The sequence below is a fragment of the Taudactylus pleione genome, unplaced genomic scaffold (assembly GCF_031769625.1).
Source record: "Taudactylus pleione unplaced genomic scaffold, aTauple2 ptg000156l, whole genome shotgun sequence".
Taxonomy (NCBI): domain Eukaryota; kingdom Metazoa; phylum Chordata; class Amphibia; order Anura; family Myobatrachidae; genus Taudactylus; species Taudactylus pleione.
Window position 1 is genome coordinate 12411508 of NW_028284558.1, and position 144179 is coordinate 12555686.

Consider the following 144179-nt stretch of genomic DNA (forward strand, 5'->3'; position numbering starts at 1 on the left):
CAGCAGAGCTGGTGTAGTTGCCCCCTTGCTATTGTGGGACATGAAGGAGAACTCCTCCCAGATGTCTACCACGTTCCTCACAATTAGTTCACACACCTCCATAGCTATTAGTTGAGTAGAGTATCATACATGAGATAGGAGAGGGACGGAATAGGAAGGCTCTGTCTCTTGTGATGGAGACAATGGTGTGAGGCACCATCTCCCCTTTAACATTCAAAAATTCAATTGCCATGTTTGAGAAAATTAAAAATACAAATACAAAGTCAAAGTGTAAAGTCCTTAGCAGTGGCAACTCCAGAGATGGGGCTGCAGCACAGTCCAATATTCAAATAGAGGAGCCACACCAACTGTCACCATAACTGCTGCCAAACATCACCGGCAGTTGGTGTGGCTCCTCTATATGAATATTGGACTGTGCTTCAGCCCCATCTCTGAAGCCACCACTCGACCCAGATAATGAGCTTACAGACCCACAGTACTTGGGACATGTTGCTTTGTCACCCAATCATCTTGGTTGAGAGGAAACATTTTACCACTTTTCACCCACTTACGGGGTCAAATTTAAAAAAATCCCTGCTTAGTGGGTGCTTAGGTCATGGGAGGAATATACTACCTGAATCTAATGTTTCTAGGTCAAGGGGTGTGGGCAGGGAGTTGATGAGTGGGTGAGTCAGGACATCGCACAGAGGGCCTGATTCAGAGCCGGACGCTATTTGCGCTCGCTCGTTCAGAAAAAGGGGCCGGCTATTTAAATTGAGCGCTCGCTCATTGCGGTCTGTTGACGCCTCTATGTCTGAGCGAGCAAACGAAACATGCGCTCGCTATTTTGTAAAGATGCCCCCTGGCCGCTCGCATCCTAAGTCATCTCCGCTATTTATTTGATTAATCGAGTACATCGAAAGGCATCTGAACTGCTCGCAGTGCTTGTGGTAGGTTTAACCTACCGCAATCATGCGAACAGTTCAGGCTAAGAGACAACCAAGTGACGTGGTCGATGACGCTGCTTTGTTAATTATGCACACCCTTAAAACGCCCGTTTTGACCGTTTGGCACGCCTGCGTTCGGATCACCACTCCCCATTTTCAAGCACCTTCCCCTGTTACCACCCACAAACGCCTCATCCTGTCACTCAAATTAGCAGGCACTCGCTATTTTGCGAGCGCTCGATTTCCGACCGCAATGAACGTCGCTCGGAGTGAACGAGCGGCCGCTTATGATCGGCTCTGAATCAGGCCCAGAGGGAGGAAACATTTTAGCCAGAGATTTAGCTGCACTACCAGGTCACCCCATAGCCGTGGGGCGCTGCTATGTGCAGCAGTTTCTCCGTTCACCTCAAAACAGTTTGTCCCACAGTCCCAGATGAATTTCAGGGACTGTGTGAAGCTGCGGAGTAGGATGTGACTGTACAGACCAATAAAAAGCCACCAACACAGAGTTTATTTCTGTCCTTCAGCTCAATCCCAGCCTCTGATGTGCAGCCATTTTAAAGTTTGACAGAAATATGTGCGGGGGTTTTACACTATGTAGGGATTGAGGGCTCCTGTAAAAATGGCTGCTAAAGTGAGGCACTCAGGTCTGTTTGAACTGGGAATACTGCTTTAAGAAAAGCTATTGACTTTATCACCTGAAAGAAGATTAAAGTCCATATATGAGTTGGCTTCATTACAATTAGTTTATAATAAGTTACCATTTACTTTGCAAAGCATACACTGCCTACAGAAGACCTAGGCTCAGCTGCACGATATCAAGAGATAAAGAATTACTATCTAAAGGTCTTATATGCCAGCTGTAAAGTGACTATTTGTTTTCTCAAATATTTTTATTGTGCCTTGTAGCTATTATCGAATTTCAGTAATCATGTGACGCATATGTAATACCTCCCACAATGCACCTCTGCTTCCTTACCACACCATATCATTGTAACGACTATGGATCAAATACATCTTTTCAAAACTAGAGACCCGCTTGCAGGCTCCACAGTAAGTAAACAAACATATTTTGAACAAGCAATTAGCTAATGGAAGAACTTTTGTTCAAGAGAATTGCAATTCATTTCATTTTGTAGTGTAATATCTTTCCTGCTCTGTTCTCATTTAAAAGGGTCAATCTCGCGCAATTATCTCGGCTTCTTATCAGTGAATATTGAACATTTTAATTATTAGGTTATTCTGAATGCAGTTCATAAATGGGACACAAAAACATTTAGCTAACAGGCTAACAAGTTAATTATGCTGCTAAAATTCACTCTTTGCCGCAGATTTTTCGAAGATCGAAGGAAATTACATATTTAGAACATTTGACAGCATAAAAGGATTTTATACATTACTTCAGAGGTTCTCAAACGCGGTCCTCAAGGCACCCCCAACAGTTCAGGTTTTAGAGATATTTATGGTTAAACACAGGTGGTTAAATCAAATTGACCAATGTACTAATCACCTGTGGTCAAGCATGGATATCCTTAAAACCTGAACTGTTAGGGTGTCTTGAGGACCGAGTTTGGGAACCTCTGCATTACTTTGTTGTAAATAGTCTAATGCAGTGTTTCTCAAACTCGGTTCTCAGGACCCCACATAGGTCACATTTTCCTGGTCACCCAGCAGGTGCACAGGTGTAGTCATTACTCCCTGACATATTTTAAAAGTTCCACAGGTGGAGCTAATTATATCAATTGTGAGGAGACCTGGAAAACATGTACTGTTTGGGGTCCTGAGGACCTGTGGTCTAATGTGAATCAATTTATACGTACGATTGTATGGTGCAAGGTGTCAATAAAATGTGGCTCAAGTAAAAGGCTTTATTTTAAAAGGATATATTTAATTTGACAGTGCAAATAGTATAAATTGATTTAACCCCTAACAACCAGATACTTGCTGTCATCGGTGTAACAAATTGTTTCTGATAGACTGATATATGATATCTTTTTTTGTGCACATCCCTTTTAAACATAGCTTTTTCAAGCATTTCTTTGCATCTAATCTCACAATTTTATTTTAACTAAATTGATTGTTTTTTAGTGCATATATTATGTCAGAGGTTCCCAAACTCTGCCATTACAGTCCATGTTTTAAGGATGTCCATGCTTGAGCACAGATGACCTAATTAGTACCTCAGTCAATTTGATTAAACCATCTGGACTCAAGCATGGATATACTTAAAACCTGGACTGTAATGGCGGAGTTTGGGAACCTCTGTTTTATGTGAATGATTAAATATTCCCTGTAGAGCGCTACATAAGATGATGGCACTGTAACAATAAAAAACTTAAAAAATAATATACTTGGTTTGTAGTTCCATATATAGTTATTATGGTTACTCTTTATCGGAATCGGTATGATATCCCGGCTGCCGCGTGGTCAGGAGTTCGAATCCCGGCAGCGGCAGCCCGACAAAACAGCAGAGACTGACAGCGGAAGTCTGACAGCGCTGGAAATCCCGATCGTGGTAAGGTAAGTATCAACTAATCTAATCTAACCCCCCTAACCCTAACCTCCCCCCCGTGCCTAACCCTAATCCCCCCTCTAAGTGCCTAACCCTAATCTCCCCCTTCTCCGCTGCCTAAACCTAAGTCCCCCGGGGGGGTGCCTAACCCTAAGTCCCCCCCGGGTGCCCTAAACTTAACCCTAGCCACCCCCCCATGGCTGTCCGCTCGAGGCGCCCGGAATCCCTTCGATTGGGATGCCAGGCGCCGGTCTCCCGGCATCGGGGAAATGACAGGAGTCTAGATATAGATGCCGGTCATTTATCCCTCGGCAGGATAAAGCAGTCGGGAAGCCGGCTGTCGGGAAGCCGGCAGCCGGCTTCCCGATTGTATACCCTCTTTATCAACTGAAACACACCATTTATAAAAGTGTCCAGCCTTAAACAGCACCTGTCGTCTCCATGTAACGTTGGCAGCCATGTATTTGTATGAGTGCTAATATTTATGAAAATGCAGCTGGTTAATTCATTTGGACCTTTCAGATCATGGAGGCACAATATGCTTTAATAATGATTCAACCCTGAAAATGACTGCCTCTACAAATATGCTTTAAAGTAACTACAGTTTCATGATTTTTGCCTTGAATAGTGCTTTGCAACTTCACTAAAATAAAAAAAAAAGTTTCAAAGATTAAAACTTTGTTTTTTTTTTCTTTCTTTAATATTTCTAAAATAATTGTATGCTAATTCTCATGTCAAGGTGTAAATCACATTGTTATTTAAAAATGTTTTGTAGCCTGTTAGTGTTTTATATAATGTGTACATTAAATGTATTATTTTTCTCAGTATGAAAAAGTATACCAGGACCTCAAGAACATTTCTAAGAATGGAGAACAGTTTTGTAAATCTCTTATGTCTGTTCTACAACAAAGGTGAGTATAAATATTTGATCATATTAAATAGCCAGCTCAAATTCTTTATAGCTTTGAGCAATTGCTTCTTTTTAAAGGAATTTGTAAAATAATGTATATTTAAATATCAGGTGTATTATCTTTCATGTATACGCAAAGTTGATAATATTATTTATATATTTAACCCACTACCCCCGCAAAATATAACATAACACTATAACATTAGTCATAAAACCTCAGTAAAATAAAAACATATATCATTCTTAAAAAAACTGCTGTAAACCTGTACCATTCTTATCTCTTGTACTTCATGTTATAATGACTTGGGTATTATTCAAATTAGTTGTAGGTGTATGCCAAACATCCAATGACACAAATATAATGTGATATTGTAATATAATGTAATTCACAACCAATATTTTGAAATCTGGCAGACTTCCTACAGGTTTAGGATGTCATGGATGGTTTATGCGGGGCAGTAAGTTTTCTGCTGTCAGTACAGCATTAATAAATGAATATTACGTTTCCGATCAATTTATGCCTATACCTTTCACTTAGGTTGTAGCTTAAGTTCTGTGGCCAAGTGACCAACCAACCAACCAACACTCCAAACTCCCACTCTCCTGCAAATTTCCCCTAAATAAAGACACAATAATTAGCATAGATTTTATTGAAAACTAAGAATGCAAGAAAGCACTGGACTGTCGGCAACAGCATATCTCTCTAATTCAAATTATTTGGGGCAGATCCCTGACCCCTGATGCCTCCTGGGTTGCCAGGGAACAATTCCTCCTTTTGACATAATACTGGACTGTTCCCTCAGTGCCCAGTTGCCACCCCTGAATTGGAAGCAAAATTAACTCTGAATCAAAGGGGAATGACCCATAACCACTCTAACATCTAGGATGGCAACGAGTGCTTTCCTATCAAAGCTGGACTCTAAGTGCTCTATTTACTACAATCCGCATTGGGAATGCAGATTTTAGTGTGATATTACCAACTTAATTCGCATTGCGAATTCAGCAAATATCACAGGGATTTACTAAAAATCCCTTGCAGGGACAGAGCTTGCGATAAAGCTCTGTCCCTGCGAATCCCCTCCGCACACTTATCACAGTATTTTTGCAAAAAATACAGTGACAAGTGCCCACGCATGTGCCGACCGGCTGCCGCTAAGCCCCTGCCCCATCACTAACCCCTGCCCCCCACGATCACGACCCCCCTCCCTTAATTACGCTTACATCCGGTGATCGGGGCTCCAGTGATGTCCTCCATGGCTCTGATCAGCTGATCTCCCATCCTGCACTGGGACCCGGTCAGCTGACCGGGTCCCAGTGCAGGATGGGAGACCAGCTGACCGGAGGGAGGACATATCCGGTCCATGGACTCAGGTAAGTTATATATTTTTCACTATATTTTTTTTTTTAGCAGTGATCAGCGTGTGGTCTGTTTAGAACAAACAGCTGATCACTGGGGCCGGCTTTGGGCTCTGCTCTGCCTGTTAGAGCGGAGCAGGAGTCCGGTAACCGGGGGAGACCCTGGATAACGCCACCTCCAGGTGGCGTTATTATCACAGGGCTTCCCCCGGTATTTTTTTCACTATTTATTTTTAGTAACTACCAGACAGATCGAATTTCCCATTATAATTATGTGATAATTAGGGCTTGGAGTAGAATTTTCCGAATTCTACTCCAATTGCCCTTTAGTAACTTTAGGTGATACTAAAATAATGTGAAAAGGGTGTGAAAACACCCTTTTTCACTTTATTTTAGTAAAAATAATGATAATAAATAGAGCCCTAAAGCTCCACAGATTGCTACTTCAGACTACCAATCCCAATACAAAAATAGTTGCCTAACAAACAAGTCCTTCCCCTGCTCACTAAGATGAACACCACCTCCTTGTACAAATATACTCATTCATACCTCAACTACTGAGGGTAAATTTGCTAACAATCATGTCTTGCCGAGAATGTACATGCTGGGCATCACTGGGACATGTGTGAGTTTTTCTAAATCAAACACATAGATTTACTAAGAAAAGTATTTCACTGAATCGTGTTTTTCAATGGTCTATGCCTTTGTGTTTGATTGTGTGCAAGTTCAGTCATATGAGGCTGAAATGAATAGATCTGCCTGTGAGCAACATGTTCTGTAGAAGCAATGCACAGGTCAGTGTGATCTGTGCAGTGCTTCTGTGTGTGGTAGGTGAAAAAAGTATAAAACAAATGGCATGGAGTCCTCCCCAAAAAACCAATAACCAGCCATGGCACTCTGAGCCCATTCTGCTACAGGAAACTCGGGGGGAAACCGGCCTGGGGTTCCCCCTATTCTCCTATAGCCAGCACCAGACTGAACCAGCCAGATTGGTAATGCCATAGCAGGAGGACACACAGTGTGAGGTCCTCCTGCCAAAGTATTCACCAACCCCAAACTGGTCAGCCAAGGGCTGGAAATCCTCAGTAAGTGAGGACCACAAAAATAAAATGCGGTCTCCCCTCCTAAGGATCAATAAGGTTTCTTACACTAGAGCCATGATTGGCGAAGAGTCAGACAACTCTTAGCCAATCAGTGCCCGCTGATTGGCTAAGTGTGGTCTGACTCTTAGCCAAAAAGCGTCAAGGTGCAGGAAACCATGTGGGGTACCTGTCAGTTCCGGGGAAGCACTGTTTGTGCACACAGTCCTTCTCTGTCTGCTGTATTGGGTATTTGTTTTTTTGTGTTGCCAAGCACCTGGATGCTTACTGGAGAAGAGGACTGACCAGCGCTATGGAATAAGTGTAAGTATGTAGTGTAAGTGTGAGTGAGTGAATGTGTTAAAATTTTTGAAAGTTAAAAAATGTGGTATCTGTGTACTGTGTTTTTATAATATTTTCTTTACATTGGTGGTATAGGTGCCAGTGTCCTGCTGGCACTTATGGTTCTACAAGTGCCACAGGGCAGGCTTGCTGGGACCTACCGTATAGTCCCACTGTAAAGAACAATATTACTTCTATATTTAACCCACTACCCCCGCACCCACCACCACCAGGGGATTGCCAGTACTGGGCTGACCAGTTTGGGGCTGCACTGTGTGTCTTCTTGCTATGGCATTACCAATCTTGCTGGTTCAGCCCAGTGCCGGTTGTAGGAAAATAGGGTGGACCCCACGCCAGTTTTTCTCCTGACGTACTGGAATAGGATCAGAGGTCCAGGGCTGGACTCCATGCCATTTGTTTTCTTAATTTTTAATACTTTATCACTTCTACAGTATAACACAGTAGCGGAAGCACTGCACAGATCACACTGATTTATGCATTGCTTCGGCAGAACACGGTGCTCACAGGCAGGTCTATTAATTTGTTCTATTCAGCTCCATATTCTATTGTGTTTTTACACATGATTCTTAGTAAATCTGTGAGTGGTATTTTTGTCTATGGAAAATACTTTGCGTGTTGGTTCGATGGTCTGTTGACTTCTATTTTGCATGTTTGGCGTCTATTTCTATTTGGACTAGGGAGCTGATTCAGACCTGCTCGCTAAGAAGCGTTCGCTCATAGCTGCTGATGGTTCGCATCGTGCGCATGCGTATGCATCGCAGTGCGTGTACGCGAACCACTGAGAAAGATCGGGAAGCGTTTGCTCGTCCAGCATAGACAGCCCAGCTGAATGAGTGACAGTAGAGGCCGTTTGTGGGTGGTAACAGGGGAAGGCCACTAGAAACAGGGGACTGGAGGTGCAAACGCAGGCGTGTCTGAGAGTCTCAACACCGTTACAGAAGCATGCATCATTAACAGGCGGCATCATTGTACACGTCACCTGGTTGAGCTTCACACTGAAGTGATCACAGTGCTTTCGGCAGGGTATAGTAAACCTCAAGCGCTGCGATCGCATCCGATGGTGCTCGATGTACCAATGGTTTCATGCACTTACAGGAGATGACGTGCGCAAGTGGGCATCTTATGAACGATTGGTGGGCGTGTGCATAGACAAAGTGATCGCTCGCCAAGACATAGTGGGCATGCTAATGCATTGCCATGTGATCGCCTGCTTTGCTGGGCGTGTGCAGGATTTGCATACGCTGGGTGCAAGCGAACGCATCTAGCGAGCGGGTCTGAATGAGCTCCTGGGATTTTACACCTATATTTTGCTTTAGTAAATCACCAAGCAGCAAAAACAAGGAAAACACACATGGGAATGTAATCTTGGTCAGACACGATTCTTAGTAAATGTACCCCCTGATGACTCACCACTAACCCCTCAAAGGCTAAAAACGTTGAAGCACATTATCAGACAACACCATTGTAATGTGGGGCCACTGTGCCCAAATATCATTTAAGTCGTATTTAACCCACATGTTGTTATTGCCCCCAAACTGTAGAACAAGGTATGACAGGGGCAACCTTTTATCTATACCACAAGCCCAGCAGGTGTAACCAATGCATGACATGGACCCCAAACTAATGAACCATTGTCACTGGGTAGACTTTCCTTATGCCGTCACAAGGCATTTGACCCCAAAAAGTAAAAGAATGACCCACCATACAGATGGACTTCAGGTCTCAGGAAATACCTGTAGCAAAAAGTTCCCAAAAGTTAGACACATTGTACAAGAACACAAACACATAAACAAAACACAACTTAACAAGACAGGATGAAAAAGAGTAAAACCAGGTGAAGGTGAAAACCTTACAAAAACTCTGGGAGTCCGCAAGCTGATCAGGAAACCATAGAGGAAATTAAGGAAAGTCCTTCACAACCCCAAATATGGCAAGTCATAAGTTTTGTGCTCATGCAAAGATTACTATGTACATAAACCTTGTGTGCGGAAGACTTCCATCTTCCCAAAGCCTTAATTGTGTTGACAGCATCCTGTCTCAGCTGTGCACATCACTTTCCCTATCCAAAATAAATGGGTTCCAATGTCCTGTCAAGATCTAAATCCTCCAAGTAATGCTTAAAAACAGTATGAAATTAAAACTTGGTGAGTGGGGAATCCTCCACATGCACCAGCCTTTGCATCCCAGGAGAGTCTAATGAGCAAAAAGGTAGAAGTGTAACAGAACAAATAATCCATGATGCATGTGGCTGCAAGAAGTTCCACTTCCTCTACCAAGTTGATCCACCTTGGATTTGGTTATTTTACAGAGGAGCTGACTCTCATTTACAAGGACTTCATGTAGCAGCCAATCGGACATAGCAGATGACTTGATTGTGGCGACCAGCTCACTGATTCACAGGTGCCAAAGAAATCCATAGAAAAAGTCAGCCTTGAACTTCTCTGTGCCTCCCCTTACAGCTCCCGTCAATGAAGGGAGTAGATCAAGATCAATTTACCTGAATCTATCCTCAGGTTAAATACCCCTCATCCATAAATCATTCTTTATCTCCTTAGATAAATAAACAAAATGGTGTGGCTCAGAGATACTGGTTGTGGCCCAATTCAACTTTCGGCATAATACCTGACCCAAATGAAGTACTGGGCACTTTAGCTGATTCTCAACATGACACAATCTGCTCCCGCAGTAGCAGGACCTTTATACTGGGGCAACTTACAAAATAACCAGTGATTTTGTCAACTTCAGTACCCAATAAGAGAAGCACTCTGGGCCTGATTCAGACCTTGCTCGCTAAGATGCATACTCTCGCTGCTGCCGATGGTATGCAGTGTGTATGCATTGTGCACATGCATATGCATCACAGTGTGCATGCGCATACCTTAGCGAAAGTTCACAATGCATTTGCTTGCTGCTCATAGACAGCCCAGCAGAGCGAGTGACAGGGGAAGCCGTTTGTAGGTGGTAACGGGCTGGCCATTATAAACGGGGTAGTGGAGGTGCAAGCACAGGCGTGCCTGAGCACCTCAACTGCATTTTAGAGGTTTGCATAATTAAAAGACAGCATCATAGTACACGTCACCTGGCTTGTTTTTACACTGAAGTGCTCGCAGTGCTTGCGACAGTGTATGGTCAACCTCAAGCGCTGCGATAGCATCCAAAGGTTGCATACACTTCTCGAACATGACGTGCACAAGTGGGCGTCTTAAAACAGGCTGTTGGATGTCTGCATACACTATGTCACTGGTTCTCAAACTCGGTCCTCAGGACCCCAAACAGTGCATGTTTTGCAGGTCTCCTGACAGAATCACAATTGAAATAATTAGCTTCACCTGTGGATCTTTTAAAATGTGTAAGTGAGTAATGAGTACACCTGTGCAGCTGCTGGGTGACCTGCAAACATGAACTGTGTGGGGTCCTGAGGACCGAGTTTGAGAACCACTGCAATGTGATCGCTCTCTAAAAAATACTGGGCTTGCTAATGCATTGCTGTGTGGTAGCACTGCCGAGGCAATTTGCATACACATCGTGCGAGCGGCTCTGAATCAGGCCCTCTGTGTTATCATGCACAACTGGAACACCAAGGCTGTAAAAAACCACATGCACCAAAAAATGGATGCCACCACACAGATTGCTATCCTTTGAACCATCTATGAAAAAATCATGCAGGTAGTGCACAATAACCATGTTCTCAGTGCCACCTTCAATCAGGGCCGGATTAATGGCAGGGCTACAGGGGCAGTTGTCCAGGGCCCCCCACATACAAGGGGCCTCCACACAGGATTGGTCTGAGCCACCGATGGCTGAGAAAAGCTGCCGGTCTCAGACAGTCACTCACAAGGCTGGCGCTGTGATTTTGCAGCTGCTGCTGAAGGCAAATGCATACCGAGCGGCTCCTGGGTCCCTTAAGTGTGACATCACGTCCGCGACGATTAAGGTACTCTGAAGCTGCTCTGTATGCACTGTGCATTCATAGGCAGCGGCAGCCCATCCTGGACACCCACCTATCATCAGAAACCTATCATCAAAACTGTGCTCACAAATAAAGCCCATGTAACAAAAGAAATATGGGTGACAGGTGGCAGCCTAAAAACCAACTCAGTGTCCACCCTAGCCAGCAACATCCTATCTCTGAAACTCTTTACAAGGCCTTGCATAATGACTGATAAACGATGACGCAGAACTTCTGGTCAATTGCATAACTGACAGAATGGCCTGGTCAGTAAGACAAGTTACTCAGGACCTTTTTGGAAATTACACTAGGGAGCAAAATGCATACTGTAGCTCTTGGACCAGCAGCTGAGGAAAAGGCACTCCAATACGGCCTAACCACACTTCTGTCTCAACCTCAAGGGGTCAGGCAAATCATAGGCAGTATTGGCAACTGGAAACCAAAAGTAAAACCATATAAAACAGGGCCAGCTCCTCTCCCTGATAGGATAGTAAAGCAATGCCAGTCAAATCTTTTAATTAATGAGCGAAGGAGCTTCACAAAGGGTCAACTTGACTCGCCGATCAATCACCAGACAACCAGCAGGAGTCCGTTGTAGGGTGCCATATTTATTCCCTACATCATGGAGTGATTTCGAGAAGAGAGGAAGGTATCGCATGTATTGCTTTTTTGGAAATCTTCTTGTGAACTTTGGACTATTATTTCATTGTTTATTGATTATTAGAATGTATGTATCGCCTTTGATCTCTTTCCTATTATTGTTGGATATTTGTGTCTCACCTGATTGGGCAGGTTTTCAGGAGTAGGATTGGGCAGATACAGTGTGTGTGCCAGAGTTCAACTTATTTACATTTTCGACACTGGAATCCCGACAAGGGAGTTAAGATAGGCGTCGAAATACAGACGCCTATCTTAATCCTGATGCCGGAATCCAGGAGGACGCCAGCCCGAATGAAGGTAAGCCGGGCCGCCCACAAGAGCTGTTGGTTGAGTGTGCAGTTATTAGCAACAAAACAAATAGGGCAGCAATGCTAAGCAGGATTAGGGGAAGAGAGCTCCATCTGAACAAGGGGTACCTGCCTGGAACTCCCCACAAGCCAAGAGTGCAGTGCAGATGAGGATGATGCAGGGTTGCTACACGGCTGAAACACCTCAACCTCAGTTAGAGCCTGAAGTCAGGGGTCCAGGTGAGGAGAGAGGCCTATGTGTCGCCATCAAGAGGAAAAGATGCAGCATTGCTTAGGGAGGGGAACAGTAAATAAGAGTAGCAGAAAAAATAATGAAGGAAAGTGGGAAAACTGAAAGGGGAAGTAGTAAAAAATTGAAGAAGGAAAAAAGGGAAGACCAGTGAAAAACCAAGGTTGATTAACAGAGAAAGTGGACAGAAAATTAAGGCAAAGCTGAGAACACATACCAGTAATGCAATTAACTGGGGACAACTTTAAAGTAACAACACAGGAATACTCAAGTCTACAGGAAATCCAAACTGAAATAGAGGCTGCACTTGCTGTGCAAGTGCCTTATGAGCAAACATAAATCACACCACTCAACTATCTAATTGTCGAGCACCAAACCGCACCATATGCCAATCATGAGCCACAAAAAATAGGGCCTGCTTAAGGGTTCTGACTGTCTTAGGTTAATACACTTGTAGCGGGATCGGTATGAATGACCGCCAGACCTATGTCCGACGGTTCAAATCCTGACGCCGAAAGACCGGCAGCAGTGAAGATCCCAACAGGTAAGTAAACTAACTATATCTAACCCTCCCCCCTAACCCTAGCCCTCCCATAGGGGTGCCTAACCCTAAATCTCACAGTGTATCAGCCTGACATCTGCGCTCCGCCCCCGGGGGAGGAGACATTTCCCTGTTCCTTCCGTAGGAAGGAACACAGGAAATGTCTATCTATCGGCTGCGCTGGGCATACACTGCCCGATGCGGCCGACAGTTTCCCGGGTAAATATCGCATCGGACGGGCATGCTGGACAATCCAGCATGCCCGACCGAGCAATATTTAACCCTCGGTCGCCCGCATACACGCTGCAATTATCGCGGCGATCCGCCGATATCGGGCGGATCGTCCCGATAATTGCAGAGTGTATGGCCAGCATTGGCAACTGTAAAGCAACAATTTTGTTACATAGTGAATAAGCAACAAACAGGGGTATTCAATATGGGTGCGATAACATCGTTTTTGCGTTAATATCAGAGGTATGACGTCATTATCGCAGGTTTTACTTTTACACCGTATTCAATTTCAAAGACTTATCGCAGTTTTGAAAAGTCTTTGATAAAAAACGGGGATAACTTTTCACCATTGAATAGGTGTCGAAAAAAAGTGCAGAATTGGGGTTTAGGGGTGCAGGCTTAAAAAAAAATAGCCTGCACCCCTGGGAATGACATTTAAAAAAGAACTGTGTCAAAAAAAGTTTTAAAAAAATAGGGACACCCCAAAAAATGTATTTAAAAATTGGGGTGAAGAAAAGAAAATGGGAAAAAAAATTTAGCAATAGGGAAATAGGTTCAGGGCTATTCTGCATGTATGCGGCAGGTGTTTTCTAGAATAGAATTATAGTGGCAGGTGCACAAATGCAGAATTTTAAAAAAATTACTTTAGGGACATCAAAACATGCTAGTACCCATTTTCATGTACCCCAAATTTGATGGGACCACTTAAAAAAACGAAAAAAATAACCTAAGTGCTCTTCTGCATCACTTCTTCAATGTCGGGAAAAAACACCTGCTGCGGCTATTTAAATCCTCGACTTTCAATTAAAGGATAAAACGGGGGTATCCATAGTGTTCCCCCATGTTTTTACTACTTTAGGGGGTCTTACAATTTTTTTAAGGAAAAATTCGTAACTTTACGCAAATCCAACTTCGGAGTTTCCCGTTTTTGTTAATTTTATATTGAATACGGGGATAAGCGGTAGCGCGCCCAATACTTTAACGCAGGTAAAAACTCCGATATGAAACGTTAACTTCGACAGTGAAGTTAACGTTTCATATTGAATACCCCTCATAGTGGTGTTTTCAGGTCTGCCATTTGAAATAGGACACATATAAGTAAGCATATACTGTACATATTTTATGTGTGACCCATGGGAAAAACTGTTTCAAGGTGCAGAACCCACTGGCGCACTACGGTGAAGGAGCAACTCTGTTAAACTTTAACATTTAACTTGGAATGCAGTTTTAAGGTGTACTTTAAAATTAGGTAGACAACAATCTACTTTATAGTAAATAGCCCTCCAAGTCATTGCTGACAAAGCTTATACAGTGTATATATCTTTGTTTATAGATAACTATTGAACTCCTCACTCTACAAATATATAATACTCCAGTCCATTCAGCTTTCTGCAGCTGCTCAGCAATAGACTAAATGCTGCGGCAGGTGTTTATATAGAACACTGTGCTATAAATATATAATGATGAATGGCTTCGTAGACTTTGTGAAAAATGAAATGTTGTTTTGTTGAAAATTGTTTGCAAAGAATAAAAAAGCAAATTACCCTATGCCTCACCAACAGACAAGGCAGTTAGTATACTGAACCTGCAGAATATACTGTACACATAACTAAATGTACTCTGTGCTTTCTGATTACTGGTTACGTTACCCATATCCCCAGTAACCTCAACTCATCACGATTGCCAATCATTAGCATAACAATAACGAGTCTGCCCATTTATGAGATTGGTTAAAAGGGATACTGGCCCTGATTCAGAGCCGGTCACTCTGACAGAGCGCTCGCTCTGAATCAGGGCTGGTCTTTTTTTTTTAAGAACGGCCGCCTGGCAGCTCGCATAGCTGTGGGTGACCACCCACAGCTATAGCGAGTGGCCATGATGATGGTCGTGATGGTCAAGACCATCGCGACCATCGGGCTTGTGACGAGACCCTTGTGGTAGGGTCTCGTGGCCGCAAGCCCCAGAGAGCTTTTGGCTCAAACAGAGCCGAAAGCTCTCCCACTGACATCACTTGTAATGTCAGTGGGGCCGCCCCCAGACGGTAGGCGTTCTCATGGGAACGCCTCCGTCTGGGCAGCCACCCCCTTGGCCCGCCCACCAAAGGGAGCGTGCTGTCACTCAACATCGACAGAACGCCCCCTTTGGTGCGAGACCCGGAGCGACGGATTGCCCGTCGCTATCCGGGTCTTGCGCATGCGGAGCCGGCTCCGTCGTGCGCATGCACTCTGGGCCACCATCGACCCGGTTGCGAGCGCTCAGCGCTTGCGACCGGGTCTGAATCAGGCCCACTGTCCCAGGGGCCTATTCATCAACACTAAAATAAAGTTTTTAAGGACATTTTCCATAAATAACGTTATTTTAGTATTCATGAACACACTTAGCACAGGAGATATCACTGATATCTCCTTGCTAAGTCTCCCTGCGTTAATTTCCACACTTCCCATACATTAGTATGGGGATATGGAAATTATGGTATTCATCAAATTCCGAAAATTATGTATTTTCGGAATTTGATGGTGTTACCATACGCCACTGTGAGGTGGCGTATAGTAAGTAACACCTGATTCCAGCCGGGTATGTTCCCCGGCGTCTCCCTCCGGCGCTCTGGTCTCTCCTCTGGCTCCGTCTGCTATGCTGACATTGTGTTCTCCCAGCAGAACACAATAAAGTTTAGAAAAAAAAAAGTTTTTCTTTGCTAAACAGTACTGTGTTGTGCTGGGAGAACATGTGATAGCATAGCAGACGGAGCCGGAGGCTGCTGCGCAGGCAGGTAAGTGCTGGACGGGGGTAGGGGGGAGGGGGGCAGGTGAGCGGAGGGGGGGTCACAAACTTACCACACCTGTAGGTAGTTCTGCGCATGCGCTGGTTTTACAGATGTAACAGCACATGCACCGCACGTATTCCAGCTGCGATAAGTTAGTTTAGATAGGGATAACTATCTATTTCTCGAAAATCTGTCATTGCAAAAATGACAGCTTTTCAGAATAGATACTTATGGAGAGGAGGAATGATGAATTCCTCTGGTAATTAGGTAGAACTCCATGCGAGTTCTAAACCTAATTACCTCACCTCCAGAGAAAGTTTAGGTATGATGAATAGGCCCCCCAGTCAGTTAAGAACAATATATTTTATCACAATATAGACCCCCAGTGGCAGGAACATTTAATATTAACAACTGTGAGCAACTGTTTAATGCAATAGTCTTGCTCACCTGTTCAGAGGCTTTGGAACAGTTCTGATGGACAGGAGGTGATGTAGCTGATCAGAGACTTAGAGGGGAATTCAATATGAAATGTTAACTTCACTGTCGAAGTTAAAGTTTCATATCGGAGTTTTTTTCTGCGTTAAGGTATGGTGCGCGGTCCCGCTTATCCCCGTATTCAATATAAAATTAACGAAAACGGGAAACTCCGAAGTTGGATTTGCGTAAAGTTACGAATTTTTCCTTAAAATAATTGTAAGATCCCCCTAAAGTTGTAAAAACATGGGGGAACACTATGGGTACCCCCGTTTTAGCCTTGAATTGAAAGTCGGGGATTTAAATAGCCGCAGGTGTTTTTTTCCCGACATTGAATAAGTAATGCAGAAGAGCACTTAGGTTATTTTTTTGTTTTTTTAAGTGGTACCATCAAATTTGGGGTACATGAAAATGGGTACTAGCATATTTTTAAGTCCCTAAAGTAATTTTTAAAAAATTCTGCATTTGTGCACCTGCCACTATAATTCTATTCTAGAAAACATCTGCTGCATACTTGCAGAATAGCCCTGAACCTATTTCCCTATTGTTAAACAATTTTTTCCCATTTTTTTTTTCATCCCAATTTTTAAATTAATTTTTTGGGGTGTCCCTATTTTTTTTAAAACTTTTTTTGACACAGTTCTTTTTAAATGTCATTCCCAGGGGTGCAGGCTATTTTTTTAAGCCTGCACCCCTAAACCCCAATTCTGCACTTTTTTTCGACACCTATTCAATGGTGAAAAGTTATCCCCGTTTTTTATCAAAGACTTTTCAAAACTGCGATAAGTCTTTGAAATTGAATACGGTGTAAAAGTAAAACCTGCGATAATGATGTCATACCTCCGATATTAACGCAAAAACGATGTTATCGCACCCATATTGAATACCCCTGATAAGGGTAATGAAGTCCAGTAACAATCCAACTTCCGCACACAGGTTGTTCAGCTCACTCAAAATACAGACACAAGCCTTGTTGGTACACATGTTATCAGATCTCTTAAAGTCCAGACAGGAGCCAGGTCAGTACACAGGTTATAATATATCTCAAGATCCAGAGTCAAACCACGTCGGTGAACATTTTATCAGATCTCTCACAGTCCAGATATGAGTCGGGTCGGTACACAGGTTATTAGATTTCTCAAAGTCAGATACAACCCGGGTTGGTACATGGTTTATTAGATCAATCACGGAGGTGGAGGGAGAGTCAGAACAGAGCCAGAGGTCAAAAGCATTTAGTCAAACACACAGGAGCTAGGTTCAGGGCATCTACTTTAATTACCTAACAATTAGTGCCAGGTAAGTTTCCCCTATAAAAATGAAAAGGATATTTCTACAGGTCTATTAATTTTGCACATGTGCAGTTTGTATATAAACCGTAATGTTGGGAGCTATGTCTCAATTTCCAGCCCTATTAGGTTGGGTACGGACTGTCGGGTGCCGACAGTTAGAATCCTGACAGATTTTTGTAAGTATTATAACCCCAACCCTAACCCTCCTCCTAACCCTCCCATCCTGCAGCCTAACCCTAACCCTCCCATCCTGCAGCCTAACCCTAACCCTCCCTTCCCGCAGCCTAACTCTCCTCTTCCACACTCTAACCCTCCCCCTAACGCCTAACCCTCCCACTAACGCCTAACCCTCCCACTAACTCTGATACCTTCGCAATCTGTTGGTATTCTGGCAGTAGGGATGCTGCTGTCGGTATTGTGACCGTCGACATCCGGACTACATCCTACACTGTCAAAGGTCTGAGAGCCATACTTTTTGGACAATCTCCAAAGGAATACACTCTCGACAATCTCCAAAGGAATTCACTCCCGACAATCTCCAAAGGAATTCACTCACGGCAATCTCCAAAGGAATTCACTCCCGACAATCTCCAAAGGAATTCACTCTCGACAATCTCCAAAGGAATTCACTCCCGACAATCTCCAAAGGAATACACTCTCGACAATCTCCAAAGGAATACACTCTCGATCGATACCGCATAGCACAAGGCAGAATGTGACAGGCATAAATAGAGGCCCTTGAAGAATTTTACACACAGAATGCATAGTATTTTTCCAAAGCAATAATTACTTGTATGGTGATTAATGTTGAGTTGATTGTGCACTTGTTTGCATGTCTTTGCCTGTATCTTGCGTGTTTTCGCACTGAGCATGCTCGGGAACCAAATTTATGTATAGTCGTACGCACTTTAAGTGGTATCGCCACTTGTGAATGAAGAGGCATAACTGAACTACAACAGGTGTTCTCAAACAGGCGTCTCAATGTAACTGCAGACTATGCAGCGTAAAGGTAATATGACTTATGCAGGTTAGAGATTTTGGGGCCTATTTAACAAACAATTACAGAATTTGATCGCTGCTTATCACAGCAATATAACATTTTCTATCACCACAATTTATCACAAAAATGTTGTCAGGACAGCTGAGCTGAGTATTGGCAGAAACTAAAGCTTCCAAACAGTTCTTGTAGACATACTGTCCTAATGATCATTTACGTACGAAAAAAGTGCAAAGCCTCCTTGCAGATGATCTTTTGTGATTACAACTGTCTACTTTTGCACAATAGTACTTATTACAAAATGTCACCATCTGCAGAGGAGCATAAGTTTATACTGGATGATGGAAGCATTTGGGCAGGTAAAGCCTGTTCCTTTGTGGCTAAATATAAGTTGCTTAAAGGTCGATAGCTTTGACTAGGCATTACAAATCACCTATAAAATCCCCAAAATAACTTCATGCAACTAAAATAAAACAGGGACACATGATTGCTGGCAAAAGGTTACAACATTTTGAATAAATAACAAGATCAGTGACCAAGAAAGAATTGCAAACAATGAGCTCCAGCCAAACACTATGTAACCAAATTGGGGCAACCTAAGTTGTGGAGAACCCACATTTCTTTAACTGGCACAGTGCTACTGAGCCCTACCTCTAGAAAAGTGCTAAGGTCCACCCTCACGAGCAGTGGCAACTTGCTCCTTCAAATGGTAAGTGCTCCACATCCACCTCTTGTGCCACCCGTGGCTGCTGAAGAGCAATACTTTGCCGCCAACACTTGGTTGGAACAACATCCCGACAACCACATTACCTCAAATCACCAATCACAAAAAAGTAAAACAGCTGTGCTAAGTAAAGACCAAGCCTGGCTTAGTAAGGTCCACACCAGCCAACCTGTACAGACAGCCATACTCGAAAATGTATGAAGGGATGATGGACTAAGACACCAACATTCTAAGTCACATATTTCACCATAACAGTGTCCACCTTGCCCCTCACCTTTTCAATCACAAGAACCTCATGATGACACCTCCATACTCATTGTGGTAGAGTATGATATGCAACCAAACTACCCACACTCGGGCCCAACAACACTAAAGCTCTGTAATGTTGGCCTTAATGCACAGGACAAGGTCAACCTATTTATATCTAGGTCATTGCCACCCATGTGAATTTCCAACCAACCTGGCAAATCCCCGTAAGCAGCTGCATTAAAGAGCAAGTCTACTTACTTTGTGGAGAGAGAACTAGTTCTGCCATTTTGACACTAGCTGATGACAAGTGCTCCCTACACACTGAGGGTCCAGCCATTTTAGACTTACTTCACACTTTTTACTCTTAGCTATATGCTCAGGAGCATGTTAATACAGCAAATAAACAGACTTTTTGGAACAAAATTGCTCTTCCGCAACTATCAGACGACCATCGACTAATTCTAACCCAACCCATAACTGAATTGGAAGTCGCTAAAGCCATTAAGGGTCTCAAGCCATGTAAATCTCCAGACCCTAATGGCTATTCTGGAGAATTTTACAAAATTCTTCAATCTTCCGTAACCACTCCCTTAACAAATCTCTACAACTCCATTCTCACTGGCAATCCCCCTCCTGCTTATTTCAATGATGCTATCATAAAGGTATTACCTAAATCAGATAGAGACCCAACCCTACCTGCTTCTTATCGCCCAATATCACTACTAAATGTAGTGTACAAATTATTTACAAAAATAATAACAGAACGGTTTAAGTTGGTGGTGCCTTCATTGGTACACCCAGAACAAACCAGATTTATATGGGGACGCAGCACAGTCTCCAATATTCACAAGGTTCTTGCTGTATTACAACACTTAGTGGAGATACATGAGAGAGCTCTTCACGTCCTTCTCTCACTTGACGCAGAGAAGGTGTTTGACTTAGTAGTGTGTGACCACCTATATGAATCTTTGCACAGATTTGGTTTTCCTCACCAAATTTTAACCCTTATCCAATTATTGAGTTTGTCTTCCTCTTCTCGCATCATGGCTAACAATTTCTTATCAACTCCATTTCTTATTCAAAGAGGTACATGCCAAGGCCGCCCTCTATCCCCGTTACTATTTGCTCTTGTCTTAGAACCTCTGGCTATTGCCCTCAGGACCAAATCGTCATTTCATGGGATACAGGTGGGTAGAATAGAACTGATGCTCTCTTTGTATGCTGATGATATGCTCCTGTTTATTTCTCACCCACAACACTGGAAGAAATTTTCTGTTTCAGCTCTTTTGCTGGATATAAAATTAATATTGCAAAATCTGCAGTTTTACCACTGACACGACCCGATCTACTGCATCAGTGTTCTACTCTTTCTACTACCTTCCATGTTACTAACTCCAAATTAAAATATTGGGGGTATCTTTATCACGCCTTCTATAAAATGTATATATGCGGCCAATTTCCCACAAATTATTGAAAAAATTATACAAAAAATCCAACACTGGATGACCCTCCCACTTTCACTGTTGGGAAGAGTTGCAGTCATTAAAAGTGTACTGTTTCCAAAACATGCTTCCCATGTTCTTAACTGGTTCAGATACAGCAATGTACATCAGCCTTTCAGCGATTTATCTGGAATTGCAAAAAGCATAGAATAGCCAGAAATTGACTGCTATACAATAAAGACAGAGGGGGCCTGGGGATACCGGATATCCAGACCTATTCATATGTAGCCACGTTCAGATACATCTCCAACTGGTTCTTGACCCAATCCCATTTTACTAATCCCCAACTAGAAGAGGCATTGTTTCTCCAGCAGCTCTTTTGCATGTTCCTCGCGCAAAACTCCCTATAGGAATCACGCACATTTTCATTATGGATACTTATAAAGCCTGGTCTGCTATAAACAAAAGTCTATGCTCAAACCGGCATTTTAATAAATACATACCTTCTGGGCAACCCAGATTTTCCACCGTCCCTTACAATATCCCATTACAAGTCGTGGAAACAAAAAGGGATTGCATCTATTAGAAACATTTTTGACCCTGGAGGCAATCTTTATTCCTTCCAACAAGTGAAGGATATTTATGATATGCCTAGCTTACAATTTTTTTTATACCTACAAACTAGACATTATATTAATAGCAAAGCAAAGCAAAGCTCCATCCACCCCATCCCCTTTACAGTCTCTCTTCACTTTGGTCTCTAGCAATGAGTATAAACTTAAATATTTTTACAAAGATTTGCTATCTAAGGATGTATTGGTTTTATGGAAATGAGTCTGGTCGTCTTGGCATCAGGATTTCCCAGATTTCAACTTTCCAGAACGTGTCATGACGTTATTCCCATCTACTATGAAATGGTTAAGCTCGGCTAAATTGCAGCAAACTCATACAGGTTGAGTCTCCCATATCCAAAATGCTTGGGACCAAGGGTATTTTGGATATCGGAATATTCCGTATTTTGGAATAATTGCATACCATTTTGAAATGTCTTAGGAATAGGGCCCAAATCTAAACACAGAATGCATTTATGGTTCATATACACCTTATATACACATCCTGAAGGTTATTTTATACAATATTTTCAATAATTTTGTGGCTCAAACAAAGTTTGTGTAGATACATGAAATTCATTTATATGTCATATACACCTTATACACACAGCCTATAGGTAATTTTATACTTTATTTTTAATAATTTTGTGCCTTAAACAAAGTTTGTGTACATTGAACCATCAAAAATCAAAGGTTTCACTATTTCAGTCATGCTAAAAATATTCCGTATTTCGGAATATTCCGTATTTCGGAATATTTGGATATGGGAGACTCAACCTATATTAAGTTTTTGAATAGAGCATATATATCCCAAGCACAGCGGAGTCATTTGCTTCCAAACTAACCTGTCACGGGGTGGCGTGGAGCTGGACCCGGAGTGTAGGATGGAGAAGGAGGTGGTGTTGTCTGATACTGGAAGGCAGCTGGTCGTAGTGGGGTATGACTCATGAATAGGATGAGGTGTCAGGAAGCACATAGGGCGAGATGTGGCCAAGGTAAGGCAGGAAAACTCAGCTGACCGGGTCGGCTGGGCGACTAGCAGGTGGCGGGTCTCAGGAGGCGAGTAGGTGCTCAGGAGCTAGACCGATACAGGTTATGCGAGGAATGCACTGGAACACACTGTGGCTCAAGGAGCAAGGGAGCACATGGAACTAGCTCACAGCATACGCTGTGATAGACATTGCACTGGCAACCAAAGGACTTCTGGACAGCCCTTTAGTACCCTCAGGTAGCGAGGGTTGGTTACTAGCCTTCCCTGACCATGCTGCAAGCTGATTGGCCCAAACAGACACCTGGTCAAATCCAACATGGCCACGCCCAGCAGTCTACAGCACGGCAGCACTGTCAGTGTTTACCTGCTCTCACCTGCCTCTAGCTGGAGGTTCCCAGTCTGTACTGACTCACCGTGCCCAGCGCCGCTCTCCAAGACCCCGCACTGCCGCCGGAAGTCCCGCGCCACAGTGCCCAGAGAGATGAGACCCGCGATCCATGTAGCCTCTCAGCCCTGGACGTGACAGAACCGAGTAACTGCTCAAAATGTCATGCAACCTCAGCAAATTTTATACATAATATTTGGCAGTGTCCTAAAGTAAATTTCTAGAGTTAGACTGCCATTCTCTTGGGAAACATTCGTTTTTGCTGATTTCACCTCTTGGTCGCCAACACTTATCCCCCCTTCAATGCTACCTTTCATTACTGTACTGGTTACTCTAGCAAATAAATTAATTTTGCAGAAATGGATCTCTAAAATGGCTCCTTCTTTAGAAATTCTTAGAATGGAATTGCTTAACATACTCTATTATGATAGACATACAACAATGTATGATATTGAAAAGGGGTGTTGTTAAATTCTATAACAAATGGGAAACCTACCACAAATAATTTAGCCATTGAGAACTAAAAATAAATAAATCTATAAATACATTACAAAGGTATTTGAAAATACCACATGGTCACTTTTACGAAATATCTCTTGAGCATGCTAGAAATGTGGTCGACTTCCACCCTTCCCCCTCACGCCCTCCCCTTCCCAGATTTTCTTGCTTTTTTCTTCTTTCTTCCTTTTCTCTCTCTCTCTCTCTCTCTCTCTCTCTCTCTCTCTCTCTCTTTCTTTTTCTCTTAAACCAATTTCTCTAATTGGTCTCGGTTATACAGTTACTATTTAAATATAAATACATAAATGTTGAATAAAATAAAATTAGAATTCATAGGGAATAAGAAAAGTATAGATTTCTGATTATACAGTATAACTCAATGGTATTGTATTAGCCTATTGTAAGTCTTGTTATGATTGTAATGCTATTTATACTGTTGTCCTTTTTCTACATCTTTTTGAATTCAATAAAAATTGTTTGTTTGTTTTTTTAAAAAAGAGCAAGTCTAGCAGACCATCCAATTGAAGGTTGTGGTCATGTGCCAAAATGGTAGAACAGAATGCACTATAATTTCACAGGGATATGAATTTAGATGCTAAATGGCTGAGATCTTGCAGTAAATACTCTTAACAGAATGCTTTCTGACAGCATGATACATATCAAATGATAATCCTCTAGTAGATGTGTATGTATTATTAATCATTTTACAGCACTTTAGTAAACTTTGGACACTGTTTCTATAAATACAGAAATGCATAATTTGACTTTCCTTTTGCTGTTTTGTTATGATGTCTCCTTTTTTCTTGTCCTTTAATAGTATATTAATCTAATATTCCAGGGCTGACCTAGAGCTAAATTATGCCAAAGGACTTGAGAAAGTTTCAAATAAGTTGACAAAAGGACTGGATAGCATGAACAAGAAGTAAGTAATACCACAGACCCAGCATGTGATCCACACCTCACATTTACCCCAGCAATTAGGACTGTAAGCCAAACAAAAAGGGGACTGTTGGGGGGTGAAAACTTGTAGCTCTTGAGCTTTATGGGTACTAGAAGTGCCATAATAACCCTGGGGGCATTTGCCTGGAGATCTACTTTTTGCCCGAGCTTGTTTCAGAAATTCCTTTTGGTTCCATGAACATTTATGGAATGTTGCATTGTGACGATAATGTACAGTAGGTGAAACATTTAGTTAATAAGCATATCCAAAATTAATCAATATTATGAAAGGATGCTGGACTATAGATCTACATGAAAGGGTCGACATTGTTTAGACAGACTTCAGATGTTAGACAGACAATAGGTTGACAGGGACAAAAGGTTGACACACTAAAGGTCGACATGGAAGAAGGTCGACTGGTACAAATAGTCAAGATGGTCAAAGGTCGCCGTGAAAATGGACAACACACAAATGGTTGACACAAAAATTTTTTTTCTGGGTTAGGGTTAGGCACTTACCCCGATGGTTAGGGTAATTTACCATATGTGACCTAAAGTAGACATGAGATAATAGTGGTAAATGCTAGAAACACCATATAAGCTGTGTGCATCAATGCAAATGTAATATTGTTCTTCTGAGTTGAATTAACGGTGGGGAAGGCCATTGGGGGTATATATCTTGGCCACATGCTACATGCTTTATTAAAGTGTGTCCTGACGATAGGGCTGGTGCCCTGAAACATTGAAGTTCATAATACACTTATATTTTTGCATCATGTATCGTGCCTCCAAGTGCCTGTCTTTTCTATTGGAGTTGTTTATGCTACCCTGACAAGGACACCGAGGCCAGGTGTGAGTATTCTACTGGAGTGCTGGCAGTTTTGGGACAATATATATATTTGTATATTGCACAGACGGTGTAATGGTTAGCATTACTGCCTCACAGGACTGAGGTCATGGGTTCGATTCCCACCATGGCCCTAATTGTGTGGAGTTTGTATATTCTCCCTGTGCTTGCGTTGGTTTCCCCTGGGTACTCCGGTTTCCTCCCACACTCTAAAAATACACTGGTAGGCTAATTGGCTCCCAACAAAAATTAGGAAATTAGGAATATAGATTGTAAGCTCCACTGGGGCAGGGACTGATGTGAATGGCCAAATATTCTCTGTAAAGCGCTGCAGAGTACGTGTGCACTATATAAATAGCTGGTAATAAAAAATAGTTTCAATGGTTTTGTGTTTTAAGGAAAAGAAACCAAACAAAATTCACACAATATTAACTTATGCATTATACTATGTCAATGCTGTAAATAATAGTAATAATAATAATATTGCCATAAAAATGTTTTGCATTTATTTTATATATTTGAAAAATAACAAAACTGTTCAGTATCTAAAGGAAAAATCGTAGTTATGTACCCTCAAGAAGCAAAAACAACTTTACATTTGACCAGGACACAGGCGTCATCAATGACATCCTTATTGCTGTGTCAATACCTTAGAAATTTCTCTCCTGAGGAACTTTCAAATCATGGTGGGTGATACAAAGTTGGCTGCAACTGTGACCATATGTGACCCAATGTAGAGATGAGATCATAGTGGTAAATGCTAGAAACACCAAATAAGCTTTGTGCAACAATGCAAATGTGATGCTGTTGTTCGAGTACAATTAATGGTGGGGAAGGCCACGGGGGGTATATATCTTGGCCACATGCTAGATCAATATATATATTGAGCATGGAGGAGCTGTGTGACAGGCTGCACACATACAGTAGCTGCATATTATCAAGTATATAAGACAGTTGTGCGGGGTGTTACAAGAATCCTCCTGATGAAGTCCAGCACAAATTGCACAAAGGACGAAATGCGTTGAGGACTGTGGGTGTACCCCAATATCCAATACCAGCGAGTATCAGATAAGCCTATTTGAAACTTTTTTAATGTAATTATTCATTTTTATGTGTGTCATTTTGTGTTTCTCAATTAAATTTATAAAAATTACTACACCATGAGAGTGTTTTCTCTCTTTGTTTTTGGAGTTCATGGTTGATGACAGATGCAAACCATTTGGGAATGATAGAAGATTGTATTTGGTGAAACCAAGCTAAAGACCCATAACACAAGGCCCTGAGTGTTGGGGTAATACGGTACGCATATATATATATATATATATATATATATATATATTATATATATATTGAGATAGTGCCATTCTGTCTAAACTACTACAATATATAGGCGCTTGCTCTCACCCTCTTATTTTTCATATATATATAAATATTAGAGATGGTGCAGGCTCGGATTAGTTTGGATTTTCCCGTCAAATTCCGATTTTTCGCGACAAATTTCAGGTCTCAGAAAGAGGCAAAACGTAATCTTTCATGGACAAACATCATATTTCATGGACTACAACAAGGGACAATGAGTGTGGGCCCCCCGCTTATCCTATCATAGTGTGAAGTAACATCAACCTGGTTAAAATGAGTCTGGATCATTTATGGGGCTGGTGAGCCCTTTAAAAAAAATGTCAGCTCCACCCTCAATAACAATGGAGCCAGGAGCTGGAAGGAAAAATTTAGTCTGGGGGAGTTAATGAAATCAAGTGACCCAGCTTATCTACAATGGCACGGCAACAAGAAATGGATGTGTCAAAAAAATTGCGGGCGTGGTTTATCTAATGGGGATGTGGTTTAAATGTGTAATGAAAAATCAGTATTGTATATCTAAGAAGAACTATAATTAAATACATTACCTACCAGTCCTGTATGACAAATTAGAGACTATTCTAGTGACTGAAACAAAATACTGGAAGCATTATACAATAACCACCTCACAGCACCTCTCCCAGCTCCTTCAATGTCCACGTCACAGCAACCCCCCCTTCAATCTTAACTCACAGCAATGCCCCCTGCAATATCCACCTCACACCATGCTCCCTTCCTTCAAGGTCCACCTCACAGCAAACCCCCTTCAATGCCCACCTCACAGCAACCCCCCTTCAATGTCCACCTCACAGTAACCCCCCTTCAATGTCCACCTCACAGCAACTGTCCCCTTCAATGAGATTGTGATATTTGAGAAATTCACCTAGCTAATGGTCTATGTATGGCATGCCCATACCTCCCAACTTTTGAGTAAAAGGGTGCGGGAAATCTCGCATGCACCACCAAAAAGAAGGTGGGGCTTTATGAAAAGTGGATGGGGCATCACAGAAACAGGGGCGGATCCTCAGAGCGCCCCCGATTGTGTCACTGTGGGGCCGAACAGTGGTGCTGGGCTGCCCCCAGGCTCCCACTACATTATGAATGCATGTATTAGCCCCCTTCTTACCCCCTGCTCTGGTATGCAGAGCAGCGGTTTGTACTCCCCCCCCCCACCGCAGGACACTGCGTCCCACAGGTGGGACAACGGGACAGTTCCAAAAAAAACGGACTGTACCGCTAACTGTGAGAGTGGGCACAGCTAGATGAAATGTCCCTATCCCTTTACATTCATAAGGCAACAGCAGCAGTCAGTTTGGGGTAGGGTGGACATCGATGGTCAATGTTTGTCGACCATCAATGTTTTTCTATTGATGTTAGTACTATTCGATGGTGGCATTCTGATATTTGTCACCATCGAATGGTATTGATTTGATGGTGTTCCAATGGTTGACTGTTTCTTTAATTCCTGAGAGCTCCACCACCACTGGCACTTACCTGGCTGCTGTGAAGCCGTTTGTGTTACTGAGAGCACTGCAGCAGTGAGCGGTGCTGCTGCAGGTTAGTGATAGGAGCTTTGGTGTCGTCAGTCACCGTGGCTAGTAAGCACCCTGTGCCGGGTATCGGGATCGGAAGACATGACTGTCATCCTGACTCTTACTACTCTTAGCATATCACATGTGTGTGCATTGTTGTCCAGTCCGTCTCTGGTGGCAGTGAGTGACTCTGTCAGGCTGATAAGATCAGTCAGCGCAGTATGACAGCAGAGAATATGCAAGAACTAAAGTGCGGCATCAACTGTTACGGGCCTCAATCCCACCCCCAGTCTTGTGCCAGCTGCAGTTTTGCGCATGTGCACATCATATAAATAGTTTTTTCCATCAAATTCTTTTGATGCGATAGATAGCTACCATCGCATCGAAAGTTTTGATGGTGGAAGCCCAACCATCATTTGATGGTGGGCTTCCGATGTCCATCCCTGGTCTGGGGAAGGCATGGATAGCAGGAGTCCTGACAGAGTCCCCTAATAAGCTCTGCCCCTTTTGTCACTCCTCAGAACTTTATGTTTCTGGGAAATTAAACCTGGCTCCCCATTGGTCTACTGTGGCCATCTTTTTGTAGCCTGCTATGGAGGTAGCCATTTTCTGTTAGCCACTTCTGCTCAGCTAGTTCTTTCTTGGCTGGCAGCCAGGGGGTTACACATATTATAGAATAAAGCAGGAGCATCCTCTGCCTGCCTCCTGCAGTCAGGGGGCCCTGGATCACTAAAAATGTACCAGCCTGGGGTAGCAGATGGCCTTGAATGGAGCGCTTCCCAACATCCATAGACTGTGCTTATTGGGGGTATTAAAAAATGTGGCACTCCTGGAGTGACAGCTTGTATAATGGGAATAAATGTTCTAAAAGCCTTTTTTTTTATTATACTAATATTATTATTACTGTATTATTATATTTTAATTATGAAGCACCAACTGACTACACACTCACTTTTACTCATCTGATGAGGGTTACAATGTCAGTTTCACCAACAGTTAAATATGTTTCAGAGCAAACGAAACTATCAATGTATCAGAAGAGTCTTATACATTCCTTTTGTGCACTCATACCTGTTACCGATATTTTGACAGATTATCATTGAAGTGAGTAATTCACTGGATAATCATTTGCCATTTGCATACTTTAGTATACTGAACCATGAACTGTGTTTGAGTAATACCAACATGTTGCATAGTTAGATCACTGTACAAGAAAATAGTCTAGTTGAAAAGTAATTAGACCCATTTTACAGCCTGAGATTAGCATTCTATGCTATGTACTTAACAATCAAGAAGTATTTTGTGACATTTAACTCAGCAGCAGAAATTTAATGGTAGAACTTCATATTCATTGACATAATGACAATTATATTGGTATGCAACTCCTCATGGCTGTGTCAGAATAAAACTCTAGTTTAATTTTACATTAACCTGTGGGGGGCATAGCTTAGTGCCCCATAGCATCAGTGCACAATCAGAGCCTGTGCTGCCCCCTCCCCACAATAACATACCTGCCAAAACTACTAGATGGGAAAATTATGCAAATTAAATCAAGCACACAATCAGACCACCCCACTCATAGATAGACCCAAACCATACTTCCATCTGCCCAAACCATTACATTTGTGGGGAAACCACACCCCTATAATCTACCTAGGTCATGTGAGAATTGGGGAATTTCTAATTCTGAATGTCCATGATAACTCTCTGATGTGATGACGCTTAGTACTCCAGGTTTAAAAATCCCCCTCCAGCTGCTAAGCGTGTTGTAAAGAAATTGGGAACTATTCAAACAACCTGTATAACACATTGGGTTCCTGGGCCCTACAATGCTATTACTGATAAGGTGAGTATACAAGAAAATAGGTGTTGATGTTATGTTTTTTAACTCTTTATTTACTTTTGGCCAATTTATTGGACAAGAAAAAATTATACAAAATAGACAAAAATGTTAACATGTCTGTCATTATATCACTGTAAAAGAAATGTTGTATTGCATGCCACCTTGCCATCACATAGCCAACAATAAGGATCCAAAAAACAGCATAAACTCTCATTTCTAAATTCCAGAATACGTCCTAGGTATAGAGGTCTATGTACTAAGCCTTGAAGAGAGATAAAGTACCAACCAGTCTTCCAGGAAGACGTTATTGCTGAGCTTAATAGCTCATGTATTGGTCAGAGCCATCCACCAATCAGCATTCTAGCAGCATGGCTGGACACTGCATGCCTGGTGGACGGGATATACGCTGCTCTGTTTGTTGATAACACGATGTGGCTGGGAAGCATCCTTTGATGCCTGTCTCCCAGATGATGTGTATGTGCATCCCTATGTGCTTGTAGTCAGCTGATGGCTCCACAGTATTCTTACCCTCTGGGAGATTTAATGGAGGGAAGATTGAGGTTGCCATTCTAGGAGGGGGGTGGGGTGGGGTCTGTGTAAATCAGGTAATTTGGTCCTGTCCCCCCAAATGCAACGTTATGAATTACGGCATCATATAGAGGGGGCAGGACTAGAATGACACAATTTGAATGCCATCATCAAAACCACTGCCCCATCCATTTTACTTGGAATTGGGCAGGATGCAGAAGGGTTCCCTACTCTTCCAGAAGTCCGTGGGAAGTGAAGCCCAATGTATACCCCTAAGCACTAAATTTGTGTCAGCTAATGAGGCAAATGTAACCTCGCCCCTCAGCCCAGTCCTTCCTGTCTATGATTTATTTTAGGATGCACAGTGACTTTAAAAAGTGTAATTTGTTTATATTGGCTCAGGTTGATTCACATAGAAGCAAGTTAAAAGTCAGAACTAGAACTTAATACTGTACATGTGATAACATTTATAAATCTAAATTCAAATAAGAGTTTAATATTTTTTATTTTCCATTTAGTTGCATTAATAATGCCTGGGACTGTGCATCCCAGGAAATGAAGGCGACAGCTGAAGTGCACAGGTAAGTGTGTCCAGTAAACAATTTGTCTAATATAGCATTTTCAAGCATTATAGAGGTAATTCATGATTCAGTGCAGCACAAAACTGTGATGTCCTTGCAGTGTTTTTGTGTTTGCCTCATACATCAGTGATATTAATGGTTTCTAGTGAATTGCAATGAATAACAGTTCAGCCCACAAAATGGCTGCCTGAACTCTGTAGATAGTTTCAGTCATAGCAAAGACACCCACGGGTTACAAATAACAGACTAATTAGGAGTAACATAATAGTGAAACATGCAACATAAAGACTGTTGGGTATATTTACCATCAACCACATATAAAATGCTCTTGTAGTAAGAAAATTTTGCCCCAACTCGCAATGCGGTCATGAAAATGACTGCTTGCATTTATCAAAATTGGAGAGCTTGGACTGAGTTTCTGAAAAGCAGCTGATTTTACGAACCCTAACATTGCTACTGAAGTAGCAGCGATATTTACCATTGATGAACCGTCTAACTACATGTTCAGGAATGCAGAACGTACAGTGCGAAGGCGGTGGCGGGATCCTCTTCACAACCTCAGGCCTCCTTCCCATAGGTAGGGGCGGGGCTCGGGGAACCAACGCAATCTGAAGATGGTGCTATTTCCTGGAAATGCTAGTGTAGTGTAACGGGCCCATGACGGATAATGAGCCCCTTATTCATGGTGACATCTCCCTTTTATTTTTGTTATGTTATAATATTTTTTTCTTATCAACTAAAAAGGAAGTATTGAAAAGTTTTATTTTCAGAAATAATCTTTTAATATGATCCCTGTGATTTGTTGTCCCAGTGACTACAAATGATGCATACTAATTATTCTATGATCCAAAGCAGTTGGAGACAACCGCCATGGAACTCTGCTGCCTATGTACTATGGGCCTGATTCAGACCCGCTTGCAAGTGACGGCAGCTCCGTCGCTACGGGTCTTTCTACAAGACGGGGCTACTGTCAATGGTGAGTGACAGCTCGCTTAGTTTTGTAGGCGGGGAGGGGGGTGGCAGCACAAATGCAGGCATTCCCTTAGGAATGCCTGGCGTTTGTGGGCGGCCCTACTGACATCACTAGTGATGTCAGTAGTTGTCTTCCTGCTCTATTAGAGCAGGAAGACCACTCGGGCTTGCAGGAGCTGAGACCCTACCACAGGGTCTTGTCGCAAACCCGATGTTTGCGATAATCACGACAGACTCCAGGCCGCTCGCACAAGCTGTGGGTGGTCACCCACAGCTGTGCGAGCGGGCTGGAGTAAAAAAAATAAAACACGTCCTGATTCAGAGCGATCGTTCGCTAGCAGCGAGCGGCTCTGAATCAGGCCCTATACAGTCAGGTGCATAAATATTGGGACATTGACAGAATTTTCATATTTTGAAACCCAGCGTCTGGTGATGTCTATGCGTTCCAGACTTCAGGCTGTAATTGCCTGCAAAGGATTTGCAACAAAGTATTAAAAAGTGAAAGTTAGATTTAGGATTGTTTAGTTTGTCCCATTACTTTTGGCCCCTTAAAAAGTGGGAGGCACATACAGAAACCGTTGTAATTCCTACACCGTTCACCTGATTTGGATGTAATTACCCTCAAATGAAATCTGAAAGTCTGCAGTTAAAGCACATCTTGTTTGTTTCATTTCAAAGCCATTGTGGTGGTGAATAGAGGACAAAATATGAAAATTCTGTCATTGTCCCAATATTTATGCACCTGACTGTATGTAGTTCTATCGCTTCTGCTATATACAGTAAGAGAACTAGGTGTGCACCAATAAATTAAGGAAGACACATAAAAGCATAATTTTAATATATAACAAAACCTTACCGGTAGCCTCACTCACAGCCATTTATTACATTCACATTATGTCCATCTGTAGACCAGTTATATAATATTTTAACACCTCAGGACTTAGATCCATTTTGGGAGTATTTCTATCTTTTGTTTTAGAAAACTTGGTACAGCAATTCTACAAGAAGCTATAAAACCAACAAATCAAGTCTTGGAAGAGCATGATAAGAGGAGGAAGAAAGTAAGCAATTGTCCTATATTTATGCTCTTGAATTATGAATTTGTTTACAGATCTTGCTGATCGCAGTAAGGATGTCATTCCTAATGGAAATGGCTAAGCCCTGTTCTTGTGTGCCATGGTAAATGTGCCTAGAGACATTTTTATTGGTGGCATTAATTTTCACAGTCACAAATGTCTTCTAAAGTAAAGTCTGTTGCAGTAGGAAGCTGGGGGTCAGGCAGCTGAAATCAGGATGTCACAAGCTTATAGTGTTTGCAAAAAATAAAATTACATTTATTTGTGACTACAGCTATCGTAACACTTAATGTTTATATAATTGCAACATCGTATACTCAATTTGCATTAGGTTGACTATATTGATGCTTTTAGGGGGACATTTATCAAGCCTTCTAAAGAGGGCAAGTGGAGGTGTTGCCAATAGCAACCTATCATTTTATAGAATGTAGTAAACAATAGCTAGAAGCTGATTGGTTGCTATGAGAACACCTCCATTTGAGGTTTGATGACTCTCCCCCTTAGTCATAATTTATTTATCACACATTTTCCATATGTCAGGATGTAGAAAAATGTTAATTTCATGCATTACTAGATTAAGGAGTATATTACTTTTTCCTTCACATTTAGTCAAATAGGCAGATCCAAGTGTGTCTCTCACCTGTCCACAAGAGTACTACAACAATATAACAACCAGTGTAAGGTTTTATACTGGATTAGTCAGTTATTTTCCCTCCATCCATTAAATTTGGTATTTTATCTATGTGTAATGCAGTGGTGGCACTGGGGTGGGTGACACCCAATGCAGCCAATAAACCCCCTACGAGAGCTTACCAGTGACATCCGTTCAGGTTTTGGGATTTCAAGTGTTAAAATATAAAAAAATCATGTGAGCCCCCAATCTGTTTCATCACTCTGGGGGCGTACTCAGCACTCCCGGTGATACTGGGCTGCCCCCAGAGAGTGACTCAGTCTCTGCCTGCACTGCCAGCTCCTCCTCCTCCTCTTCAGTGATCGGGATCCGGGCTCTGCACTGTAGTGTTGGTGTGCAGCGCTCGGTTCCCTGTCACTGCGGAGGAGATGGCATTTTGTTGCCACCCCCTCGCAGGGTGACACGTGGTGTGGTCCGCACCCCACCTCCCTAGTGACACCACTGGTGTAACGCATTCATGCCTACTCTCCTGGAAGTCGCGAGAGGCTCCCGATTGTTCGGGAAACCCCCACCACCTCCTGGTAGAGTAGGCACTTCTCCAGTGCCCACTTCCTAGTGAAGTGGGCAGAATGGAGAGAATGTTAAAGGACAGTAGAGGGTGGAGGCTTAATTAAGCGATTCTATAAGACGAAATAAAAATAGATGGACACGATAATGAATCAATTCTTTTTCGCCTACAAGCTAGATAATGAAGTGGACAAGATGGCAAGTGCTGTGTTAAACAATTGGAAACAACAAATAAAGGTATTTTAATTTATATGGTAAAAATAGGTGAAATAAAGATGCCCATATATTGTCATATCCGATCGTAGTACATGAGGGAAGGGAGGTGGGATCTGACTCCAATATAGCGCACACGTCTTTTGCTTATTTGGACAGACCTGGTAGTTCAGTGGATGTGTTTAACAACATGATTGCATTAGTCCCATTTAGTATAATCACCATTATTGGCTATCTGGATTTTATCCACATAACTCATCAAAATTGATTTGATCCTGATAAGATTCTGATGATTATTGCTAGTTGTTTTGGTCCCACACATAGAGGGAAGTACTGAATATCGGACTTGCCAACTCTCCCTGATTGTTAGGGAGACTCCCTGAAATAGCAGCAATCTCTCTGAAGAGTCTAGCAATCTCCCTCATTGCACCTAACCCCCATTATGTAGCTGTTATATACCTGGGAAAAAAAGAAATAAGATATTTATATATATATATATATATATATATATATATATATATACGATGCCTTGCAAAAGTATTCACCCCACTTTGCATTTTTCATGTTTTGTTGCCTCGCAACCTGGAATTAAAATGAACTGTATGAAGGTGTGCATCATTTCATTCACAGAACATGCCTACAACTGTGAAGCTGTGTTTTTTTTATATTGTGAATCAAACAACATTTAGGACAACATAACAGAAAACGTCAGCGTGCATAACTATTCACAACCCTAAAGTCAGTACTTTGTCGAGCCAGCTTTTGCGGCAATTACAGCTGCAAGTTGCTTTGGATAAGTCTCTATGAGCTTGTCACTTCTTGCCCCTGAGATTATTGCCCATTCCTCAAGGCAAAACTGCTCCAGCTCGATGTTGAATGGTTTCCGCTTGTGAACAGCAATCTTCAAGTCTGACCACAGATTCTCAATTGGATTGAGATCTGGGCTTTGACTAGGCCATTCCAACACATTTAAATGTTTCCCCTTAAACCACTCGAGTGTTGCTTTAGCAGTATGCTTCGGGTCATTGTCCTGCTGGAAGGTGAACCTCCGTCCCAGTCTCAAATCACAGGCAGACTGAAACAGGTTTTGCTCAAGAATATCCCTGTATTTAGCACCATCCATCTTTCCCTTAACTCAAATCAGTTTCCCAGTCCCTGCTGCTGAAAAACATCCCCACAGCATGATGCTGCCACCACCATGTTTCACTGTGGGGTTGGTGTTCTTGGGGTGATGGGATGTGTTGGGTTTGCGCCAGACATAGCGTTTTCTTGGTGGCCGAAAAGTTAAATTTTAGTCTCATCTGACCAGAGCACCTTCCTCCATACATTTGGGGAGTCACCCACATGCCTTTTGGCAAACTCAGATCGTGTCTTCTTATTTTTATCACTAAGTAATGGCTTTTCTCTGGCCACTCTTCCATAAAGCCCAGCTCTATGGAGTGTACGGCTTATTGTGGTCACATGCACAGATACACCAGTCTCTGCTGTGGAACTCTGCAGCTCCTTCAGGGTTACCTTTGCTCTCTGTGCTGCCTCTCTGATTAATGCCCTCCTTGCCCGGTCTGTGAGTTTTGGTGGGCGGCCCTCTCTTGGCAGGTTTGTTGTGGTACCATGTTCTTTCCATTTGATGATGATGATGGATTTGATGGTGCTCCGGGGGATCATCAAAGATTTGGATATTTTTTAATGACCCAACCCAGAATTGTACTTCTCAACAACTTTGTCCCTGACTTGTTTGGAGAGCTCCTTGGACTTCATGGTGTGATATATCTTGCTTAGTGGTGTTGCAGCCTCTGGGGCCTTTCAGAAAAGGTGTGTTTATTACTGACAGATCATGTGACACTTAGTGAAATGAAGTCCACCTGTGTGAAATTATGTGACTTCTGAAGGTAATTGGTTGCACCAGAACTTTTGAGGGGCTTCATAGCAAAGGGGGTGATTACATATGCACACCAATTTTCAGAATTGTATATATAAAGATTCTTTTTTATATATATTTTTCTCATTTCACTTCACCAGATTAAACTATTTTGTGCAGATCCACCACATAAAATTCATATTGAAAACAAAAAAATACAGGTTGTAATGTTACAAAAAAGGTAAAAAGCCAAGGGGGGTGAATACTTTTGCAAGTCACTAATATATATATATATATATATATATATATATATTAGGGATGTGCAGGCTCGGTTCTACTCGGTTCCGTTCGGTTCTTTTTACCGGATCTTATTGGGTTTCAGCTGTCACGAGTTTTGGATAGCCAATAAGATTCGGTAAAAAGAACCGAACGGAACCGAGTAGAACCGAGCCTGCACATCCCTAATATATATATATATATATAAGTCCAGTATTAGTCCACACTCACGTCTGAAAATCCAATTGCTGGGGTAGCCACCCAAATGGGATCACCTGTATCCCTGCATACAAAAAAATGAACAAAGGGGGTGCACTCACCAGTCTTCTAAAATGAGTTTTTATTTCATCTTTTTAAAAAAATTTACAGCATCATAGTAAAGCTCCGACGTTTCGGTCCTAGCCATGGACCTTTGTCAAGGTACAATTCCAAGTAGTACTTTGCATCAATATATACCTGAGTCCAATTAAGAGACTCCTCCCTCACAATCATGTGAGTACAAACAATACAAACATATAGAGACATGAAGACATCATTTGTAATTGTGCAATAATGACAATCAAAGACTAACTAAAAAATGAAAAGTAATGAAAAAAAACATGTTAACAGACATATATAAAAACAAACCTTACAGGTATAATCGAGCTGCATCCCCCGCTAGCGTGCGTGTCAACTCCCCAAACTTCCTGCCAAGTGGAACGCAAGTCGGTACCATTTCCTGTCAAATGGCACGCAAGCTAATACAGCAGTCATGACAACCGCTGTTAAGGCTTCCTGCACTTCATCCGTCGATGCTAGCGCCCGGAGCAATCAAATCACAAAGTAATATACAAGAACACTAGGGACCCGGTGACGCAGACAAACAAGTATACGTCACCATATAACCCATTAATTTAAATGAAGATGTAACTAACAGAGTTTTCATATATTGACTCATCAAGCTAATATCAATCGGGCAGTCGACATGCACGTCCATCAAAAAGACGCAGCCTGTAAGCAAACCAATGATAAACACTTCCTCATAGATAATATAATGATAGGACAATGTCTATCCATCTGGATTGAATTACATATGCCTAAATTATAATGTATACAAAAACATGGTTTGTCAACATGTGTGTCGACATTTTTTTAAAATTTTTTAATTATAAACATAACCAAATTTAGACACATTAAATAATTAAAAATAAATAACAAATAAACAAACTCCATAGGAAACCCACATTGCCACAACACTCGAAAAAACAAAAAATAAAAAATAAAAAAAAATTGTATCATTACAAAATCTGATGATGCACCCCCACTTGAGATCCAAAATACTTTAATCCAAAAACATCCCAAGGTGTATAGCTTCATTAAGGCCGCGAGGGTGGACCGTATCCAATTTATGTATCCACATCGCTTCTCTCTGGAGCAAGAGTTTGGCCCGATCGCCTCCTCTCTTGGGTGGAGGCACCCAATCGATAATCATGCATCTCAATGTTGCTAAAGCATGCTGTGTTTCAAGGAAATGTCTTGCTACAGGTTTATCAGAAGAACCATTAACAAGCGTGGCTCTAATAGAGGATCGATGGTTAGCCATCCTCTCACGAAGTGGACGTATCGTCTTGCCAACATAGACCAGAGAGCACGGGCACACCAATAAGTAAACCACATGGTCGGAGGTACAGGTGACTCGATGTCGAATGTAGATCTTAGTACCTGTGTGTGGGTGATGAAAAAATTGACCCACCATCATACTCCTGCATGTAATACAATTTACGCATCGAAAGCATCCTGGCTTCACTTGGTTCATCCAAGTTTGAACAGCCACAGCCTTTGTTCTATCAGGACGCATTAGTCTGTCCTTTAAATTCTGGCCACGCTTGAAGCTCATCAATGGTCGTTTAGGTATACAATTTTTTAAAACAGGATCTGTAGCAATAATATCCCAGTGCTTAACCACTGCATTACGGACAATCGAACCAGCAGAGTCAAATGTTGTAGTAATTACAAAAGGATCCTCAATTTTAGATCGCTTTTTCGCATTATAACCTTCACAAAAATCTTTTTGGCCTTTTGTAAACATATATTCAAATTTTTCAAGTTATATCCTCTTTCAAGGAAACGTTGTCGCATCTCACCGATCTGGACATCTGCCATCTCAGGATCAGAATTGTTCCGAAAAACTCGTAAGAATTGTGAAATTGGCAAATTTCTCTTAAGAGCAACTGGATGATGACTTTTGTAGTTTAAAAGCGTATTACGGTCGGTGGGTTTCCTATAGAGTTTGTAGCCATAGCCAGCATCAGTGACAAAAATAGTAATGTCCAAAAAATTAATTTTGACACTATCATAAGTCATGGTAAATCGTATTGGCGAATCTAGGTGATTAAGACATTCCAACATTTTCAATAAAGAATCCTCAGAATCCTTCCAGATCAAAATAATATCATCGATAAATCGACGGTAAAAATCGATACTATCTCCAAACGGCGGAATCAGGTAATTTTTTTCGTACGAATCCATATAGATGTTTGCATAGGCTGGCGCGATATTACTGCCCATCGCCGTCCCCGCCGTCTGGAGATAGTATCGGTCACCGTATCGAAAATAATTACATGTTAATGTCATCTCCAATAACTCCATTAGAAACTCAATGGGTGGAGATCCCACATGTGTATTCAAGAGAGCCATCCAAACTGCCATCATTCCCTCCGTGTGGGGAATAACAGTATACAACAACGATACATCGAGACTGGCCAAAAAACCATTATGTATTAAAGGTAAAGACCTCAATTTAGTAATCAGATCTTGTGTATCCCTAAGGTAGCTGTCAGTCCTAATGACACATTTCTGGAGAAAGCTGTCAAGATACTGGGCAATTGGAGAAAACAAAGAATTGCGTGCCGAAATTATCGGACGTCCAGGCGGATGATCAAGGGATTTATGGATCTTGGGCAGTAAATACAAAATCGGACATATCGGATATTCCGTTGTCAAAAAGCCAAAAACAGCTTCATTAATCCAACCATTCTTTAACGCACCATACAAGACCAAATCCAATCTGTTTTTAAAACCCACTATCGGGTCACCAGTTAACAATCGATAAGTACCAGTATCTGACAACTGTCTCCTTACTTCAGCGTCATAATCAGTAGTGTTAAGCACAACCACTGCCCCGCCTTTATCCGCTGTTCTAATCGTAATTTGCTCATTTTTACTGAGATCGCGTAAAGCGATTCTTTCAGCTAAAGGCAGATTGTGTCTCACTCATTGTTGTATTTTATTTTTTTGTTGCTAAAATTTTTTTGCCATAGCCAGCCATAGTGGTGACTGTAGTTTTGCTAAACACATGGAAAATTTGGTTTCTGACGAATTGTTATTTAGTGCTGAACATGATCAATTGGTTCTGACAGATGAGGATGCTGAGCGTGTGCTATTTGGGGTTAATGATTTCAGTAAATTGCCTGCTGAGAGTGCTCTCGACCTTTTCCACAAACTTTTACACTTAGATAAAAGAGAAATAGATCTATTACTCCATGGGCAATTTTTATCTGATTACTTTCGAAAAAAGCAGATCCCTCGTGGTTTTAGAATAAAGAATATTCCCACAATTGGAAGAAATAACCCCATATTTTGTAGTAAATGGTGTACAGTACTTAATAAGTGCTCCTTTGATTTGCTTTTGTTGGTGATTGAAGAGGTTGGAGTAGATTTTAAAAAAGTCAGAGGTGAAATTGCAAGCATTAAACCTAATATAGTGACAACTTTGCAGGGTGATATCTCAGAGCAGTGGATTGATAAATTAAAAGTACAACTAGATAAATATCAGAAAGATTTGATAGCCTTCAAGCGGGTTAAACTTGAAAAAGTTAGTAGGGACTATCAGGAACATCGTGTCTATCGATGGTTGACAGGTACTGATAACTAGACCTATAGATTTAGAAATATAAGATCTAGAAATCCCCATTTTCAACTTGATAGCTATACTTCCTCTGATAGGGACTCCTCTGACACGCAAACCAACACTAAACCACCCTTACCACGGGTTAATACTCGCTCCCAGTTTGACATTGCTTTAAACGCAGAAGGCCCCACCCGAGGCGGGGCAAATACAAAGGGAGGGAGAAAACCCACGAAAACGCAAAAAATTCGGTCATAAATTTGTCTTCTTATAAATTGAATATAGATGAGATGAACCTTCTATCGAAGGGTTTATCGTTTGTCCCCACCACCTATCATAACGATTTTAGGTGGAGTATTGACAAATATAAAATGAACTGGAAACTAAGATTGAAGGAGAGATTTAATGAGAATACTAGTACACAATGTAATGTATTTAAAAGGAAGAGCACGTTCGATCCACCATCGCAAAACCCTAGCATTAAAACGTTTTCTAGGTTATTGGATCAAAGTATACAAGAATCTCTCAGAGTACAACAAAGTGAGACACAATCTGCCTTTAGCTGAAAGAATCGCTTTACGCGATCTCAGTAAAAATGAGCAAATTACAATTAGAACAGCGGATAAAGGCGGGGCAGTGGTTGTGCTTAACACTACTGATTATGACGCTGAAGTAAGGAGACAGTTGTCAGATACTGGTACTTATCGATTGTTAACTGGTGACTTCATTGTACGCAGTGAGTACTCAAGCAGCGTATGCCATTGCACTGGCTAATTTATGCATGTCCATGCAACGGCGTTCAAACCGTCAGGCTCACTGCCTGTCAATCTCTCGCCGATGGCTCTGCATTGTCTCCGTGATCGCAGTGGTGCCTTGCGCAGTACACAACAATCAGCCATCTGCGTATGCTTTAGCAGTAGCGATCCGTAATGAATCAGGCCCCTAAGCCGCACTAGCCCAAAGATAATGTAGTTTAATGCGCACACTTAGGGGTCTATTTACTAAGCAGTCATTTTTCAAACACAGCCTGTGACATGGCAGTTAGGAGCTGATTGGCTGGCACCTTATCACTTTTCACTCTGTCTCCTAACACTGCTTAGTAAATACTTCCCTTATTGTGCTGTGAACAAATACAGTATATGCAATATCAGGGTGTATTAGGGGAGATTTGGGGCTCTATTTATTAACATTATTTTTACTAAAATAAAGTGAAAAGGGTGTTTGCACACCCTTTTCACATTATTTTAATTTCACCATAAATTTACTATAGGGCAAATGGAGTAGAATTGGTAAAATTCTACTCCAAGCCCTAATTATCACATATTTTTAGTAAGCAGATCGCATTTCCCATAATTGTAATGGGAAGTGCAATCTGCCTGAGATTTACTAAAAATAAATTGTGAAAAAGTTCTGGGGGAAGCCCTGTGATAATAACACCACCTGGAGGTGGCGTTATCCAGTCTCTCCCCTGATTACCGGATTCTTGCTCTGCTCTAGCAGGCAGAGCAGAGCCCGGAGCTGGCCCCAGTGATCAGCTGTGTGGTCACTGCAGACAAAAAAAAAATAGAAAAAAAAAAAACTTACTTGAGTCCAGGGCCAGTGATCGGTGCTCCGGTGATGTCCTCCGTGGCTCCGGTCAGCTGGTCTCCCAACCTGCACTGTGACCCGGTCAGACACATGTGCGGACACCTTGTCTCTGTATTTTTTCAGAAAAATACAGTGATAAGGCTGCAGAGGGGATTCGCAGGGACAGAGCTTTATTGCAGGCTCTGTCCCTGCAAGGGATTTTTAATAAATCCCTCTGATATTGCCTGAATTCGCAATGCGAATTCAGTCGGTAATATCACACTACAATCTGCATTTTAATGCGGATTATAATAAATAGAGCCCTTAGTGTGCTGCTAGGTGACCTTTAGTATCCTAGCGGTTCCCACCATTGAAGTTCACCTCTCTCAGCCAATGAATGCTTACAAAGCATTTATATGTGAAATGCAGCGTCTGAGCCCTCTTTCGCATAGTTCCAAGGGGTAGGTGAGTATGCTTTTTTTTTTTTTTTACAGGTAATGCTATGGGTTCTACTGGACAAGGGGATACCATCTACACTAGGGACAAGGTGAGTATGTGTGAGTGTGAATGTATGTATAATAAACTTATACTGTCATGGTGTGTGAGTCTTGTCTTTATTGTAATATTTCTTTTGCAGGTGAACTAGAGGTACCAGCAGGCCCTTAATTCTGGTACTTGTGGTTCTCCATGTATCAGTATGCGGGGGAAGCTTGTTGGGATTTCTAGTTCTACTGTAAAAGTTAATATTATTTTTTACACAATCAACCTGCCACCCACTGCCCATGGGTGCCGGGGATAGCTCCGGGCTATCAGCCCAGGCCTTGGGTGCCCTGGAGAGAAGGAACCCCTTTATTAACCCCAAAACTCAGACCCTATTACATTTGGCCCCATATGTTCACTAGAATGCACAGCAAGCCCCTTAAGGTCAAATATGCAGCACTTGCCCTGAGCTACAGTAAAATAACAATCTGAAATGCCCTTATTTATCCTCCACTGAAAATAACTCTGGTAATATAATACAGTGCTCCTTTTTTATATCACAAGCTTAAAACATATCATAGGATGTCTACATTTTCATGCACTTATTCGTTCCCCATCCTCCTGTAAAAAATAGATGGGAAGATCATCATACTGTGAACTTGCAGTTCATTAGAGGTGAAGAACACCACAGGGACAGTAATCTAAGGTGGTATTATAGAATGGCCAGGGCAATAGAGGTTAACACAACTGGAGTGAAATTTTGTGCAAATTGAGTTTTGGGGTGGAAAGGGCCATTTCACAAAGGTGTGAAAAAGCCTTTGTGTCCTGCTTTTGCTTTGAAATTTTGTGGAATGCCATACTGGACAGTATATGGAAGTTTGCATTTTGCCAATCTACTGTATATTCATTGGTTAGTGCTGGGATGATAGTCAATTCATTTTGCTGTGTGGTGAGGTTAGGGTAAGAATGGGAACACTTTAGGTTAAAATCTGATGGTTAATTGGGTTAAACTTTGCACACAAATGTCAGAACAAATATTTTGCGGAACTGTCTTTTCTCTCATCTCTAGGCAGCACTGTAGTTTCATATTAATAATGGACTGGTAATGAAAAGATTTTCCATGTTTTATAGACCAAGAAGAAATTAGTGGATCATACTAAAAAGCATGAAACACTTTTTCATCACGTGGAAAATGAAAACACTAAGGAAGCTGTAACGGAGAAGGAGAGGCAGAAGGTAAACCTGTATCTGGGTTGATTCTGGGTACACGTTCAACCAATTATCAGCATAAACACTCATTAAGGGGTAAATGTACTAAGATTGGAGTTCTATTAAGAAGTGATGTTGCCCATAACAACCAGTCAGATTCCAGGTACTATCTTCTAGAAGGTGCTAGATAAATGAGAAGTAGAATCTGATTGGTTGCTATGGGCAACATCACTTCTTAAATAGAACTCCCATTTTTAGTAAATTTACCCCTAAGTATCAGTTTTGCAGCATTGATAGAAGCCATATTTGTGATCTTTACTTACAATGGTGTTACTCCTTTTGGTTCTTCAATATAAGATTATCTAGTTTGCAAATTATATTACTATTGTTGGTTTAATAAGTAATAATAGAGTATGAAACTGTAAACAAATTGTTAGCTTTTTATTATTATAATTATTAGAGATAAAAGATTACAGACCTGGGTCTCCATTAAATCTGAAACTGGAAGCCAACAAAGCCCTGTGGCCCCAAGTTTGCTCAGTACATAAACTCTACCCCATACATTTTGTTGGGTGGGAAATAAGGTAACAATAGGAACATATCTCAATCATCTTGTTAATATTAGAGATGTGCGGGGTTCGATTTTCCAGAATCCACCCGAATTTCTTGAATCTGGATAAATCCGAGTCGTGGTTCTGATCTCCTGAGGAGATCCGGGTAAATCCGAGTCATGGTTCTGATCTCCTGAGGAGATCTGGCTAAATCCGAGTCACTGTTCTGATCTCCTGAGGAGAGATCCAGATAAATATGAGTTGCGGTTCTGATCTCCTGAGGAGATTTGGGTAAGTCCAAGTCATGGTTTTGATCTCCTTTGGAGATCCAGGTAAATCCGGGTCGCGGTTTTGAACTTTTTACGGTTTGGAATTTAGATTTTAAATCTGAATTTCATGTTTTGGATTGCATAAATTACATGATTTTAGCTATTTTTAAAAACTTTTTTTTTAACAAATCCAGATCCAAAACCAAAAACCAAAACTCATGGGGGTAGTTTTGCAAAACCAAAACCAAAATACGAAGATGAATCCAGATCCAAGACCAAAACCAAAACACAGGGTCAGTGCACATCTTTAGATAATACGTACAGTAGCTGCATGAATTGTCTGAATTATAAGCAACAAAAGCTAAAGAGTTATAGGGGGGAAAAGCTGACTGTACTGGCTAAACCGACATTCGACCTAATGTTGGATGACCACATACAGAGTGTTTGTGGCTTGGCTTTATATGTGTAGATGATAAGTATCTTTCACCTTATATTTAATTTTTAGCTTCTCAATAAACTGAAAAAGTCAACAGAGGTCCTGACCAAAACAGATGAAGACTATTATCTACAAAATATCAATGGACAAGTGGCTAGACTGAAGTGGGAAAATGTTTTAGAGAGCTGCTATAAGGTAAGTAAATGAAATGTGGTATTCGTGTTACTCCACTCATTATGAAACATTGCTCTCCTGTTATGTAGAAGAGACAGTAACGTAATTAATGAATCTGAAATTAGAATTGTCACAAATTGTAACATTGCAAATTATCTTTAATACTTAAGGGTTGACTCTGAGTCGCCTTAATCTCTTTTCACTGACTCAAACGGCGAGTTTTTGCAGCGCACGTGCAGAAGCCATTTTAGGCATTTTGTGTATGTCTGTCCTATTCGAAGTCAAACGTAACTTGCCCGGACCTGACTTTCTGTGAAATAGGACGTTGCAGGTTGTGAACTCGGTAGTGGCAAAGTGATCGCACGTCACCACCCTGACTTGTGGGAGTGTCATGGTCATATATCCAAAGCCGAATGTGATTCTGAGTCATGTGTATGGGGAAAGGAAGCCCGTTTCTGATAATATAGAACACTTTAAGAAAAAAAGACATCTAAAGCAACTTTTATTAACAAGTTGCTTGAAAAATACTTTTTTTCTTCTTGCCCTGGATATTAAATATTTTCAGTGGCGTAACTACAGCCCCTGCAGACCCCGCGGTGGCGTGGGGGCGCGGAGGCTTGTGGGCTGCAGATTCCATGCGGACTAGCTGTCCGCATGAAATTCTGCTGAAAACGGGCCCTCCAAAAATGGCCTCCGCATAGGAGACATACACTAGAGGTCCTACTGGACCTCTAGCATCTGTTACTGTTAGACACCCAGTGGCTCCCCGCTGTACTGTGATGAGGAGACAGAGAGGTACAGACAGGCAGGGACAGACTGGATTCCGCAGCGCAGCCTCCCTACCGGCAAACTGTCCGCTACTCCGCCTCCTTGCGACGCTGTCCTCAGCATCACCTCCCTCCAGTCAGTTTCCTCAGCTCCGCCTCCCTGCTGTCACTGTGTGTGTGCATGCACGCTCGGGGAGAGGAATGTTGAGGCAGCTCTGGCGTGTGCTCATGAGGACACCGCATGGGAACCATCCTCAGAAGCCAGCTCATAGTTTAAGCTGCCACTGTAGTCTGCCTTATTCACTATCCCAGCACTGAAGATGTGTGTATGTGTTCCTGCTGGGTGCTGAGCCGCCGCAGAGAGCCCACTGCCTGCCTTGAGAGGGGGAGGAGAAGCAGCCAGTCTCAGGCAGCGTCGATCAAAGAAGTGCCCTGTTTGGTGCCGAGCCACCCACGGAGAGCGTTGGGGATGGGAAGGAGGAGATGCAGCCTGTCTCTGTCAGCAAAGGGGGACTGAGACGTACTGTAACTGGGACAAAGTAGTGTGAGCACTGTGAGGTGTAGGGAGTAGGATAGGGAAGAAGGTAGTGTAAAGCGCAGGGGGTGGGGGGAAGCAGGTAGTGTGAGGAGCAGGGGGTGGGGGGAAGCAAGTAGTGTGAGGCACAGGGGGTGGGAGAGGGAAGCAGGTAGTTAAGGCACAGGGGGTGTGGAATAATATGTAAGGGGCATTACGGTGTGTGGAATAATATGTAAGGGGCATTACTATAAGGAGGAAAAATATTGTAAACTGTCTAGGGGGGTGGGGGCACATTTTTAACTTTTGCATTGGGAGCCATATTGCGTATAAATATCCCTGTAATTATTTTTGACAAAAAGCCATGGGGGGGGGGCGTCTGAAACTTTTTTGGCGGGGGGGAGCAAAATTTATAGTTACGCCACTGTATATTTTATGTGTCATCTAAGTCTATTTTGATGATCTGATTATGTGGTTTGTTATTAATATACTTCCCCAGCTACTAATTATTATTACCATATATTAATGTTGATTTTTGTAAGGTTGTCGTTTATTGTGGGATTGATACACTTTTTAATAAATTGCAATTAATTCATGCCTATTAATTGAACAGTGCTTTCTTGCTTTAGAGGCATTATTCTCTTAAAGAGGTCTATTTACTAAGCTGTGTTAGGTGATAAAGTGAACTGAGGTAAGGTACCAGCCAATCAGCTCCTAACTATCATTTTTCAAACAAAGCCTGTGACATGGCAGTAAGGAGCTGATTGGCTGGTACCTTACCCCCATTCACTTTGGGCCTGATTCAGACCCACTCGCGAGCGGCTGTCCGCTCGCAAGTGGGTCGATGTTCTGGACTGAGCATGCGCACGATGGAGGGAGCTCCGTCGTGCGCATGCGCCAGACGCGACGAGCGAAGGAAAGTCCTTCGCTCGTTGTGTCTGATCAAAGGGGGCGTGCTGTCGATGTTGATTGACAGCACGCCCCCTTTGGTAGGCATGCTGGGGGCGTGCCTCCCTGACGGGGGCGTTCCCACGGGAACGCCTCCCGTCAGAAGCCGGCCCACTGACATCACTAGTGATGTCAGTGGGATTGATTTTGGCTCTGATAGAGCCAAAATCACTCCGGAGCTTGCGGTTGAAAACCTCAACCGCAGGATCCGGCTCGCAATTTCGATGGACGCGATAGTCTCGACCATCGCGGCCATCAAAATGCACGCTCGTATAGCCTGTGGGTGGTGACCCACAGCTATACGAGCGTCCAGAAGGACGCTCCATTTTCATGGAGGCCGGCCCTCATTCAGAGCGTGCGCTCTGCTCAGAGCGTACGGCTCTGAATGAGGGCCTTTATCTCCTAACACAGCTTAGTAAATAGACCCCAAAGTGTTCTATATTGTATTTTTCTGAAGATGTACAGTACCTTCCAGAGAGCCACAGTACAATTAATCACATTGTCACCTAGGAGACCAGCGCCCTAGGTGAACGTATACTCACATTAGCATAAAGTAGTAAAATATGTACCCGCGGCTGCCGGCAACTACAGTCACCTAATCTCTATTCATCATACATGTTTTTTATTGTTATTGAAACTCTAATGAACTTTTGTGACAAATTCTTTTGTCGATGGATATATGACAGACTATACATTTATGCAGTATGTTCATTCCTGGGGTATACAGACATTCCTCACTTAACAACCTACTTGTTTAACAACAGTTCGGACTTACGACCAGCACGCTGACCAGCTGGAACCCATAGTACATTGACTAAAATGTTATTCTGAAGATTTTTTTTTTTCTATAACTTTAATTGTACTGTACAGTATGTAAGAGTTATGCAAAGTAAAATAGTTACAGTATCAAGTTTGAGTTTCCTTTAGACCTTTTCTTTATTCAGAATACTTAAAAATGATCACCTCCTGGTTCCTCGTTTAGTGACCAATTCGTTTAACGACCTAGTCGTAGGAACGGAACTCGGTCGTTAAGTGAGGAATGTCTGTATATGAAACACATAATTGGGCTCATTGGTATGCAGCAGGCATTGTGGGTAAAAGGTATAGGCAGCATATGAGGGATTGTATGAGAGTGCTGTGCATTGTGTAACGTAATGTTGTTATGTTTGTTTCTGTAGTGTCACCAGGTTACATTTCCAGAATTTTAATAGGAATATATATGACCAGGGAAGGCAGTGACAGCAGGTGATAGTGTAAACTGTCTGAATGATACGCATGCAGAATTTGCTGGGAATTGGTATGATTTTCCTTGCGTCCGGCGGTTAGAATCCCGGCAGAGGCTGCCCGACATGGGTGAAAATCACGATCGTCCCTAAGGTAAGTATAGACTAACCTAATTCCCTCCCCTAACCCTAACCCTCCTTAGGGGTGCCTAACCCTATCCTTCCCCCCAGTGCCTAACCCTAATACCCCCTCTAAGTACCTAAACCTTCCCCGCTGCCTAAACCTAAGTCCCCCGGGAGGGTGCCTAACCCTAAGTCCCCCCAGGGGGTGCCTAACCCTAACCCTCCCTCCCCCTAGCCTAACCCTAACCTCCCGGGGGGGTGACTAACCCTAAGTCTCCCCCGGGAGCCCTAAACCAAACCCCCCCCGCGCGGCTATCCGCCCCCAGCATCCCTTCGTTCGGTATGCCGGGCGCCGGTCTCCTGGTGGCGGTAAAATGATAGGCGTCTAGATTTAGACGCCTGTTACTTAACCCTCGCCGGGAAAGCATTCGGGAAGCCGGCTGTGGGGATTAGGTCCGCCGGCTTCCCGACTGCATACCATTTGCTGGGAGCAGTAGTACTCCAAGTGAAGTGATACACCAGAGTAATATAACTGGCCAGACTGTGAGTGATGTTGGTTAGATGTATAATGCAGTAGTTGGTGCTGGTGGCAGTTAGTTCACACGTGCTATGCTTAGCAATTTCTTAGATGTATAATATATCAGGTAGCAGCAGCGGCTCCTACCCTCTTACCTGAGGTGGGCTGCTGCTGGCCTTGCCGTGACAGTAGCACATGTCAGAGGTCAGACCTATCTTAGCTGAGTCCCAGTTGGACCTAGTGACCGCCGTCTCTCTCCTGCCTGGATAGTGCTGGAGGGAAGCCTCGCAGGAGCACACTCCTTCCTGCCTATATGACAATGTGTCCTTTCTCCTTCCCATCTTCCTCCCCCTGAGACAGGCAGAAAGCATTGAATGGTTTAACATTACCTGCATCCCATTGTTCCAGCAAGAGAGCATGTAGACTCACTGGCACCTACACCACAGGGGGTACCTAACACTGAGAGGGTAGATCTCCACACATCCCATATAGCCCTCATGGGGGCTTAGCCAGTCACAAGATATATCATTAGAAAGGACAAACCTTTGCCAGATGCCACCCTGAGTGTCCTCTTGATATGAATTTTTAAAAAGGCTTCTGTCTTATGTCATGCAGCGTAAACATACACTATGAATAATTACACCACATGATCATAAGTAAAGAAACAAACAGGATTCTATTATACTTAGGGATTTGCGCCAGACCATTTTTGCTGGATTTGGATTTGGCTCTGGTTCGTCGTCCGGCTTTGGATTTGGATTTGCCAAACCTGCAGTGACTGGATTTGGATTTGGATTTTTTACAAAAATGTATTACAAAAATAGATAAAATCACATAATTTGGGCTTTTTATTGTACCTAGAGCATTATTAACCTCAATAACATTAAGTTCCAGCCACGTACAGTCAATTTAGACCACCTCATAGCTTATAATATTGTTTTCACTATTATTGGCCAAAGGTTGCAGTGAGCTGATTGGTTACTAAGCGACAGAGCAGCGGCACAGACACCACAGAGTCACGGTGCTTGTATACACAGAAGCTATGGCCCACGGAGTCAAGATGCTTGTATACAGTGGGCTAAGGCCCCAGCAGTCACGGAGCTTGTATACACAGAGTGCTTATGCCCACCAAGTCACAGTGCTTGTATACAGTGAGCTAAGGCCCAGGAGCTTGTATACACAGTGGGCTTATGCCCAAGAAGTCACAGTTCTTGTATACAGTGGGCTAAGGGCCTGATTCAGAGCCGCTCGTAAACGGGCGCTTGTTCGCTCCGAGCGATGTTTGCCCAACTGCGCATGCATACGGATCGTTATACGCATGCGCGAACCAATCAGTGCGGTCGAAATTCATGTGCTCGCAAAATAGCGAATGCCTGATAATTTGAGTGACAGAAAGAGGTGTATGTGGGTGGTAACAGGGGAAGGTGCTTGAAAACGGGGAGTGGAGATCAGAACGCAGGCGTGCTTAAAGGTCAAAACGGGCATTTTATGGGTGTGCACAATTAAAACAGCAGCGTCATTGACCACGTCACTGGGTTATTTTATAGCCAGAACTGCTCGCAAGAAAAACCAACCACAAGAATAGCGAGCAGTTAATACGCTGGTCGATGTACTCGATTAATCTAATAAATAGCGGACATGACGTAGGATGTGAGCGGCCAGGGGGCGTATTTTTCCAAAAAACGACCGCAAGTTCTGTTCGCTCGTTCAGACCTAGAGGCGTGAACAGACCGCAAAGAGCGAACGGTTCATTTGAATAGCCACCCCTATTTTCTGGACGAGCGAGCGCTAATTGCGTCCGGCTCTGAATCTGGCCCTAAGGCCCAATTATTCACGGTGCTTTTATACACAGAGGACCTCGGCCCACGGAGTCATGGTGCTTTTATTTTATACACAGAGGGCTAAGGGAGTCACGGTGCTTGTATTTTATACACAGAGGGCTAAGGCATACGGAGTCACGGTTCTTCTATACACAGTGAGGTAAAGCACAAAAAAATACGTTTTCTTTTTTTTTTCTTTTTAAACTTTTAACTTTCTTTTTTTTACTTTTTTTAAACTTTTTTTTTTTTATACACACAGCCACTTGTGAGTCTCGACATTTTAATCAGTATAGCGGAGCATACCTCAGCATGCAGTCAGTGTGCCCACTTACACAGTCCCTTTTGCCAGCACAGCCACTTGTGAGTCTCTGGACACAGCACTTAATCAGCAGAGTATAGCGCAGTAACAGTGTGCAGAGTGCCCCTTATACAGCCACTTTGCCAGCACAGCCACTTGTCCCACTCAGCCAGCAAGTGATCAAGCAGAGCATTGCGCAGCATACATCAGCGTGCTCCCTATACAGCCACTAGTCCCACTCAGCCAGCGAGCCCAGTAGTAGAGCAGTGTACAGTCTGGAGCGTGCAGGAGAATGGCGCAGAGTTGTGGGACTCGGAGCCTTATGTAGAGGTAAACTCTCGCCTCTAGCGAGAGTTCGGTACTCTCGCGAGGATCCGATGTCAGGATGCTGACGTTCGGCTCGCAGTGGGGATCCGAGTCGGCGGGAACACCCGAGCCGAGGCTCGGGTGGGACTCGAATCCCCATGTTCGGAGCGGTACGGATTTATACTGGGATGGTGAGTAAATCATTATTAATACCCCTTATCCACTGCTGCAATAACCTGGGTTATTGCCAGGTATACCCGGGTTGCAGCTCGGTATAAAATCGCCCTTGAAAAGAACCCAGGTCGAGTGACCCGGTAATCTGACCCGCGTAGCTACCAGGGTCGATCCCAGGTAACGGTGCAGTGTAAACAGGGCATAACAGCGCATAACAGCAGGTTATCCGACCCGGATCAAACACAAAAGTTGCTGATTGGAGCTTCAGTGAGCAGTCACCATCCATTATTTATTACCTCATCTTTGTGAATGAGGCCATTTTTAATGTTATACACAGGTTATGCAGGGCAGACCCAGGTTCAGTGTAAACGGGGCCGACCTGGAAATAACCCAGGTCCAAGGTTGCAGTGTAAACGGGGTCTCACCCCACAGCTGATAATTAACTGCTAAAAATCTTTTTTTTTTTTTTTTAATTCCCTTTACCCTTCTTTCCTTTTGCCAGGTGGATTCAAACCATTCCATATGGAAACTATACAGTACAACTTTTCATTAAAATATTTTAGTCTCAGAGGGAGAGTTGTCCACATGTATAGTTCTTGGGATGCAGTCACAATGTCAACAGTCATAATGTTGACACCACAATGTTGACAGTTATGATGCTGACATTGTTGATATGTCGACATGGAACATGTCGATATCTGTAGAATGTCAACATGATCAAAATGTCGACATTCTGCAGAATGTCGACATTAGGGTTAAGTTGTGGGAGCAAAGGGTTAGGGATAGGCTGCGGACTGGTGGGTTAGGGTTAGGCACTAGGGGGGAAGTGTGAGTTAAGCTGCGGAAGGGGAGGGTCAGAGTTAAGGGCCCCATACATCTGCCGGTTGATTCACCGATCCCCCGATCATACCAGAAGCGGCGATCCATTGATGGTTGCCGATCTGTCTGTGAATCTGTGAAATTCTAAATGTTAAAATAACATGATTTGCTGATCATGATCATATTTTGACTGTGATCGGCAAATCAGTGAAATCCAACATGTTGTTCTGTAATGTATTTCCTCTTTTAACATTACGGTATTATACAGTATGTTATTCACACTGAAATTATTTTCTTTGGTGTTGTAATTGCCGTTTGGTATGTGTCCTGATATATTTGATATTTTATTTGCTTTTTGATATTGCTTTTGCTAAAATTATTCATTTTTTTATCACTTTTTGATTTCAGAGTATTCAAGATCTGGAAAAAGAGAGAATACAAATGCTTTCTCATATTCTAACATTGTACAACCAGCATGTTTTAAGCTATGGACAAACAATAAACATAGTAAGTAAATCATGTCACTCAGAGCATGGTACTGTACATTGATAATAAAAATATATTTTAGATTGATAAGTACATTTAAAGCATAAAAGAAGCATGCTACATTATTTATTATCCATTCTAGAACAGAGTTTTCTTTTTTGTACAATGCCTCTCATTTCATCTGCCGGAGTAAATTAATTGGCATCACCAAGTAATAATTCAACCTAGACCAGTAATAAGTCAACACCTACCAGTAATAAATTAACACCACCCAGTAATAAAGCAATACCACCCAATAATAATTCAAGCCCCATCAGTAATAAATCAATACCGACCAGTAATACTGTACATTAACACCAAGTAATAAAGCAACAACACCCAGTAATAAATCAGCACCATCCAGTAATAAAGCAACACCACCCAATAATAAAGCAACCACAACCCAGTAATAAGCCAGCACAAACCAGTAATAAGCCAGCCCAAACCATTAATAAGTCAGCACTAACCAATAATAAAGCAACACCACCCAGTAGTAAGTTAGCACTAAAATGCTATAAATCAAAACCCAATAATATATACAGTAACCAGTAATAAATCAGCACTTCACTGAAAAAAAACAACACCAACAAGTAACCAGTAATAAAACACCACCCAGCAATAAAAAAAGGACCACCCAGTAATAGAACAGCACCACACAGTAATAAATCAGCAGCACCCAAAAATAAAACAGCACAAACCAGTAACAAAACAGCACCTTACAGTTATAGGTCAGCACTACTCTGTAATAAATCAGCACGACCCAGTAATAAAACAGCATCAACCAGTAATAAATCGACACCATCTAGTAATTTATTATAGCACCACCCAGTGGTAAAACAGCATCACCCAGTAAAAAAACAGCATCACCAAGTAATAAATCAGCACCATCTAGTAATACATACAGCACCACCCAGTGGCAAAACAAAAAACATACAGTTACAAATTAGCACCACCCAGTAATAAAAAAGAAACACACCGTTGTAAAACAACATCATCTAGTAATAAAACAGTATCGCCCAGGAATAAAAAAACATAATACCACCCTGTAATAAAATAGCACCACCCAGGGAACATGTTATTGTGAAAAACGGATACAGTACTTCATTAATTATTATTATCCTTAATTTATATGGCACCGTAAGGGTTCCGCAGCACCTCACAAAGTACAGAAACAAATGAGCACACAAGACAACAGTTATTAACAGTACAAACAATGCAGGACAAGTATATGATTTATAAACAATGCTGCATAACACCTAAATAAGCAGCAGGGTGTCGGTAAAAAAGTTTTAGGTTCCATTGTAAATTAAACTAAAAGTAAGGCAAGAAGAAGCAAGTGAGGGAAGAGGGTCCTGCTCGTGAGAGCTTATATTCTAAAAGGGAGGGTCAGACAAACGGGTGACACAGATGGGCTAGATAGTGAGGAAGGAGCATAGAGTAGTGGGTTAGGATGAGCGCTGGAAAGCATTGAGGAAGAAATGGGTCTTGAGAGCCCATTTGAAGATTAAGAGCCAGAAACCAAGTGATGGACGAATTTTGAACGAAGGCCAGGGAGACAAAAAAAAAGGGGCAGCTACTTGAAGAAGTTGGAAGAGGCAAATGTCATGAGTGCTGAATGGAAAGAATGTGATGGAGGGTTCAGAAGGTAAGACTTGGTAGGAGTGACCCAAGGATAGCAGGACCCCAAGACCACCACCATGGAAACCTCCAGGCCAGGGTGTGTAAGAGAATGTGAGGCCCCCAAAGAAGATAGCTGCAGGAGCAGTGGTGTCAGATGGGTAAATCCAGGGTTTGGTGATGACAAGGAGAATCAAGGCGTTGCAGAGGAAGTGCTCATGAACGGGGACCAGTTTATTATAGACAAAACTGGCTTTTCAGAGGGAACAGGAGAGAGAGACAGAGTTAAGAGGCGAGAGGAGAATGAGATTATTAGGGTTGATGTAGTGTAGAGGTGATATTGATCTAGAGCAGGGGGATAAGGAGTGTGGGGTATGTGGCTGGCTTCTGAATGAGGAAGGGTGACAGCAGGTGGTGGGTAAGGTGGAGGTTTAGTGTGGTGTGGGGGGGAAGAGGACAGGTAACTTGGAGAAATGAGAGGGTGCAAGGTTTAGTGGTAGTGCAGCAGGACCATGGAAGTAAATAATATTGGAGTTGTGGGAGATGCAGTGGAGAGAATTATATGTGATGAAGAGAGACAGAGGACGGGAAGGAGGGGGAGAATGTAGAGGGGACTATGGATGGAGAAAAGAGGTGAAAACTGGTGGTAGAGGAGAAAATAATGTACCTGCTGAGTGAGGGAGGAGTAGAAGAAAAGATACATAGTGTAGATGAGGCAGTTGGGGGGAGGGAAAAGTCAGTAGTAATAATGAGTGTGAGATGCAGGAGCAGTACAGTTCAAATGTCAAAATCAGAGAAAAGGAAGAACAGTGCTGGAAGATGTAAAGGCACAACTACAAAAGTATATTATACACAAAAAAGGAGTTTAGAGCTGTTAAAGTTGCAAGACTTTAGAAGTATAAAGTATGATTAAAACAAAAAGGTATAGGTGTAAAACAATGGTAGATACTACAGTGGTATAAAGATAAATTGACAGTGCTACTGGAATGATTTAAACAGTGTAGAGAAGAAACACAAACATACAAGAATTAAATGTTCAGCAAGCAGGTAGTTGCTTGCAATGCTGAAGCAGGGTGTTGGCAAAAGGTGTGTCCAGGTTATAATGAAAGCTGGTGGCTGAGTAGCAGGGTTTGCAGAAGCTCAGAAGATCCTTTGCAAATTTTTCCAAGTTATAGAGAGTTCTTTTAAAATGTTGTCCTCCTGTCTTCCTCCTGTTTAACTCCTGACTAACTCTTTAAGTTATGCTGTACATGTAGTCCCACTTAGAAAAATAACCCACTTTGAAATAAAAACCTATGCAGCCTTGTAACCTACTGAGTATATAGTTAAGATAACATATGTAGTCACTGATTGCACCCACCCCCAATAACATCAACCACACAAGATACAAGTCATAAAATTCAAATGCAAACAAACAGAGCCAAAACAGCATCCCATGAACCTAGGAGATAATATTTAATTATATAGTCAGATCTAAAGTCACTCTGGAGTTTACAGATATTAATTAAAGACAATATACCTAGAAAATCAGTGTAACCAGACAGCATTGGTATTTCTATAATAGATGCCTGGTGCAAATAGAGGTTTACCTAGAAAATCAGTGTATTCCAGACAGAATTGGTATTTCTATAATAGATGCCTGGTGCAAATAGAGGTTTACCTGCAATGAAAGAATGGGGAAATCCGTCAAATCATCATCCCTCACTGATCGCAGAGGATATAGCTAGTAAGAACTCCAGACTAACTCTTTAAGTTATGCTGTACATGTAGTCCCACTTAGAAAAAACCCCCACTTTGAAATAAAAACCTATGCAGCCTTGTACAAGCCTGCAGCCTTGTAACCTACTGTTTATATAGTTAAGCATAACATGTGTAGTCACTGATTGCACCCACCCCCAATAACATCACTCACACCAGATACAAGTCATAAAATTCTAATGCAAACAAACAGAGCCAAAACAGCATCCCATGAATCTAGGAGATAATATTTAATTATATAGTCAGATCTAAAGTCACTCTGGAGTTTACAGATATTAATTAAAGACAATATACCTAGAATTTTCAACATAAAGGTGCCTTAAACATCTTTAGGCATGCAATTACCATGCATGAACACAAAATTTAAAAACTATTAACATCCCCATATGCTTTTTAATTTGTTTTTAGGCATTTTTACATATTTTCATGTGGTTTCTCGTATCATTCTAAGGGGTCTATTTGGCCCCCGATACTTAAGTATCCAACTCGTCGCGAGTTGCGAAGGTTGATATGTAGCTACTGGAGTGGGGACAGCTGATCGAAAATCAACTGTATCTGCGATACCTAACAATGCTACACTACGCATTCATGACCTGAGTTAATGCATGCACAGTGACACTGTGGATCTGAAGATGGCGTAGGTTCCCGTAGGCAAGCTCTGAAAACTGTAATACTAGTCGGCTCATCAGGCCTAATAATGAATGGGCCGGTTACCAAAAACATACAGAACTAGCGTTTCTGCACGTGTACCAGGTCCATTAGTGATTATGAATAGGCCCCTAAATATGGGTATGAGATGGGAGAAAAATGACAAAAGGATTAATATGCACTTTAAAAGTGCTCTGAGTGTAGCAGTTATTTTGAAGAAGCCTTCAAACTAGCAGGAAAAAGGTCCATATAAATATAGCCCACGGCTGTGCCTGTAATGATACAATAAAACATTAAAATCCTACAAAGGCAGTTTTCATGGCAGCACAATGTCAGTGTAATAGTGTTTATTTAAAGAAGCTGGAGAACTCACATTAAGGAGTCATTCCCTGTTTTACCCGCAGTCTTTTCCCCACCCATGAGGGGTTTTAATCTTCCAGCTGGTAAGACAGTGTTTCCCAACCTCGGTCCTCAAGGCACACTAACAGTCCAGATTTTAGTTATATCCATGCTTCAGCACAGATGGTTAAATCAAAATAACTGAGGTACTAATTAAGTCACCTGTGCTCAAGTATGGCTATCCTTAAAACTAGGGATGTGCAGGCTCGGATAGGTTCGAGTTTGCACGTTGAGTTCGGATTTTTCCCTCCAAAAAGACGGAACTCAGAAAGAGGCAAAACGTCATCTTGCATGGACGAATATCATCATTCCTGGACAAAAGTCACAAAGATGATGCTGCGTATCATAACAATGAGATAATTAAATGACTTTCATAAATAATTTAAGACATAATTGAAGCTAAACCCAACATAAATTACGCTAAATTTTAGAAAAACTGATAAGGTTCAATTAATGAAGAATTTGGTCCTAAAGTGAAAGTAGGTTTTGATGTGACATTTCCAATGTTTCCATCTTGCGCATTTTGCGGAGTATACGCAAATGTAGAAGCAGATTGATTTGACGGATGTGCTTGCAAATTCTGGGAAGTGGCGTGTACCTTAAAATGTGCTTAGGCCAATAAAATTGCACAGTGTGTCTGCATTTTTGGCAGTTTGTAAATGAGTGTAATTATTGGTGTTTTATAATGTGTGCTATTTGAACATAAAAATGTATATAAGTTAGTGTAATGGTAGTGTAAGGCGTTTTTTTAGTTGTCATCTCATTCAGCAGACAAGACATACCCCAAACTGAGGGTCTCAGTCAGAGATGGACTCAGGGTCCATATGTGGGCGGCAATGGGGGGGGTGGCGTTTCAGTGGCAAGTGCATTGTGACCATTTTCGGGGCGTATCTTAGCCTGCGATTGCGATCCCGTATGCAGTAAAAATTACTCTGGTGTCTCAGTTCTTGCGACCATAGGGTTACTCAGTCAGAAGGCCAATAACCAACTGATCTGCGTCTTTGTATGCAGTCGCTTAGATTTACGTAGCTGCTGGCGGACATCTCAATACAAATCCATGCGGCTGCGCCATTTGCATATTTTTGCACAGCTGCTGCGTACAAATTCGCAGCTGCAGTGACATTCATGGGCGTATCTATAATTGGTGCATGGGGGCCCCGCACCGCACACCCTGCACCCATAGTATTACTTGCCTCTCCGGAGTCCCACATTGGCGGTCATTTTCCCATTGTTTGCAAATGCGCAGTACAGGGAAAAATGGCCGCCACTGTAATTTTCCTGGTGACCTGCGCATACTCTATAGACTCTGGGTGCACTTAGTGCACTGCCGGCCGCCGGACAGAGAGGAGTTGGCCCGTGTTGGAGACTGCGAACGGGCCCCCTCCTCTCTAGAAATGCCCATGGTGACATTAGTAGAAGATATAAGAGTCTGGGAATAAAAAGCAGCATTGCATCTAAGTATCTGCCCTTGTTTTATCTTTTGTGTAACAAGCTACAACAGCATATTAACCTTTTATACCTATTGCACTTTTATCAGCTCACTGACCTTTTATCTTTCAGTTCATTGTCATATAGAAAACAGTATTTAGATTACTTGCTGCTAGGCAACAGTACATAATTCAATGTAAATGTTATATAAAGGAGGTAACAATAAGAATTAACGAACAATGGAAAAAGGACATGTATGGTATTGTATTGCTATGTAAAAATTGCTGTTTCTATTATTTTACAGTGTCAGAGCCAAATTGACCAGGCAATTAAAAGCATTGATGTTGAAAAGGATATTCAGTCTTTCATGGAAGAAACAACCATATTTACTGAAGACAACAAGTCAGAATTCCTACTGCTGGATTATTATGTAAGTTATTATTGAATGAAACGTACATGTAACCCATTTGTAACACAATAAATGTCAGTGGGTGTGCATTCTTTATATACTGTAGGAAGAAGATGGTTCCGCTGTTATGGATCAAGACAGAAGAGTCGCCTCTATAAACATGAAGCTAGAAAGACTTCAAATTGACATTGACAAAACAGTGAAAGACAGGGATGGTAAGATGGAACAAAAGTATCTTCTCTGCTGAATACATTACTTTAAACTTATACATTTGAAGGGATTAGTTGTCAGGTTAATTCAACACAACACTCAGCAGGATCTTTGAGGCATTTAGGTAATAACGGCTTTTGGTGGGTCATCACTAGAGAATGGGAAAATCAGTTGTACTCCCACAACAGAGTAGAACCACAGCCAGCCTACGTCTGCTCCTCATGTACATCTGTTATTATCATATCTTAAGATATTTAAAGATGTTGGGCCTTATTCAGAGTTGTCACTGAAGTCTTATTTGCAGACAGATCTTGTGGTCTGGATCTGTTGTACTGCGTATGCGTCCAAGCGGAGAATATGCAACTATGAGATTCTACAGCTTTCCAGAGTCGTACGCAATTCAGGCACATCCCCACTTGCGTCTGATATCAGACAATCTCTTGCATCAGGTATACGGGAAAACAGGACCACCCAAAATTAACTCCAGAAAGCGTATGCAGAAAATAAAATCTCACTTACTTACCACACTCTCCTTACCTTCTAATTCACCTTGCCTCCTGCTCCCCAACTGCACTGGCACCCAAATCCGTGCCCACACACCAACACCTAAATGGACTTAACCAAACCCTCCTTTCAGGAACAGGGCTGTTAGGAACAATGACAGACCCGGGCACTAGGGAGTCGTGGCCAAATCAGGTTGGCATAGCCACTCCCCCTCCCAAACAAATTTCTTAAATGTGTGGTGGACTACAGGCTGGGATGGGGGATGATTAATGCAATTGCCCCCTTATGTAACATTTGCAGAGAGAGAGAGTAGAGACTGCACCTTAGGCATGGCCATCGGTGAGATCTCCATCATTGGTTCCCATTGATGGCAACAATGTCACAAAGCATTTATGGTAGTAATCTATGCTATGCCATACCATCGATGGTTTCAACCATTGAATGTTTGCGCATGCGCAGAAGAAATGAGAATCCATCCATGCACATTGTATGAGCCTGGGGTGGGGCTGGGTTGCTGACTGACAGCTGAGCTCAGCTTGTCAAGTCAGCGAAGAGAACTAGCCCTTTCCGGCACACACACTGTGTTGTATGTGTGTGTAAGCCATGAGTGGCGCAGGGCTGCAGGCTGACAGCCTGGTTACCCTGCACAGCTGTGGCACTCTGTCTGCAAGCAGGTAATCATACCGCCATTGATGGTAAAACTATTGGGCATTGATGAAAGTGGATAAAGATTGACCAGATCTGCATTGTCAATAAAAAAGCAGCTAGTTTAATGGAGAGTCTCAATCTTCAATAGAATTCATATATAGCAAGAGAAGAAATTGAACAGCGCTAATAGTAACCAATGTAGGGGTATTCTAGCTCATCACCACAGAGGTATTAAACTGTAAACAATTTACAAAACTAAATATAAAAATCTAAACGACATGGTTAAAATTATATATAATTTATTCTTATTGCTACATGCTAATAAATAAATCTGATAAAAGATATAAAACCAATAACAGCAAATGAAATAATTGACTGACACCTATTGGATTTAGGACAATTATAAAGTAAAGTAAAAAGGAACTAAAAAATCGCTGTTGAAATATTTCAACAGTACAGCTAAGGCCGTTACACCAGTGCGCTGGAAATCTACCTCCCCCGAACCTTACTGACTGGTTTAAAATAATCGAAATGTATAGATCTATGGATGATATAATATCTCCTGATAAGTTCCAAACCTATTCCATGATTTGGTTTACATCGCTGGAAGTTTGTGAATCTAATAGATACAAATCCCTTCCTAGTGTACCTTAGTTCTCCCTACTTGACAAGTTGCCTGAGAATAGCCCAGTATTTTTTTGGAGCCCTGGTGGTGTCCCTACCATCTTTCTCTCTCCCTGGGGCCTATTCATCAAATGATACAGGGATTGGACGGCTGAGGACTGGGGAAATATTATTTTCTCTGATGAAATCCCTTTCAGATTGTTTGGGGCATCTGGAAAAACGCTTGTCCGGAGAAGGAAAGATGAGCGCTACCATCAGTCCTGTGTCATGCCAACAGTAAAGCATCCTGAGACCTTTCATGTGTGGGGTTGCTTCTCAGCCAAGGGAGTAGGATCACTCACAATTTTGCCTAAGAACACAGCCATGAATAAAAAATTGTACCAAAACATCCTACAAGAGCAACTTTTCCCAACCATCCAAGAACAGTTTGGTGACAAACAATGCCTTTTCCAGCATGATGGAGCACCTTGCCATAAGGCAAAAGTGATAACTAAGTGGCTCGGGAAATAAAACATCAAAATTTTGGGACCATGGCCAGGAAACTCCCCAGACTCATTAAGAACTTGTGGTCAATCCTTAAGAGGCAGGTAGACAAACAAAACCCCACAAATTCTGACAAACTCCAAGCATTGATTAGGCAAGAATGGGTGGCCATCAGTCAGTATGTGGTTCAGAAGTTGATTGACAGAATGCCAGGGCGATTTGCAGAGCGCTTGAAAAAGAAGGGTCAACACGGCAAATATTGACTCTTTGCATAAACTGAATGTGATTGTCAATAAAAGCCTTTGACACTTATGAAATGCTTGTACTTTTACTTCAGTATACCACAGTAAAATCTGACAAAAAGGTCTAAAAACACTGAAGCCACAAACTTTGTGAAAACCAATACTTGTGTCATTCTCAAAACTTTTGGCCATGGCTGTATATTCTGATTGTGACATCTTCTATCTTACACTCCCCAATTTTTTATATTTTTTCCTGCAAACAACTATATATGAATAAATAAATTCCATCCACTCCAACCCATATATCCACTGCTCTGCCCTCACTCTATTATGCTACCTTCACGGACAGATGCTCTGCCCTACTTCACCCCCCACTCTGGCTCAGCCTGCCCCCTGCTCTGTCTGCTGCTCTGTCCCTCCCCTCCTCCAGTTCCATCCTCTCCACCTTTTTTTCCCCCTGCTCCATTCCATACTTACTGCATTCCCGGCGACCCGACAGGCCCTCCTTTGTTCCTGCTAGGCTAGGGTTTCCCCTGTCTAAATATATATATTTATTCTTTATGATTTGGTGCAATTTCTCTTTAGCTTTATCTCCGTCCATATATCCAATTCCATCATATATACTTTCTTGAGGAATTGATGGAATTTTCTCTCTCAACCAACTCATATACAGTATAATGTCTTTATTTGTGATTTGGATTTTATGTGATTTGTAATAATGATTGTCCATTGCCGTGGAGTTTTGTGGCACCTTTCAAATAAGTGATGCATAAGCAGCCCCATTTTACTCACTGGGAAACCAAGTCTGTAAAAAACAAATGCATCCTGCACTCTATAATGTTATGAAATTTCCTATTTACAATGATACAAAAGGACTTTACATCAACTAATAAAGAATTGATACCAGTAGAAAAAATGAAATATTGACAATAGGCAAGGGATTTCACGCTTTTATAGAAAAGTATGAAAAGTAAGTATTGCCCTTGGCATTTCAGAGCTTTATAAATATCCCCTTTATTTCTAAATGATATGAGCCTTTCACATGGTTTTATAATTTGCTTATTTATTTCAGTTCTCTAATAATAATTGTTTGTAAAAACCTACTCTATATTGTTCACATGTATATATTTCCTTAAAAATAAATAAAACGTTTTCATGCAAACCATAAAATTTATTTTGTTCACTAGAAAATGAATATAATAATAATAATAATAATAATAATAATAATAATAATAACTTTTTTTAGGGTTGGAAAAAATGCTGAGAGCCTATAAAGAGAATCCAGCATTTTCAGATGTGAAAAATGAGGAAGAAACAGTTTTTCTTCTAGACGAGGTACGCATTATTCAAAATATATGCAAAGTATGAAAAATGGTGCAGATTTATTCCACCTGGACTTCAGCTCTCTCCTTTCTGCTATTTTTACATTTTTATATTCCCAAGGTTGCTTCTTACCTTTCTGAAATGATTGACCTACAAACCATTCAGAACCTAAATGTTTTTTGTAGGTCTTTTCAGTTTTAGAAAGAATAAATCACCCTATGACTGTGACTGTGGTTTTCATATGCCTGCAGTTTTTAAATCATTTTAGGGGGCAAAACTGATTTTCGGATCTATTTACTAAAGGAAGAAGCCCCCTGATTGGTGAATGCCTGGTATTGCCAATGATAGCTTTCATTGGGTCTTTCATTTGACTATTTAAAATGTAATGACCTCTCAGGTTTATGAAACCAGAAGATCTGTAAAGGAACAAAAATTAAATATATATATATTTTTTTTATAGTCTTTCATATATATTTTCTATATTCGAAAGTGGAACTGGAAGTTCTAGTCCGGGAAATACTATTTCTATTTCATCCTCTATTATCATCTATTTCATTAAATTATATTTGGATTATTGTTTTTTATTTGTATTTATGTTTATTTCTGTTTTCCATTTTTAATTTAATTTTTGTTTATTTTGATTTTATTATTATAGGTATATTTTATATATATCATTTACAGGTACTGTATACCTTCAGTTTGACCCCAATCACTTGGACACGTTAGGCAAATCATTACCTCCATCTTCTAGTGCTCCCATATTTTGTTTTATTTTTCTTTTCCATTTGTACTTGTCTAATGTAAATTAAATTAGGGGATGAATGTACAAAAATTAGTTATAGGGCTCTATGTACTTTCTATGATCGTGCTTGAACACCTTGTTGAGATCAACAGGTGTTACCATTATTCTAATATGCTAGTAAAAGCCAGCCCTAACTGTCACCTAAAAAAAAGCAAAATAATAATAATATATGAATGAATTTCACTTTGCTATAGAAATAAGTTATTCCTGGTGGACCCAATTCATTGCAAATATGTGAACGAGGATTTGGTGATTATGTTACAAAATATATTCGGTATTTAAGAGGTTAAACATGCCTTAACAACTTTGCTCCTTGAATGCATAATAAGCACACATAAGGGGCTTCCAAATTGCAAAGCATCCAATCTCAGACCATTCACAAATCAGTGAAATGTATGCAAGTTGTAGCTTTGTAGAAACGTCTGTGTACAGCAGGGCTGGAATAACAATGGGGCAGGTGGAACTGCAGCTCTGGGCCCTACCATGAAAACAGGCCCACAGGATCCACTGGAGAAAGGAAAAAAATTTTTTACACAGCCTCTCAGCAGCCATCCGAAGTCCAGCACATTTAAATCCCACGATAGCCCCCGCCACTGCCACTCTGCAAGGGGTCCAGGAATCATTGGATTAACACAAATGGTGGTGCAGTGGAAGGCTTCACAAGCCCTCCCTGCGCCACATAAGGTCTCTTCTATGTGACGCCCACTGCTGCGCCCAAAGGGACAGACACACCATGGGACTCAGTGAGCAGTTAGGCAGTTCAGCCTCAGATGTGTTCTCTCAAAGTAGGTCAGGTTTCCTCCTCATCAAGACCTCATCAGGAGCCAGGAGCTCCTACTGAAGTTTTCCTGTGGTGCTGTGCTGCCTCTGCAAAAGCTATGCTATGTGCAGACTGCAGATATATACAGTATATATATATATATATATATATATATCAACATTTTACTCAGTAAATATATTTGTAATGACATTTTCACCAAGTGTCAGCAACAACCCATGTAATCCACACATGCAAAGAAATCAAACAATACTGTAGATGTCCATAAATTAAGTTATGTGTGATAATGTGAAATGACACAGGGAACAAGTATTGAACACATGAAGAAAGGGAGGTGCAAAAAGACATGGAAAGCCAAGACACCAGCTGAAATCTATCAGTAATTAGAAAGCAATCCTGCCCCTTGTCAGTGCAAATTAATATAAGCTGGTTCAGTCCCAACTGATGGCTTATAAAAAGGTGTCTCATTACCAAGGTGTCACACAACAAACATCTCATGATGGGTAAAAGCAAAGAGCTCTCTCCAGACCTTCTCAACCTTATTGTTGCAAAAACATACTGATGGCATTGGTTACAGAATGATTACTAAACTTCTTAATGTTCCAGTGAGCACTGTTTGGGCCATAATCCAGAAGTGGAAAAACATAATTTCACCATAAACCGGCCACGACCAGGTACTCCTCGCAAGATATCTGACAGAGGAGTAAAAAGAATTATCAGAAGAGTTGTCCAAGAGCCAAGGACCACTTGAGGAGAGAATCAGAAAGACCTGGAATTGGCAGGTACAATTGTTTCAAAGAAAACAATAAGTAATGCACTCAACCACCATGGCCTGTATGCACGCTCACCATGCAAGACTCCATTGCTGAAGAAAAAGCTTATTGAAGCTCGTTTAAAGTTTGCTGCACAACATTTGGACATGCCTGTGAAATACTGGGAGAATATAGTCTGGTCCGATGGGATTGAAATTGAACTCTTTGGATGCCATAATGCACACCATGTTTGGAGGAAAAATGGCACTGCACATCACCCCAAAAACACCATACCAACAGTGAAGTTTGGAGGTGGGAACATCATGGTGTGGGGCTGCTTTTCAGCATACGGTACTGGCATACTTCATTTGATTGAAGGAAGGATGAATGGAAAAATGAACCGAGACATTCTTGATAAAAATCTGCTGCCATCTACCAGGATGTTGAAGATGAAACGAGGGTGGACATTTCAGCAAGACAATGATCCCAAACACACAGCCAAGGACACTTTCAATTGGTCTCAGAGAAGAATAACAGAGGGCTTGAATGAACCAGGAGTGGGTTACACCAGAAGGCTGGGGGCTGGCTTGGGTGATGATCACATGCAGTCGGTTAACCTATTACACAGTTTAGGGGTGTGGCTGTGCAGAGTTTATTTAAGTGTTGGGTTGCAGGCTTTAGGGCTCTTTCCTGAAGAAAACTTGGCCAGGAAGGTTAAGTTGTATTGAGTTGTTTAGTACAGTAACTTACATACTGTTTATTCTCTTTTACTTTCTTTTCTGCCTAACTCTGCTGCTCTTTTCTTTCCTTCTCCTGCCTTTTCTTCACATTCCTCCTCTCCCTTTCAGTATTCTTCTCTCTCCTCTCCCTGTTTATTTTAAATTTTCACATCACCAGGTATTGTCCCCCTTGGCAGTGCCATGCCCTGCCCCCGCCACCATGTGGACTTTCAATTGGTTTCAGAGAAAGAAAATAAAGCTGCTAGAATGGCCCAGCCAATCACCTGACTTGAATCCAAATTAAAATCTATGGAAAGACCTAAAGATCAGAGAAGCTGATTCCGACCCGCTCGCTAAAAGCGTTCGATAGTAGCTGCTGATGGTTCACATTGTGAGCATGTGTATACATCGCAGTGCGCATGCGCGAACCACTGCGAAAGATCGGGAAGCGTTTGCTCGCTCAGCATAGACAGCCCAGCTGAATGAGTGACAGGAGAGGCCGTTTGTGGGTGGTAACACGGGCAGGCCACTGGAAACGAGGGAGTGGAGGTTTTGAAACCAGCCGTGTGCCTGAGTGTCTCAACGCTGTTTCAGAGGCGTGAATAATTAACAAGCAGCGTCATAGTACACGTCACCTGGTTGAAATCACTGAAGCAGGCTCCATCCCACCTACCATTTTGACTGCAGCTCTGTCCAGCTACGTCCCCCCTCTGCTGTTGTCCCCCCCAACCACTGCTCCATCCTGCACCCCAGCTCCGTCACGCCACCCCTGCCTCCTGCTCCCATACTTACCCCATTACGGATGTCCGGCGTGTCTTCTCTCTGGCTAGGTCTATCCAATCTCCCTAGCAGTAGGAACCTTTGGAGTGGAAGCGAGCTTCCCAGCTCCCATTGCACATATATGTTTGGGACAGGACAGACCTTTCAGGATTTGATATTTATACGTGTATGTTCTCAGTATAGCTATTAGTAATGTATGGTGTCTTCTTTTAAATAGCGAGATTTCACGTTTATAACATCACTAAGTGATGCTCTTTAATAGAGGTGTTTTATATTTACATCTTCATTTAAGTGGCATTTTTCTATTTTCGCCATATTATGCTCATGGTAACCAGGGGTGTTTGCCTTTGTTCAATTGTAGATTACACTAGAGATAAAAACAGAGAGGGGAGGGAGATTGAGGGGAATCAAGGTAGTTGCACAGCCCTCTCCACTGGCCACACCCCCTGTGCAGACTATACCCCCAAAACACTGGTCACACCCTCACATCGTTAGTGACACCCCCACGGTCCTGGTGCCCCCCACTTGCGTCGGCATACAATAGGCCTTTACATACATTTCAGCTCCAGGCCCATGTATACTTTAATCTGGCACTGGTGTACATATTTTGCCTTTTGATTATGCCTACTGTATGATAGGTAGCTGATATATTCAGTTACATGTTTACTGTGTTGTAGACAAACATGAGAATTAACCTTCTGGAAGCAAATCAATTCAAACTGTCCCTGGCACGGGCAGAACTGGAGCAGAAGCCTCTACCAACTCACCCTTGCAGTGAACGAATGACAAAGTGGAAAGAGAAGGTACAGTAAAACTAGAGTTATAAAAAAATATATATACAGTCCTATAAAACAAAATGTAACCAATGTGTATTACTTTTCCTGATCTAACAAAACACCATGCCAAATCCTCTCAAGCTACAGTATATATTCAGTTGGGAATTATCATTCAGTCTTTACTGATTGTTTTATACATAACACGGCAGTGATGCACTCAGGGGGCTTTCTGAGTACCCAGAACCCCCACTCCCCACGACGTACCCAATTTTATTTCTGAGATGGAGACAGCTTTGTCTAGGGATAGCCGTCAACAATGGTTTGCCACTGATGGTTAATGGTTTTATATCGTTGATGGAGATATATACAGTATGTGTGCTCTATATATGGTATGTAGGGGTCCTGGCAAGATGCCGGTGGACTGGATGCCTGGACGTCAGGATACCAACCCCGGAATCCCGACGCCTGTCAGAATACCAATGCCGGCATCTCGAAGGGATCAAGATACCGACGTTGGCATCCCATAGGTAAGTATGCGGGTTGTGGGACCTTCCGGGGGGGGGAGGGAGTTAGGGTTAGGCACCAACTGGGGAGGGTTAGGGTTAGGCTACAGGGAGGGGGTTTAGGGTTAGGGGTTAGGCAACACCCAGGGAGGGTTAGGTTTAGGGTGCGGGAAGGCGGGTTAGTTTTAGGCATCACCGGAGGGAGATTATGGTTAGGCACCACCGGGGAAGGGTTAGTGATGGGGGGGAGTGGGGGGGAGTTAGATTACTTACCTGCCCCTGTCAGAATCTTCACTATTGGGATGCCACTGTCGGTCTTCTGACCACCAGCATCCCGTACACCGGTATAACATACCGATTCCGGTATGTACGATGTGTCCGAATTAGGCGGTGAGTATCAAGGCGCAAGCATCGGCTGTTTCTGATAGAAGTGTTATGGGAGTCTCGTTGGTGTGTACTTACAGTTCTTTGCGTTTCTGAGTCCTGAGTATGGGAGAGGAACACCTGTTTCTGACCAATCTTTTGCACCTATCATGGGGTTGATACTAATGATGACATTTGCGTCTGCGAATGCTAGAACAGTGGGGAGCATAGGCTTGCATTTTCAGACACACAGATTTGTAAATTAGTTTGGCCGATTGTCGCGTTAGCATATACAATTAGTAAGTACAATTCCAGAGCTACAGTATATTGAAAAGCTGCCCCAGGTTGGGGCTGACTGTGTCTCTAGCAGGCAAAACAACGATAGCAGATATGGTCTAAGCAGCCTTATGGGTTTAATTCCAATTAGATCTGAGGTGGAGCTCAGGACTATATAAGCTTTCCATCACCTGTGGGTGGGATGACTGATGCCGGACCAGTTGGCCGGTGACTAGTGAGGTGAAGTATGTCTAGGCAGTGTTAGGGTCACAAGAGAGTGTGTACTTCTTTTGTTTGAAAGGTTTCAGTAACACTGCATTTATATATATGTATATATATATATATGTATGCAGGGGTGCTGAGAGACGTGCCAGACCCATGGAGGGGGCATGGCCCAATTGAAGGAGGCGTGGTCATGCCCCCTTAGGATAAAAAAATTAAAACCACGGCGCTGTGTGCTGGGGAGGGGGCAGCTGTGAGCCCCTCAGCCCAGCACAAAGCCACAGGGGGACGCGATCAGTGTGATCCCTCCCCCCCCACCTGCACAGGAGACTGTTGCAGCTGCTGCACAGCAGCTGCGAGCAGTCTCCCACTGCAGCACAGCACACAGCATTGTGTGCTGGGCTGCTGTGAGGTAAGCGGGAGGGGGTGGCAGTGCTGGGCCCCTCCAGCAAGACCAGGCCCGGGTAATTAGTATCCACACACCCCCCTCTCGGTGCCCCTGTATGTATGGATAGGTCTGTGCTGCCATTGAAGTGGGTGATTCTTTCTAGTTCCCTCTGGGGACTACCAGGACGCATGCTAGTCCCTTACATTTGTGCTTTTGGGAAATTAAGTATGTTATGTTGCTGTGATTTTCCATTGAAAAAGAAGAGCTGTGGCACAAAGTTTTTGCGCACATGCATACAGTGTGTATCTTAGATGAATAAGTCACAGGGATGCCTCATTCTTATTTGTTTCACTGACACATGCACTGCATGTAAGTGCTCACATTTTTTTTCCAATGGAAATCAGCAGCATACCCTGTTAACTAGAGAGCAAGAACACTTTGCTGCTATCATACTACTCTATTACATTTGCCAGTGCCCTTTATGTAATATTTTGTTACAAGTTGCTGTGTTGATGGCAATGGAGCATTGCAAATAATTTGAGATGTGCGCGGACACCCGTGTTTTGGTTCTAAATCATCATTGTATTTTGGTTTTGGCAAAACCACCCTCAAGTTTTTTGTTTTGGATTTCTTTAAAAATGTATTCAAAACAATCAAGTAATTTGGATAATTTTTTGTTCCTGCACTATAGTTAACATAAATAACATTAATTGCAAGTCAATTTTGACCACTTCACAGCTCACAATATAGTTTTCACCAATATTGGGAAAAAGCTGCAGCAAGCTGGCTGGCTATACTAAGTTACAGAGCAGCAGCACAAACACATGACAGTTTAAAAGAATATAGCTCGTCCATAAAACATAGTGGCACAGCAGTGGCAGAGAGGATGTAATTTTAATAATCTATATGACCCTATAGAATGTTTTCATTAATCAAGAACTAATAGCCTAAAAAATAAAAGCCTACACACCAACACGTTTCTTCAAACAGCAAATCACAGACCTCAGGCCAAATGATAATTGAAGAAAATAGAAATTTATGATAATTAATAAATTAATCATAAAATTCTCCAACCAGAAGATCACAGGCCTCTGGCCAATACAGGTGATTCAAGGCAGAGGAATAACCTAGCAGAAAAGATAACAAATTAATAACTTAAAAATATATTGGAGGTGAGGTACTAAGGATTAATGGAAGTTAAAGCACTGATAAAAGGGAAAGTAAGTTGAAAATATGGAAAAAAATATTGAAAAAAACAAGCATCCAAATGTATTTCAAAAACACTGAAGCCAAACAGCAAATCACAGTACTCATGACAATATAAATGGATAATTATAGAAAGTAGAAATTCATAATTAATTAATAAATTAGTTAATCACAAACTTCTCCACCCAGCAAGTCACATGCTTCAGGCCGATACAAGTGATTGGAGGTGGAGTACTAAGTTTTAGTGGAAGGAAAATAATTGATAAAAAGGAAAGTAAACTGGAAACATGGAAAAAATTATTAAATAAACAAGCATCCAAATGTGGGTTTTCAAACACACTGAACCTAACCAGCAAATCACAGGCCTCAGAATAGAAATTGATAATTGTTGAAAGTAGAAATTGAGGATCACTTAGTAAGTTATGAGAGCATAGTGGTGATATTCTTGTGGGGACTTGTAACCTTGTCTTCATGCTGTCAGAATTTTGCTTTTTATTAATATAACACAACTACACCCAGTAAGTACAGTAATATATGCTGCCTCTCCAAAACATTCCTGTGGATCACAGGGTTCGAAATCAATGTATATGCCTGCTAGCAGGCACCTTTTCATAGCATGCGTGTCGTGATTTGCCCAAGCGGCACCAAGGATACAAGAGGACAAGTCTGTAAGTTTGAAATCACACAGTCTCTGCCCTCATACACAACTGACAATATATACTGCAGTGTAGATGCAGATAGATATCCTTGTGAAAAACAAATGTAAGTGCAGCTCACTTCAAGTTCACTTCTAACAAACATTACTCAAAAACCTGTTTGCACTGGATTGCAGGTGCTACTAGTGGTCTGACAAAGAAACACACAGTGACAGTGGCCTATTTGCATCTTGTACTGGATTGCAGTTGCTAGCTAACAAACACATACACAGTGACATAGATGCCTGCAGTTGTTTTACCCCCTTACCACCCACTCCATCTGTCTACAAATCTCTCTATTGGTGTCTATTGAAGCAAAACTATAACCCACACTCTCTTCATACACTCTCCTGTATGAAATGGCACCTGATCACTAAGGAGGGACTCTTATATGCAATCTTATTTGCAATGAAAAACACTTTATTCCACTCAGAACCAGCAAGTTCAGGTGCGTTCGGTTTTTTGCAAAACCAAACAGCTTATCTCTACACAAATAATCCCCTTTGTTGTGTATTTGCTGTTCCATTTACCATAAGCTATACAGTAGCTATTGCAATGCCTTTGGCTACAGGCTTTCAGTGAGCGGGAGAAGTTTGCTTAGGTAATATTTGGTAGAATGTACTGTTACAATGTTTCTGTATTTATTACTCACAGGGGAGCCAGCTCTGCTCAGTGCAGATATCTCGTTCAATAAATACCTCCAAACTGATGCGTGCTCAGAGTATGAGGATGTCCAACAGAAGCTCTGGGTATAACAGACAACCATCGTATGAATATGTGGCAGAATCTGACTACATCGAATCTCCCAACAAACCTCCAAGAGGTTTAACAAAAAGATCTTCTAAGAACATGCGAGGATCAATGAGGGAGCGTGAGTGCAACGCTCAAGAAAACGGTAACAATATGTATTATAGCTAAAGCACATATGTCAGAGGTTCCCAAACTCGGTCCTCAAAGCACCCTAACAGTCCAGGTTTTAAGGATAACCATGCTTGGGCACAGGTCACTTAATTAGTACCTCAGTATTCTGATTTAACCATCTGCGCTCAACCATGGATATCCTTGAGGACCAAGTTTGGGAACCTCTGGCGTATGTTATCAGCAGGTTAAAGATGAGAGACATTGTGTCCACCCAGAGCAAGGATCAAATCAAAATTGGGTTCTCAACACTTAACTTAGTTGAAAATTGTTATAAAAAAGACAAAGTATTGAGCTGTGAAATGAATATCTAATATGAAACTAATAATGACGTATGCATGGCCACTCGCTCCCCTCTGATAACTGCTCTGGTAACCAGATGCTGAGACTTGCAGCACATTTTAATGATCCTCCTAGAGTGGCTGTAAACATAGGAACCAGTTCTGTGGCTGCTTGATGACCCCGTCTATGCATGGCATTTTCAAGTCTCATAGGGGGAAGGGAGGTGATCCCCAATTATTTTAAAATGCTGGTGCCCATGACTGTGAACGCAAAGAACTTTTGAGCCTATTAACTAAGCCTTGAATGGAGGTACAGTGGACAAGGATAAAGTACCGCTAGACCCCTTTATTCAGAACCTCTTGCAAAGCAACTGCATCTGCTATTTTTCACACTGTGCATCCCGAGGTGACTATTCACATTTTACAGATCTGCGGGGTAATTCAGAGTATCATGGAAGTCAGCCCGATCTCCACTAGTGGCTAGATGGTTGTAACCAGCATACCGTAAACTTGTTGTGGGCATGTCTTTGGCATGTAGACGAAATTTTGGCCTATTCAGCTGTAAATGTACATAAAGATCAGGCTATTTCAGATGGACCTTTGCACCCAGGATAGGGTTGGTGCAAGTCCTCGCTGATAAAGATGATGGCTGCTCTCACAGGCAGATGTATAGGGGCAGTACACAGCCACATACAGTAGATGAGGCTGACTCTGAATGTGGGTGGACATCTGGGACTATTTTCAATCAGGGAGTGTAGTCAAAGATGCTGCTGGTTGCATGCGGCTCTAAATCACACCAATTGGCTATAAACAGCCATGATCATCACGTGTGACATAAATGCGCTGAAGCCTGCGCCGGAGCAGGGCTCGTGGCTACCCTGTGCTGACCCTGCCACTGGCAGGAGACAGAGGAGAGCTTTATACGCTGCAGGGTGCATGCCCAGAGCATCCTCTGGATGCTCTGAGCAGCACTGAAGCGGCACTACTGGCCCCTCCCTACAGCCCTGGCTGAAGCTTAATATCTATAGAAAATAAGCATGCCTTTTTCTAGTTATTATATCTTTGTAGTCCAACCCATATTTAGAAAATCATTATAGATCGATCAACTGACAAATTTGTGTGTATAGACTACATGCACTAATGCCATTACTACTCAGACCAGCCAACACTCCCATCCATTTGGATTTTCATCCATCAAATTTTTGCTCCACCTTCTGGTGCAATTTATGTTAGTGCAAATGCAACACCAAAAAGGATGTTGGAGCTCACGTTAGCAGATGCCTTCTTATCTATAGAGTGATGCTCCTTGTGAATGTCTTGGGGTTCTGTCCAGTAGAGCAGAGAATACAGGGCCTGATTCAGACCCGCTCGCTAGGATGCGTTCACTGGTAGCCTGCCTATGTTTGCAATCTGCGCATGTGTATAAGTCACAGTGCGTGTGCGCGAACCAGTCCATGCAATCGCCTCGCTAGAATGAGTGACAGGACAAGCCATTTGTGGGTGGTGACAGGGGTTGTTCGATGGGAATGGGAGTGTGGTAGTGCGAACGCAGGTAGTGTCTGTGCATCTGAACGCAGTTTCAGGGGCGTACATAATTAAGACGCAGCGTCATAATACATGTCACATGGCAGAATTACACACTGAAGCACTCGCAGTGCATGCGGTAGGGTATGGTCAGCCACAAGTGCTGCGTATGGGTCAGATGGTAGTCGATGTTACCGATTGTTGAATTCACTTCCTGGAGATGACGTGTGTTACTAAGGGAAAGTGGGCATCTTAATACTGGTGGGCATCTGCATACACACTGCGATCGCACGCCAAGACATAGTGGGCGTGCTAATGCCTTGCCGTGTGATCGCGGGATTTGCATACTTTGGCAGCTGACGGCTGCGAGCGAACGTATCTAGCGAGCGGGTCTGAATCAGGCCCACAGTTCCTGGATCCAGCACAAACATCTGGAAAAACAGTATTGTTCTGTACCCAGCCATATACCATTGAGTTTGGTGATGCAGGTGTATGGTCATATTGCACCGTGATCTTGCCAGTGAGCTGAACAACATCATTGAAACATGCATTGGCAGCTCTATATATTCAACACTGCAATGACTGTAGCACAAACACAGGCAAGAATATGACTGTGTTTTAGCTTGACTGTTCCTTTGTAGGGGTTCCCTGACTTTTGGGAACCCCTACACTCACCCTAACTAGTCCATCCTTGCCTCATATTGGTGCTAGTCAGGAATCCCTCCATGATCACACTATTTAGCCAACTGTAGTTCCCTCAAATGTTCAGTATTGGCATCGGTAACCTTCCATACTGTATTGTGGAATGAGGAAGTAATGTGTCATTTGTAGTTGGACAGTCATGGATCCAGACACATTTTGTGTAGACACTGCTGTCCAGTGACAAGCAGCATGTTACTTTCCCATTCATCCTCATTCTTTGATACTAGAAGCCTATGCAGTTTGTAAGATCTGCGCAATAGGTGGGGGCTTAGTAACTAAATATATGACTTGGAGCAACCCCATTAACTCTAATGTCCTAGCATTATAATTTCTTTTTACAGGAGAGCAGGATAATGGTTCATGCCGTGTCTTATACCCTTATGAGCCACAGAGAAAAGATGAGCTGGGCTTGAAAACAGGTTTGTATGACAATCCATATTGACATATTCTACCGTTGAGGCAACATTCCGAATTCTAAAATGATAAAAGGATGAGCAAAACTATTGACTGTGTTATGTAATTAAGTGTAATATAAATCGCATAAGGGATAGCTTGCTGGTCATATGATCATACACACTAAGTAACCTCAGAGAGAAATGGGTCATGTATAAAACCCTGGGTTAATTATGGAAACTGATGTATAGACACATTGTTTTATCTTCTAAACCCAACTATACCAATTATAGAATTTGACTGGTTGCTATGGGTTACAGTGCATTTTTCCGTGCACCAGTTTATAATGAATGTTTTCCATTTTATATTAGTTTTATAAAAAAAGAACTTCACATGTGAACATAACACTTCGATATGTTCAAGATTAATATTAGCGACCAGCAGACATTTCAACATCTGTCATCATCTTAGTACATGTCCCACATCCACATATTGTTTATGCAAATAGTCCCCATTAGTGGCACATTCAGTGTGATGATAACGTCTATTAACCACATCAAAACCCATATTGTACAGAATAGTTTTGTCTGTTCATATACCCTGATGTCTTTACTTACAAAGACAGGGAGTTTTGTCCTGGAGCTTTCTCTGTCTTATTGGTGTGTATAAATAATATAATTTCCTCTCAGCTATGTGGTTATAAAATGGAAAGAAAAGAAAACGAGATCATAGTGTATATACTATTGTACAGTGGTGTAGGTGTATGGTGGAATTTATAAACACTCATATAAATGACAAATGCGCTGAACAATCTTAGCACTGTTGTCCTGTAGTGGTTGCCCCGCAACAGTGTGTCCTCTTTACATATGGGTGTTCAGTGTTGTGGTTCCAGTACTCAGGAGATGGGGAAAAAAGTAAACAACATAGTGTACAGTATATCCTCCAACCCAATGATGGATAAAGATGCTTACAGAGGTTGCTATCACCTTTAGTGAATAATTTGGAGCTGTGGACATTCACTTGTCTAACCCGATGTCCAGGACCGGGCAGCCCGTCTGGCACTTCTGGCAAATGCCAGAAGGGCCGATGGCCAGATGGGCCAGTCCGGCTGCAAAGTGCAAACTCCGGGCCGAGCAGCTCTGCCTCCCGGCGCTCGGCCTCGGAAAAACTAACTATCATTCAACAGTTGTCTGCCATGACCATGGGATGAGACCACAGTGATTTTGGGGGAATGGTATCATCAGGTGATAAGTGTCAGGTGTGTTAGGTACAGCACAATTGTCACTTATATTGACCATCAACGTGTACTATTAAAGCATTTACCATAGACAAAATACATTTCTGTACAGTCTCTGCATACATGTACAGATAACAGACATTGCTATACACAGGGGCTGGCTGGCAACTTTCAGCCTGGGGGGCAACACAGCCAAGTGGCCCCGGCTTTCTCCCCCCCCCAAAAAATCAACCTGTGAAAATATTTTTTATATATAATTTCAACGACCAGCACTCCACCAAAACATGTGTAAAGAAAGTACATTGCCTTGGTGCCCTCCCCGACGATGTAGTCTCACGGTACAATATCGGCAAACAATAGGTCATCTTAATACCAACGTTTGAATCTCCTTTATTTATTAATTTATTATTTAGGGTCCTTGAGGAAGATCTCCAATATAGGAGATCGAAATGTTGGCATTAAGATGACCTAGTGTAACTTTATTGTATGGATTGGAGTCCTGTGAGTGCTGCCATCTGTTTGCTTATATAAAAGCAAAGCATATAAATACCCGTCCACTACCACTTTGGCTGTCCTTTTTTAAAAAAAAAAATAGTCTCAATAGTCTAGTAAGTTGATCCTCCACAACACGTCAGGAATTATAGCACTCAGGAGCTCATTCAGACCCTCTCGCTATGATGCGAATGCTCGTAGATGACCGATCACATTGCGTATGTGCGAACCACAGCGAGAGATCAGGAAGTGTACTCTCGCCCAGCATAGACAGCCCAGCTGAGTGAGTGGCAGGAGAAGCCATTTGTGGGTGGTGACAGGGGCAGGCCACTAGAAACGGGGGGGGGAGAGGTGCGACCGCAGGAATGCCTGAGTGTCCCAACGCTGTTACAGAGGCGTGCATAAATTACAGGCAGTGTCATTGTACACGTCACCTGGTTGAAATACACACTGAAGTGATCGCAGTGCTTGTGGAAGGGTATGGTCAACCTTAATCGCTGCGATCGCATCCGATGGTGCTCGATGTACCAATGGTTTCAAGCACTTCTAGGAGATGACGTGTGCAAGTGGGCGTCTTATGAATGGTTGGTGGGTGTCTGCATACACACAATGATCGCACGCCAAGACATAGTGGGCGTGCAAATGTCTTGACGTGCGATGACCTGCCTTGCTGGGCGTGCGCTGGATTTGCATACGCATCGAGCGAGCGTTCGCATCTAGCGAGAGGGTCTGAATGAGCTCCTCAGATCCTTAATTGTGGACTGCAGCTCCCCTATTTGGACCCGGGATTCACATGACATAAAGTATCTGTAAATATGAAAAAGAAGAAAAGGGGGCACTCTGTCGTGCATGAAGCAATTTTATTCATATGGCATAAAAAATGTCTCCAAGTATCGAGATAATATGCTTGTACCAGATTAATTAACACTGTGGGCTGGATACCACATGACATTTCCTGCACCCCACACTGGCAATGTTCCACCTTGGCTGTTTTTCTCCCGGGAGAAGCACACTGCACCGTAAGTCAGCTCACCAGCCACGACACGGTGGGACACTGGGACTCCACGCCACGTAGAAGACACCAAGGGCTGTACACACTGCGTCAGTCAAACCACACCCTAATGCTTATTTCACACTGACAAAGGGGGGGTCCTGAGGTGTCGGGAGGGGGCTGCCCTAATGATGGTGGGAGGGTAATAAGTGGTGGCTGCAGTGTTCCCAGTTAGGGACACAGTGAGCTAGATGTGGGGGTAAAAACTGGGGGGGGAAGTGATATATGAGGGTGACACTGGGCTGGATGGGGGACAGTGTGATGAGAGAGGTACTAGGCTGTAGAAGGGGAATGGGAATGGCTGGAGTGTTCTAGGTGAGAAGGGGGCAGTGGGCTGGTTGGGAAGGGGAGGAGACACTGGGATGGTTAGGTGGGATACACTGGAATTTGAGAGATCAGTTATAGATGGTAAGGGACACTGGGCTGGACAAGGGGAAGACAGTAGGGTCAGTGAGAAGGGGTATTACTGGGCTGAAAGCACTAACCTGGACTTGCTGCTGTTCCACTAGACGGCATGTCTGGTCCTACAAACACTCTCCAGCACCGCACACGCTGTCTGCTGCCTCCTGAGCAGCCCCGCTTAGTCTCCATCTCCCTTCTGCGGTTGCTGCTGGGATTAGGAAGGGGACGCTGCCTCACTTTATGTCCAGTGTCTGTGGAACTTTTCTGGACCGTAGGTGAGGGGGAGGGGGGGGCCGCGAGGGGGGGGGGGTCAGGCCGGCTTGGCTGGAAAATAGATAATATGCTGCGCCTGCCCAGGAGTGCAGCCAGCCAGCCACAGTCAGAGGCAGAGCTGTGAGGAGTCACTGAAGGCGGGGCCTCCCCCCAGCTCCCTCTCTTTCTAGTTGTCATCACTGAGGGCCGGCTCCCGATAAGCGCTGCCTGGGGCACATGTTTAAGAAAAATAAAACAAAACTGTCCAGCTCACCAGAATCTGCCCTTGGCCAGGAGACATGCAGAGGATGCTCCCCGGCTGCTTAGTTTGTTACACGAACTTCAAAAACTCCCGCTCTGATTATCCGCTTTACACAAACTGAGTGGCCGGGAAGCATCCACAGCATGTCTCCCCGGTGCCAGTGTGTATGGAGCATAAGGCAACTGGGCCCCATAAAACTGGATTCATACCGACCCGGGGGGCAGATGGCACCCTGCCCCCCAGCCCAGTCCGCCACTGGCTATACAATTGTATGGTGAGGCCATTGCAGTAGCTATTATTGAAAAATTATAAGCGCTCTTTTGTGGCTAATTGTTTTTCCATATATCTGTAGGCATAAGCGTAACTACCGTAGGTGCATGGGGTGCAGCGGCTATGGGGCCCAGAGCTTATATACATTTTTCACCATTGGGTGATACATAGGGGCCCTTACAGACTTTGCTATGGGGCTTTCAAATACCTAGTTACGTCCAAGACACCATATTTGTGCTAATAAAACATCTCCTCTTTTGACAGAAGGAGACATTTAGCATGAACCAAAGTGCCAAATACTGCGGGACTTGCTGATGATTAATAACTTACAATTGCTAATACATTGGTGGCATGGAAAGGATGAAAGCACTGATTGCTTTACTCTGATGTTTATTCATGCACGGCAAAACAGATTAGCATCTCTGAATCAGTAACTGCATACTTATCGACCTTTTGGTGGCTCCTCCCCATGTGGGGGCGTGGCACTGTGGAGGTGGGCTGGTCTGAGGTGTGATGACGCAACTGCATCATTGTAGCCCTGCCCCCTCTATACAATGCCGCAATTATCGGCATAGTGAAGTGGGGTGGAGCCATGATGACGCAATTCAACATGAATTTGCGTCATCGTCCGTTGCCCCGTGTGGGTGGACCCAGCCTCCGGGAGACTTGCCTACTTTTCCAGATGGCCAGGAGCACCACCCGATTTTCAGGAGCCAGGAGGATAGACAAGTATGGTTAATTGCAAATATTAATCTAGGACACTGTCATTATGTACAGAGAAAGATGTGCTATGGTGGCCCAAAGATTTATTGGAGGACATTTCTGAGTAGTTGGAGGACATTTCTGAGTAGTTCTCCACAGGTACAGTAACTGTATAGAAAATGTTATGGTCTATACTCTACAGCAGCCAGTCAGATTTAGGGGTCTATTTACTAAGCAGTGTTTGGAGACAGAGTGAAAAGTGATAAGAAAGTGATAAGGTGCCAGGCAATCAGCTCCCAACTGTCATCTCACAGGCTGTGTTTTAAAAATAACAGTTGGGAGCTGATTGGCTGGTACCTTATCACTGTCTTATCACTTTTCATTCTGTCTCCTAACACTGCTTAGTAAATAGACCCCATAAGCTGTAATTTTTCTTGTACAATTTAGAATATTAAAGCAAACTCTGGTATCAACGAGCAACACCTCCTTATCTTCACATTTGCCTGTGGTATGGCTTTTACTAATGCCCAGAAAATGTTAATGTACTCTTTATTTTAGTGGTTGTCTGAAGATTAATGTAGTATACTGTAATAACATAACAATTTGTCTGCACAGGTGATCACCTTGTAATTCTTTATAAAGATGACGATGGGTGGTGGTACGGGACCCTTAATGGAAATAAAGGCTATTTCCCCTCTACATATGTTGAAGAAAACACTGAGGATGCATAAAAGAGAATGTATACAGTAGAACTGCATTTATCTCACTAAGGCGTCGATGTACTAAGCCTTGGAGGGATAAAGTAGAGAGATATAAGTACCAACCAATCAGCTCCTAACTGTCTATTTTCAAACACAGCCTGTAAAGTGACAGTTAGGAGCTGATTGTTTGTTCTTTATCTCTCTCCACTGTATCTCAATCCAAGGCTTGTACATCTACCCTAAAATTAGAGTTTGTATATATTCATTTCAATTGTTTTACGTTTACAGGTTGCTGTTATATGAATCAAAGTGTGCAGAAATATGTACTGTATTATGCCTTTTTCATTTCATACAAAGCCCATTTAGCTTTGAGATATATTAAGCTCTGTGAAGACAGCAAATGTTTACCTACAAATCTACAGTGTTGTTAAATATTCTCATATGTGGAAATATCCTGCTGTGTAAAAGAAATAAAATTGAACTTCTACCATTTATTTAATTATCAAAGCTTATATTACTTTCAATTATTGTTTTTGACACAATGCTATCTTTTGCATATCTTTCAACAACTTTTAGCTACACGTCATCTAGTTACAGTGCCACCTGCAGGCCTAAAAAGGTATTGCTACCAATAAATATATTAATAGGACCATGATAATAGTAATAAAGGAGTTTTGTGCTGTAAATTCTACAACATTGTAAGCTATTCATGCTTTCTGATAAAGTATCTAGAGATGATTGAAATATTCATAATCAATGATTGCAATATTCTGCATTTGGTGTGAAAAATTTGTAATAAAAAATAAGTAAACCCAAATGCAAAATTTCCCTACCTTCTTTGTTCTACCTGGAACTCCTCAACTCACCCTTTTTTACCCCACCCACAGGGCTGGACTGGCCATTTGGCACTTCTGGCAAGTGCCAGAAGAGCTGATGGCTGGAAGGGGCCGGTACAGCACGAAAGCCTGGCCGAGCACCTCTGTCTATCAGTGCTCGGCTGGCATGCAGAGAAATACTGCCCAACCTGTCCCTGCCCAACCACATCACACAGCAGAATGCAGTGAGCCCTAGATCTATTTATTTTACAAATCCAGAGCAAATCGGGCAATGGTGAAACAAACGGGCAACCCACAAATTGTATAGTCGGAACTTCGTACCTTTACTAAAAGACCTTTTCAACACCAAATTCAATTTGCTATAAATTTTACCACAGCTTTTCTCATCAATACCCAGCTGGACTATCACAATTAAGGCCCCCACCCTACCTTTTCTTTGATTCCTATTTGATGCTGTTAATATACTGTATGTGAGCAGCCTCTATCCCACTGAAGTCATTGTTCCATCTTTCCCTACTGTAAACTGCCCTTTTTCCTGAAAGGAAAGAGGATATGCTATCAGAGTGGCAGTTTCAGGGAGGACCAGCAGGTGGCAGTATGGCAGACCGAGACAGAGTAGCTGGTGGGCTTGTGGCCTGAGGGAAACACTAAACCAGGCCTGGCCAAACTGTGGCTCTCCAGCTGTTGTGAAACTACAAGTCCCAGCATGCCCTGCAAAAGTTTTGCTATTAGGGAATGCTAAAACTGTGGCAGGGCATGCTGGGATGTGTAGTTTCACAACAGCTGGAGAGCCACAGGTTAGTCAGGGCTGCACTAAATGTTTGCAATATATGTGATTCAATATACAGGATAATGTACACTCTTGCATAAACTATATTTTTAAAAACATGAGTTCAGAGATTATCTGAAGGTACAAGGATGTACATTAGGTTCAAGGAAAATATGGTGTGATCTCCAAATATGTGTAATATTTACAGTAGGAGTTGTGTTCTTTATGGAGTGCAAATTTTCCTAACGAACACTGAAGTTAAGACATCACAACTCACTGGTTATAACAATGGCATCGGATCTCACCTGAGGCTGTTTCACATATATTACTTACAAGAGTTGTTACAAATGTTAGCATCATTGTGCATTATTGGCAAGATAACATATAGGGCTCGATTCAATTCAGCGCAATGCCAAATATAGCTATTCAATTCCCAGCACTATTTGGTCAGACTAAAGGACTTCTTCTCGCACCCCCCAGAGGGTGCAAGGAGAAATGTGACAAAAGTTCTGGCTGCGTGGCTGTTTTGCGGCGCTAACGCCACGCTGCCGGCACTTTAGTCGGAGAATGCCGGTTCTCGCGACTAAAACCCATGTTAAGTCGCGAGAACCAGCATTTTCTGACTTAACTGGCAACTGTTGGAACAAACAGCGCAGTGAATTGAATAGCTCCGGGAGCACTCTCCCGGGCTATTCAGCTTTGCACTGAATTGAATCGAAGCCATAGAATGGGTATATTCATCATAATGAAAAAAGTATATATTTTATTTTTGCAGAATATATATAAAGAAATCTTTATGTTGGTGATAGTCATTGATTTTTTTTAAATCCCTGTATTTAAATTTATTTTAAAACATACAGGAATGAAATACAGGACATGTCTAGCAATTCAATTTAATGTCTGTGAATATCTTTCTTACATCATGCAGTGACATTGAATTACTTTAATATGTAACACCAATGATTTTAAATTGTAAAATATGTCTGCAACAATAAAATTCAATGAAATTAAAGCAATTCAGCTATTTCCAAATTCTTCCCGCACAAAAAAAATTCTGCATTTATGCTGGGACAGACTAATAAGTATGGTATATGGCAGAAGGCAAAAAGGTACCTGTATTTCATCTAAAGTGCTGGAGGTCTTGTAACCAGGAAAGATTCTCCCTGGTCCATAAAGTAACTGTTACAGCCTGCTGATACAGGCGGGTGTATTAAATATACTGTACAAAATGAATGGCGATGGAATAACTTCATGAAGCACTATGTTTGTATGTGTATATATATAAATATATATATATATATATATATATATATATACTGTGTATATATATTAGAGATGTGCGCCGACCCCCGTGTTTTGGTTTTGAATCTGGATCTCTCCTGGTTTTGGATCTGGATTGGTTTTGCCGAAACCTCACCTCCGTGTTTTGTTTTTCGTATTTTGGTTTTGGTTTTGGATCTGGATTTTTTCTTAAAAAAAAATAAAAAAAACAGCTAAAATCACATAAAATGGGCCTTTTTTTGTTCCTACAGTATTAATAACCTCAATAACATTAATTTCCACTCGTTTCCAGTCACTTTTGACCACCTCACAGCTCACAAGGGGACCAGGAAGTGTGCTTTCCAAAAATAAATAAACAAATGACTTAAATAATGCTTTGCAAATCTTCTATAAACTGGCATTTCCGAACCTGTAGAGGGACATAAAAAAAACATAGTTCAAACTGCCGTTGTTCCCACTGTCCACTGTCCACTACAACCATATGAGATATATTGTGAACAAGCGGAACTGAGCAGCAAATGCAACATTTCGGACCTATGGTTTAAGTATTACATTGTGCGGCTGCGCCATGCCTGCTTGCTGGCATTTTTTTTTCATCCCAGAAGGAGACCACGAAGCGTGCTTTCCAAAAATAAATCTTCTGTTCTGTAACGGAATTTTTCCAGCCTGTAAAGGGACATTAAAAAAAACAGAGTTAGTTAGTGGCCTTCAAATTGCCATTGTTCCCACTGTCTTGGACTGGAGCAACCATGGCGACTGAATTAGTGTCATAAGGAAGAGGAGGCTGCAAACTGGGTGTCATGTTATGAGTTGGCCATATGGGGTATGTTGCTGTTAAGGGATCAGGCTGGTTATCAGTGGACACATTACAGTTTTTGTTATTCTGGGTTTCCATCTCCTGAAGGGTGATTACCAACAGACAGACACTACCTACCTATCAGCTCAGGCATAGACAGTTACTGAGGAACAGAGCTCTGTTCTCTGGACGGAAGCCAAATAGGTGGGAGCCCCTGTTCCAAGTCCAACATTTGAAACTCTTATTCCCTCCACATCATCTATGATAGAAGAAAAAAATTTCATTGGGGACATCTAGCTCCTCTTTCTATACCCTGCTTACCCTTTTTGGACAGTAAGTCCAGCATGGATGGTTTGGAAGAAGAAGGCCTAGCAACAGAGGGGTATGGTCATTATCAAGACCTGGTCCCCCCAGTGGGTGTAGTCTGGGAGGTATTGGTTGGCATGCAGGGAGCAGAATAACAAAGGCCTCCATGTTGTCTGTGCTTACTATTCCGTATTTCAGTTTGCCATTCAGGTAGGAATAAACTAGTGGGCTACAGAACACAGTGATATAATCACTGGATGTCTTAGTGCATTCAGGCCAAATACGATCCATGAATTCCCAGACAGATTCCGGACAGATAAATCCTTTGCTTGTAATAATCCCTTGTAAGAAATCCCTTGAAGTTCAGCACCTAAAGCATCTTTTTTTTCATGTTCTCTGAGGCCTCTCCTGACTGTGAAGAAAGATTCTCCACACTGTAGTCTTCCATTGTGACTTTTTAATGGTGATTTCAATGTTGTCCACTGGCTGAGATCCATCTCATCTGAGGGTTGTGTTTTCCCCATGCAAATGAGACAATTCACATCCAGATGGTGACTCTTATGTTTAGCCGTGGTGTCAGTCTCTCTTTTGGCTGAATTAGGCTTTATTTTTTTTTACAAATATAAGCTTTAGTTTTTTAGAGCATATAACTTTATAAGCTGTTAGGATAACATTTCTGCTATGTTTAAGATTAAAAAAAAAAAACTTTTTGTAACCCAATAACTTAAAAAAAAGTTTTCATTGCAATATTCATGCAGCCCCTTGACAGACAGCAGCACAGCACCCCTGCACAGCTATGCCGATAACGGGTGTGGCTGACACGCACACAAAAAAATAGTTTATTTATTATTTTGGGCAACAGACCCTCGACAGACAGGAGCACAGCACCCCTGCACAGCTATGCTGATGACAGTGACAGCCAGGTGTAAAATTGATCATAAATTAATTTAAAAACAATTCATTGGGTGCAGCCCTTGGCTGTTAAATTGCTCATAAATTAATTTAAACATAAATCATTGTTTCTTAAACCAACCATAATATTAATTTAAAATGTCAAGCAGCAATGCCCCAACCAGCACATAATGGAAAGGAAAAAGGTGCAAGATGGAATAATCCTTGGGCCCTCCCACCCACCCTTATGTTGTATACAAAACAGGACAGTTTAACAAACCAATCATTTCAACTACAAGGACTGCCAATTGTGGCCGAAATGATTGGTTTGTTTGGACCCCCATAAAACAAGCTGCCAATCTGCTTTGGACATGGAAAAGAAAATAATCCCATACACAAACTGGCTTTACATTACAAATCATCCTCATCCTCGTCATCCCCATCAGTGTGTACATCCTCTTCTTCACACAATATTAATTCATCCCCGCTGGATTCCACCATAGACGCCTCTGTATTTTTTTATGTAATTGTTGGTCGAGGTCTTCCTTGTGGAATTTGTAATTCATTTTAATGAACATCATCTTTTCCACATTTTGAGGAAGTAACCTCCTACGCTGATCATTGACAAGGTTGCCAGTTGCACTGAAAACTCTTTCGGAGTTCACACTGGAGGGTGGGCAACATAAGTAATGCAAAGCCAGTTTGTGTATGGGACTCCAAATTGTCTCTTTTTCCTGCCAGTACTGAAAGGTCTGACATGTCTATTAGGATGTTATCTCTGAAATAGTCCTCCACCATTCTGTGAATGGAGACCGTATCACACATAGTCACGGTAGAAGACATGTCACTAGTAGGCAGTTCTCTCAGGCCCGACCAGATGTCATTTTTTGGTGACTGATCTGATGACCAGCAGGCATTCTGTAAGGAAAATTTAGTTTTTTCCTGGCAGCTGTTGAAACTGAAGGAGGAGATGAAGGCGTGTCACATGTGGCTGCAGCTGACAATTTTTTGACCAACAGTTCTTTGCATAGTTTTAGTTTTTGGCCTTTTGGAAAAAAACTCAAAAGGTAGGACTTAAACCTAGGATCCAGAATGGTGGCCAAAATATATTTTTCAGATTTCAATAGATTGACGACTCTTGGATCCTGGTGAAATAAATCAAGGGCTTAAACCACCAGTCCGACATACTTTGCGCAATTGCTCCGTTTCAGCTCCTCCTTCAGTTTCTCCAGTCTGATGAGGGGAATGACCTGACTCAAGCTGGCAGTGTCTGAACTAATTTCACGAGTGGCAAGTTCAAAGGGTTTGAGAACCTTGCACAACACGGAAATTATTCTTCATTGCGCTTGAGTAAGGTGCATTCCCCCTCCATGGCCTATGTTATAGTCTGCTGTATAGGCCTGGATGGCCTTTTGCTGTTCTTCCATCCGCTGAGGCATATAGAGAGTAGAATTTAACTGTACCTGCTGGCAATCTTCGACAAGTGGTCGCCGAATGTCTAAAATGTCCGAAAATTTTGCGTGCCACCGAGAGCATCTCCTGCATGCCCCTGTCACTTTTTAAAAAATGTTGCACCACCAAATTAATTGTGTGAGCAAAACATGGGACGTGTTGGAATTCGCCCAGATGTAATGCTCTCACAATATTGGTGGCATTGTCCGAAATCACAAATCCCGAGGAGAGTCCAAGTGGGGTAAGCCATTTAGCAATGATTTCCCTGAGTTTTTCTAAGAGGTTCTCAGCGGTATGCCTCTTAGTGAAACCAGTTATACAAAGAGTAGCCTGCCTCTGTATTAGCTGTATTTTGAGAGATGTTGCTGCTGCTGCTGTTGTAGGCAATACACCTACCCAGTGGGCTGTCACAGTCATGTAATCCTTAGTTTGCCCTGTCCCACTTGTCCACATATCAGTGGTCAAGTGGACAGTGGGTACAACGCCATTTCTGAGGACATTAATAAGGTTTTTTTTAATGTCCTTGTACAGATTTGGAATTGCTCTTCTAGCGAAGTGGAATCTAGAAGGGATCTGGTAGCCAAGACACAGGACCTGAATTAACTGTTGAAAACCCACTGCAGTAATGGCGGATACTGGATGCACATCTAATACCAGCATAGCTGTTATGGCGTCAGTAATACGCTGTGCAACTGTGTGATTGCTGTCATACTTGTTTGGCATTGCAAATGATTGTTTAACAGTTCATTGCTTTTTGGAGGATACGCTACAAGTAGTCTTCCTCCTGGTCCCCTTCTGGGATGAAGATCCACTGACAGCAACAGCAGCAACAGGCGTAGTCATCAAGGATCCTTCTGAGGAATCAAGGATAGGAGTGGAGTCAATCATGCTTGGAATACCAACATTGGATGCAGCAGGACTACTCCCGATGACGAATGAGGATGTTGATGATGCAGGTGTTGGTGTTGGAGATCGAAGGTGCTTGGATCTCACAGAGAGGGAGCAGGTAGGTGACACTGAACTTGTTATATTTTGAATTTTGGAACTTGGCAACATACACTTTGATATTTGATGAATGCGCTCCAAGTGACGTAACAAGGAGGAGGTTCCTCGGTAGTTTAGGTCCCTCCCTCTACTTACTCTTGCATGGCAACGGGCACATATGGCTTGACAACTGTTGTCCGGATCGGGATGGAATTAATTCCACACAGGGGTGGATTGGGAAATTAAAGTGGCCGTGGAAAAAACTGTGGAAGAGGCCCCATGTGCGCGCGCCGTAGGCACGGGTGAAAAAGTGGGTGGGGCCCAGTTGCAAGGGGTGTGTCCTAATGTAAAATGTCATGCTCGCAAGCCACTCCGTCCATTTTATCATGCTGGGGGCATGCCCACTGCTCTAGGAGCTGATAGCCATGCCCCAGTCCTAAGCACAGCGAGCATGTGAATGTGCATTTTCTTACCTATATGATTTCTCTGCAGCGGGGAACCTCTGGAGAAATTGATCCTTCCTGGACAGGCCATGTCTTGAGTCGGTATTCACTATTCATGCGGGGGATCAAATGGTCCGGAAGCCGCCTGTTTGCGTAGGAATAAAGCCAATGTCATCAACATGCAACAGAGGTTCAACCAGACTACATAGTTACAGAAGTTTTGGGGCAGGACAAAATGGGAGTTTCCCATATCAAACAATTTTATCTTACTAAAATATATTTTCTCATTTGGTACAATCTGCGTCTCCCCAGCGCCATTATCCTGCATCTCCCCAGTGACGTCATCCTGCCCTAGTGCAGAATATCCCACCTTTCTCTCACTTCATGTTACCTTAGCACAGAATATCCCCACTCCCCACAGACAGATCATCCCTTAGCAAACAATATCACCCTCCCCCACAGACATATCATCTCCCCCAGTGCAGCAGATCCCTCCCACAGACAGATCATCACCCCCTAGTACAGCAGATGATCCCCCATAGAGAGGTCATCTTCCCCTAGTACAGCAGATGATCCCCCATAGACAGGTCATCTCCCCCTAGTACAGCAGATCCCACCTCGCCCAGATCATCATCTCTCCTTAGCACAAAATAGGGATCCGGTATGAAATACCAATGGATGGGGTGCCGGCTGTCAGTACACTGACACCGGCATCCCGATGTTTCAAATCCCGACAGGGGAACGGTGAGTACTGTTCCCCCATCCTATTTACACCCTAACTCTTGTTTTTTGTACCCTAATACGAACTCTCCCTACCCCGCACCCTAACCCTACCTGGTGGTGCCTGAACCTAATCCCCACTGCCTGGAGCCTAACCCTAGCCTCCTCCCTCCTGCAGCCTAACCCTAACCCTCTCCCCCCCTCCCCCCCAGCGGATGATACATACCTTGTCCCGGTATCCTTATGATTGGGATTTCGGCGTCGATCTTCTGTTGGTGATTGGGATTCCGGTGCCAGAATTTCGGCAATCAGCATCCCAATCGTTGGGACACTAACTACATCCCCAAAATTGCCCCCTCCCCCTTAGACAGAACATGTCCCCTTAGTACAGAATAACCCCTCCCCTTCAGACAGACAGATCATCATTCTCAAACCCCCCTAGACTAGTACAGAATAGCCCCCTGCCCCCATTCAGAGGCAAATTTAGACCTCATCGGGCCCTAAGCAAGATATCACTTTGGGGCCCCACTCCCTCAACCGCATGCAATTTTATACACAGACACTGTCATTATAGCCTCCCACACACACACACTGCCATTATAGAAGCACACACAGGACCCCCATGGCCGCACACACACACAGTGCCCTTACTGACAGATACCACTTTCTGACACAGATAAAGACACTTACTGACACAGACACAATTACTGACATCCACCCCTTACTGACACATATATAACTTACTGACACAGACAGCACTTACTGACACAGACAGTACTTACACCACTTACTGACACAGACACCACTTACTGACACACAGACACCACTTACTGAGACACAGACTTATTTATAACGCATTCACAAAGCACACAGCCTTCATGATATACACAACACTCCCCCCCCTTCCTTACCAATGGCACTCATCTTTCAGTCAGCATTGGGGGATCCTCCCTGGTCACACACAGCACAGAGCAGTGGAGAGGAGGGCTGTGAGACAGAGCAGCACCTAGCAGCTGTCCAACTATGTGCTGACACTCTGCCGGGGCTTGAACTATGTAAAAGACTATGTAAAAGACCTCCCCTCCTCCCCAGCCCGATTGTCTCCTCTCCTGTCTTCCCCTCTGCACTAGTTGTACTTGCCAGGTCCCTGAGTCTCCTAGGCAGCCAGCCCCGATTGTTTCCTCTTCACTCTGTCCCCTCCCCAGGCTGTGAAGTTACAGTTTAACTTCACAGCCTGGGGAGGGGACAGAGTGGAAAGGAGACAATCGGGGCTGGCAGGCAGGCAGGCAGGGTGGCCCTCCCCTCCTACTCTGTGACTTACGGACCCGCTCCTCTTCTATGGTGTCATGATTGGTGTCTGCGAGTTACCTGTCTCAGGTGGTGATCGAGTTTCAACGGAGGCCGGCATGACTGGAATCACAGATAATGTAAATAGCTCTATTTACAAGACTTGGGTAGCAGTGAAAACTGCCTTTGATGATAAATGACAGGAACTGGAGGGACCGGACTGGGACCGGCAGGAAGACTTGAACTGATGAACTAAGAACTTGACTCTGGACTGGAACAACGTGGACTGAAGGAAAGTCAGGTAATGCTGAGATGAGGGCTAAACAGGGTAATCTGGAATTACTATGACAAAGGCTAGAACTCAGGTGCAGGCTGGACAGGATAATTGGAAATAACAGGTTTCAGGAAGGATTGGGTAGGTTTGGGAATTTGCAGGCTGGACAGGATAATTGGAAATAACAGGTTTCAGGAAGGAATGGGTAGGTTTGGGAATTTGCAGGCTCAGGGAGGGAATAGGTAGGTAACAGGGGCAGGAGTTGATCCACAGCAGGAAGCAAGGCAGGGTAACACGATGCAGGTTTACAGAGTGCCAGGGACCAACCAGGAGTAGGACTAGCAGCAGAGCACAGGCCAGGTATTGCTGTAACAGGACGTCTGGATGCCAGGTATTACTGTAGCAGGTTTTCGGGATGCACCAGAGGTTGCTGTCAGCAGGCTTACTGGATTGCCAAGCTTGGCTGTAACAGGTTTTCTGGAAGCACCGGGGGTTGCTGCCAGCAGATTTACTGGATTGCCAGGTACAGCTGAAACAGGTTTTCTGGATAGCGCCAGGGATTGCTGTAGCAGGTTACAGGGACAGACTTGAATGCATGAACCATACACCACGGGAAGACGAGATGTTCAGGCCCAGAATGCTATCAGGAGAGGATATATATACCATGGGTCTGGCAGCAATTGGTGGATACGGACAGGTGGTCTGGTCATAGCATTCTGAGTGGTGGAAGGCACAACATGCAGAGGGATATTCATCTCTGCAGCTCTGAGAATCAGAACCACACCTGTGATTCCAATCAGGGCTAGCAGTGCTCACAGACAGGAGAGGCCAGGTGCAATAATCAGAGCAAATCCTCCAGGCAAATTACACACACAGATCCATGGGGAAGCTGACAGGGGTATGTCTCAAGGCAAAAAGGTGACAACTAGACAGGGTCGTGACAGTACCCCCCTCTTTATGGGTGGACTCCGGACACCAAAACAAAAACTTTCAGACATCTTCCCAATTCTCAATTTCTTGGGATACTTGGAGTGGAAAGTCTACAAAGGAGATAGTTCAAGACCTTCGACGATTCTTCTTTTTGCTGCGAGAACGTTTTGTGCCAACCAACGGACCAGGAATCTTTGGCAACTCCTGTGGAAATCTGTGGCTGGGAAGGACAGGATCAGATTTTTGGGATGAACAGTAGCAGAAAGGGGACAAGGAGGTGTGTGCACAAGTCATGTTCTGGGTTACAGATTCAAAAGTACTGCTCTCTTGGGATGCCTGGAATTCGGCACGCTGGCCCTTGAAAACTTGACCTTGTTCAGATTTCAGAGGAGTGGAGGACAAATTCTTGGTAGCACAAACAGAGTGCTTGGACAATATTTTGGAACTGAGAACTTCGCTAGAATTTTGGTTTACAGGGTAAGGACCAAATTCTTTGACAACAGCTTCACTGAAAGTCTTTATATTTTGAAGCATTGGATCTTTGGAGTTGTAAATAGGAGCAACCCAGTCCCAAGCTTTACCTTGAAAAGATGAGATAACAAACTCTACAATATTAGTAGACTTGACTCCACATGGCAGGGACGAATTCATCATACCAAAGAATTGTTTCAATAAGGCATAGTATTGAGTTAAGTCCCCATCAAAATAAATGCATGGTGAAGTATCTGACGAATCCTGTGTGTTCAAGGATTGTGGAGCACTTTCAGGTGCCTGGCAGGAGGAAATTTGAGGATGCTCCGATTGATGAGGAGTCGAAATAACTGAAGCTGACCGATGTTCGGAATTCGGACCAATTGATGGAACTGGAAGGAGTCCTGGGGAGCTAGAGACAGTAGCATCAACAATCAAAGCTGAGAACAGACTACAGAGATTGTCATCTTCTGGAACAATATATGCAGGAGACGGTGAACAGGAACCATAATCAGATTTTGTAGCACAAGACACTTCTCCCTGATAACAGGAACCTGAGACCCCCTCCTGAGGCATGAGACTTGAGACCCCCTCCTGGGGCGCGAGACTTGAGACCCCCTCCTGGGGCGTGAGACTTGAGACCCCCTCCTGGGGCGCGAGACTTGAGACCCCCTCCTGGGGCGCAAGACTTGAGACCCCCTCCTGGGGCGCGAGACTTGAAACCCCCTCCTGGGGTGCGAGACTTGAAACCCCCTCCTGGGGTACGAGACTTGAAGCCCCTTCCTGGGGTACGTGACTTGAAACCCCCTCCTGGGGTACGAGACTAGAAACCCCTTGCTGGGGTGCCAGACTTGAGATCCCCTTCTGGGGAATGGGACTTGAGACCCCTTGCTGGGGTACGAGACTTGAAACCCCCTCCTGGGGTACGAGATTTGAAACCCCCTCCTGGGGTACGAGACTTGAAACCCCCTCCTGGGGTACGAGACTTGAAGCCCCTTCCTGGGGTACGAGACTTGAAACCCCTCCTGGGGCTGCTGACTGGAGTCCCCTGCTGGGACGGGCAGAATCCAGGCTGGGACCGGAACGGGCAGAATCCGGGCAGGGACCGGAACGGGCAGAATCCGGGCAGGGACCGGAACGGGCAGAATCCGGGCAGGGACCGGAACGGGCAGAATCCGGGCTGGGACCGGAACGGGTCAGAATCCGGGCTGGAACCGGAACGGGCACTGAGACGTTGACACTTAGAACCACTGCTGGAGTTGCAAAGGAAACAGTCTTTAATGAAGTGGTCAGAACTCCCACAATAGAGACAGAGCTGTAAATCTTTGCGCCGCTGGCGTTCGGCCACAGAGAGCTTGGGGCGTGGGTAACTACGATGTCTGACAGTACTTGGTTCAGAAGAATCCTTGTTTCTTAGGGATTCCAAGGCAGAGGTTTTAGTCGAGACAGAGGCAGCTCTAAGAAATTCAAGAATGATCTGAAAAATTTTGGTGAGTAGAGCCTGAAGCTGTTCCAGCAGTCGATGGAAGGTAGTTAGGGGTTCAGGTAAGGTTTGGGTAACATCTAGCCGGTTATTCAGGATTTTCAAAAGCTGTAGCACTTGATGCTGTACAGCCTCCTGTGAATCCAAGCGGGTGACCAGGTTACGGAAAGCATCTAGTCCCTTAATAGGTGCTTGATCCGCCACCATCGTTGGGCCTGAACATTCTGTCATGATTGGTGTCTGCGAGTTACCTGTCTCAGGTGGTGATCGAGTTTCAACGGAGGCCGGCATGACTGGAATCACAGATAATGTAAATAGCTCTATTTACAAGACTTGGGTAGCAGTGAAAACTGCCTTTGATGATAAATGACAGGAACTGGAGGGACCGGACTGGGACCGGCAGGAAGACTTGTTGAATTGAACTGATGAACTAAGAACTTGACTCTGGACTGGAACAACGTGGACTGAACTGATTCGCTTGGAACTTGACTCTGGACTGGAACAACGTGGACTGAACTGATGAGCTTGGAACTTGACTCTGGACTGGAACAACGTGGACTGAACTGATGAGCTTGGAACTTGACTCTGGACTGGAACAACGTGGACTGAACTGATGAGCTTGGAACTTGACTCTGGACTGGAACAACGTGGACTGAAGGAAAGTCAGGTAATGCTGAGATGAGGGCTAAACAGGGTAATCTGGAATTACTATGACAAAGGCTAGAACTCAGGTGCAGGCTGGACAGGATAATTGGAAATAACAGGTTTCAGGAAGGATTGGGTAGGTTTGGGAATTTGCAGGCTGGACAGGATAATTGGAAATAACAGGTTTCAGGAAGGAATGGGTAGGTTTGGGAATTTGCAGGCTCAGGGAGGGAATAGGTAGGTAACAGGGGCAGGAGTTGATCCACAGCAGGAAGCAAGGCAGGGTAACACGATGCAGGTTTACAGAGTGCCAGGGACCAACCAGGAGTAGGACTAGCAGCAGAGCACAGGCCAGGTATTGCTGTAACAGGACGTCTGGATGCCAGGTATTACTGTAGCAGGTTTTCGGGATGCACCAGAGGTTGCTGTCAGCAGGCTTACTGGATTGCCAGGCTTGGCTGTAACAGGTTTTCTGGAAGCACCGGGGGTTGCTGCCAGCAGATTTACTGGATTGCCAGGTACAGCTGAAACAGGTTTTCTGGATAGCGCCAGAGATTGCTGTAGCAGGTTACAGGGACAGACTTGAATGCATGAACCATACACCACGGGAAGACGAGATGTTCATGCCCAGAATGCTATCAGGAGAGGATATATATACCATGGGTCTGGCAGCAATTGGTGGATACGGACAGGTGGTCTGGTAGTAGCATTCTGAGTGGTGGAAGGCACAACATGCAGAGGGATATTCATCTCTGCAGCTCTGAGAATCAGAACCACACCTGTGATTCCAATCAGGGCTAGCAGTGCTCACAGACAGGAGAGGCCAGGTGCAATAATCAGAGCAAATCCTCCAGGCAAATTACACACACAGATCCATGGGGAAGCTGACAGGGGTAAGTCTCAAGGCAAAAAGGTGACAACTAGACAGGGTCGTGACAGTTGGTACTTGTTGTCTGGCATAGGATGCAGCAGCAGCACCTTCCCTGGTTGGGTGGGGACTAAAAGGAAAGCCTCTTCTTCACATGAGAGGCTGCCCACTTTACTGGCTGTGACAGGCAGCCGACGGGCTGCCTGTCATGCAAACACAGGGACAGCCTGTGACGTGATTCAGGGGGCGGCCCCACAGACCAATCGGCCCACCGGGATTTATCCTGCTGCATATAATGGCCAATCCGTCCCCGATTCCACACGTGAGAAGTAGAATTTTTGTCTTTTGTCCCGCCATGACAACAATGGGCTTTGGCTTTTTCAAACCATGGTCAACAGCTGTTGCCTTACTTACACAAAGGACATCCTCGGTACCAACACCAACATAATCAACATCCTCATCATCCTTAGCGCCTTCATCCACCAAAATATCCTCCTCCTCCATGTGCAATTTCACAGAAGCATCCTCAATGACTACGTGTGCAAGATGTTGACTGCCCTTCCCCACATTTGCAGAGGGCACACAAATGTTGGAACTTGGAGGATCCTCCAGTACACTAGTATTTAGGTGGGGCTCACACATGGCAAACACGGACACACTTGCACTCTCCTCGGGGATTTGTGATTTCGATTTCTCAGGGCACACAGTTGGTTTTTCTGGAGCTGTCTTAACAACTTTCAAATTTTTAATTGGACCACCACCACTACTACTACAAGCAGAAGGGTTATCAGACGAATCAGCAGTCTTCTTCATAAAGAAAGGCCAAGGCCGTATCCTTTCCTTGCCACTTCGTATAGTGAATGGCATATTGCCAATTTTTTGTTTATCTAAAGTCAAATATCCTTTCACTTTTTTTTCTTAATTTCAGTAATACCTGCTTTATAACTAGTACCATATCGATGTCGTGACTTAAGTCCTGGGGCATGGGCCTTAGTAGAGGTCGAGGAAGTTGATGGTCTTGCACTGCTGGCGGCAGCTACAACATGTGGTTCTTGGCCTTGCTCTCCGGTCATGTGACAGCCCTCCATATTTTTTCTGCAGTCTAGGAGCAGTGTCACAATCACCAATAGTGTAGCCAAGGTGCGGTTACAAAATTCACACACGTGCAGTCGTGCGCACACACAAAAATATTAGAAAAAACGACAAATGATGATTTATATTTTTTGTCAGCTCCAGAAGGACTTGGCCCCAGAGTAACAATTGATCATGACTGGAGTCTGGCAGCACAAGGTTGCAACTTGCGTTACTTTCTGGATCTTGTGCACTACTGCTGTTAAGCCGAAAACTCACCCACACAAACAAGAAAAATCTATGACTCTTTCATTGTTTTTTTTTTTGATTGAACACGACTGTAGTCGCTGGATCTTGTGCGCTAATGTGGTTAAGCCTAACACCCACGCACACACAGAAGAAAAAAATATATAAGACAGTGACACTTTTATTGTTTGTTTTTTAATTGAAGACGACTGTAGTCGCTTGATCTTGTGCGCCAATGTGGTTAAGCCTAACACCCACACACACACACAGAAGAAAAACATATATAAGACAGTGACACTTTTATTGTTTTTTTATTTTAAGAACGACTGGAGTCGGGCAGCACAAGGTTGCAAGTGCAACGTGTGTTGCTGGCTGGCTGTTGTGCGCTACTGTGGTTAAGCCTAACACGCATGCACACACAGAAAAATATAAAAAGACACTTTGATTTTTTTTTTTTTGGAGTCCAGAACTTGGGCCCAGAGATGGACACAGCACAAGCCCAGGACACAGCAGACAGCCCAGATGGATCACCAGACAGCACAGTGACAGTGACAGCACTGTGACCAGAGACCAGAATGGATCAGCACAGACAGCACAGTGATAGTGATTAGTGACAGCACCGTGACCAGAGACCAGAATGGATCAGCAGACAGCACAATGACAGTGACAGCACCGTGACCAGAGACCAGAATGGATCAGCAGAGACAGCACAGTGACAGTGACAGCACCGTGACCAGAGACCAGAATGGATCAGCACAGACAGCACAGTGATAGTGATTAGTGACAGCACCGTGACCAGAGACCAGAATGGATCAGCAGACAGCACAATGACAGTGACAGCACCGTGACCAGAGACCAGAATGGATCAGCAGAGACAGCACAGTGACAGTGACAGCACCGTGACCAGAGACCAGAATGGATCAGCAGAGACAGCACAGTGATAGTGATAGTGACAGCACCGTGACCAGAGACCAGAATGGATCAGCAGTCACCAGCCCAGGACACAGCAGATAGCACCAGCACCTCTCCCAGCCCTACACTACCCACCCTCCCTGTTCACTTTACACAGCTGGAGTGGAAATAGCGTCCGTCACGTGGTCCCTTATATACTACATTGATCATAGAGACGAAAGCTCGCGATCCGCAACATTTCCGTCTTTATGGTTTTGCCTCGGTTTCGAGAACCGAGTAAGGCGGGAACCTCTGAGCCTGCTTGGATTCGACTTGGATATGCTAAATTCGGGTGGGTTCGGTTCTCTGGGAACCGAATTTGCTCATCTCTAATATACATATATGTATATGTGTGTGTGTGTGCGTATATATATATATATATATATACAGTGTATATATATATATATATATATAGACATATACAGTATATATTAGTAAATAAATGCACACAGAATCTACCACCCCGCTCCCTCCCAACTCTTTTTTACTTAAACTCTACCCCCTCCTGTTCCTCTTCTCTCCCGGTGCTGCAGCACACACATGACATCATATATATAAAATCTGAAAACTGAGTACTCACCATGTTTAAACATGGTGAGTGCTGAGTTTTCTGATTTCATTTATTTAAGCAATGTGGTCATAAGCCACTTGCACCCCATTCCTCAATGGAGGGACAGTGGTAGATATCTGAGATGTCTGCTGCGATCCTTCCTTCTTAAAACCTGAGAATCCTTCATATTGCAGGAACCTCCCGAAAACAACCCAGAAATATGCTTTAATTAATAAACCCCAAAATGAGAAATACATTTTCTGTCTGTGAAATATCCTTAATCATCATTTTCACCACAGGTCTCTTAATTGTCCACTTTGAGGGAACAATGGGCCTGATTCAGAAATGGAGGCAGATCACACAGACGCTGCATCTTGGTACGCGGTGGCTGTGCGATACTATGCTAATGCTGCAGGGGGCATCTTGTGTAAATAGACACCAGCTGTCGGCTTTCATGATCCGCTTCTGATGCAGTATGGGATTATCTGTGTGAACATCGGTCATCTGAGTAACCGAATGTAGGAAGAGCTGATTGGATGAGAGCGGCTCTCCCATGCTCTCTGCCAATTAGCAATTCCTTCATTCATTTCAAAGGCAGTAACCTGTCATTAGACACCGCACAGTGTACCCGATGAGCTCAGGTTTTCGGTTTGTTATTTTCAGGAGACCATTGAATGCCTACATGGAATGAAGAGGAGGAGATTCATGGATTTGGTAAGTATGTAATTATTGTATTTGGGATGTGCAGGATTTAAAAAATTTTTTTTTAAATAAAATACTGCCACATGCGGTGTGTATACTGTATTTTAATACTTTCTTTACAGGCGGACTACAGGTGCCAGTGGGTCCTAATATCTGGGTGTGCTGGAACTTGTTGTTCCACAATTGTCAGCATGCCGGGACAGGCTTGCAGGCAGCGGCCATTTTCCAGTCGTTTTTACAGCACCGGACCCCCACGCCTTCATGGGACTCCAGAGAGGTAAGTAATGCTATGGGTGCAGGGTGTGCAGTGCGGGGCCCCCCTGGACCCAGGGGCCCGTGTTTCCCGCACACCCTGCACCCATTATAGATACGCCCCTGGCTGGTAATAGTAAAACAGGGGGAACCCCCACACCATTTCCCCCCTATTTTTCCATACCAGACCAGACTGAGAAGTCTCTCTTCTAATTTATCATTGATAATGTTTGTTGATCTATTAGTTTTCTTCTTCTTTAATCACTCTGTCCTCAATAATATCAAAATAATGAAAAAACTGATTTCCATTGAGCAATCGGCAATAATCTAAAACAAACACAATATGAATGACTATCAGATGCACTGGCGTCACAAGGAGGCTGCGGGGGGTGCAGGCCGCACCCGGGCATCACTAGCCGAGGGGTGACATCAAAGTGCTAGCTCCCCCTCAGTGGCAGGAGCTCCTAGCACAGTGAGGGAGCCGGCACTTCACACAGGCTGGTCCCCAGGGGCAGCCTGCACCTCCGGCACCCTCGATTTAAAAATAACCCGAAGGTTTCAGGCCGCAAGGCCATGCCCCCACACGTGAGGCCACGCCCACCCACCCATATTTTCCTGTGCCGCGCTGAATACAGGCTCCCTGTCCCTGCCTGCACCGGGTGCAATGTGAGGTAGGGACGTCGCTGAGCAGATGTGCCCAGTTCACCCGGGTAGACCTTAGATATTTTCATTTCCTTCAAACCATCTTAACTTAAGTTACATGCTTCTGGTGAGTGTGCTGGTATTAAGATTAAGTAAATTAAGGCTTTTTATTGGCATTAGGAGCAAAAAAAACCAGAAACACATTTGTACAAAGGTGTGTTAGTTGGAACATGTCAAGGAGATAATCAGCAGAGCTGGTGTAGTTGCCCCCCTTGCTGTCGTGGGACATGATGGAGAACTCCTCCCAGATGTCCACCACTCCTCCCTAGCCATTGGCTGAGTGCCATACATGGGATAGGAGAGGCATACATGAGATAGGAGAACAGGCAGGCTCCATCTCCTGTGATGGGGACAATAGTGTGAGGCACCATCTTCCCTTTAGCATTCAAAAACTCGTGTTTAATCCTTAGCAGTGGCGACTCCAGAGGTGGGGCTGTAGCGCAGTTCAACTGTCACCCCAACTGCTGCCATACATCACTGGCAGTTGGTGTGGCTCCCCTATTTGAATATAGAACTGTGCTGCAGCATACCTCCCAACATGACCCTCTCCAGGAGGGACACAATGCTCTGGTCCTGGACTTCCCTCTTCCCTGGTAATTTATGATTGGTGGCTACACCAGAGGTGGGGCTGCAGTACAGTCCAAAATTCAAATAGGGGAGTCACACCAACTGCCAGTGATGTTTGGCAGCGGTTGAAATGACAGTTGGTGTGGCTCCCTTATTTTTGCAGCCCCGCCTCTTACCAGGGTAGTCCAGGACCACAGCATTGTGTCCCTCCTAGAGAGGGTCATGTTGGGAGGTATGCTGCAGCCCCACCTCTGAAACTTTACAGTCCATCAGCACCTGGGACATGCTGCTGTGTCCCCCATAACCTCGGACGAGAGGAAATAATTTAACTACTTTTCACCCTCTTAAGGGGTCAAATTTAAAAAAAACCCTGCTTAGTGGGTGCTTATGTCATAAAAGGAATATACCCCCCCCCATTTCATGTTTCTAGGTCCATTGGTGTGCTATGATCGTTGATGAGACAGTCAGTCAGGACATTGCGCAGGGGGAGGAAACATTTTAGCCCTTTCAACCCCCTTAGGAGTCAAATTCCCTGCTTAGTGTGTACCTACGTCATGGTGGGCATATACGCCCCCCGATCTTCATGTTACTAGATCCAGGGGTTTGGGTTGGGCATTAATGAGTCAGTGAGTCAGGACATTGATTATATATATATATACATTCAGTCACTTTGGAAACATACTGAGTCATAGGTTCTTACAAAGTATTTATTGTTTAAAGAACATCTATAAATGAAGGTAGGTTATCACTTCCAGAAGTATAATATATCTTTACAATTTAGCTTCATTTAAGCATGGAAATTATCATTCAGATTCAGTCTGGAAAATTCTCTAATAAATGAATTCAGTATTTAACATATTAAATACTAATACCATATTAGTATTAATATGGATTTAGAGCACCCACTTCTTAAAATTATTTTAATTGTTAAAGTTATTTAATTTAATATTATGTTAATTTACATTTTACAATGTCAAATTACAGGCTTGATGATAAAGGGAGCAAACTCCGCACGTATCATATTATTTGAAAAAATTACATTGTACATATATTAATAAATATACTTTATAAAATTATTATTTACAGACCAAAGAATATACTATGCAGGGTCTAAAATCCCTTCAATGGATGGAGACCACTGGAAGAATGCAATGTTGAAGAGATAAATGAGAAGAATATTTGTTAACAGTGACTGAAATTTCAGATCAAATTATTCGAGCTTTAGGAAATAGAGACATATTTATCTAGAAATGGGCATAACTAGTTTGTGATATTGTGTGATTGGCTAGATAAGGCACGCCCTCACTCCAAATAATTCTAAACACATGTTCTATGCTTAATTATACATCAGCATAAGCCTTATTTGTAACATACATGTTACACGTTTGCCTGTTTTGGTAGAGTGAATAACATCCTTTAACTGGTGATTACCAGTGTATAACTGTATGTATCTATTAATGGGGATAATGTTAGGAATGCCCAACAGTAGTATGCAGGCATGTTTCATACAGTCAGTATTTAACTATCTAACATCATAGCTAATAGACATTGTTTATCGATCTTATTATAAGTCATTTCAGGTGATTCCTTATATTCCTTCTGAATATCCTCCGCTTTTCACACATCTGATATATGTCATCACTGTAAATAAGGAGTAACATTGTAGAGGCTTTCTACTGTAGAGGGTGTGACCATTAACTGATAGGTGCTCCCGTTGTCACAAGTTTGTAGTAAGCTCCTGTCTTTTCCATTAGTTCATAGTGATTTCCTTTCTCAATAACAATTCCTTGGGACATGACGGCAATGATGTCCGAGTTCTGAATCGTAGACAGTCGATGGGCAATGACAATGCAAGTTCGCCCTTCTCTTGCGCGGTCCAGGGCGGCTTGAACCGTCTACAGAGAGAAAGAATACATATTACATAAATGGCAATTCATTTTATTCTTCCAGATATAGGGCCTGATTACTGAGTCGGGCCCAGTAGAGCAATGTTTTTCCTCTGCGTGTGCATCTGAGTCGCACCGCGCACGCTTTCCGATTTTGTTCGGGCAGAGTCACATATCAAATTTAGAAGCACAGGAGCAGAATTGTGAGAGGCGTTCCTGGACGGTGACCGGGAGGGAACAGGGGGATGGCTAAAGGATGCACGGATAGGCTGCGGCTTGTGAAAGTGTCGCAGGGTTATTGCGGGCGTATCGCTGAAAGCAGCCTCATACAGTGACCCTGGACCACTCACATTGGAAGCCATACTCAGATAGAAAACTGCAGTTGCCGTAGGGCTGGAGCAAGTTTTGATGGTGCGACCGGTATTTCAGCGACTACAGACGCTGACATTGGCCGTCTCAGTCCTTGCACATTTGGATTTCTCCCCTGAGACCGAAAGTCTAACAGTTTATCTAGCACCCCATTACGTATAAGATTGTATTTCACAAATAGATACTGTGGGGTAAATGTAATAGCCTGCAGTCTGCAGGCATCAGCGAGCTCTGCGCAAGATTGCCGGATGTTTTAAAGCAAAGGTAATTTAAAAAAGCAAAAAAAAAAAAGGTTTTGCCTTTTAAGTGACTGCTATTTTCAAACATCAGGCAGTCTCACACGGGGCTCGCCGATGCCTGTAGACCCCAGGCTATTACATTTACCTCTGAAGGTTTATTTTTTGCAATTTTAATCCCTAAAAAATGATAGAAAGATTGTGGCATTAGACGTACCACGTTACAAGGTAAACCAATTCCCATCCCATCATACTGTTTAGCAGAGCTCCTTACAGTCATTTATACTTTAGCAGATATCAGCACAGGAGTCTGGAGACTCTAACCCATTCTCGCATCTCTCTTTGCCTATATTGTAAATAAACCTATTACTAGCAATAGTCTAAATACAGTATACTGTCATTGCACAACAAACATTATAGGCTACATTTACAGTACTTTCAGAATGGGTCTGTGTACTGGTTGTTAGGGAATCGATAGGCTGCAATCTTATTAATTCTGGTTTACACTACACCATGGCTGCTACACAGTATATATATATATATATCCCTTCCAGTGCCCCAGAGAGAGACAGATAGATGGTCTAATCATACCAGCCTTTTTCACCATGTTGAACGGGCTGTTTAGCAATAGACTATTTGCTTGGGACACGCAGCCTTTCCTGAATGATGGGGATGGGATGTATTTTGCAGAATGGGTATGAAGTCCCGGCAGCCTGAAGAGAGAAAATCCTGACAGGGCAGGTAAGTACCATATCCCTGCCCCTCTCCCCCCCTAACCCTAACCCTCCCTTATTGGTGCCTAATACTAACCTCCCACCCTAGTGCCTAACCCTAACCTCCCCCCGGGGGTGCCTAACCCAAACCTCCCCTTACCGCACCCTAAACCTCCCGGGGGGGTGCCTAACCCTAACCCCCCCACCTAGGGGTGCCTAACCCTAAACCCCCCCCCCAAACCTAACCCTGCTACGCTCACTAAAGCTAACCCTCCCCCCCGCGGCTAACGCTAAGGGTGCCCCAGACTTACCTCATTCGGACTGGCATCCTTCGGCATTCCGGCGTCGGGATTAAGATAGGCGTCAATATTTCGGCGCTTATCTTAAGTCCCTTGTCAGGATTTGGATGTCCGTATTGAGACCGGCGGCCGCAATAACTACATCCCGTATTTTACTACAGAAAGACAAGTCACAGATTTACATTGTTTTCCACTCTATTTAAGTGGTTTGTTAAATCTCTTCACTTCACACTAATAATATAACTTTCAATGACTTCTATGCTGCTGGACCACCCCTACTATGGATATACCCACTGATGGGGCCTATATATCAAATAATATTTGTGGGATATTTCCCACAAACAGCTGTTTTCTAGGGATAACCGCAAATATGAAGTATCACCCATATGTACTATGGACGGATCGCAGCAGTTATCTCCAATATCTGCTTCCGTTCCTCTATTTTTGACAGCAGCCACAGCTCCCATAGGCTGTCAGGATGGGCTCTTATCGGAGACCGTCTACTGGCAAGAGAACATTGGTAAACTGGTGTGAAGCTATTCATCTTCACTTTGTAAAATTACAAGAAAAATATTTGTCACATCAACATTAAAACTGCAGATTGTGATAAATATGCCCCTTAGAGCCCCCACCAAAGTATTGTTCCTAGGAAGGGAGGATTTTTAATAACGTGATGCTCTTTAAGTATTTACCTTTTCACTTTCTGTGTCTAGCGCAGATGTTGCTTCATCAAGCAGCAGAATTTTAGGGTCCCTGATAATAGCTCGGGCAATTGCGATCCGTTGCTTTTGACCACGAGAGAGCTGAGATCCATGAGCCCCAACATTGGTGTCATATTTCTGTAACAAGAAATTACATCCCAATAGCTCATTAACATAATACTGTACCCAGATTATTGTAACAAGAATGTTGTCATTTCATGCACTTGATACAGTCAGAATATTTGAATGATGTATTAGATATTTGTAGCTCACAATCTATGCTCCAGTTGACGTCTGAGTAGCTCTCTTCGAAGAGAAGTGTCCCACAGGGTAAATTATTGTTGAAAATGGCAGAATACAATAAATACTATTACACTAAATCATACTTGTTTTAATCTATCACCCCTCACCATATCCAATTCTAAAAAATATATAATAATGGGGAAATTCAATTAGTGGTAACGGTTGTGATGTTCCAATGTTTCTCTGGCATCTTGTGTCCACCAACATCGTACATTTTACCTTATACCTCATAGAGGACCGCAGGAAAATATACAATGTTGAGGTACTGTAATGAGCAGTGACGTGCGCAGTCTCACATCTTGACCGCACATCGTCGCTTATTGAATTGCCCCCTAAGAATTAGGCAATGCCAAATTAAAGAAGTCAGCATGCCGGGTACACACTAGAAGATGTGTGTACCCGGCCGATGCACAATGTGTTGAACAACATATCGTCCGGACATTTGGCACCGCACGTTCTGGTGAACGACCGCACGATATGTCGTTCAACAGCTGTATTCACAAGCATGGGGTCGTTCATCACATTGACAGACTGAGCAGTCCCGTGGACTATATCTGGTGACATATAATCTAGTGCAGAGGTTCCCAAACATTTTGGAATCACGGCGCCCTAGAGTATCATCATTTTTTCCAAGGCACCCCTTGGGCAAAAGTTGAGAAATTCTGCAAAAATTAAATGTAGTAATTTGTGCTTATATGTCACCCTTAGGGTCAGTTATGTGGTGGTTGACAGGGAATTGGTATGATATCCCAGCGGCCGCATGGCAGGGACCGAATCCCAGCAGCGGCAGCCCGACAAACCAGCAGAGCCCGGCAGCGGAAGCCCAACAGCGCTGGAAATCCTGATCGTCCTAAGGTAAGTATCAACTAACTTAACCTAACCCCCCTAACCCTCCTTAGGGGTGCCTAACCCTAACCTCCCCCCCTGTGCCTAACCCTAATCCCCCCTCTAAGTGCCTAACCCTAACCCCCCCCCTTCCCTGCTGCCTAAACCTAAGTCCCCCGGGGGAGTGCCAAACCCTGTCCCCCGCGGGGGTGCCTAACCCTAACCCTCCCTCCCCCTAGCCTAACCCTAACCCTCCCAGGGGGGTGCCTAACCCTAAGTCCCCCCCGGGTGCCCTAAACCTAACCCTCCCCCCCGTGGCTGTCCACTCGCGGCGCCCAGCATCCCTTCGATCGGGATGCCGGGCGCCTGTCTCCCGGCATCGGGGAAATGTCAGGCGTTTACATCTAGACACCCGGCATTTCACCCTCGCTGGGATATGACAGTAAGGCAGCCGGCTTCCCGACTGTATACTGTTGACAGAGTGCGTTTCTTTTTGTCCACATATTTTTTGATGGGCAAAACCAGTGCTAATGATTGCCAATCACACTGACTAAAAATAATTTTATGTGGTACTGGACCACCAACCCGTGGCACCCCAGGGTGCCACGGCACACAGTTTGGGAACCACTGATCTAGTGTGTACCCAGCTTTAGGCTATATAACTTGCCTTTAGCACTTCCATTTGCAAGAATAGATTTTACAAGGTGTTTTAATAATAACAGAATTTCATGTTTCTCCATTTAATACAGTTTTAAGCAGTAAAAAGCACTGTTTTCAGTTAAACAGGGTTTTCACTACTTCATGAATAGCCTTAGTAATAAGGCTTCCAGAAACAAATGGAGTGCCCCATGCCTCAATGATGTCACTGATTGCCCATGAATTGATAGGTCACATTATTGGTCTATAGCTGCGTGTTTATGCAATACAGTGTGTGCACCTTAGGAGCATGAGAGTTGTGCATAAACCAAGGGCCTGAGGGCAGCACTTGGACCGAGTAGCTGTGTTTTGACCATAAAAAGGGGGTTGTTTCAGCAAGCACAATTTTACTTCAATCATGTGGAAACTAATGTTTCTTCATGATGTTAGCAGGGACGGACTGGGGCTGCTGAGCAAAAGGGGCATGACCTCGCCTCAAAAAGGGGCATGAACTTACCTGACAGGGGCGTCATTTGGACAGTTAATTGTTTTAATAAATATATTATCTACAATACCTAATAGTAGGCTATTGGGCCATCTCTTGGGTGTTTTTTCGGTGAGTGGGTCTTTTTTAGAATAATTATCATCGGGAGCCTATGGAATCTACTATCAACCGTGTTTGACGGCTTTTAAAGTGAAGATGTCTATCTAAAAGGATGATTTTGGACAACAGTTTATATATAAAAAAAAGAGGTTTATTCAAAAGGACAAGGGGTCTCGTTCAGACCAGCTCGCGAGCGCTGTTCGCTCGCAAGCGGGTCGATGGTGCCCAAGTGCGCATGCGCGCGATGGAGGGAGCTCCGTCGTGCGCATGCGCGAGACCCGGCGAGCGACGGGAAAGCCGTCACTCCAGGTCTCGCACCAAAGGGGGCGTGCTGTCGATGGTGGGCGTGCCGGGGGCGTGGCTGCCCAGACGGAGGCGTTCCCATGGGAACGCCTACCGTCTGCCTCCGGCCCCACTGACATCACTATTGTCACTAGTGATATCAGTGGGAGTGATTTTGGCTCTGATAGAGCCAAAATCACTCCAGGGCTTGCGGCAACGAGACCCTACCGCAAGGGTCTCGTCGCAAGCCCGATGGTCGCGATGGTCTTGACCATCGCGACCATCTTTTTGGCCGCTCGCATAAGCTGTGGGTGGTCACCCACAGCTATGCGAGCGGCCAGGAGGCCGCTCCAATTTGAGCTAAGACGGCCCTGATTCAGAGCGAGCGCTCTGGTCAGAGCGTCCGGCTCTGAATCAGGCCCTAAAACTGGACATTATTTTATAAATTGACTATTTACATCTGGATATTCATTGCGCCCTCTAAGTATTGTTTGTTGTATCTAATTTGTCAGGTTCCCACTAACAGGTTAGCACAACTGCTGTCCCTGTGAAGTATTTTGCTAACTAGGGGGAGAAAGCAGTGAGAACAGAAAATGTGTCAATGTTGTCCGAAAACATCGGGACAACATCGACACTGATGCGAGTAGAACCCTAAAACACTAAAATGATTCTTGCAATGTAAGACTATTCCTAATAAGAATTCTAAATGAACAGCTCTGCACTTGGTGATGTACTTTATGCAGATTGGTACTCACTTCTGGAAGACCCATAACAAAGTCGTGTAGTTGTGCTTTCTTTGATGCCGCTATCACTTGGTCCATGGTCAGCTCGCGACTATTATCGCCATACTTGATGTTGTTAGCAATACTGCAGTCAAACAACACGGGCTCCTGGGACACTATTCCAATGTTAGATCGGAGAAATGAGACGTTGATCTTTTTGGTGGTGCGGCCATCTATTAGCTGTGACATGCAGAAGTAAACAAAACATTGTCACAAGAACCCTTGCTGGAACGCACTCAATAGGTGCTTGTCTGAAAAACAGCACTCTGCATCATTCTCCGTTATAATAAAATAGTGTAGACTAACATGATTCATCCTGTTTTACTGTATATGCTCAGTAGAACATATGGACACAAGGTATTCTACACAAATAACCACACTCCCTGTTCGCTTTTATCAGCATCCATAGTTAAGAACGGAACATTCCACCTGGTGTCCATAGTACGATTACCTTCAGTGAAAAACGTTTCTGATACCCCTTTCAAACATACCGAGAATCCCGGGACTTTGGCCTGCCTCAGTCAAATTAATGGGGTTCCGCGTATGTCTGAAAGGTACCTACCCGGGAACACGTTCCAAGCAGCTCCTTGCTGCCATTTTTAAAACAGCCTGTAAAGTGACAGTTAGGAGATGTTTGGTTGGTATTTTATCTCCGTCCACTTTATCTCTTTCCAAGGCTTAGTACATAGACCCCTAAGTCACACGAGCGGCCATATGGTGCAAACATGCAGTGTAATGATCACCCCCTGGCAGTGCTGCCTCCCCCAGAAATAGAGCTTGCACTACATAGCTTGCAGCTGCTGGCCCAGCCACCCCACAGAAACCACTGCTGCCCAGCACACCCATCTCCTCTGCACGCAGCTGTACAGGTACTTGTTCCACTGCTAGATTTGTGTTCTGTGTTCTTCAGTGCTCACTCTATGGCCTGGAAAGCCACTGACCGAGTTATTATAGGGGATCAGAGCTGATCCGCAGTACAGCTGCACTTATACTGTAGTTATAACTCTGGCACAAGGAGGTATATCACTTTCAGTAAGGAATGAGAAAGGTCTTCATGAGGCTCACTCTCATCAATGGGGAAACTTTGCCTAGGGCACTAATAAACTTTGCACTGCCCTTTACCTTTTACAGAATGAACATAGGCAAGAGCTTTAGAGGTGTAACTATTAGAGGATTCCATAAAACTACATGGAAGGACAAATATTTGTGTAATATCAGTAATCTTGTTCCTATCAAAGATTTGAGAAGGGTTCTGGTGTCCACAGCATGTATCAGTTAGGGGATCTTAGGGGACGGTTATGAAAGGAGGAAGGTTTTACTGGTATAAGTACTGTATTTTCACATTGTCAATGACTTTTAGGGAACCTAGTGTTTAGGGCATGCAAAATGTAAGAGACCTCAGAGGGCTGGAACTGAAGTACTGGAAATTAAGTTGGATGTAATTTACCACTGACGCTTTGATTACGCATAATACAGCTTAGGTACTGTAGGAGGTTAATGCGTGTAACTTGTATGAAAACATTGTGTGATCTGTCTCCAATTACCCTGCCATTGTATACTCATTGGGAAAACAGTCCAGAACCATAACAATTCAGCCTGACTACAGATTGAGATCTATGAATTGTATCATTCAATCAGAGATAATGAGAGTCTACGTACCACCTTGCCCAAATCTGGGTCATAAAACCTCTCGAGAAGCTGAACACTTGTACTCTTTCCACATCCGCTGCTTCCCACAAATGCAAGTGTCTGGCCTGGCTTTACTGAAACGTTAAGACCATTCAATACTTGGATATCAGGGCGGGTGGGATATGTGAACTTGCAGTCAAGAAAGTCAATGCCTCCTTTAAAGTCGTTCTGAGGATATGATAAAAGTTATTATTCATGTGTGAGTGCTTAAATGAATGCTAAACCTCAAAATTTAAATGAATGTGATCTATGAATGTAAAAACATTATTGATTATTAAACTGATATTCCACTTTAGCTCTATTAAAAAGTAAGTTACCCAACTAAGAAAACTAAGAATGCAATTATTTAAACTACTGTGACATCACTGTCCTGGTCCTTGTCCCTGTATATGATTCAACTATTACATAGAGTATGTCTCTCATTCTCTGTATCTACTGTGCTGCAGAACTGCCTCCCTCTTAACAAGTCAACAATAAAGCATGCATGCTGACTCATTTAGTTCATCATAAACACTACAATTAATGTTTCTATCTTATTTAGCTCAGGACAGGAAAATTGGCTCCATTTGATCTTTAAATATGTGATGATTGGTTGCTAGTTGTTACAGCATCTTGTCTGAAATCACCAGTGCTACATTTAGTCAATACTACCCATTGTTTCTGCTATTCCTTACAAAAGTGTAAAATGTACGTTACCCATTTCTCTCCTTCTTCTTTATACACACAAATTTTGGGAACTCGATCCACCAGTTTAAAGAAGCGCGCAGCAGAAATCTTAGCTTTGGCGTAATCAGGAGTATAAGATGATGCCCGTCCCAAAGCTGTTCCACTTGTTACAATGGCAGATATCACTCTAAAGTTAATTGCAGGACATAATCAGTATGGATGTCTTATGTATGTACATTAGCTGATGTACAGTATTAAATCGTATCTGGTATAGAAACTTAGTAACAATAGTGTCAGCTGTGTGATATATCTGTCCTAAAGAAGGGCTGAACACAGCTAAACACAGCACCGCTGTACAAAATTTAGAGGAGGGCCTGATGATGGTGGTCCACTCTTTGAGACCCTTGCTCTGCTCTTCGGAGCATGAGCTGGGGAAAGGGCAGACACAGGGGAGATGTATCAACCAATCAGCTTCTAACAGCCATCAATCTAGAGCAGTTTTTGGAATGGCAGTTATAAACTGACTGGTTGCTGTGGGCAACAAATCCACTTTATCTCTCTCCAAGGCTTGATACAGCTCTCACAACAGTAAATACAATTTTGGAACTAAAAAGAGTATACATTTGCTAGCATTCACTCGTGCATGGTTAGGACCTGTGCAGTCACTGCAGGAGGTGTGGATTAAATGGCCAGAGATAAAGAAGAAGTGACAATGCCAGTACACCCTCCACAGGCTCTCATGTCTGCTCTTCTGGAAGTATTCGGACCCCACTATCGAATTGTAAAAACATCTACATTAGGTGCAATACATCAGTGGTTGACATCCATTGAGTTTTGATGGACACCCCTACTATTAGGATCTGAGGGAAATCCCAGCAGCCCTGCCTAGCACACTATGGTAGACGGAAACTTTGAGATGAGTTCATGAATGCGCCTTTGATGCTATGATACAACAAAGACAAAGTACAAAGCATTGTCAGTGGTGCTTCTTCTACAGTGCTCTTCTTCAGTGCTGGCAAGAATGAGACCTTACAGTAAATTGACTAAGATCACTGTTAATAAAGTGTATTTTGCAAAGTGTTATGGCTCCTATGATTTTGGGATCCTGGACAAATGGACTCTGCCCTCCCACTACACTGCAAATGCCTGTGAATCCTGTATTAACTAAACACATAAATGGCTCACTATACAGACGCTTGGTTACATGTATGTAATACTGTACCTAAACACAAAGCTGTAATGTAGTCCTTCTATTTCCACTAAATATCCTCCATATCGGTATGATACTGAATTGGCAATAAAAACAATGCACTGAGCAAAGCCAAAACACAGTCCGTATACGTTGGCCTTCTTTATGGCTGCCTGGTAGGGTGCTTCCAGCTGTTCCTCATACATCTCAACAAATTTATTTTCTTTTGCAATTCCAGCAATTGTTCTGATATTCCCAAGAGCCTCACTGGAAATCTAGAACACATAAATTGTTGTTAGGAAGATTCATTGTGTGACTATTATCAGTGTCAGTGATAAATGATTAACCCTTCATTCTCCATCACTAACCATTCCAGTGGTAATCCCTTATCCTCCATAAATCATTAACCCCCTCGTCTGCCCTCATTAACCCCCCATTCTCCTTTAAACCTCTGTCATCATCATTCTCTAATAACCCCTCACATAAAATCATTCACACTTCCCATCACTAACCTGAGCCACCCCACTGCCCTACCTTATTTACTCACTGACTAACTTATCATACATTAGTAGCCGTTTGTGTACTAAATTGCCACCTCCATGCTCTTCACCCTGTCATACCTCCAAACATTTGAAAATGCCAAATAGGGACAAAATAGGACCCATCTCTGATCCAACAACAACCCCACCCTAATCCACCCAAAAATTGGCCAAACCATCGTGAAATAGTCTATTGCAGGTGCATGAAGAAATTACCTTAAGTTCTGTTTGTGTTAAAACTTAAAAACAATAAGATGTAATAAATTATATCACAAATATACTTACATAGGTACTTTACTGTGAGAAAGACATTTATCCATGCATATGTAGTCAGGGGATGATTAGTTAGGAGATGGTATATGTGTTATATTAAACCTTTAAGAGACTGCTTAATCAATTTCATCTGTTTTATTTATCTATATGGTTATTTTATGGCTTTGTGTATGTGCTTTTAAATTGTACCACATTTTAGCTTGTATATGTTAATAATTTGTACTGCCTTTTTAACTAACATACACATTTTACCTTTGCAGTAATTACTTTTTAGAATAAAAAGTTTTAAATATCACTTTTAACACAAACAGAACTTTAGGTCATTTTTTCATGCGCCTGCAATATATTATTTCACGTTGAGCTTTTTTCTTTGTGACACAGTGAAAAGGGTAAAAAAATCCACTTGCCGGCAGCAGAAGCCAAAACATAACATACACAGATAGGGAGCACAGATCACACTTCCAAACTGCCCCAATCCACCAGAAACACCGTGATTTTATGCAAACCCTGCCCCTTTGCAACCTGTGATTTGGAACTGTCCCGCTGAAATAGAGACGATAGGGAGGTTTGCCATGGTGATCAGTTCCACTCTGAGTAAGTTAAAAAATAAATATATGTATAATTCTAAAGGAAGATAGAAGATAAGGGATGTAGTTGTGTGACCGCCGGTCACAGTCCCGACTGCTGAATGCTGGCAAAGGATTCATGATAGGTGTCGAAATACCGATGCCTATCATAATCCCGACACCGGAATTCAGGAGGACGCGTGCCCGAACGAGGTAAGTACGGGCCGCGCGTCCTGTTTGCCGTGGGCTGGGAGGGTTAGGTTTAGGGTAGTTACCATTCCGAAGAAAAGATGCCTTCTAGGTGTAGTATTTTAGCGAATAAGTGGAAAATTGTGCATACATGTAACAATGGATTTGTACCAAAAATATCTTTGAGGGGAACATCTATATGTTTTTACACTCCGTGGACCTCTCATAGGATATGGCTGAAAGGTGGGGTCACAGTGATGTAACTTTCCATACATTTGGCAAATGTAAAAATACATGCCACCTAGCCTAGGCTACCCCATAATGATAGCAGCTAGCCCTGCACTCACACTGGGCAAAGCTAGCTATTTGTTACAATTATATACAGACAGTAGTTAGAAATGCTGAAAAAAGACACAAGGCCAAAAAGTTAGACCTTTATAAAATGTTGTTGTGGTGACACAGTCAAAAAAAGGCAAAATAAATCCCTCACTGCATTTGCTGTTAATGTTACCTTAAAATGGGTAGGGGGCATTTATTTGTGGACCCGTAAATGGCAATATGATGAATTCATGAAAAAGATTACTATTTGAAACCATAGTTCATAAACAATAAATCAAAAATTCTGTAGGAAACAATGACATGTTATTGTGTCTCATCATGATTTTATATTCATGCAAATGAATACTGGTTCATGACACAAAATGGCTGCCTGCATCCTGTGTAGGAGACTGGTACATTTTAAGTTGGCTACCTAATTAATTTATGCAACAGATAAATAGATTTACCCTTCCAGCTGATTCCATAGCATGTTTATCTTGATTAGCGAATCCAGTGAGCATTCTAGCTTGCAGGGCCCCTGATAATGCCAGGAAAGGAAGGAAGCACATGATCACCAGGCTCAGCTTCCAGCTGAAGTAAAATGCAATGATAAGAGCCACGCCAATGTTGGTTAGCGAGTTTACAATCATGCCGATCTGTGATCCAGTAGCCTAAAACAGAGATTGATTTATTGTTACAAAATATATATACATGTATACATACAACACAGAAAGATTCATACACACAACCACACGGGAGAGGTTTCTAAAAGGGTGATGTCACAAATGCATGGAAACCATGAAGGAAGAGCATCACACCCACCAACACATGTGAAATTGGGCCAAAATAATCCCCGCTCCTGTAGTACCCAAACTACGCTATAATCTACCCAAACGCCACTACTATCTGTCCAGAAATGGTGAACCCCATTTCTTTTGTGACCCGTGAATTGGAACTATCTGATGACGGTTTAAAACAATAAACCGAAACGTTGGAAAGCTGGGCAGTATACTACATTATGTTGGTCTTTTACAAGCCCTAGAGTTCAACCTACTGCTTGTGATTTGTATTTATCTTTGGTTGAGCACCTGGGCCACACAAATGTATATATATATATAGCAGCCTATCCAAGGCAGGACAACCAGCACACCTTAGTTTGAAAAAATTGTATTGTGCATATAAATAACGGCTTCCAGAGTTTCAATACCTTCAGTCACATATTAAAATGTTGTAAGTGCATGAGAGCAATACATTACAGACTGCATGGAGACACACGGAGCCATGATGGTGTGGCTTCACATATGCTGCTATATTACTTTTATAACCTAGCACCCTTCATTCATCACAATCTGTGAGTGTGCGATCCTTGCATTTTTTACTATATATATATATACAGTCAGGTGCATAAATATTGGGACATTGACAGAATTTTCATATTTTGGCCTCTATTCACCACCACAATGGCTTTGACATGAAACAAACAAGATGTAATTTACCTGCAGACTTTCAGATTTAATTTGAGGGTAATTACATCCAAATCAGGTGAACGGTGTAGGAATTACAACGGTTTCTATATGTGCCTCCCACTTTTTAAGGGGCCAAAAGTAATGGGACTATCAACTCAAAAGCTATTTCATGGACAGGTGTGGGCTATTCCCTCATTATTTCATTATCAATTAAGCAGGTAAAAGGTCTGGAGTTGATTCTAGGTGTGACATTTGCATTTGGAATCAGTTGCTGTCGACTCTCAATATGAGATCCAAAGAGCTGTCACTATCAGTGAAGCAAGCCATCATTAGGCTGAAAAATCAAAACAAACCCATCAGAGAGATAGCAAAAACATTAGGTGTGGCCAAATCAACTTTTTGGAACATTCTTAAAAAGAAAGAACGCATCGGAGAGCTCAGCAACACCAAAAGACCCGGAAGACCACGGAAAACAACTGTGGTGGATGACAGAAGAATTATTTCCCTGGTGAAGAAAAAACCCCTTCACAACGGTTGGCCAAATCAAGAGCACTCTCCAGGAGATAGGTGTATATGCGTCAAAGTCAACAATCAAGAGAAGACTTCACAAGAGTGAATATAGAGGGTTCACCACAAGATGTAAACCATTGGTGAGCCACAAAAACAGGAAGACCAGATTAGAGTTTGCCAAACAACATCTAAAAAAGTCATTACAGTTCTAGAACAACATCCTATGGACAGATGAGACAAAGATCAACTTGTACCAGAGTGATGGGAAGAGAAGAGTATGGAGAAGGAAAGGAACTGCTCATGATCCAAAACATACCACCTCATCAGTGAAGCATGGTGGTGGTAGTGTCATGGCGTGGGCATGTATGGCTGCCAATGGAACTGGTTCCCTTGTATTTATTGATGATGTGACTGCTGACAAAAGCAGCAGAATGAATTCTGAAGTGTTTCGGGCAATATTATATGCTCATATTCAGTCAAATGCTTCAGAACTCATTGGACGGCGCTTCACAGTGCAGATGGACAATGACCGGAAGCATACTGCAAAAGGAACCAAAGACTTTTTTAAGGCTAAAAAGTGGAATGTTATGCAATGGCCAAGTCAATCCCCTAACCTGAATCCGACTGAGCATGCATTTCACTTGATGAAGACAAAACTGAAGGGAAAATGCCCGAAGAACAAGCAGGAACTGAAGACCTTTGCAGTAGAGGCCTGGCAGAGCATCACCAGGGATGATACCCAGCGTCTGGTGATGTCTATACGTTCCAGACTTCAGGCTGTAATTGCCTGCAAAGGATTTGCAACAAAGTATTAAAAAGTTAAAGTTAGATTTAGGATTGTTTAGTTTGTCCTATTACTTTTGGCCCCTTAAAAAGTGGGAGGCACACATAGAAACTGTTGTAATTCCTACACCGTTCACCTGATTTGGATGTAATTACCCTCAAATTAAATCTGAAAGTCTGCAGTTAAAGCACATCTTGTTTGTTTAATTTCAAAGCCATTGTGGTGGTGAATAGAGGCTAAAATATGAAAATTCTGTCAATGTCCCAATATTTATGCACCTGGCTTTATATATATATATACATATATATATTATGATAGTGTATCACAGTGGTATGCAGTCGGGAAGCGGGCGGACTTAATCCCGACAGCCGGCTTCCCGACTGTCATATCCCGGCAAGGGTCTAAAGACAGGCGTCGATATGCCGACGCCTGTCATTAGACATACGCCGGGAGCCAGACACCCGGCATCCCGATCGAAGGGACGCCGGGCACCGAGCGCGGATAGCCTCGGGGCGGGGGGGAGGGTTAGGGTTCCCGGGGGGGCCTTAGGGTTAGGCTCCCCCCCGGGAGGTTAGGTTTACGCTAGGGGTAGGGGGGGTAGAATTAGTTTAGCTAATACTTACCTGAGGACGATCGGGATTTCCACTGCTGCCGGGATGCTGGTGTTGGGATTCCAACCACCGGACATGTGTCCAGCGGCAAATCATACCGATTCCATCACAGTCTAGGACAAATTGCATTCATTACCTATTGCTGCTCCTTTTTTTGAGGGGGGTGGGGGGTGGGTCGGTGGGTGGTTGAAATATAATAAATAATATGTGTATCTTTTAATTCTATTCTCTTTCCTCTATGAGAAAGCATCCCCTATAAAATGTACATTAGATAGGAATATGGGCAGTGGTTCCCAAACTGTGTGCCGTGGCTCCCTGGGGTGCCTCAGGACACTTGCAGGGGTGCCTCAGGGTGGTGGTCCAGCGCCAAATCAAATTATTTATGTTCAATGTAATGTAAATATGAGGACAAACAGAAGCTTAAACCTGTCCACCACTATCTAACTGACCCTAAGGGTGACAGGTCAGCACAATTTACTTCACTCTACTACTTTACTACTTTACTAAATTTTTTCTGAATTTCTCAATAACAAATGTTTGGCTTAGGGGTGCCGTGAAAACAATGCTGATACTCTAGGGCACTGTGATTCAAAAAAGTTTGGGAACCTCTGGGGTAAGATATTCTGAGCTGACACTCATAATGATGCTGTAGGTCATAAAGTGTTAATCTCCTGTATTGGAAATGTTACATTTGGCTTTTTTGAATGTTCCAAGATTCCTTTTCATATTAGGCTTGTCCTTTTAAGCTGGGTGCACACTACATGATATACCGTATGATATATCGTTCTGACGCGGAACAATATATCGCAAGGATCGTTCACTGTGTACACCCGATTGCGCGTTCGTAAGGGTTGTTCGTCCCATCTGCTTGTAACTTCACAACGTGCTGTTGTACACTGGATCTTCTAGTGTGTGCGGCGCACACAATGTATCGTTACATTGCGACGTTTTGTCACTTGTGTACACACATAGTATAGTGTGCACGCAGCTTAAGGCTAGTGATCAAATTTATACCTATACGTCTCTTCAATGACCAATTCCTGGAAATGTGACACTTTTCTGATTATGAAATAGCTGTAGAAAACTGGTTATTCATTTACTCTTTATGCAAATATTATTTGCATGAAGCCTAATTATTCACACAAATGTCCCAGATATTCTGTCCTGAGAACAGAGGATCTAGCGAGCTGTTAATATGGATAGGTGCCAGTTATCACTAGTAATATGACATACTGGTAGAACAGGCTTACTGCGCACTTACCTGGCCTGTAGGCTTATTTTAAAACTGTCTTGTACAAAGAAGAACACTTTCACTGTTCACAGTGAGAATCAATCTAAATTGTGTAACTGTATTATTAATACCAAGAAAACGAACTGCATTGTATATCTGGATTTTATGTTATGCTAAAAATGTATTTGGCCAGTTCGCACCATCATTATCTATGTATGACCATCTGCCAACCACAATCATGGGGCAGTTAGAGCGGCAAGGATCCAGACATTCATTGATCAAATCTATTCTTATTGTTTGTGGCCAAGTTTATAGAGAGAAAGCATCACAAACATGTAAAACATTTGTATTACGGGCGAGGGTAAGCAATTGTGTTCATATATATGTTCATACACCCCTCTTGTGTGTGTGTTTTTTGGGGGGTTTTTTTGGGGTGGACATTTTACTCCCTGAAAAGGAAACTATATATTTATAGAGAAACCACAGAGAGACTCAATGTGTGGTTTGTATTCCTGTTATCAATGTTTCTCTACAGGATAAGTTTCTCAGAACTTACAATATGGCCACATCCCTGCTCTCTGTAAGCTTCTCTCCCACTTTGGGGGAGATTTATCAAACCTTCTAAAGATGAGCTGTTGCCCATAGCAACCAAACAGATTGTAGCTATCATTTTATAGAATGTACTAGAAGCTGATTGGTTTCTATGAAATAACACCTCCACTTGTCTCCTTTGGAAGGTTTGATACATCTCCCATTTACTGTTGAAAGTAATTTATCTTAATTTATAATCGTGAGCCTTCTGTATACCGTAGGTAAATGCTAGACTTCCTACCCCTTGCACTTGTGATGCATCCGTTGCAAGCCGCGTTGTTAGCGCTCCGGGGCTGTTTCTAGGGTCATCAAACCATCCAACTTCCTGACCCATCATGGCTTTAAATCCGATCTTACGCAACCTCCTGGTAAGCAGCTCTCCAGACTTTGCAAATGTATATCCCTGGAGAAAACCAGAACAGCAGCTCAGGCAATGGGCTACTATAACTGCTTTGCATCCATAATGTGAATGATAACTACCTGTAGGAACTGCGTCAGGAAAGATATGGCTCCAATAAGAACGAAAAGTACACAGATGCCGTCGATTTGTTTTCTTTGCTCTTGCTCATCTGGCAGGGAGAAGGTCTGTAGGATAAGGAACAAAGATCAGCTGATGGGACATACTGTGCAGTGGGTACATTTTGGAGAATTAACACTATTTACCAAACAGCAGATTTGCAATTTATTACCGATGAAGATTATCCAGACTCCATATACTATGTATCATAAACACATTAATGTACATATGAGACCGCTTGTGACTTTCTTTGTTTAAGTAACATTACTCATTGCTTTCACTAACATTTGCGTTTTATATATTCATTGCACTAAAACCATAGAAACCAATTATCTTTCTTGTGTAGAGCAATCCTGTCAGCAAAAGTAAAATGTTTGATTGGTTGCTATGGATTAGCCCATGTATGAACCTTTATGGGTCATACATGTTCAATAACCCCCTCAGCATCTATTGTATAGTGCTGTCTCCAACCTATTGCTCAACCCCATTTGTTCTCTTGCCACAAGGGTGGGGTTAGGTCATTGATTGACCAGTGGCCTTGAGCCATTCGGATGCTTCTCAGTACCTCCTCCAGCAGATATTCTTCCACAGAATGACCTGCAGTTTTAAAGTGGTTGCTTGCTATAGTCAACATTGCTCTACTTACAGAGCAGTTACTGATTGGTTGGCATGGGAGAATGAGTGGTCTCAAATCCTTTACGGATAAATAAATAATATTAAAACACACCTGTGCTGTACTGCCAGTCCTGTGACTTGCCTATCTGGCCTTCCCACAAATCTGGGTATATAACACTGATCTAGGCTAGTACTGTATATGGGTTGGGTATGAAATACCAGCAGTTGGGATGCCAGCTGTCAAAATACTGACAATAGCATCCAGATGCTCGGTATCCCGACAGAGGTTAGGTAAGTACCCTAACCCTCTCCCTTTAACCCTCTAACACTAACCCTCTTTTTCTGCACCCTAACCCTCCCTACATTGAACCCTAACCCTCCCCGTTAGTGCATAATCTAACCCTCCCACCTTGGTGCCAGAACCTAACTCTCCCTCCCTTAGTGCCTAACCCTAACTCCCCCCAGTGGTGCCTAAACCTAATCCCCCCCTGTCCGTTGCCTAACCCTAACCTCCCCCCTGTAACCTACCCCCCCCCGGCACCTAAACTTAACCCACCCCGCGGTTAACACCTAGCTGGCTCCACTATACTTATGAATGGGATGCCGATTGTCGGGATTCCGGCATTGGCATCTCCACTACTGTCACGATTCCAGTGCCGGTCTTCTGGCTGGAAGTGGGGATTCCGACGCCAGGATTTCGAGAGCCGGCATCCCGGCTGTAGGTATCCCAACTACATCCCTAGTATATAACCCTTTATACGTATATAACCCTTTGTATGGATGTACTATATAACTCCATCCACACATGAAGATGTTATGTACTGTACATGTATAAAATAGTCACACAAACAAACACCTGGGTTCGCTTGCAGATAATTCAGTTAGTTATTATAGTTAAGGATTCTGGATATTGCTTTTAGCTGCAAAACCCAAATGCCTATAAAAGAACCCTAACTAAAGACTTTCCTGGCATATAACTGATACTAGAAACAAGTCTCAAATTAAAAGTTCAGGCCCTCTCATTTGCAAAGTGCGCGGCCATTTAGTTCACATTCACAGCCTTCTGCTGTGCACTAGGGATGATCATTGGTAACCTATGGTTTGTAACCATATATATTTTCAGCCTGATGGTGATGGTTTTGCAATTAATTTCAATGAGGGTGATGGTTTCCACCATGGCTTGCTTTGTTCCAATGTGATGTTTGGTAACCTAATTACTGCTGCACACACCACAAGGTCAGTGTCAGTGCTCCTTTGCACATGCACAACTGCTACCAGATTCCCTCTGTCTGTACCTCTGCTCTAGTTTACTGACTCCTCGTCTACCAAAACCTGCCAAATTAACCACACTTCATGTCATCCTTGTGAGCAGAGCCGTAACTAGACATTTTGGTGCCCTGTGCCAGAAAGAGCATTGGCGCCCCCCTCATTTTTCAAAGGGACATAATGCACCCAAAAAAGGGCCATGGCCTCATGGGGAAGAGCCAGGGAAGAGATAGGGGAGGCCAGGAGATGCTGGGGATGAAATAAGAGGAAGCTACAAGCAAGAATGATAATAAACAGAAATTTGACAGGCCCAAACAGCGCCCCCTGACCTGTGGTGCCCTGTGCGATGGCAACGGCCGCACTACCCTAGCTATGGCCCTGCTTGTGAGCACCTGTTTCAGAGCACTCCCAGCCATTGGAATCCAATCTAAAAACAACAGGTACTTCTTTATATTACGTCAGTTAGGCATGTAACAATGGCCGCAACACTTTCCCATACTTATTGTTTTTATGGGCTCTATTTATTAACATTATTTTTACTAAAATAAAGTGAAAAAGGGTGTTTTCACACCCTTTTCACATTATTTTAGTATCACCTATAGTTATTACAGGGCAATTGGAGTAGAATTCATAAAATTCTACTCCAACCCCTAAGTATCACTTATTTTTAGTAAAGCAGATCGCATTTCCCATAACTGTAATGGGAAATGTGATCCGACCAGAGTTACTAAAAATAAAATGTGAAAAATTATCGGGGAAAGCCCTGTGATAATAACACCACCAGGAGGTGGCGCTATCCAGGGTCTCCCCCGGTTACCAGCCTCCTGCCCTGCTCTAACGGGGAGAGCAGAGCCGGGAGTTGGTCCCTGTAATCAGCTGTGTGGTCTAAACAGAATGCAAGCTGATTACTGTAAAAAAAAGAAAGAAAAAAAGTAAAAAATTTTTTTACTTACCTGACTCCAGGGACCGGTGATCGGGCCTCCGGTGATGACTCCCCTCCGGTCAGCTGGTCTCCCATAATGCACTGCTGCCCCGTCATCAGGTGATCGGGTCCCAGTGCAGTATGAGAGATCACCTGACCGGAGGAATGGAGAACATCACCTGGAGCAAGCAGGTAAGTGTAATTAAGGGAGAGGGGGGTCACGGGGGGTCCGCGATCGCAGGGGCGGGGCTTAGCACCGGGGGGAGGAGCTTAGCGCTGGGGGGTAGCAGCGGCGACCGGTCGGCGCATGCGCGGGCACTTAATCACGGTATTTTTTGCGAAAATACCGTGATAAGGCTCCAGATGGGATTCGCAGGGACAGAGCTTTATCGCAAGTTCTGTCCCTGCAAGGGATTTGTAGTAAATCCCTGTGATATTGCCTGAATTCGCAATGCGAATTCACTCGGTAATATCACACTACAATCTGCATTCAATATGCGGATTGTAGTAAATAGATCCCAAAGTATCATTTTACCACTAGTGTTTGTGGAGAACAGCTTTATGGGAGCTAGCAGGGGCTATTGGTTTCTGCTATTTAGCAGCCTACCATTTTTTTAGTTTTTTTTGTGCTTTTTAAATCAAAATGCTTCTATATGCAGAAAATGCTGTAACAACATGTTCCTTTGTTTTCACGGACATGTTTGTTTACTTCTCTCTACCTGTCTTCCCATATGTGTCCACCCCATGTGCCTCTGTTGTCCCGTTGTATTTGTGTATCTCAAATATCTTACAAAAAACACTAGTATAAATTTATTGATGACTATTGTACATACTTAGGCTTGATGAAATGGAGACTTGGGGGTAAATTTACTAAGATGGGAGTTCTATTAAAAAGTGATGTTGCCCATAGCAACCAATCAGATTCCAGGTACTATCTTCTAGAAGGTACTAGGTAAATGAGAAGTAGAATCTGATTGGTTGCTATGGGCAACATCACTTCTTAAATAAAACTCCCATCTTTGTAAATTTACCCCTTGAAGTCAACCAGTTACAATAGTGTGTAATTCATACATGTCCCGAATTAAAGGGAAGATATGGCAAGCCTATTTATTCAGAGTATTGTTTTGCAGTCCTCAACAGTTTACAAAAATTGTTAAGTGACACCACAGCTGAAATAATTGCCCATCCCTGATGTGCATAGATATTCTTTGGTACGACTAGTTATTTCACCACTCTGGCAACCTTGTCTCTCTCCACTTATACTCTATTCTTTAACAAAACAAAAAAAAACTATACAATATATACAGTTACAGTAAATAAGTAGAGCTGATTTATTTTTTAGTTATTGTTTAATAAAATCAACCTGGTCAAGTGTAGTCACATATACCCCCGATATGTCCAGCAAACTCACAATTTAAGGGGAGACCTCCTGGATTCCCAAGAGAGCAGGCAATCCTCCAAAACATCACTTACCCTCAGCAAGGTGGGCGGAGCCATGGCGCACATTGCATCATCGATACATGCCCACATTGTAAGAGCGTGAAAATGTGAACTCCATCACTATTCCCCTATATATGACAGAAGTATGGCTTTATGATATGATTACACTCCCACTCAGTGACACCAGTTGTGTCATCTAGCCCCACTGATCTCTTTTTTTCCTTTCCCTCCTCCACAGCACTCAGCAAATGAAGTACAGCTTCCTTCTGCCACTTTGCCTAAATGAAGTTATTAAAGCAGTAGGAAAGTACTATTGGCGACAGAATGGTTCTAATACACGAATGAAGGTTCTTACCCCAAGAATCTGACTGAAAAGCAGAGCATATAAAGGATTGACAGCACCATTCACAGCAGCCCCCAGTGAACCAACTAACATAAATGGCCATTCTGGAGCATTGTACTTCAAAATCCTGGCAACTGGAGCGGGTTCCACATTGTCATCATCAAAATCCTGGAATATAATAATAATAATAATAATAATAATAATAGTAATGATAAAAATTTGGAATGGACATAGCATGTTTAGGAAGAGTAGGATAGATGGGAGAGGGGTATAGGTTTAAAATTATGTAAACACCTGTTTAACACCTGCACAGTAAGAAAATATCAGTAAAGGTTACAACAATATAAAGTAATTTTGAGCAGATTTAAAAGCACTAGTATAATAGTGATTGGAGGGCCTGATTCAGCAAGGATCGCAGTTGCTAATACGCAAGCAATCGGCCGATTGTTGTGTACCGCACATGCACATGCATCGTGTGCCGAACACTGCGATCGGGACTGCAGTGACTACGCAGACCCATCGCAGAGTGATGGACAGGAAGTGTTGTTTGTGGGAGGTGACAGGGGGGGTGGTCGGCAAAACGCAGATGTGCCAGTGTGTTACAACGCCGTTGCAGGTGCGTGCTTAAATTAGCCACTGCAATGCCCTACACAGCTTGAGGTCTCTCAATTTCTGAGTAAGGTCAGAGCTTGTGCAAGTGTGCGTGAGGCTGCGATTGTTCTCGATTGTAACGATGGTTTTGCAGTCTTGCTAAACATTACGGATGTGTGTAAGGTAAACTGGGCGTCCTCATGTAGTGCTGCGACAGCATAGCGATCACAATGGATTAACATCCGTAGTGAATCAGGCAGCAGTTTGCTATAAGCCACCTAGCATAAACAATCATTCTGAAACTCAATTATTATTACAACATTGAAAAAGCAGAAAAGTATAATATAGACGATAGACCTTCTTCCTTAATCAGCTCAGTAAATTATTGAAGGTTGTTGACGGGGAAATTGAACTCTCAAATAACCAAGGGCGGGATGCATGATGCATGGTTATTTGGGATGTGATGCATCCCGCCACCCTTCGCATGCATGCCGACAATAGTTACGCCGGTATGCATGAAGAAGTTCACAAAGTACAACGGTGATAAAGAATATGTACTGTATATATATGCTTGCCTAACACACAGAAGACAGTAGCCTTAACTCTCTACCTGAGATACAGAGGGAAAAGGACATAATTCTTCAAGGACATTCGGCACATGTGATTTGTGTTTCTCATGCACGCCAATGATTATGGTACGTTGCGACATAACAAGCTTGCAACATTAAGTGACTGGACTTCTTATTGCTGTGCGGATTAATTGTGTGTGTGTGTGTCTGTAGTCAGGCATTTGAATATTGGAGTATGTAGTTTATGTAACTTAGAAGGTTCATGGACAGGAAATAGACCCAGTACAACAGTGTGATAAGCATAGCATGGTTACTTTCTGGAGAGGGAGATTGTTCATTAGCTGATTTGGGTTACATGGCCATTGTAATTGCAGTAGTCATAAGTGTGCTGCCTCTGAGGAGCTGAGCTGCAGATCATAGCCTCCGAGGAGCTGAATAGTTACAGAACGTGTTTTGATTGTGGTTGTGCACATTTCGAATGTTGGTGCATGCTATTTAATATTAGGGTCATTGTCAATATTCGCTTCCACTTTATTTTATGTCTTAGTTGTTATCAATATATTTCATGTCTTACTCATTATCAATATTTTTCATATCTTAGTCATTATTGATACTTTCATATATTGGTTATTATTGATATTCTTTGTGTCATATCCAGTGTCAATATTCCCCTGTTATTACATATTTTTGTGGTACATATTGTTGCTACTCATTTGACTTATGTAAAGCTGCAGAAAACTTGTCCACCCTTTCCTACATCTGCAATTAATAAATGTACCATGGTGGATTCAGCAGCAGACCTTGTGTGTCTCATTGTGAGGTGTTGGGGCAAAGGTTTTCTGAATCGATCTTTGGTGGACAAACAGAGGGCCTGATTCAGACCCGGTCGCTCTGACAGAGTGCTCGATCTGAATCAGGGCCGGGCTTTTTTCTTTAGAGAACGGCCTCCTGGCCGCTCGCATTGCTGTGGGTGACCTCCCACAGCTACAGCGAGCAGCCATGATGATGGTCGCGATGGTCAAGACCAATGCGACCATCGGGCTTGCGACGAGACCCTTGTGGTAGGCAAGCCCCAGAGAGCTTTCGGCTCTAACAGAGCCGGAAGCTCTCCACTGACATCACTTGTGATGTCAGTGGGGCCGCCCCCAAACGACAGGCGTTCTCATTGGAACGCCTCCGTTTGGGCAGCCACCCCCCCCGTCCCGCCCACCGAAGGGGGCGAGCTGTCACTCAACATCGACAGTTCGCCCCCTTTGTTGCGAGACCTGGAGCGACGGAGTGCCCGTCGCTAGCCTGGTCTCGCGCATGCGCATGACGGAGCCGGCTCCGGTGTGCGCATGTGCTGTGGGCCACCATCGACCCGGTTGCGAGCGCTCAGCGCTTGCGACCGTGTCTGAATCAGGGCCAAAGTTCCCTACCCTGTGGTTTATCAAGATCCAGGTGGAGCCACTGCCAGAAATCAGGAGAGGTGAGAGACTTAAAGAGCAAGCTAGGGATCTGGCTGAGCATAATTAAATTTATAATTAAATCAGAATAATCTAATTTTCAATTTGACATGTCAAAATAAATGACTTAATTTTAAATGCCAACTTCTGTTGTCCGTGTCTTATTAAATATTAAGAAGGAGTCTATATGTAAAATGTAACTGCTAGGGAGCTTAATACCAGTTATATATTCACCATCACAACATGGCACTGCAGTCTAGATGTGTGTAAAATGGGTGTTACAGATTTATATTATTGTTGACCTTAGTACCTTTAGGACACATGGGTGAATAGCTAGGGGGTCAGTTGCTTTATCTGCCTTAATATTATGTCAATGTAACTGCATCTCCTCCTATGTTAGGCAATAACCATTTTCGTACATAGGCTTTTGCTACACAACTTATCTTCTGACATTGTATTACTCTACTGTGAATACATATATAAAATCACATTTAAGAGAACAGCTCTTTGGGGTCTATATACTAAGCGTTGGAGACAGATAAAGTGGGTGGATATAAAGTACCAACCAATCAGCTCCTAACTGTAATTTTTCAAACACAGCCTGCAATGTGACAGTTAGGAGCTGATTGGTTGGTACTTTATCTCCATCCACTCTATTTCTCTCCAAGGCTTAGTACATATACACCTTTATCTTCTACAATTATTTTTCCTATTTTATCATAGATTAGCCCAATGTTATCACTTTTATTTTTGTTACAGTTTATGTATTTACAAAAACACTTTGGAATTAGATTTATTTATTTTTCAGCATCAATCTTTGGTAACTTGATATCCTTTTTATAAGTTGTTTAATTGCCTTGCTTTGTAATCTAAATATTTTAAGATGTGTCTCACCATGGTAGATTTGTTTGCATTCTGAGATACATTCTGTACAGCCTCAGATGTGTCCGGTACTGTCAAAAATGGAGTATCGGGAACAATGTTTGATAGTTGAGATCTTGACCGTTGGCGAATAGAAGCACTGGAAGCCAAAAGAATACAGCCTCAATATCTAACCTATTCACTGTACTACTGCACTGTAATGAACTTACTCATACTTTATACCATAGCATAGGCGATTGCCAGAAAGATCACTTATGGCTACAAACTTGGCAGCAGTTTTCAAAAAAAAATATTAATAAGTTTATAGAGAGAATTTTTTATTAAGTGAATAAAATAATATAGGCAAAAACATACTACAGATACTATAATTTATTTATTTTATTAAGTGAATAAATATAGGCAAAAACATACTACAGATACTATAATTTATTTATTTTATTAAGAGAATAAATATAGGCAAAAACATACTACAGATACTACAATTTATTTAAGTTTGTGTATATGATTAATTTCTTAATATATGGCTTTGTGAAATATTAACTAATTTAATAGAAATAAATAATATATCAATCTGTTTAAAGCAAAAGGGAAATGTTAAAACAAATTTTGTTTTTAATTTAGCATTATAATTGTAGTCAAAGACTAGCATAATAATTGTTCCTTTATGACTTTTCCCCTGACGTATTTGTATTATATTTTAGAAGATACCATACTGTATAATTGTACCTATTTAATATGACCTTTCTGCATTTCGAAATCTAACACAATCCTTCTTTTTTCTAGAAATTGTTGCAACATATAAGGTGAAAGCCTTCAAATACATGTTACGTCACAGGAAGCTGAGTGTATATTAATAAACTAACACAAATGCAGAGAGTCATATAACAGCTCATAGACACACCAATTATAGCAGCTGTGCATATAATTAAGTTATGTTTCATACACCACTGTTTATTATTCAAGCAGTGTGTGAACTTTACAGAATCAATCACTATTGTGATGAGCATACCGTAAGCTTGCCTGATAACTGCCTCTACGGAAAGACTGAACCTTCTCCAGCTTGGGTTCTGTAAATTCTTTGTTTTCTTTTTCTGAAAAACACAATTTTACAATTTATTGTTATAGGCATATATATTATATATATTATATTATAAATATTATATATAAAACGAATTTAAAAAACATGGTATGGGTTTATTTAATTAAAAATAGCGGGTAAAGAAACATTGCATCACAGATTGCTGTATTGTACATATTAAGCAGCACATGTAATAAACTAAAGCAGCACATATTAGTTCTCTCTCTCTCTCCTTATTATTACTCATTATTTGTTAACAATTACTTATAAAATGCCAACATAGGGCCTGATTCTGAGCAGGGGTGCCCTCAGGGTTGGGGGGCGGGCACTGATTACCCGAGCCCGTGCTTCTTGGAGGGGTCTGACAAGGACCTGGGTCAACTGTTGTAATAGTCTAATGTTTCACTTGTGGTGAGAGGCATAGTATTTTGTTTTTCCGGAGCTGGTGTGGCTATGTTTCCCGGATTTGCCCATGCCATCCCAGTGCCCAGGCCTCATTCAGCTCTCGGCGGCCCTGATTCTGAGTGCCGGCTTAAGCTGGCCACACACTAGACCAACTTTCATCCAACTAGTTGATTGATTGGAATGAAAATCTGGTAAGGTATGAAAGCAAATGACAATCAGCAATTTGCTCCCAAACGCCGGAAAATGGACATAAACTGTTGTTTGAACAAATTGTTTAGATCAAACACTTAAGAAACTTGTCTAAATGACCAGTTTCATCTGTTTTCTGGCATTTAGGAGCAAATTGCTGATCATCATTTACTCCCATACGTTACTAGATTTTAATTCCAACTAATCAACTAGTTGGCTGTTTGGATGAAAGTTGGTCTAGTGTGTGGCCAGCTTTAGGCAGACGTACGTGGCTAGGAGATTTACTATCTTACTATTACCTTATAATAATACGAGTTTTAGTCCGTCTAATACCTACCATGGGAGGGATCGTTTTCATGCGTTTACAAGGTGGCCGCCCAGAATCGCCCATTTCACAGACAAAGCAATCCTATGCACAGAGATAGCAGTCTGCTTTCGTATTCTACATGAAGGTGTGTATGCATGGAGCAGTACATGTGCAGTGGTATCTTCTGGCGCATGCACAGACTGCTGATAATTGCACAAGTGTCCGCTTTTGGACTTGCATCCCACTCAGAAATAGGCCCATAAGGCCTAATTCAGTTCGATTATGCACGCAGTCTCACTGCGAAAACATGCCAATCCACTGTGATCGTTATGTCGTTGCAGCACAACATAAGGACACCCACCTTACCTTACACACATCCGTAATGTTTAGCAAGACTGCGAAACCATCGGTAACATCGAGTACCATCGGAGCCTCACGCACACTTGCACAAAGTCTGACCTTACTCAGAAATTGATAATCTCATCGCACACAGTAAAAGCCAAAGCTGCGTATGGCATCGCAGCGCCTAATGTATGCACGCCCCTGCAACGGCGTTCAAATGCACTGGCACGCCTGCGTTTCCCCGACCACCCTCCCGTCACTTTCCCCAATGGGTCTGCGTAGTCACTGTGATTGCAGTCCCTATCACAGGCAATGGTTCGCGCACATGCACTGCAATGCATACGCATGAGCAGAACCAATCAATTGGCCGATTGTGTGCATAATCGCAGCTACGATCCATACTGAATCAGGCCCATAGTCTGCAGACTGTGCCAAGGTAGTGAGATTTATCGCTTCTCAGCAGGGCTATAATTAACATTAAGCATAATAGGGGGTATATTTACTAAAGTGCATTTTTTTAGAAGTGGAGTTGTTGCCCATAGCAACCAACCAGATTCTAGCTATTATCTTCTAGAAGGTACTAGATAAATAAGAAGAATCTGATTGGTTGCTATGGGCAACAACTCCACTTCTAAAAACCCGCACTTTAGTAAATATGCCCCTGGGTTACTGCCCAGGTTTATGAGAAAAGTGTTTATTTTTCTATAGCCAACTTATATTTAAGCTGTAATAAGACTTGACACTGCAATTAATGTTCGACATATACCTTGTTTCTCCATCTCAGTTAACGCTTTGTCTCCTTGACTCTGTAATGTCACCAAAGTAAAATAAACTCCTTTCCTCTCGAGCAGTTCATCATGCGTCCCTCTTTCTACAGCACGACCATGCTCAAACCCAATAATTACATCTGCGTTTTTGATTGTGGATAGTCGATGCGCAATAGATATGGTTGTTCTGCCAAAACGAACCTGAACACAAACATGTACATTAATTGTGATGAACATTTTAGCTTAGCATAATGTTTACCATATGAACTACATATCATTTATCCTTTATGCTCTTTCAACACATCAGAATTCCCTTTAAAAAAAAGTAAGTTAACTCTTTTATGCAAAAACATATGCCTCGGTGATGTCTGGATTTGGTTAAGAGATGTTGGCAGGACCTAGGGAGGAGCAGTTGGGTGGACCTAGGGAGGAGAAGCTGGGTGGACCTAGGGAGGAGAAGCTGGGTGGACCTAGGGAGGAGAAGTATAGTGGACCCAGGAAGAAATTAGGAGGACCTAGGGAGAAGTTGAGTGGACCCAGGGAGGAAAAATTAGGTGAACATAGGGAGGTAACATAGAGTGAACCAAGGGAGGAAAATTTGGGAGGACATAGGGAGGAGAAGTTGAGTAAACCTAGGGAGAAGAAGTTGATAGGATCCAGGGAGAAGAAGTTGATAGGACCCAGGTAGAAGTTGATAGGACCCAGGGAGAAGTTGATAGGACCCAGGGAGAAGAAGTTGGGAGGACCTAGAGAGGAGAAGTGAGGAGGACCTACAGAGAAGAAATTGGTAGGACCTAGACAGGAGAAATTGGGAGGACCTAGGGAGGAAAAGTTGATAAGCACATTTTAATGGCATTCCTTGCTGTGCATTATGGTTTACAGTCATTTAATTTCACCCAGCAAAAACATTGAATTTTGCAGAAGGTGATGGAAAACATCTAAATAGGATGCATTTTGCACTTTTTGGTTGCAGAGGAAGCATATATCTAGGTGCACTTAGCTTTTTGCTTTTGTAAGAGAAAAAAACTTTAAAGACACAAAACTTTCAAATGTCATAAAGATAGCCCTGAAGTTTCATCACTCTCATTATTAATTTGAGCCATTTAACTTAGGCTAAACCTGGTATTTTTTTAAACTCGTTTAAAAACTCCAAAACTCAGCTGATTTGATGCATCTGAAACTCTCAAATTTACTAAGAAGTGTGTTTATCTCAGATCGAGTTGGCCGATAGTGAAGCAGATCAAGATTTCCCACCCGGGTTACAAGTATAGAATGAGATTACTCACCCAAGTTGCAAGTGTCTTCTCTTAGCCAAACTCTCCCGAACAAGCAGCATGCACATATCAGTGAGATATGCGAAAGCTGCTTGTGTGATACTCCTGTCAAAATAGGGTTAAATGTGAAAAAGAGTGTCAGGCGCATGGGTCACAGCCAATCATCGGCGGTGTATGTAATAAAATTGTACTTACTACGGTGTGTGTGTCTTGTGTTATTTTCACTATTTTTTTTACAGCGGGGGTACAGGTGCTGGCTGCCTGCTGGCACTTGTAGATCCACAAGTGCCAAAGGGCAGGCATACCGGCACCTGCAGTTCCACGGTAAAAAACAATTGTTTCTAACTATTTTCACTACTATTACCCCTGTACCCACCACTCCAGGGGTACGGGAAGAGCCCCGGACTTCAGCTTAAGTCTGGGGTTGCTCGGGAAAGGAGGGACCCCTTTATTGAGGGAGTTCCCACCTACCCTGAGATCCCCAGCTTGGGCTGACCAGCTTGGGGTGATAATGCTTTGGCTGGGGAGACCCGGTGAAAGGGTCCCCTGGCTGTAGCATTACACCCCGGCCGGATTTGAGTCCGGTGCTGGTTTTAACTGGGGCTGGTGATGTTTTTATCTTAAATTAACCCTTTAGATAAGGTTTACATGCAGAAACATACACAAATCACACTGATCTGTGTATGTTTCTGCCAAACTCGCAGCTCAGAAGGTGGTCTATTTGAAACTTCAATTTAGCTGTGAGTTTGCTACAATTACACCTGAGATAGTAATCTTCATTCTTAAGGGGTACATCCACTAGCACACTGTGAAACGACTGCGAGATTACGACATTGCAATCGTGCAGTCGTTTCACAGTCTGTGCTGTGCCTTCAATGAACGATCAGTCGTTCAGTGCAGGCACCCTCCCTCATCCCCCAACATGGCCAATCTGTCGTTATCGGCAGATTAACCGGCATGTTCGGGCGATGATAGATGTCAAAAACGACCAGAGGGAGCGCTCATTGCTGGTCGTTTTTTACATTTGCATGACCAATTTATGCCCGATTAACGATGTCGTTATCGTTCAATCGCTCTGTTTAATCAGGTAGTGGATGTGTGCCTTTAGTAAATTCCCGAGTTGTATCTTTTTCATGAAAAGTACTTCCTGAGTTTGACCGATGGTGAGTTTATTCGAGTTTGCAATCTCACCGGAACTTTCCAGTGAAAAGAGAAACATCTCACCCGAGTTTGCCTTTCGTAAATTTGCGAGTTAAAAAAATGCCTAATCTCACCCGAGATTGCAATCTCGACCAAACTCGAAATCTTAATAAATTTACCCCCTAGTTTGCAGAGGCATTTTCCAAGAGCACAGAGTAGACACTTTGAAATGTCCTGGGCTCACCATATAGGCAAATAAGTGCAAAACCAAGGAATTTTCAGTGCACATCCAGTGTACTGTGATTGTGGTTCACTGAATGTAAGACACACATGCACTGTTACTGTGAGGACACAAAGTTACATTTTCAGGATTCTGAAAGTTACATATTTTGAGAGTTTCCCCTGGCAATAATAATTAGCTTATTCTAGAATTTCTCTAAAGAATTATTGATTTATCCAACACATGTTTCCCTAGATAGGGAAAACCTTTATACTTTGCTATCACAAATACCACTACCACTAAATAAACAAAATATCTTATTTACCTAACATCCACAACAACTAAAATTTGATCAGCCATTTTTTAATTCATATCTGACTAAAGATGAATAAGCATAGGACATTGTAATGCAAAATTCCACCTTATCTAGAGCCTCTTGGACAATTGCTTCACTCTCATTATCCAGGGCAGATGTGGCCATGTCAAGGAGGAGGATTCTGGGATTTCTGACCAGAGCTCGAGCAATTGCAATTCTCTGCTTCTGCCCTCCGCTCATCTGCCCTCCACCTTCTCCGACAAGGGTGTCAAATTGCTAAAAATATAAGAACAAATGTTTAACAATAAAGAGACATTTTTGAAAATCAGTACCAAAATAAATGCTTATTATATATATATTCCACGCTTATGGACCTAATTACTAAAGTGCGGGTTTTCCAAAGTGGAGTTGTTGCCCATAGCAACCAATCAGATTCTACTTAACATTTATGTAGCACCTTCTAGAAGGCAATAGATAAAATCTGATTGTCTGCTATGGGCAACATCTCCACTTCTAAAAACCCGCACTTTAGTGAATATACCCCTTACTGTCACAGGAAATTTGGTTTCTTTACCCTCTATTCTGATGTAGGACACCAGTGGCAAAATAATATTAATTATCATTTTAATACTACTACTACTACTACTACTACTACTACTACTAATAATAATAATATATATATATATATATATATCTGTCTAACTTTCTAACTAGCTATCTATCTCAATATTGTCATATAAACTACATCCTGCTATCATGGGAAATCAGCCAAGTTCCTGAGAGAGCTAGCTGTAACAGATGGTTAGATTAAAATAACAATGTATGAAATGTGATATAGCTAAATAGAATGACATAAATATCATTTGAATCTGGAAGAAAAGCAGCGTTTCTATTACCAATCACTAATCACAGGCTTCTTTGAGCTGGAATAATTTGCTAATTGTGGAGGCTATAGAGTGTGTAAAGGACATAAAGGACACAATGGCTCTGGCCAGGTATAAGTAGCAGAGTGGTGGACATTAGTGCATTGGGTAGATGACAGCCTTTTCTCTTGAAGAGCACCATCTACATAGACTGCCAGCTACTGGGGTGAATGATCATGAAGCTTCTCATCTTTGCCTTGCTGTTTGGGACAGTGGCAGCCAGAGTGCTGCCAGAGGGTAAGTACTTAGCCATTGTGTAAGATGGATCTCGGCTGTCTTTGGCTCCATGGGTATTGCCCATTGACACGCCCAGTATTCCATCTGTAAGCTGAAGTTTTACAATACTGTACTGTAGAATTTCAGTTTACAAATTAAATACTGGGAGTTGTTCATCAATGGCTGGAGACCTGTAGGTTATATATCACTTAATGCAACCTGTCATGTTTTAGTGTCAGTAGTATGATGGTGAGATGTGGTTCCTTGCATTTGTATGACTCTTTACTGCAGCAAGCCCCTGTCTGGATACAGGCTTTCAGGATCCCCCTATCAAAAGTACATATTTAACATAGCTTAACTATAGTGTTAAAATATGTGTATACTAAAAACAGCACAGTGACATAGCAGATTGGTTCTTTAATGTTGATGATGGGGAAGAGGTACAGGGACCGAGGTAGAGATAAAGGCAAGTCAGCTGCAATTGCATGCACAGAACTAAATCCATATTACTGTATGCCTATACACAGAGTTCTATGCATCTGCATGGCCGGATCGGCTCTACTGTATCTGTACGTTTGGCTCTTACAGCTGGCATCACTATCAGTGCGCACCTGCACCAGGCCTATTCTTGGTGCAACAAGTGTATCTCGAAAAAGGCGTATTTATTCTTCTGCAAAACATCCTCACTGTACTTTACATATGTGGGAATTCCCCATTATGGTCCAGTTCCACCTATCCAGTTGCAAATGGAGAGGCAACTGAAATACGTATGACATGGCATCATCCGTACTTGTGTGCACTCAGCTCTGGAACATGGGCAGTGCAAAAAAAAAAAACGCAAGATACACTTGTCAAACAGAATTCCTTTCTGCTCTGTAATGGCTCCCACAGTGTAAATCTGCCTATTCTCATTACATCTACATAATACTGTAAAGGATTGAAGCTGCTTATGTGCTGTCTCATAGAGAGACTGTCTGATCTGTTTACTATAGGTCAGACAGGCAGGGTATGCATGGGTACAGGCTTCCAGACCTGGCTGGCAAAGCTTCCGAGAAGAGTATCACTGAGCTGCCCTGGCAAATATTTTATTGGTAAAATAGGCGAATCAGCAGTGATAAATAAAATTAGTTATTACCAACTCTAAGTAAATAGGGCCATGTGTGTTACCGCAATGACTTATAACTTTCAGTGCCATAGTGCAGAGGTTGATATACTGTCTCTTCTCACCATAAATAGGGCATGTGATGCCATTAGGCAAGCCTAGCCTTATGCCTAGGGTGTCATTGGCTTAGGGGCATCTAAGACACTGATTTAATTAAATACTGTAACTCAATTGTTCTTAAACTCGGACCTCAAGTCTCCACACAGTTCACGTTTTCCAGGTCACCCAGCAGGTGCACAGGTGTATTCATTACTCACTGGCACATTTTAAGAGATCCACAGGTGGAGCTAATTATTTCACTTGTGATTCTGTGAGGAGACCTGGAAAACATGTACTGTTTGGAGTCCTGAGGACCGAGTTTGAGAACCTGTGTAACTCATCAAGTGTTTTTGCTGCCCCTGCGACGCCCCCACATGGAGCACCAGCCACTGCCATGAAGTAGTATCCAGTTGCTTCTTATATTTAAAGCAGTCACACTTACAGTCAAAGGTGTTGACTCATTAATGAGTATCATTGTATAAAGGAAGAGAAGCTACATTACACGTGATGACCTGCTTAGGGTACAGGGACATTTAGGGGGCAAATCAGTTGTTCTTACCGTGGCTATTTCTTTTGGGTGCCCAATGGAGCAATTAAATTGTTGCTCTGCTGCTGCACACATTTCTGCTCGCTGCCTCCCGAGGTGGCGAGCAGAAATGTGCAATAAGTCGGTACTTTAGATGGGTTTAGCCGCTTTGTGTGGTTAAACCCGGTGCTTCTGGGTGCACACATAGGACACTTGCACTCTAACTCAGGAACAATTGAATTGCTCTTATTTGTGTCTATTACGTTTGGGCATCCAAAAACAATTGAAAAAGTGTTAACATGCTTTAGCTAGTTACATCCATTTATGCTTTAGCTGTAAACTGTATACAGTGGCTTGAGGGTAAAAAATATTTATTTTTAATTATATAAAAACAAGAAAAACTAGCAAGGTGCTGCTTGTCAGGAAAAAAAAGAAAGAATAACACAGATCCATAGGTATGTATCTCGAGGATATTTCAAAGCTCCTCAGTAATATGGATACAAAAAAAAATTGAAAGCGGCACTGAGAATAGCAGAACAAATGGTTAATAATAATAATAATAATAATAATAATAATAATAATAATAATAATAATAACTAGGTTAAAACTGGGGATCTATTGCTGCTGGGGGATTTATTGACACATGGGAATGGGAGGCAATTTTACAATTGTGACCTATGGACTCAGGGAATGCAAGACACCCCCTAGGCCAGAGGTTCCCAAATGCAGTCCTCAAGGCACTCCAGCAGTTCAGCTATTAGTGATATCCATGCTTGACAAAAGGTGAATTAATTAGTACCTCGGTAAATGTGATTTAACCACCTATGCTCATCCATGGATATCTCCAAAACCTGAACTGCTGGGATGCCGTGATGACCATGTTTGGGAACTTCTGCCCTAGGCATATTTGTTTTTTGTTTTTTTTAAATATTTCAATATATTATTAAAAATATGTTCTCAACTAAATTAATAAAAAAAAAAATACTATCAGTCTCCAAATCAGTGGGCACACATTTAGTCATCCCTGTCTGGTGTTTATTGATGTTTTTATTTGCAAATCAACCCTCAATTGTCCTCAAAATATCACTATATTTAGCAATGAAGTTCAGTCCATTGGGTGGGATGCATCAAGCATTGCATTTTGAATGTGATGCATCCCGCCACTGATCACATGCATAGTGGCGTTTAGTAACGTGATGTGCATGTAGATTTAAGCAAAGGACAGCTCTCCCGATAAGAACTGCCCCATGCGATGTGCAGACTTCCGGGTTTATGACCTGGGAGTCCTTCTCTGCATTAGTGGCCATCGAGGGATGCCCGGAGGTTTGACTGCATTTTTGGTGTTTATGCTAAAACTAAAAGCTGCTGAACCCCATAATGTCACAAATTGCTCAGAGCAAGCAATGACATTTAGTAACACAGTGTAGAAAATGAAAGCAAATATCTAATTGGACACTGTGGGAGCTGTTTGTTTCATAGCACATCTTATAAATGTGCCCCAAAAAGAACAGACAGCATTGTTGCTGTATTATTACACTATGAAAACATTTTATACCAAATGATTGTTAATTATTATTATTATTACTATTAATATATATAAATATTTATTTCAGCTATAAATGTTCAACAAAGGAACCCATCTGAAAGACCTTTATTCAACCGGTTAAAGGAATGCGTGTTTCCCAAAAATTATACACAACAAAATGAAGGACTTACAAGAGGAACATCTCAGTATGATGGAGACAAGGGAAGCAATGTTAAAGGTGGAAATGAAAAGAATGGAAGCGGGAGAAGACAAAATTACATTTCTGAGGATCAACAACAAGAGTCAAAGTATAATCAAGAAGAGCAAGAATCTATACATAGTACAGAAAGACACAAACGAGATATAAGTGATAGTCAGCATGGAGAAAAAGGTCATAAAAGAGCAGAGGAAAAGAGACAAGCAGAACATGGCAGAAATGGACAAACGATCGCAGAGTTAAGGAGAGAAGCAGAAATTAGAGGAAAGGGTCAGAAGACAGCAGAGGAAAAGAGACGAGCAGAACATGGAGGAAAGGGTCAGAAGATATCAAAGGGAAAGACACAAACAGAAAGTGAGGAAAAGAGTCATGAGATAGTGAAGGAAAAGAGACATACACTAAATGCAGAGAACATAGTAAGGGGAAAGAGACATACAAAATCAGATAAAAAAGGAGAAAACAAGCGCCAGAAACCAGGAGAGCGAAATGGACAGGAGTCAGAGGAAGGGGCAGATCAGAAACCAGGACAGAGAAAGGGACACAATACAGATCATAAGAGAAACCAAAAAACACGTGAAAGGGCAGGACGAGAAAGAGTTGAAAGCAAAGGTAAATATAATGGCAGAATACCAAGAGCTATAAATGTGAATTCCAAAGGGGAGTGGAATGAAGGAGAAAGGCATAAGACAAGAGGAAGTGATGTAGTGGAAGAAGGGAGGCATAGAGGAAATTGGTCAAAAATAAATGAGAAATCAAAAGAAAAGAGACAGATGCATGAGACAAATGGCAAAAAGGAACATGATGGAGCAAGGGGGAAAAAGCATGCATCTAATAATAAGAAAGGAGAAAGGAGTACTCAGCAGCTAGGAAAAAGTGAAAGGCATGACGTAGGAGAAAGGACAGGGCAATATCCACAACACAAGAGGACTCAGAAGCCAGGAGAAAAAGATGGATATAAACAAGGAGAAGGCAAAGGGCAGCAAAAAGGGGAAAGGCATGACGTAGGAGAAAGGACAGGGCAATATCCACAACACAAGAGGAGTCAGAATCCAGGAGAAAGAGAAGGATATAAACAAAGAGAAGGGAACGGACAGCAACCAGGGGGAAGTAAAAGGCAAGATGAAGGAGAAAAGACAGGGCAATATCCACACCACAAGAGGAGTCAGAATCCAGGAGAAAGAGAAGGATATAAACAAGGAGAAGGGAAAGGGCAGCAACCAAGGGGAAGTGAAAGGCATGACATAGGAGAAAGGACAGGACAATACCCACACCACAAGAGGAATCAGAATCCAGGAGAAAGAGAAGGATATAAACAAAGAGAAGGGAAAGGGCAGCAACCAGAAGGAAGTGACGGGCATGATGTAGGAGAAAAGACAGGGCAATACCCACAACACAAGAGCAGACAAAAGCGAGGCGAAAACCAAGGACATTATCTAGGAGAAAAGGAAGAGCAGGAATCAGGAGAAAGAGAAGGTCAGGAACCAGGTGAAAACAGAAGTGGAGATAAAAGGAAAAATGGAGAAAATAAAAAGACAGCAACACAAGTTGTTAATCCAGGTCAAAAACTAGGAAACAAAGTAGGGTACCAGAATTATGGAAACAATAATGGAAGATCACCTAGAAATGCAAATGCATGTAAAGGAGATGAAAATGTAGGAGATAAACATGAAATAAAGAGAGTAATTGACACAAAAAAAGAAATGAAGCAAAGCAGTAATAGTACCCAGGAAGGTAGACATAATAGTACCAGCAAACATAGACCAACGGAAGAATGTAAGCATGATGCTACTTGTACAAGTGTACATGACAAATCAGAGGAACAGGCACATATAAAAACAAAACAAGATAGAAATAAGGCAAATGGAACAAGGGCACATCAACAAGGGAAAAGGGAAATGAGGGATGCTGCAGGTAAAAGATACAGAGAGTCAAATGGTCAGAGGAAAGCAGAAAAAGAAGTGAAGCAAGAAGGAAAAAGAAGGGTAGGCCAACAGGATACAGAGCAAAAGAGACATAAAAGTACAGACGAAAGAGGTAATGGAAATGTATATGAGAGGAGGCAAAAAAAGAATGGAGCAAAAGGACATGAAGTAACTAAGGAAACTCCAACAGGATATAACTCTGCAAGGGAACAAGAAACAGCTGATGAGAATATACATGAATCATATATGAAAGGAATTTTTAGTACAGCTAGGGAGGAAAGACACACCAAAGGAAAAGATAGGAAACAAAAATTAGGTGAAGAAAAGCCAAAGGAAAGTAAAAAAACAAGTGAACATGATAGAGCAGAAAAAAAGAGACTAGAAAGGAGACAGGAAGTTCACAAAAACAAGACACATAAGAAAAGGGAACATGAATCAGAAGAAGATGTTTCAAGTGAGGAAATAGACCACAAGAGTTATGCAAAGACCACTCAGCCTCCAGTTGTAGCAAATGAAAAGTCACCAGTTCCTGATAGTGAACAGCCATCTCCAGCTGGTAACCAGCCACTAGTTCTGGAAAGTGAGCAACCACCATTTCCAGCTGGTGAGCAACAACCAGTTCCAGACAGTGAGCAACCACCAGCTCCAGCTGGTGAGCAGCAACCAGTTCCAGACAGTGAGCAACCACCATTTCCAGCTGGTGAGCAACAACCAGTTCCAGACAGTGAGCAACCACCAGCTCCAACTGGTGAGCAACAACCAGTTCCAGACAGTGAGCAACCACCAGTTTCAGCTGGTGAGCAACAACAAGTTCCAGACAGTGAGCAACCACCAGCTCCAGCTGGTGAGCAACAACCAGTTCCAGACAGTGAGCAACCACCAGTTTCAGCTGGTGAGTAACCACCAGTTCCAGACAGTGAGCAACAACCAGTTCCAGACAGTGAGCAACCACCAGTTCCAGACAGTGAGCAACCACCAGTACCAGATAGTGATCAATCACCAATTCCAGCTGGTGAGCAGCCATAAATTCCAGATATTGAGAAGTTGCCAGTTCTAGATAGCGAGCTACCATCAGCTTCAGAAATTAAACCATTACCAATTCCATCTGATGAGGAGTCACCATTTCCAGCTACTGATCAGCTACCAGTTTCTGCATATGAATAGCTTGCTATGGCTAGTGAGCAGCCATCAGTTCAGACAAATGTGGTTCACACACTGAAATAAAGGTGGATGCAAAGAAAAATCCACCACACTACAAAATATATTACATTATCTTTGTTAGCTACCATCATTTCCTCTCTAACCATTATTTCCTCTCTAACCATTAGTTCCTCTCTAAACGTCTATGTTATAGGTATTACATAAAAATAAAAAGTGCAGCAAAACAATGTAGCTCTGGTTTATTTCATTGTAGTTCTACTACACAATTAAGTCAAAATGTATAGATAATGAGCCAGAGATAGTGTCATCAGTGCCTCACTAATAATGTACTCAAGAGCTAATGAGTACCATCTTTATAATAAGCGTTTTATGCCAAATCGGTGCTCAATTATCTGGTAAATAGAATTTGCTTTGCTGATACCAATACCTGCTTTTGGTATAAATGTGAAAGAGAAGGATATTTAGTACCAGGGAGGGCGGCATCAGATTTCTTGTGAGCTGGAGAAAACAAACTATGATTTGTGGCCTCTGCTCGCAAAAAAATCATATATTGCTCTTCCTGACACTAAAAGTTGCCCCCTTTTTTAATTTCTCGTGTCAAATCAAATCAATCCAAGCAATCATTACCTCTGATGGTAATGTAATTCTGAATATTATATGTATACAAATTAATCTATACTATATTATAAGAGTGTTGAGTATGTCTGTTTGTTCCAAATTGGCGCAAAAACGACTGAACCGATTTGAATGAAAACTGCACCATTTTGTAGAAAGAAACTCCTAGAAATAGAAATAACCGGCACTTTGTTTAATCTTGATCCATCAAGTTTAAGCTGAGCAATAAAAAACAAACAAAATCTATTAACATCAATAATGCAAGAGATAGGTATGAGGAGAGGTGCTTTAAAGCCCGCGTTCACTTGAATAGGATAGGTTAAATAGCAGTCTGTGCACAGGGCACACAGTGACACTGGTGTGAGTGGTGGGTGAATAGGAGAGGCTACATAGCAGTCTGTGCACAGGGCACACAGTGACATTGGTGTGAGTGGTGGGTAAATAGGATAGGCTACATAGCAGTCTGTGCACAGGGCACACAGTGACATTGGTGTGAGTGGTGGGTGAATAGGAGGTTAAATAGCAGTCTGTGCACAAGGCATACAGTGACATTGGTGTGAGTGGTGGGTGAATAGGATAGGCTACATAGCAGTCTATGCACAGGGCACACAGTGACATTGGTGTGAGTGGTGGGTGAATAGGATAGGCTACATAGCAGTCTGTGCACAGGGCACACAGTGACATTGGTGTGAGTCGTGGGTGAGTAGGAGAGGCTACATAGCAGTCTGTGCACAGGGCACACAATGACATTGATGCGAGTGGTGGGTGAATAGGAGGTTACATAGTAGTCTGTGCACAGGGCACACAGTGACATTGGTGTGAGTGGTGGGTGAATAGGATAGGCTACATAGCAGTCTGTGCACAGGGCACACAGTGACATTGGTGTGAATGGTGGGTGAATAGGAGGTTAAATAGCAGTCTGTGCACAGGGCACACAGTGACTTTGGTGTGAGTGGTGGGTTAATAGGATAGGCTACATAGCAGTCTGCACAGGACACACAGTGACATTGGTGTGAGTGGTGGGTGAATAGGAGGTTACATAGCAGTCTGTGCACAGGGCACACGGTGACAGTGGTGTGAGTGGTGGGTGAATAGGATAGGCTACATAGCAGTCTGTGCACAGGACACACAGTGACATTGGTGTGAGTGGTGGGTGAATAGGATAGGCTACATAGCAGTCTGTGCACAGTGCACACAGTGACATTGGTGTGAGTGGTGGGTGAATAGGATTGGCTACATAGCAGTCTGTGCACAGGACACACAGTGACAGTGGTGTGAGTGGTGGGTGAATAGGATAGGCTACATAGCAGTCTGTGCACAGGACACACAGTGACAGTGGTGTGAGTGGTGGATGAATAGGATAGGCTACATAGCAGTCTGTGCACAGGGCACACAGTGACATTGGTGTGAGTGGTGGGTGAATAGGATAGGCTGCATAGCAGTCTGTGCACAGGGCACACAGTGACATTGGTGTGAGTGGTGGATGAATAGTATAGGCTACATAGCAGTCTGTGCACAGGGCACACAGTGACATTGGTGTGAGTGGTGGATGAATAGGATAGGCTATATAGCAGTCTGTGCACAGGGCACACAGTGACAGTGGTGTGAGTCGTGGGTGAATAGGATAGGCTACATAGCAGTCTGTGCACAGGACACACAGTGACATTGGTGTGAGTGGTGGGTGAATAGGATAGGCTACATAGCAGTCTGTGCACAGGGCACACAGTGACATAGGTGTGAGTGGTGGGTGAATAGGATAGGCTACATAGCAGTCTGTACACAGGACACACAGTGACGGTGGTGTGAGTGGTGGGTGAATAGGATAGGCTACATAGCAGCCTGTGCACAGGACACACAGTGACATTGGTGTGAGTGGTGGATGAATAGGATAGGATACATAGCAGTCTGTGAACAGGACACACAGTGACATTGGTGTGAGTGGTGGGTGAATAGGATAGGCTACATAGCAGTCTGTGCACAGGGCACACAGTGACATAGGTGTGAGTGGTGGATGAATAGGATAGGCTACATAGCAGTCTGTGCACAGGGCACACAGTGACATAGGTGTGAGTGGTGGATGAATAGGATAGGCTACATAGCAGTCTGTGCACAGGACACACAGTCACAGTGGTGTGAGTGGTGGGTGAATAGGATAGGCTACATAGCAGTCTGTGCACAGGGCACACAGTGAAATAGGTGTGAGTGGTGGGTGAATAGGATAGGCTACATAGCAGTCTGTACACAGGACACACAGTGACGGTGGTGTGAGTGGTGGGTGAATAGGATAGGCTACATAGCAGTCTGTGCACAGGGCACACAGTGACATTGGTGTGAGTGGTGGGTGAATAGGATAGGCTACATAGCAGTCTGTGCACAGGGCACGCAGTGACATTGGTGTGAGTGGTGGATGAATAGGATAGGATACATAGCAGTCTGTGAACAGGACACACTGTGACAT

The 144179-nt window shown here is 42.7% G+C and overlaps 3 protein-coding genes across 6 annotated transcripts in view; 2 read left to right on the forward strand and 1 right to left on the reverse strand.

The window, feature by feature from the left end:
* Nucleotides 1–1928: 1928 nt before the first annotated feature.
* On the forward strand, nt 1929–81082 carry NOSTRIN (nitric oxide synthase trafficking). The gene is made up of 16 exons (XM_088474900.1): nt 1929–1979; nt 4264–4349; nt 24327–24410; nt 31052–31114; nt 33066–33147; nt 34535–34597; nt 43771–43875; nt 45174–45299; nt 53196–53294; nt 59467–59592; nt 59678–59786; nt 63529–63617; nt 68114–68239; nt 72520–72760; nt 75632–75709; nt 80967–81082. Exons 1-16 carry the CDS (start codon nt 1929–1931, stop codon nt 81080–81082), a joined length of 1644 nt encoding a protein of 547 aa, XP_088331026.1.
* A 21141-nt stretch (nt 81083–102223) lies between these two features.
* Nucleotides 102224–144179, reverse strand: part of LOC148521646 (bile salt export pump-like) — a 79859-nt gene continuing 37903 nt past the window's right edge. The window contains exons 15-28 of one of the 4 annotated variants that reach the window (XM_088474851.1): nt 133521–133691; nt 130465–130666; nt 128387–128462; nt 127390–127516; nt 123903–124058; nt 119268–119372; nt 119029–119190; nt 114062–114265; nt 111743–111984; nt 110551–110707; nt 109825–110022; nt 108139–108345; nt 104725–104871; nt 102224–102424 (exon numbers count right to left, since the gene is read on the reverse strand). In XM_088474851.1, coding sequence (XP_088330977.1) covers nt 102224–102424; nt 104725–104871; nt 108139–108345; nt 109825–110022; nt 110551–110707; nt 111743–111984; nt 114062–114265; nt 119029–119190; nt 119268–119372; nt 123903–124058; nt 127390–127516; nt 128387–128462; nt 130465–130666; nt 133521–133691 — 2355 coding nt within the window. Of the gene's footprint in view, nt 102425–104724; nt 104872–108138; nt 108346–109824; nt 110023–110550; nt 110708–111742; nt 111985–114061; nt 114266–119028; nt 119191–119267; nt 119373–123902; nt 124059–127389; nt 127517–128386; nt 128469–130464; nt 130667–133520; nt 133692–144179 lie in introns of all 4 variants that reach the window. The other 3 variants (XM_088474850.1, XM_088474852.1, XM_088474853.1) reach the window with 3 other exon arrangements.
* On the forward strand, nt 134458–141320 carry LOC148521647 (uncharacterized). The gene is made up of 2 exons (XM_088474854.1): nt 134458–134575; nt 137895–141320. The coding sequence occupies exons 1-2, from the start codon at nt 134509–134511 to the stop codon at nt 140843–140845; spliced, it is 3018 nt and encodes a 1005-aa protein (XP_088330980.1). The 5' UTR covers nt 134458–134508; the 3' UTR covers nt 140846–141320.

Coding starts and splice junctions, on each gene's coding strand:
- NOSTRIN (XM_088474900.1), top strand. CDS start 1,929: ATGGATCAAATACATCTTTTCAAAACTAGAGACCCGCTTGCAGGCTCC. Junction 1,980..4,263: donor ACCCGCTTGCAGGCTCCACA/GTAAGTAAACAA, acceptor TATTTTTCTCAG/TATGAAAAAGTATACCAGGA. Junction 24,411..31,051: donor CTGGATAGCATGAACAAGAA/GTAAGTAATACC, acceptor TTTTCCATTTAG/TTGCATTAATAATGCCTGGG.
- LOC148521647 (XM_088474854.1), top strand. CDS start 134,509: ATGATCATGAAGCTTCTCATCTTTGCCTTGCTGTTTGGGACAGTGGCA. Junction 134,576..137,894: donor AGCCAGAGTGCTGCCAGAGG/GTAAGTACTTAG, acceptor TATTTATTTCAG/CTATAAATGTTCAACAAAGG.